This window comes from Protopterus annectens, chromosome 8.part0 (assembly GCF_019279795.1).
Source record: "Protopterus annectens isolate FY-2018-M chromosome 8.part0, PAN1.0, whole genome shotgun sequence".
In the NCBI taxonomy this organism is placed as follows: domain Eukaryota; kingdom Metazoa; phylum Chordata; order Ceratodontiformes; family Protopteridae; genus Protopterus; species Protopterus annectens.
The window spans coordinates 653,923,678-654,067,856 of NC_056741.1; positions in this window are offsets into that span (position 1 = coordinate 653,923,678).

Below are 144,179 nucleotides of genomic sequence, written 5' to 3' on the forward strand. Positions count from 1 at the left end.
AACTGTTGCATGACATCATGTGAAACCTTAGATCATGAGGGAAAACTGCCTTTACAATATGCACTGTAAGTTGCACATCTTGAGAAATATTCAGTGTTACTTACATTGCTAATTATACAATTAAGAATATATTTTTATATTTCTGTGACTATCTCAATAAACATGCACTCATAGAGGAATTTCTTGTTGTCATATGAAAACTTATGCCTGGCAAACAAGAAATGTTCTAACAATATAGGTCTACACAGTTTCCAAGATATGACAAACTGTGAAATTTTACAAAAATATCCTTTAGGGCTTGTGCGCATTATAATATATTGTGAATGCACTATTATCTATGCAAAAACTACTTCTTACTGATAACATTGCTGTTTGTACAATTGTAATGCCTTTTATTTCTCACAAAATATTTACTTTTGTTTTTCTTATCCTTTTAAAGTTTTTGTTTTCCAAAATAATGCTCTGGAATGCAAGATGTGTGTAAGCTGTTAGAGGTGTGACATGCCACACCAATTATATGTTAATGAGTGAATATTTTATGTGAATTTGTGTATTTAAAGTGTATTTAAACCCCCCTTTGATTCTATGTCCCACCCATTGATGATAAACCTGACAGATGTTCTGCTTCCATCTGAAACTACAGGGCTTTATTGACTTTCAAAGCAGGTAAAACCCTTTTTTTTCATTTTTTTTTCTGTAGCCAGGAGCACATAGAGCAGATAAAGATTTATGTACTACAGTGAATTATGATTGGTTCTCTGATCATAACTTTTAATTTTATGTTCTTGACATATATGCCAGGATTCACCTCTCAAGCTTCACCATCAAGTTGAATTTCTTGGCATGCATATCTCAAATACATAACGTGGTTACAGTCAGAGATCTGTTCATAATCCTCTAAAGAGGCTGCATCCTAGTACCCAGAGCCATAGCCAAGGGTTCATTCTTTGACCATCAGGCCTTAATAATTGGTCTAAATAGTGGATATTCAATGCACTTTTGGAATACAAAACAACTTAGGAAAATCAGGATGATTCATTGTACAAAACTCATGCATGAACAAATGCAATATTTATTTATATTGTTGTGACAAAAGGAGATACTGCCAGCATGGCTAGCTGGAATTTTGTAAATAATTATGTCATTGGTGAATATCGAAATGATTTATACAAGATGCTTGTGTTACAAATGTATTAGAATTGTATGTCATGTGTATATCAAACTGCTTGTACAGACATGTGTGTTGAAAAGGTATTTGCAAAGTCTGTGTTTGAAATGTAACCACAGTGTGCCTTACTGGAAGAGAAAATAAATGTACATTCACTATTATAACTGTTTAAATGTATATATTTTAACAGTGGAAACTGGAATACAGGAGGTATACAGCAAACTTTAGAAAACTGAAATTAAATTACTTTATAGGCTAAGCAATAAAGAGGCTATCTCTCAAGTTTTCAATGCAGCTAGAGATACATAGTCTGTACTAGGAAGCTTTCAGTATTGTCTTCGGAGTGAACTAATTGCTACTTTAGAAGCATGAAGGAATGCAATTGTTTTATGATGTCCAGCATCTGCCAAAGATCTGAGAAAAAAAGCCATTGTCTGTATATTTTTACAGGTGGATGCTAAATACTGGCAGCTTCAGCAATGGGGTTTTACCTGGGAACTAGAAGTCAAATGACAAGAAATGATGTCATTCTGGAAGCTATCCCAGCAGTAATATTTTAGATATTAATTTGAGAAGTCTCTTAGTGAGACAGAGCATTCTGCATTCTGTCTTGGACCTGACAACAACAAGAAAAAACATTCACCACATCTGTCTCGCTCTAATGAAGTAATTTTCTAGGGAACAGTATAACTCTCTTAGATACAGTCAGGAATATAATAAAGTTTAGTTTAGATGTTTTTCTTTATTTGTGTGAGCCTGTACTGCAATGTTATTTTAAATATTTCCTGTGGTTTTGAACTTTGACGTTACTGTGAATATATATTTAGTATTGCCTTGTTCTTTTATTATTTATTATTAAATATATTTAAACCTTTCATTCTGGCTGATATGTGCAGAGTTATTTAAGTTTTGAGAGTACTTGCATATTTATTTGGTTATGTTTTGTGGGCCACTCCTAAGAGTCTTGTCCTTAGTCATACTACCATTTGTATTAATATTAATATCACACAGTAAAATTGGTCACCCTTTGTTAAGTGCCTTAAGGTAGCTGGCAGGAATGACTGGTAGCAGTGAAAACTACCTTATAGTCTGGGCAAAAAGGGGCATACCTAATAAACCTGTGCCAGCCTTTCCCAGGTGTCTGTGTGTGTGTGTGTGTGTGTGTGTGTGTGTGTAAATCAAACCTCAAAGAGTGTGTGCATCAGCTATTGGGCAGGGACACAAAGCACTGGTTGGACAGACAAGGTGCTGAAGGTCTTGGCTTGGTCACTTAGCTGAGATCTCAACTCTACAGCTGTGCCAGTGGGGAGTGTTATTAGGGAGCTGGAGGTAGGTAGAGGAATCAGCCCCAGAGTGACTGTGATCTCTGTGTGCTTTTAAGGGAATTGCACTTGATGCAGCGAATTGCATCCAGAAATACTGTGTGTGTACCTGTTATCCTCCCAGTGAACGTCCTCCCACAGGTGCTAGTGGTGAGGACTGAGGCTCCTTGATTACTGGTCCAGTGGTGGGTCATTACAATTGTCTTAAGGCTTTTATGCACATATTCTGCTCATTTTTTTCATTTTTAATTCCTATCCCTCTCTTTTATTTGTTCTTTTAGAATCATTTTTTAACATTTTCATTAACATGTTTACAGAGATTTTAAGGCTTCAAACCCTGGTGAAACAGTTTTACAAATGATGAGTATATGCCTTCAAAATGCATTTCTTAAGTTGGGTCGAGTGTTTATATGTTGGATCATTTAATAAGTTTTTATATGCCTCTGGATTTACTAATCTGCCATGCAGAACTAGCTTAGTCCTGCACGGAAGTGGCTGTTTAGGAGCAGGACAGCAGTGCACCATGCATATTAATGAAGGTGCGCTGCCTGAGCTCCTAATCTTACATGGAGCATGTAAGAGTGCAGGGGACATGTCTGAGAGCAGAGCTCTCACAATATACATGCCCCCAGAATGAAGAACAGTAGAAAGGCCAAAAGAATGAGCGAGACCGCTCATAGATGTCCGTATACCCCCAGCAACATCCCCCACATGTACAACAGCAATAGTAAATACAAAGAAAATAAACATATCATTATTTTTTTAATGAATCTGATTAAAGCTAACCGTAGGTACAAGGGTTTGCCCATCACTTAGCTATGGTCAAGCAGCTTAAATGGCTGAAGTGGATAACAAGGAAGATATATGGAAATGCAGCAATATAGAAATAGTGCAGTGGGCAGAGCATTCACATTACGAGCAGGCATTCCCAGTTCGACTCCCACTGCAGCACATTCCAATTTCCATGTAAAATCACATTATGACCAATATTTTAATCGCATAACCTACTAAATAACATATAATTGTGAGCTGGAGTACTGCATTAAATGCAGATGTGAGGTGTCAGTGTCATAATGTTGCAAAGTCCACAGATAATGGCATGTGCCCCATACAGTATATGTACACAAGAATCATGGATACAAATGGAAGGTAAAATGTGTAATGAATGATAACCCCATACAGCTTCCAAATCCCCCTCCTTCCCAAGGACCATTAGATATTACTGTCTAAAGCAATGCAGTTGAAAATGGGAGTAAGCACCAGTAAGCAAGTGTAAGCACCAATAAGCAGTAGTAAGCATATTTAAGTACTAGTAAGTGAGTTTAAGCCCGTTTATGTGGGGGTAAGCAATGTGCACACAGGTTAGCAATATTGAAGCTAACTCTCTGTAAGCATATTTAACCGAAGGTTAGCATAGCTTACCCTTGTGCAAACCCGCATAAACCCACTTACAACTGCTCAAAAGTGCCTTAATCACTCTGTATCCAATGGCCCTTGTTCTGATAACAGCAAAATAAACAGCCTTGCAGGTCTTGAACCCAGGACACTATACACTATAGTCACAGTAGTTAACCACAAAGCCATCACAGCAGTACAAGACAATGAGGTATCACCAAACAAATCCTCACTATAGTAAAATCAAACTGAACCTGTGAAAGGAATCAGTATACAGTCATATGTTCTATAACCCAATACATAACATAAACATGTGAACTGGAGTACAGCAATAAGCCCAGATGTGAGGTATAATTGTAATTGTGTTGAAGTCCCCAATAAAACACAAGGACCCCATACAATGTACATACAGATGAATCATGGATATCAGACATATATATAAGATGTAATGAATAATAAATCAATGCCACAAAGAAAATATAATGCAAAGTCTATTGTAAGCAATGCTAAGCATTGCACAGGCTAGCTTAGGAGGTGTAAGCAATGTGTAGGCCAGCTAACTCAATGTGCCCAGTAGTATACCCCTTTAAACAATGCCAACCTTAGGTAAGCAGGTTTTCCCATAGCTTAGCCTTTTCAAAAGTGACCAATCATGGCAATGTGTGGGAAATCGTCCCTACTTAAACCCAACAGGCAGGAATACATCTCATAACTGGTTGTAGCTTCCCCTTCCAGGCACTATGGCAGAATGGAGAGAGGCTGTACGCTGCCAGGTGCAGTGCTGGGGCATCCAGGAGTCCAGAGTCATGGCAGGACTCCTTGTCAAAGACCATGAGCAGAGACTGCTGCAGGGCCAGTACCAGGGTTCCCAATATAAGGCGTAAAGCCTGGGACAGTCATGCCCATGACCTCACCAATGCCACTGGCATACCCCGAACTGGTGAGCAGGTCAGGCATCACTATGCTGACCTGAAGCGGCATAAGGGGGACCTCTTGGAGCAGTTGATCCAAGAGGCTAGACTGGCAGGGGCTGTCCCAGCTGTGTGTATCACTTCACTATGTGTGTAATAATTGCCAGCTCATGTATATCATGGATAGGTATGGCTAAATATTCCTCTTATGTCCTTCACAGCTGCAAGTGAGTGGGCCATGAACCAGCAAATCTATGGGAGTCACCTGGAGAGGTTGCAATGTGAGGTAAGTTAGTAATACTCTTGCATGTACTGTCATAGGAAATAAATTTAAATGTATTAGTAAATTAATTGCCAGTATAAAACCTGTATTGTTTAAGGCAAGTACTGCATACACTGGAGAATATGGCAGGAAGAGTCTCATATAGTTTGTATGTAAATAAAAGCATAATACCTGACATTAAAGGTCTAACTGCAGGACTGCATGCGTATACTCCAGTATCATATGGTAATGTAGATTTGCAATCACACAATAGTACTGTTGTATTAAGCACTGTTACCCACACTGTGCACCATAAATAGAATGTGTAGGAATGCCTGTATAGGACTGGTGTAATCCCCAGAGGTCATTTATTACAACTGAGACACATAGAAAACAGTGAAAAGGCAGACAACAAAATCCAAATAGCACATGCAACTGAGACGTGAATTGTTGTATTTTTAGCACACACAGCCATGGATCAAATCCTGGCAGTGGTAGTAGTCTGCATACAGAATCATACCCCACAACTGTACAGATATGTCCAGAATTCCAGTAAAATGGCTCATATCTGTTGCCTGTCAACCTGTCCCCTGGGAAATCAGTGGGATGATCCCAGACGAATAGGCAGCAAACAGGAAATACAACTGATTGACACACATCTATGAGAACAAAGCTGGCACACTAGCAACTCCACAAAACCTTATGAGAGTAAGAAGCCATGTGTGTCCCAATTACACCCCCATGTTGTCAAGCTGTGGCCAGAGTGTGTACAGTAACAGAGTGAGATGTATGTGCATAATAGTAATGTGGAATCTGGTACTGTGTGTGGCAACATTCAGGTAGTGCTAACAAACATTTCTCCCACAGGTCTGTCAAATATGAACACTGTGCCCAGAAATACAAGAATGATACCCCGTACTGGTACTGTTTACATTGCTATTGTATGGCATTGTGACTGATGCAGTTGCTCTGAATAATAATGTATTACTCATCACTGTCGCCCACACTGTCCTACAAAATATAACTGTCTAGCAAATTCTGTATAACAATGTTGTAATACAAGGTCAGAATGCAAAACCACAGGAGAATTATAAGACAGAAAGCAGATAGGAGTTATACAGCAATATCTAAATAGCACACCCAATTTTGATGGACAGTGTTTTAGTTGCAGCAGACACAGCCATGGTTTGAATCCTGGGAGTGGAAGTAGGCTATATACAGAATCATACCCCACAACTGTACAGATGTGTCCACAAATATACAGATACCCATGTGTAGACATATATATGAGCACATATATACATCACATATATCTACACATATATAGATATATGCCTGTATGCATGTCTACATATATACAAACACACACACAAACCACAGTGCTGCATGCTACATGCAAGGAAACAGCACACATAGCAATACGCACAGATATCTACAGCTGTCAGTGTGTGCAACATGGACAAGTATGTCACATGTGAACCCCTTGTTGGGACCACATTGCCCTTGTCTGTGAAGTATGGAATGGGAATATGGGGAAATATGGCAGGTATAATTGTGGAGGTGGTCAGGGTTGGTAGATGTAGAGGACAGCCTACAGAGGTGGTATGTGACACATGTGGTGGGTAAACACCCTGGATGGTGTGTGTGGTCTGTGATGTGGATGTCCCATGAGTCCCAATATGGACACGATGGGAACAAGCCTTCCACCCACTGCTACTCACAACAGCAGTCCATATCCTGAAGGTGCCTGGCCTGGAGGCTGAGCAGGAGGAGCATGTCAGCCCTGTGAATGTGCACTGGGTGCCTTAGAGTGATGTGGCACATGCCGCATGTGTCTGTGGAGCCCGTTATGGAACAGACCCTGGACCTGACCTCAGGGGACAGGAACATGTCTGTGTGTGCCCCCGGGGGGGGCAAAATCCCTTGGGTTGGTTCCACCAGATGGTATTGTTGGACCATTCATGAGGAGGCCCCAGGGGGGGACACACATGTGATGTGACCAGGTAACATGGGCAGATGTGTTTGGAGAGGTGGCCAATAGTACATATACATGCTATCGTGTGACTGTTATAGAACATATGTTGGTGGTAATAGTCTACACAATCCCAGAACATGTCCAACAGCATGCATAGATAGCCGCAATAACACAGTATGTCAGATGTGCAGCACACACATAGCAAACATACCACAGGCATATATGGAACCATTGTGGCCCTGGATTAACAGCGGGAAAAACTGCCTTTCAGTTTGTAGCCTGCTACAGAACATCCTCCCTATTACAGGAACCCCACTTGGCATTCCTGAGAACACTGGAGAATATGAAGGTCTCTCCAAACACTATGTTATTGGGTGACATTAACTACCCAAACATTGACTGGGAAAACTACTCAAGCCCAAACATCCTCACCAACGGTTCCTTGAATTTATAAACTATAATGCAATGGAACAACTGGTCACCACTCCCACAAGAGGGAACAACATATTGGACCTGGTCATCACCAACATGGGGACTCTATGTTCCACACCAGAGGTAACCCCCTCATTGGTAAGATCAGACCACAAACAAAATTCCATGGACATCCATATCCCATCCCCACCCCCAGCCAAGGAAATCACTGTAAAGAATTTCTCAAAAGCCAACTTTGCATTTCGCAAGACTGAGGTGGAATCCTTCAAAGCCCCTGGGCCAGAGGATAATACAGCCCAATCCTCAGAATCCTTTACAAATGCATTCTATGAGCACCTGCAGGAATGCATGGATCGTGCTATCCCAAATAAAACCAAAACTCACTCCTCCAAAAACAGGAGACTGGTCTGGTGGACCCCGGCCATAAATAAGCTATACAACAGAAGGAGGAAGCTACTACATGAGAGAGCAAAAATCACAAAATGGGAAGGCATCTCTGATCAGTATTAGCAAGAAACTTTGATCCCTCATAAAATCATCAAAGGCCAGTTTCGAAAGAAAAATTGCCCTAGACACTAAAGATAATCACAAGGCCTTCTTTAGTTATGTCAGGAACATAGGCGGAACCTCCCAGATATGCTCTGAATTGTTGCATAATGGTACAAAATATATACCGAACCTACAGACATAGCCAACATCCTGGCAGACAGATTCAGCACAACCCCCCCCTTCCCCCCCAAAGGAGCAAATGCCTATCCCAACTGAATGTAACCTCCCTCACATCACAGATGCACAGGTGAAAGCTGCCCTCTCCAAAGCAAAAAACACAGCATCTATGGGACCGGACGGTGTCCCAGGCTGTGTCTTACACGAGCTCCAAGAAGAACTGAACCCTCACATTAAGTCACTGTTCAAACTTAGCCTTACTACAGGATATGTACCCAAAGAATGGCATACAGCTACAGTGGTCCCACTCCACAAAGGTGGTGCCACAACGGACCCCGGAAACTATCGCCTCATAAGCCTGACTAGTCTGGTCTGTAAAGCTATGGAGCGTATTATTATGGAACTCATAAACAAAGACATTGGGAGCCTCCAGACACTGGACCTTACCCAATTTGGCTTTGTTAAGGGCAGATCTTACCTCTTAAACCTAGTTGATTTCTTTGAAACAGTTACCAAAGCCATAGATGAGGGCAAGGTAGTCCACACAGCCTACCTGGACCTCGCAAAAGCCTTCAACACAATACCCCACTCGGGTATCATAAATAAGCTTACCAGCTTAAATATCAACCCCTATATCACAAGATGGGTTGCAAACTGGCTCAGAGATAGAACCCACATGGTCAGAATCGCAGGTGCCATGTCCGAATCCAAACCAGTTACAAGTGGCGTCCCATAGGGCTCAGTTCTGGGACCTCTCTTGTTCAGTATATACTTCTCTGAGGTTCAGGCTAACACAGGGGGATTATGGCTGACAAAGTTCACAGATAACTGCAAACTGGGGGCCATACTTGAAGCTCCAGCTGACACAAGCATCCTCCAAAAGGGTTTCACAGAGATAGATGCTTGGTGCCAGAGCCACGGCCTCAAGCTAAATGCTAAAAAGTGCATAGTCATCCCCTTTGGGAAAAACAAGGTGCCCACAAATTACCACATAGGTGGTAATCCATTAAGTACGGAAGAAGTAATTAGAGATTTGGGGACCAATGTAGATAGTAATCTCTCCTTTGATAATCATGTTGCCAAAGTGGTTAGAAAGACCTTCTATATAGCCCACCTTATCACAAAAGGGTTCGCATCTAGATCAAGAGAGGTCATTGTGCCCCTCTACTTGTCACTCATCATGCCCATAACTGAATACAATGCCCCTTTTAGGATGTACCTTACCCAACACCTGCAGCAACTGGAGAGACCCCAAAAGTACCTCACCAAGAGGATCATGGGCTACAAACAGATGTCCTATGCAGCTCGACTAAAGAAACTCCAGCACTACTCAGTTGCTTACCACCTACTCAGAGGTGATCTATGCCTGACGTACAAAGCCATGTCAAACCCAGAATTAATGGACATGCTCCACCTCAAAAAATCCAAGTCCATTAGAGCTACATGCTCCAGGGACCTAAACCTCAGCACAAAAATAAATAGGACATGCTGGAGGGACAGATTCATTTCCCAGAGGCTCCCCTCACTCTGGAATATCATCCCAATTCATGATAGACATAGCCCCTCGCTGACCCTCTTCAAGCGAAATTTGGACGCATGGATGGGAAATCGCAAATTCACCCCTGGGATCTCCCCAGTGTCCCTGCTAGACAGAGGCACAGTAAACTAATCTTAAAAGGGTACCTTCTGTGACCTACTTTACAGAGGTACAGTAGGCTAATTTAATAGGGAGGTGAAAGCCAAATACACTCTGGCTAGGCTTATAAATGCCCTAGGGCAGATAGCCTAGTATCTACCTATGAACCTATGAACCTATGACAATGGCATGCTAGTGAATAGTCTGTAACAGGCCAGCAATGATAGTGTCCACACAGGGAACATGGCTACAAACACATTGCAAAAAGAGTGGTACAGTACAATATCTTCCCCACTGGTAGGTATGCTGTAGCCATACCTATTGAGTAGTGTGTATAGTTTGTTGTCGCTGATATGGTGGGGGCGTGACACTGATGTGTATTAAGAACTGTGGTAACCTTGCTGCATGACTTGCTCACATCTGTGTCCATCTTTATGTCTTTCAGGCACGATGTCTCATGGAAGGCTGCCAGCCTACACAGCAGCGGAAAATGACATCCTGCTGGATGGACTCATTCATCACTATGCAACCTTATTTGGCTGGGCTGCCCATGATCAGCAGGAGCAGACCACCCTGTGGAATGACCTAGTCCACAGGGTCAACGATGTCAGACTGCACAACTGCAGTTTTGAGCAGGTCCAGCATCATTGTTCTGACCTGCTTCACAATGCCCATTTGCATGCTGCTGCAATCCAGGGGGATCACCTCACCACAGGGGGTGCCATGCCATCCATTCCCCCCTGACACGTGTGGAGGAACTCCTGGCCAGCCTCATGGCACCTGCCTGTCTGGCCACCCACCAACCGCCAGATACCTTTGTGGAGGTGGGTGCCACCCACACACTGGCTGAGGAGCATGCAGGTAAGGCCACATGGCACATCCATAGACCAAAGTTGCATATGCATCCACATCAGTACAGGTAGATCATGCATATCTAACATGTCATAGATATATTGTGTTGCTGCATAGTAGTGATAAACAGATGTCCATATGTGGTAGCATTGTGGAGATGTGCTGTTGATGTATTGTAATACTGCACTCACCCTGTAACACTGCCACAGTTGTGGCAACTGACTTTGCATCTCTCACCCTCTGGTGTAGGTTCCTCTGGGATACGATCAAGGCAGCAGCCTGTAGCTGCTGAGTATGGTTTATGTAGATGCTTGCCAATACACCGGGCATGTAATGGTGATGGTATATTCCATGCACACATCTAACACACCTACCCAGAATACATGCTGTACATGTGCATGTATTGTTGCTGTGAAATGCACAGTATCACAGAGGTGACCATGATGGGGTATTGGAAGGGTATGTCAGACACCTGCATGATAACTAACATCCTGTCATAGTGGAATGTGTCCACAGGGAGTAAAATAATGCTGGGAGACATGTTTGGAACAACACTCATATACAGTGCAACACCAGTGTATATACCTGTAGGACAATGGCAACTGCTGCAGAGATACACTGTGGCATAAGGCATTACAGTGGTCCACATTATCAGCTGGGACTAGGCTGTAACATGCAGTGTCCAGTGTATGGGACACTGCTAAGTGACACACATGTGTAGGGCTTACTTGTCAGGCATCTGCAAAAAGGCTGAAGGAGGGGAGAGGGGTGTCAGCATGACATACCAGTGCACTGCAGCAGGGATCCTAAGGATGCTAAGAATGGCTGTATCTGCACATAGTCAGGATCAGGACCTGTGGCAGCTGTAACCCTACCCCCACAGCAATAGTGATGGCAGTGTGTGAACACCAAGAGATGTGCACATGAGTGGATCTTGCAATCATGCAGACTAGGGGGACATGTGTAGGTCAGACTGAACCTAAACTAGCAAATGTAGATGACCCACACTGGTATACCCCTGCCAGGAGCAGTGACTGCTCATAGGTTCATAGGTTCATACTAGGCTATCTGCCCTATGGCATTTATAAGCCTAGCCAGAGTGTGTTTGACTTTCACCACCCATTTTAAATTAATTTTGCTATGCCCTTTTTCAAGGTTAGTATATTGTGCCTCTGTCTAACAGTGACACAAAAGTGATACCTGGGGTAAACCTATGATCTCCCATCCACTCATCAAGATTCCTCTTGAAGAGAGTCAATGAGGGACTCTGCCTAACCTGGACTGGGATTTTATTCCAGAGTGAAGGGAGCCTCTGGGTTATGAATCTGTCCCTCCAGCATGTCCTATTTATTTCAGTGCTGAGGTTCAAGTCTCACGAGCGCGTAGCTCAATGGGATTTGGATTTTCTGAGGTGCAGCATGTCCATTAATTCCAGGTTGGGCATGGCTTTATATGTCAGGCACAGATCGCCTCTGAGCAGGCGGTATGCCACTGAGTAGAGCTGGAGTTTCTTTAACCAGGCAGCATATGGCATCTGTTTGAGCCCTTTGATCATCTTGGTGAGGTACTTTTGGGGTCTTTCCAGTTGCTGCAGGTGTCTGGAAGGTACATCCCAAAAGGGGCATTGTACTCAATTATGGGCCTGATGAGGGATGAGTAAAGAGGCACGATGACCTCCCCTGATCTAGATGTGAATCCCTTCATGATTAGGTGGGCTATATAAAATGTTTTTCTAACCACTTTGGCCACGTGGTTGTCAAATGAGAGATTGCTATACTTGGGTCCCCAGGTCCCTAATTACTTCTTCTGTACTTAATGGATTACCACCTATGTGGTAATTTGTGGGCACTTTGTTTTTGCCAAGGGGGAAGACTATACACTTTTTGGCATTTAGCTTGAGGCCATGGCTCTGGCACCAGTTGTCTGTTTCTATGAGGCCCTTATGGAGGATGCTTGTGTCAGCTGGAGAGTTGATTATGGTGCCCAGTTTGCAGTCATCTGCGAACTTGGTCAGCCACAGTCCTTCCGTGTTGGCCTGTACCTCCGAGAAATATATACTGCACAAGAGAGGTCCCAGGACTGAGCCTTGTGGGTTGCCACTTGTAACTGATTTGGAGTCTGACATGGCTCCAGCAATTCTAACCATGTGGGTTCTGTCCATGAGCCAGTTTGCAACCCATCTAGTGACATAGGGGTTTATATTTAAGCTGGTGAGCTTATCTATAATGCCCGAGTGGGGTATTGTATCGAAGGCTTTTGCAAGGTCCAGGTAGGTTGTGTGGACCACCTTCCCCTCGTCAATGGCCTTGGTGACTGTTTCAAAGAAATTGACCAGGTTTAAGAGGTAGGATCTGCCCTTAACAAAGCTGAACTGGGTAGGATCCAGTGTCTGTAGGTCCCCAATATCTTTATTTATGAGGTCCATGATGATCCTTTCCATAGCTTTGCAGACAAAGCTAGTCAGGCTTATGGGGTGATAGTTTCCAGGATCTGTTGAGGCACCACCTTTGTGGAGAGGGACCACTGTTGCTGTACGCCACTCTTTGGGTACATATCCTGTAGTAAGGCTGAGATTGAACAGTAGTTTTATGTTTGGGTTCAGCTCTTCTTGGAGTTCATGTAGGATGCAGCCCGGGACACCGTCTGGTCCCATTGATGCTGTGTTTATTTGCTTTGGAGAGGGCGGGTCTTACCTGAGCATCTGAGATGTCAGGGGGGCAGCACTCTGCTGGGATAGATATTTGCCCTTTTGGTGGGGAGGGGGGGAGTAGTTTGAACTGAACCTGTCAGCTAGGATGTTGGCAATGTCTGTGGGTTCAATGTATTTTTTGTCATTTTGGACTAATTCTGAGCATATCTGGGAATTCCCACCCAGGTTCCTAACATAACTAAAGAAAGCCTTGTGATTATCCTTAGTGTCCTGTGCAATTTTTCTCTCGAAGCTGGCCTTAGACGATTTTATGAGTACCCGTAGTTTTTTGCTAATACTAATCAGAGATGCCTTCCCTTTTTGGGATTTTGCTCTATCATGTAGTAGCTTCCTCCTTCTATTGTATAGTTTGTTTATGGCTGGGGTCCACCAGACAGGACATCTGCCTTTGGAGGATTGGGTCTTGGTTTTATTTGGGATTGCATGATCCATGCATTCCTGAAGGTGTTCATAGAATGCGTTTATAAAGGATTCTGCGGTCTGGGCCATATTTTCCACAGGCTCGGGGGCTTTGAAGGATTCCACCTTGGTTTTGAGGAGTTTAAAATTTGCTTTAGAGAAGTTTTTCACTGTTGTTTTCTGGGCAGGGGGTGGGGTCGGGATGTGAATATCCAGTGAGATTAGTTTATGGTCTGATCTTACCAGTGAGGGATACATTTCTGGTCTGGAGCATAGAGTTCCCATGTTGGTGATGATCAGGTCCAGTATGTCTTCCCTTCTTGTGGGAGTGGTAAAAATTTGTTCCAAAGCATTTGAGTTTATAAATTCTAGGAACCTTTGGGCTAGGGTGTTGGAGCTAGAGTAATGCTCTCAGTCTATGTTTGGGTAGTTGAAGTTGCCCAATATAATGGTGTTTGGAGAGACCTTCATATTTTCCAGTGTTCTCAGGACAGCCGAGTGGGGTTCCTGGGTTTGGGAGGGTGGTCTGTAGCAGGCTATAAACTGGAAGGCAGTTTTACCCACTGTTAGTTGCACATGGATAATCTCTGATGCTTCGTGCTGTGCCACCAACCTGGAGGTTTGGGTATCTTTGACGAATATTGATACTCTCCCTCTTTTTGTGGTTCAGTCCAAGTTTTGGGGCCGAAAAGCATGGTATGAGGTATAACCTGGTAGTGCTGGGGTGCTCTGGGGAGCCTTGAACCAGGTTTCTGTTACTGCACCGATATCGATGTTCTCCATGCTAAGGAGAGTTTCGAGTGCATGCATCTTGAGGTTTAGACTTCTGGCGTTGAGTAACATTACTCTTAGTTTCTTATCCCTTGTGATACCTATGGAGGTGGGTTTGTCTTTTGAGCCTTGCCTAAAAAAGGCACTATGGGGGAAGCAAGAGCCTTTGCCAATATCCAAAAGCCCAGGGGTGACAGGTGCAAGCCGTCCCTAGTGCTGTAGTACACACAACAAGAGGTGCGACAAACCGTCATGATAAGGGTGTGCACACATATGCCCACACAGTGTGTATGCATCGTGATCAGCATCCACACACCTAACACATTCCGTAAACACTGCATGTGAAAGTACAGGACATATGTCACATATTGGGCTCATGTACTGTTAAGATATGCAGTGATGTGTTTCCATGGCAGACCAATGATGGGTGTGTCATATCAATAAGGGTGTGTACACCCCCATAGCCATGATATGCTCTGATGGTTGTTAGTGTAAGAGTATTGGATTGGTCATACATGGTCCACTGATGCTGAGAGCTGTGAATCAGACATCAGGCATTCACAAAGACATCTGTCCACATATCATATCAGGTATGTGTTGCTGGAAAACATAGGGGCTGTGAGCATTAATGCTGACATAATGACACAGTAGTACACATTCAGCAATGGGCTGTACACCTGTGAGGTGTGGTGCACAGTACATGGCAGGGTGCAGAACAGGTGCACAGCAATACCGTGTTCATGGGTGCACTGGTATCCAGGGGAAGGGGCTTCACTTAGTGACACAGCACATGCATCACACACATGTATATTGTTGCTAGCATGGATTGACTATAGCTGCACTGCATGCTGTTGGGTACCATATGTTATGCATGTTGACAGAGGGGTAATAGGCGGACTGTGTGTACGATCATTGTACAACCTCACCTGTATGTGTGTGTGTGTGTGTATGTTCTGGTGAGTAGTTTGTCTGCAGGATCACTGTGGTGAAGTGGAGGGAGGTTGATGCATGTAGGATGCTTTTGTGCATGTGTGTGTTTGTGTGCCTGGCCATGCATGCACATGTGTGATTGTGGGGTGTTCATACAGCAGTACCTCCCTCTGGGATCATGCATTGCATGTACATGGACTGCCACATTACACACCAGGAATGCTTGTCATGTGTGTAATCACAGGACAGCTGATAGTATAATATGGTCTGTAGCATGAAATAAGCATTGCGAGGGAAGGTAGACACCAGGTACACACTTAATACTGCATTCAGCAGAGAGGTCACCTACAACCCATATATGCAGCACTACAGATGCATTTTGGGAAAGTACTAGTCAACACCAAAGAGTGTATCCAAATATTACAGTTGTCTTATGATAGGCTGATTGAGCAGCATATCTGGCATGTACTGAGCATTACATACATGTGACACACCAGTGCGTGATATTATGGATAGAACATAGTAGCCCACACATATAGGGGCCATGATCATGATGTCCAGATATACACAGAGTGAACACGAATGACAGCAGTGAGGCCATCTAAAGCCACTATATACAGGTCAGGCAGGTAATGTAGTAACAGGTCTTGTGTTGTGACCACTTGTGTAGGCATTTAGAGGACTGATATGTTAATGAGTGGTATCAATGTGTGTATTTTAACAAGAGTGATGCAGGATGGGGTACACATGGACATATACATGGGACTGTCTATAAAGTCACGGACAGGTAGGTATTATGTGTGTGTGTGTGTGTGTGTGTGTGTGTGTGTGTGTGCGTGTGTGTGTGTGTACTGTTAGGCAATGCTGTACACGTTGTAAAGTGTGTTTATTGTTTTCCTCCACAGGTGGCGATGTGGGACAGGGTCCCTCCTGCATGCAATCTGATGATGGTGTCCATACAGACACCAAAAATAATGATAGTATTGTTGATGCACAGATCGGGTTGTCAGTGGCCGACACTGCACCATCATTTGACATCCCGCTTTTAGCCACCCCAACCCTGCACACAGTTTCAGTGCCTATACATACCCCATCACCAGTGACCATAGTGGAGGGACAGCTGGCGTTTGGTGGCAGTGCACAGGAAAGTGTGGTAACCATGCTTACTGTGTCTGGTCACAGCAGGCATAGACGGATGTTAAGCAGGGCACCACATAGGCAGATGTCCCAGAGTACTCATGGTAGGGCTGCTGGTCATCATGCCCCTGGCAGAGGCAACAAAGCTGGTACCAGCAGGCGCATGTTTCAGGCTGTCATGGTGCCGCAGGCATGTATGGAATGTTAAACCAGACAGGGCCTGAGGCTGCAGAGGGCTGCTCTCACATCTGTAAGCAACAACATCCGTGAACTGTCTGGTGCCATCTGTGGTTATACCGAGCTCATGGATAGATGGCATGGTGAGATGATGGCCCTCATCGGCAGTGGTGTGTCCATGCTTTAACGTGTGGTGGGGGTGCGGTGATGGCCACGTGGATGTAGGCCAGCAACACCAACAGCTGGTGCTCAATGTGGACATGCTAGGACACTAAGGGGCTCCCGTAGTGGCAATACCAGCCCCAGCAGTGCAGGGGGATGCTGTCCACACCACAACACAGCAGGCCATGTGCACATGGTCCTGGCCAGTCCCAGGAGGGACCTGGTACCAGCGGACATTTGTCATCAGCTGGTGAGAGTAGCACATTGAGGCCTGCACCTGGACGTGCCCATGGAAGCCCTGGCAGGCACAGTCCATGTGTCCTTTGCCGGAGGCAGTGAACTGCACACCCTGCTAGGTATGGTTTGCAAATGTCCATAAAAACTGTGTAGGGCAGCCACATGGCAGAACTGTGTGCATGCATACCCAAACACTATACAAACACACCTAGGGCAACCCCATGCCTGCACACACCACAGCACCATGCCCAGCTCACCACAGTACACCCCTCATGCACACACATGGTGTCAAATATATGGCCCACCCTCTGCCTTTGGCAAAGCAACATCACACCCTGTGCATATGATGATATCTGTGCCACATCCCTGTCATCCATACCATCAATGCAGGGACAAGCTAATATGGTTCTGATGCACATGGTGACTGTACTACAGTGCACCACAGTACTGCAGTGTAACATGTTGTAAGGGGTAAAGTATAATGCATATATGGCATGTAGTGTAGCCATCCAGCAATGATGCACTATAGCTGTTAGTAACACTGGTTGATTGCGGTCTCTATAATGTTATCCATTTGTGTTGTCGATGTACATGTGTCAGCACAAGGATGCCCTGTGCATATGATGATACCTGTGCCACATCCCTGTCATCCATACCATCAATGCAGGAAAGGCTTATATGGTTCTGATGCACACAGTGACTGTACTACAGTGTACCACAGTACTGCAGTGTAACTTGTTGTAAGGAGTAAAGTGTAATGCATATATGGCAGGTAGTGTAGCCATCCAGCAATGATGCATTATAGCTGTTAGTAACACTGGTTGATTGTGGTCTCTATATTATTATCCATTTGTGTTGTAGGTGTACATGTGTTTTCACAAGGATGCCATGTGCATATGATGATACCTGTGCCACATCCCTGTCATCCATACCATCAATGCAGGGGCAGGCTAATATGGGTCTGATGCACATGGTGACTGTACTACAGTGTACCACAGTACTGCAGTGTAACATGTTGTAAGGAGTGAAGTGTAATGCATATATGTCAAGTAGTGTAGCCATCCAGCAATGATGCATTATAGCTGTTAGTAACATTGGTTGATTGCGGTCCTTATAATGTTATCCATTTGTGTTGTAGGTGTACATGTGTCAGCACGAGGATGGTCTGCAGTCATATTCCACAACAGGGTATGGCACTGTGGTGACACCATGGTTGTGACATATCTGGGGTACAGTTGAACACTTGTCACAGGTTACTAAAACAGTTATTGCCTGTGCCACATGGACAGGTGACCTGCTGGGGTGTGTATACCCTGCAACCTGATGTAGACCCATCCGCATACAGGCAGACTGTTACTTGGCAACACTGGGACTAGATCCCTACCTAGCTATGTAGTGATACTGAAGTGTGTGGCTTACATTGCACACACCACACAGCGTTTAGGGTGAGGTGTGTCCCAGGATACATGTTACATGCAGAACATCCCCAGACATGTACAGTATGCTAATGGGGGATGTAATGGGTGTATATGGACAATATGTAGTGTGACATACCTTCATATACACATTAACAGACACATAACAGGCAGACACACATCCGAGAGACCAGGGCCTATCACTGCTAACTAACTTGAACATGTGTCCAATGTGTTACAGGTAGGCTGCACACAGCACATGCATAACTGGCCTGGATTGTGGTTTCAGTTACCTGTATGGTTGATGGTGACAGTCTTCACAGACATGGTGTGTGTGAGAGGTCACATCTGCATTTAACATGTGCGCCATTGGCTACTGACAGACATCCTAAGGACATCATAGTACAGTAGCACTGTTAGTACAGTAATGCTCCTGTAGATTACAGCAGAGTTATGGCCAATATATGTGGACATTCTGACACACTCTGGTCTGTCCAGAGGTATACACTAGAGGTTGACACACCACATGTGGGTACACGCAGGGTTATATTTCACAGGTACGTGTATACAGCTTCTAGATGAATACTTCCTTGTACAGTCATGTTGCACAGCTAGCACTTGCACCACATAGTCTGTAACACTGATGGATATCCATGGCTAATGTCTACAGTGAGTGGCATTTACACCTCATGTGGTTGTAGCCATTTGGCTGTGTGCTTAGTGGGACAGGCCTCATAATGGATGGCTCCTTGTCACAGTCTTTCTCTTCCATACATTTATGTACATCTACTTTTGGCTTATTATAGTGTGTTGTTCTTGGATATACGTCTATATTCCTATCCACTGTGTGTGCAAAGCATGACTGGTGCATACCGAGGAGTGCATGGACTAACATCTGCAATTGCCAGATATGTATGGTCCACTGTTGTTTGCAGACATGGGCTTCATTTGTTTAAGTGTGTGAGCATGCCCAGTATGACCTTTCAGTATGTTGTTGTTTGACATTGCCTTCATTTCTCTAAGTGAGTGAGCATGCCAGTATGCCCTTCTGTATTGAATGTGTGGATCAATTCCAGGTAGTTTGTACTCCAGTGCAGACCTTTGTGTTGTACCCCTTCAGGTAGAAAACTGTTTCTGCAGGGTATCCGTCGATCATTTGGCAATATGGGGACAAACTGTGCACGGGATAGTGTGTACTGTAGGTGATTGTGTCTGTGCTGCTTCAGCTACATGGTACTGTTGTTACCAGAGATATTCAGATGTGTACTATTATACACTGTGATGTTTTCTGTCCTCATGTACTGTCAGATGGACATTCTTGCATACTGTGATGTCTTGGGGGACAAGGGTGACCACAGCTTGTCCGATATTATGGGCAGACACCTACATATTCATGGTAAGTTATGCCATTCTGGAGGGGGAGCTGCAGACACTTGCTGCTGGGTCTGTGTATCCAGTTCAGCACCTTGGTACAGTGCTGGCAGAGGATCCCATACATGTACATCTATCAACATGACAGTATGGTCATATCTTGCAGTGGCAATACCTCACAGCTGTACAGATTTGCACAGGTTACCCAGAGTCAGAGGCCATGAGTAAGGACATTACCCCTATTGAGGTGTATGGACAGGTATGTAACCACCCATTTAAGTGTTTGCAGGCATAGATAGTGTGTGCACACAGCTTTATGTCAGACCTTGCACATTCCACGTTGCCCATGCTACCACCCCCCCGTTATTCTATCCTCTTCCATACATTATGCATACATTCTCTAATGCTTTCCCTAAGGTTATCACCCCATCACAGCTGTGTGCTGTTCCACATTTCATGCAGTGGGACATGGTGGACATGTTACTATGATTTGTCCACATGTCCTTGCATATGGTTTATTTATGTGGAGTGTGTTATGTTGTCATTTGGGTGTCCATGACATAACATGCAATGGCAGTACGTGTGAGACACAGGCCTTTGGCAGAGGCCTGTGGGCAATTAGCTGCTGATGCGGGCCAGATGTGGCAGGCCATTGCATTCTGTCAGTCCTACAGTCTCAGACCAACATACAGTATATTCCTCTGGGGTGACAGGGTAGGTGTGCTAGGTGTTCATGCCAATACCTTCTATCAGTCTTGATCAGGTGGTGTGGATGCTGGCAAGGTGCTACCTACAGCTAGGGACATGACTGCATGGGACACCTGCACTGCATGCTGCATTCTTTTGCTATTGCCATATACAGGTGGGGTCATACTGTACCCATTCCCACAGCAGGGATACAACCAGAGAGGTACCTGTGGGTGGTGTTTGCATGAGATGGGTGCATGTGTGCTATGGACACTACTTACATCTGACACACAGATATGCATGGGGCATTCCAGTTATGCTGGCATGTGCAGGTACATCAGCTGTTTCCCAATACATCAGTCCTACCTCCTTTGTGATCTGCAAGTATTCGGGCAGACAACACCAGTATCCTCTACTACAGGACCAGATAATGTGATGCATACCTGTGTACAATTCCTTGGGTGTCTCCATTTCACAGTGACACAATGTATGCTGCATGTCTGGAGTACTTTCCCCTGTTTACTGCTTGTATATCTAGCCCAACAGCCATGCCATGTCATGCTTTCAGATGGTGACACATATTACTGCCATACATTTACAATGGCTTACTGCTAGCATGTGTTATACTGGTGGGAATTGTCATTGGCACTGCAGTTATGAGGACTTGTCCCTGCCATCAGCAGTAGTGGGCAATGGCCACCAGGTCTTACCTCAACATGCATACATACTGACCACTCTCACACAATATGAAACACACACCAACCTAACACACCCATACCTGCATATTGTGCAAATGCTACAACCTATCCTGCTACCTTGTCCACCTCTGGGCATCTGTGCTCCACTGATATTATACCTACACATACATGTTACTACATTTCTACATACGGTTGTGGGGGGCACATCTGACTATTATGACGTGTGTGCATCGGATTGGGGGGGTGCACACCAAACCATTACTACATTTCTAAATAGGTTTGGGGGACACACCTGACTGTTACTATATTTCTAAGTTGGGTTGGGGGGAGCACACCTGACCGTTTTCTACATTCCTAAACAGGATTGAGGGAGGGGACATACCTGACTGTTACTAAATTTCTATGCAGGATTGGGGGAGGGTGCACACCTGCCTGTTTCTACATTTCTATGCAGTGGTTGGGAGGGGGCACACCTGACTGTTACTACATTTCTATGCTGGATTGGGGGAAGGGGCACACCTGACTGTTTCTACATTACTACACAGGATTGGGGGGCACACCTGACTATTTCTACATTTATTCACAGGATTGGGGGACACACCTGACTTTCTACATTTCTACACAAGATTGGGGGGCACACCTGACTGTTACTACATTTCTACACAGTATTTGGGGGGAAACACCTGACTGTTTCTACATTTCTACACAGGATTGGGGGACACACACCTGACTGTTACTACATTTCTACACAGTGGTTGAGAGGGGGCACACCTGACTGTTACTACATTTCTACACTGGATTGGGGGAAGGGGCACACCTGACTGTTTCCACATGTTTACATAGGAGTTGGGCGCACACCTGACTGTTACTACATTTCTACATAGGATTGTGGGGGGGGCACAACTGACTGTTACTACATTTCTACATAGGATTGTGGGGGGACACCGGACTGTTTCTACATTTATACACAGGATGGGGGGACACACCTGACTGTTTCTACATTTCTATATAGGATGGGGGGACACATCTGACACTTGTACACATTTGGTATGACTGTACTGATATGACAGGCACTTCATTTCATTATGTATTCTAACCTATCATGCTGACTAGAGGCATATCAGTGTACTAGGTCTTAGCCTTGATTGACCTACATATTAGTTTCTGACTTCCTACCCTTCAGAACTAACATCTCACTGCCTGACCTGCTGTAGTCTGTCTGTGTAGGCCTGGGGGGGAGGTTACCCATAGGCATCATTCAGAGGCCATAGCACAGCCTTTGTTTGTATTTGTCTACATCTGTCCTGCTGGCTGAGACTGTTGTTGAGTATGTGAACCTCCCTGACTGGTATGTGTGAGTCATATGGACACACATGTGGCCCAGCACATTTCTTGCAGTGGGTTTTGTCACCCTGTGTAGTACTGGCTACTATGGTGACATCAGTATTTGTTACATATCTCATGATGCCACTATAGGTGTCTACTATCTGCTAGCATATCATTCAGCCACCCGATTCCTTTGCATGCTCACATCCATACCATAGATACAGGTAACGACACATTCTACTGCAATCAGCAATTGGTAGGTTGAGTTACTTACCTTGTGGGTGTGCCAGTACTGAGGATGGTGCTGGAGGGCTGCCTATGTCAGATGCACATAGTACACTCCCTATACATGGTTGAGCACAGGTAGTATCATGTTTGGCATCCCTTTCACTGTATGTGCGAGTCAGAGACAGGTGTCTTTCCCTGGGCCCTTACTGTGTCAGTGTATGTGCTATGTGTTGCCTCTTTGCCAAGCCCAGGGAATACTGGGCACACCTCCATCTGCCTACTGGGGCAGGCTCAGGTTGTTCCTCCTCCAAGTCACTCTGTGTCTGTGCAGGCCTTGGCATTGGTTGGGGGCTGTGTGGTCCTGCCCGTGCTGTTCCTGCTGCAGCTGTTTCTGCAGGATCATATTGTGTATCATGGTACATATGATGACAATTTGAGTACATGTAGCTGGTGAGTACTGCAAGACCCCATCGGATGTGTCTAGGCACCGGAACCGTAACTTCAGCATCCTAAACACATGCTCTGTTATAAGTCTGGTCTGTGCACGTACCTCATTATGGTGTTCTTGTTTGGGTGTGTGTGCATTTCTGATGGGTGTCATCAGCCACAGCTCCAGTGCGTAACCAGCATCCTCCACTAGGTGACCGTAAGGGATGTCCCCATTGGTAAAACACATAAGATACCCTGTAGCTCCGATTGTACATACACACCCTATGACATCATCAGTGTTCACAGCACAATAGTATAAAGTGTGAAGGCACCTTACACACACCTGTGTATTCCCAAACACTGCACCATCGGTGTAAACAGATGGGGAACTTTTACAATGTACATGTTGGGAGCTGCCATAGCTGTGATTCATCACCATGTCTTAGAGACTGAAGGTGTTGTGGAAGATGATGCTGACAACCACTGCAGGCCCCAGAAGAGGAGAAGAGTGTTCAGACCAAGGGTAATCTACCAGGGGCTACATGATCTGGAGATAGTAGAGCATTACAGGGTGGACAGGGACATCTTACAGCAAATAGTTGAGCTGTGCCGGCCACGCCTGAGATCCAGAAACAACAGAGGGGAACCCATCCCAGTGGACATGAAGGTATGTGTAAGCTTGCGAATACTAGCCACAGGTACCTTTCAAAGGCCAACTGGAGATATAATGGGGATCTCACAGGCATCAGCATCCAGGGTACTACACCAGTTCCTGGATGCCATGTTACCACATGCCAATGAGCATATATACTTCCCCCGAACTCAGGAGGAGTTGGCCAGCAATATGCGTCTCTTCCACCATGTGGCACACTACCCGGAGGTACTGGGTGCGATAGACTGCACGCACATACATATCAAGTCACCACCCGGTGAGCATGGTAGGTGCTACATAAACTGCAAGGAATACCACTCCATCAACTGCCAGGTCATTTGCAATTCCCAGGGCAATATCATGGATGTGTGTGCTGGCAGCCCTGGAAGCTACCATGACTCCCACATCTGGCATGCCTCACAGCTGTATCAGGTATTTGTCAGGGGGGACATCCCACATGGCCACCTTGTGGGGGATGCTGGCTATGCACTGGAGCCGTGGATGATGACTCCCATCAGAAATGCACACACACCCATGCAAGAACACCATAATGAGGCACATGCACAAACCAGAATCATCATAGAGCGTGTGTTTGGGATGCTGAAATCACAGTTCCATTGCTTGGACATATCTGGTGGAGCCTTGCAGTACTCTCCAGACATGTGTGCCCACATCTTCATAGTATGTGCCATGCTACATAATATGATCCTGCGGAAACAGCTGCAGCAGGGACATAATGGTGAAGGCCCTCACAGCCCACTGCAATTGCCAAGGCCATCACAGGCACAGAGGGATTCAGACCACGAACACCCTGTGCCAGCCCCAGTAGGCAGATGGAGGCATGCCCAATATGCCCACGCCTTGGCAAAGAGGGAACGTATAGCACATACACTGACAGTGTAGGCCCCTATGGACTGACACACCTCTCCACCTGCACACACAGTAAACTGGATGGCACACACACATGACCACCTGTAAATTGTAATGTATAGGTGGCCTACTATGTGAATCCTACATAGGCAGCCCTCAACCATTGCACACACAACAGCTATTGGAACAAGGAATGTCAACACCTGAACAGTACACACACCTAACAGCATATGTTGTACTGTATGTATAGGTTCCTAGGTACATCTGTAGGTACATGCCCGATTGTCAGAGGCGATTCATCAACTGAGGCAAACAGTGTCTGCTGTTGCCACCACATCAATTAACCAACTGTTCCTCAGTGGAGCAGAGCCAATTGCAGGATCCATGTGTGTAATCACTGTTCCCCACACACTCTGCATGGATTCCCTGGTGTGTTAATGAGGGGCTCCATATAATGTAATCAGGGATGTAGTGGCAAAGCATGGGGAGTACCCATGACAGGTATCTGTCACCCCAGCATGCTCCACCTATGATTGTGTGAAGGTGTAGCACATTATAGTGTGTGGCTCACTGTGACATATATTCCCAATGCTGGAGCACATCCATTAAACATCACTTGGACATACCATTAATAGGTCTCATCCATATGTAAACTAACTGAGTTACACATTTGACTGCAGTATGGAGTAACAGCCATAGTACAGTCCACATACAAAACACCATAACATGTGTACAAATCCCAGATGCCCAAGTGGTAAATGCACTGACTGTCGTGCATGTTCCCAGTTCCACATCCTGCAAGGGACGTTACGTAATCCCGAAGGCACGAATAATGGATGTTGGATGCAGGTCATCACATCAGGTTTAGCACATGTTAGCGGGATTATGCGTTGGCAAGTGCTGGTAAGCGTCATTTAAACATGACTATACGGATATGCGCGAAACAAGGCTAAGCTTTGTTGAATATCACGCAGATCATGGTCAACGATGTCCAGAACAGGTGAAACTAGCATTATTCACCCCTGTACTAATAGTGCTTGCTCTGAAGGGTAAAACAACCACTGCCAGAAATAGAACACTCAATCATGTACACAATCACCTAACACTAAGCTACCTGAGATGTACCAACGGCAGGTGTGTATTGTGACAGGTTAAAACACAAATGTGCGGAGTCCAGGAAACAGTATTCACCGCCATGTATACAATGAAAGGTGTGTTCTCCCTCTCACTCTCACTCTCTCTATATATATATATATCTCTCTCTATATATATATATATATATATATATATATATATATATCTTAGAGTTAGAATGGGTGATAGAGAGATATATGTTGATATATACGAATTCCCCTATATCTGCAAATATATAGATAGGTCAATGACATGTACACAACCATGGAGGTACAAATAAATAGGATACTACCAACTATCAAATATGTCACATATCGACATGCGTAATCACGAGGCTTAAAGACCAAAAGACCACAGTACCAGAACACTAGAATCAAGTGTAATATTATCATGATGTTAAGGGACATTTAGTTATCGCTGCCGGTGCTGCGGTCCAGGTAGGTACTGTGTTCAACTATGTTTGTGATTGCTGTAGTCTGTGTATGTGTGTGTTGAGGGTGCTGTATGCATTTCCGTGGGACTGTAATGTGTGTGTGTGTGTTTGCATCATGTGTCTGTTAGTTCTAACAAAGAGGTAGATCATTACGATAGGTGTGGTCATAGCTGGTCGTAGGCATATGGTTACCACCTGTCCCACTTTAAGAGGGACAGCCCCTCCTTGGGCAGTTGTGTCCTGACAAAAAATATTAAAAAGGGCAAATGTCCAAGATTGTAGGACATAATTATGTCCCATATATTATGTAATAGTTGCATTAAATAGTAATTCCTGTATCTAAAATATGTAAATGTTACATGAAACATGATAAGTAGCTAAAGTGCTACAAGAATAAGTATGTATTTAGGATAAAAGTATGTTCTATCCTGTGTACTGACCGTGGGTATGTGTCGGCCTGTAAACACCGATGTGTGTCCTGCAAATGTCCCACTATGGCCATTTGAAAAGGTGGCAACCCATGCCAAAGAGGTTCAGTCACCAACACAACTGCAATGAGTGCAAATATCTGTGACAGAAATACACGAGACAGCTGTCATTTAGTAACATTCCCTTACATATTGATGTATTTCCGGAGGTATTGAAGTATCAACCTCACCTGCATGCTATATAGGAACCAATTAACAATGGCTCAATGTATAAGCCTGTAACAACCATAGTTTCAAGTCTACTAAATGATAGGTCTTCAATTAGGGAAGGAGCCCACACACATATATGGAATATGTAGAAATGCAGTCCCCACAAGCCTGTATATGCTATGTACACCCACCTACATCTCCCCCACACCCAAAACAATTGCAATACAGACTGTAATAACATCACAAACATCCACTCACTCAATTACATCTGCAGAAGCATTAACATACCTTGTGAGAGACACATTTGTAATGGCACCATGTGAAATCGTAGCTGTTGTATAATGGAACAGACGGCGATGTTACAGGTTTTGTTTGCAATAGTTCCTTATCAGATGGTTGAGATGACAGGTACACTCACATGTAGAACCACATACTCTAGCCATCACACACAATCCACGGGGGACATGAATTCAAAATATCCGTGTCTCTCCAAATAGCAGTTGCAATTCCTCACAACAAAACACATACAGGCCGTCTCCCCGAAGGTAGGGCTAAAGGGCAACGGCCAAGTGTAGAATTCAATTATGTCCCACTGTTGCCACGTAATTGGCGAATGGAGTAGCTGCACAGCTGATGTGCATGTAATAATTTACTCAGGAACACCAATTGGCGGCAGGATACCACATGTTACAGGTATCAACGTATATAAGGATGCCTTGCCATACATTCAAACTGTTTGCTCATACCATAGAACCGTTTAAACAGTAAAGGTGTAAGAGAGATATTTACAAAGACTCGGAATGCTAACAAGGTATATAGAACACTCAGTATGTTAGTGTATGTAGAACCTGTTTTGTATTAATTAAAGTGTATGCAATGCATAAAGTGGGAAAAGGTATTATGTAGTGATGTCTTGTTGAGCATAGTAACGCTTGTAGAAATTGTGTGTCCTGCTGTGGGCCACAAGGTAAACATCTCATACACCACAAGGGATGCTACATGAGGGCTTTAAATACAACAATTCCACACCACCCGCCATCAGTGGTAGGGTTTGTCCAACAAGTACGTGCCATAGCAGGGGATAGTATATGTTGATATACTGTCACAGTAGGCATGTGTATGGGCATATAACTAGAATAACATGCCTAAGGTGGTCCTGCTGTGCAAGTATGCTTTGCATTATGGGATAATGTTTAAAATATGTGTAATGTACAGTATTGTAGGTAGATATGTCAGATATTTTACACAGCATAACTGTTATATCATGCAAACAAAAGGTATTGTCTATTGGCATGTACAATACACAATAACAGGATACATATGGCTTGTAGTCACGGGACACTGTAACAGCATGATAGCTAATTGAAATAGAAGAGCTACTCAATTATCCATGCACAAAGGACATGTAATAGCTTCACAGGTTCATAATGAAGTACTATGCTGTCTGGCCAAGTCCATGTGTAAGCCCAACTACAGTGTTTTCACCGGCAGCACCTCCCTAAGGTAGTGTCCTGTCTGTGAACAGCAGAGCCATGTGTTACCTGCACCTGTGTACAGTACAGCCACTGCAGTGATCCCTGCCGTACATGTGTGTCTCCCATCCACCCATCGAGGTATCTCATGAAGAGTGCTAGTGAGAGTCCCTGCTTGATGTACATAGGAATCATGTTCCAAAGCATGGTGAGTGTCTGGTTCAGGAATGTATCCCTCAAGCACGTCCCACTCATCGTTGTGTTTGTGCACATATCCATGAGCATGTTGCTCTCAGTGGCTTTTGCTTATGTTGCTTATGTGGAGTATATCCATAAATATTGTTGTGGACATGGGCCCTGTATGTTCAGCAGAGGTCACCCCTGAGTATGCAGTATGCAAATGTGTACAGTCGTGGTGTCCGTAGTTGTGCCGCATACGTCATCCTTCAGAGGTCAATAATCCTCATGGTGTGTTAATGTTGTGGTATGTAAAGCCTTTGCTGTTCTGTAAGGTACACCCCAAAAGGGGTGTTGTACCCTTGAAAGTGTGTCATACGTCAGAAGTATAGAGGTACAATGGGTGCCTTTGTTCCAGCTACAAACCCATTACCGATAAGGGTGGCGACATAGAAGGATATCCACGCCACATTGGCAATATGGTTATCAAAGGAGTGGGTGCTATATACGTGTGTACTAAGATCCCATATAATGTCAGATGTATGTAGGGACTACCACCTATGTGATAGTCAGTGGGTGATTGGTGTAATCCAAAGGGGATGTCTATGCACCTTGTGTCATGCAGCTTGAGGCCATGTTATCGACACCAGGTTCTGTCATAGTGACACCCTTATTGAGGGTGTCTGTATCAGCTGGTGGATCAGTCATGACTCCTTGTTTGCAGTCATCTGGAAACCTATTCAGGGAAAGTCCCTCTGTGCTAGCCTGTACCTCAGGTAAGCATATACCGAACATGAGGGGCCCTATGAATGAGGAGTGTAGTATGCCAAGTGTAACTGAATTACAGTAGGTACTACGGTATGCTGCCCTCATTGTGTGGGTCCTGTCCGTGAGCCACTTTGCATAACATCTCGAGATGTAGGGGTCGATGTGCAGGTGTATGTGTATGTTGTCAATACCAGAATGGAGAATGGTGCTGAAAGCCAATGAGAGGACAATGTAGGCTGTGTGGATCCCCTTACCGTCATCAACTACCCTGATAACTGTATCAAAGGAGTCCACCAGGTGTAGGAGCCATGGTCTGGCCCTAACAAATCCAACTTGGGTGGCATCAAAGGTCTGGAGCCCACCAATGTCTCTGTGAATGACTTCCATGATGATGCGCCCCATAGCCTTGCAGAACAGTCCAGTCAGGCGTATAGGGAAATAGTCCCTCTGGTTCATTGTGACGCCACCTGTGTGGAGTGTGATAACTGTTGCTGTGTGCCATTCAGGGGCCACAATGTCTGATACAAGGCTATTAGTGAATCTGGTGGCCAAGTGGGGAACCATGTCGTTCTGAGGTTTGTGTAAATCACAGCCTGGGATGTTGGAGGGTCACATGGAGTCTGTGTTCCAGGCCTTAGAGAGTGCAGGTTGGAACTGTGTAGTTGTGACCACAGGGACTCTGCATTGTTCCTGTATGGATTTTGGCCCTGTAGGGAGTGAGACTGTAAAGTTAGCATTGAACCTATCTGCCAGGATGTTGCCAATATCAGTCGGTTCTGTAATGTTCCTGCCTAACTGTCGTATGTCAGAGCAGATGTGGGTATTGCCATTGAGTACTGACATACCTCCGTAATGCTTTGTGGTAGTCCTTGGAATGTGTCACAGTAATGTTTACATAGCTAGCTTTGGAGGATGTGATAAGGGATCCCGGATTACTACTGAGGCTGACCAGTGAGCTACCCCACCCATGGGATTGTACTCCACTTTGCAACATTCTCCACCTTTTGTTGTACATTATGTCCATGGAACTGGACCCTCAGAGTGGCATCCGTTATCTGGTGGGTACCATCATGGCTCTGTTTGGGATAGCATGATCCATGCAGTCGTGTAAGTGCTAATGAAGTGCACTGGTGTATGTTTCAGCATTTGTAAGTACATTGTCCATCTGCATGGGTGTCATGACGTTTACTACCGCTGTCATAAGATGTCTGAAGTAGGCCTTGTAGAAATCTTGTACTGTGTATTCCGTGAAGGGTGTGGTGCCGGGATGTGGATAACAGGGGTGATTAGCATATGTTCGGAAATTCCAACGAGGGGATAACCCCAGGTGTGGAACACCAGTCACATGTTGGCAATGTCCATGTCTAGGATATTGTTGGCCTTGGTGGTGGTGTGTATGGGTTGATCCAGCCGAGTGGAGGTTATGAATCCCAGAAAGCGTTGGCCTAATGTGTCGGTACATGAGTAGGTATCCCAGATAAGCGTGGGGTAGTGTCAGTCTCACATCAGTAGTACCTGTCTGAACCCTACTGTCCAGTACACCAAGAAATGAGGGCTGGTAACTGTGGGGTACGTTGTTGAATCCATAGCAAGTTACAATGTGTATAGCAGTTCTGGCCACAGTTAGTTGCAAGTGGATCACCTCTGATGCATTGTGCTAAGTAACCAGCCTGGAGGTGTGTACATCCTTGTGAAATATGGACACATGTCCGCCATGGGTGTTCCGGTCCTGGTTACATGACTAAAAGGTGTGGTCTGCGTATAACCTGTCAGTGCAGGTGTACTCTCCGGAGCCTAGAGGCAGGTCCCAGTCACTGCAGAAATGTCGAAGTGGTCCATTATAAGGAGTGCCTCACCTGAGTGCATTAGAGATGAAGATGTCAAGCATTGAGTAACATTACCCCAGGTTTTGCTTGCCTGTTCCTGTTCTGGTGGTGAATGTTATTGGAAACTATCCAAGACAGGCCGTATAGGAGCAGCAAGAGGCTTACATGTTATCTGTAATCCCAGGGCCGACAGGTGCAGGTCATCTGTGCCAAATCATTGTGTTTTGTTGACCATGTCATTCAAAGCAGACAGATACTGGATGCCTGTGGAATGACAGCAGAAGCATAGGCAACTGTTGAAGTGAAACATTCAGTCGTACAGTGGTATCAGTCTGGATGAATGCAGAATGCTTCTCAGGGCTTGGGCGATACCTTCTGGGCTACAAGACCGGAGAGCTATTGCATGTCCCTGTACATGTAGTCCAGGAAGTTACATCTCAGGGCAGTCACACTAACTTGGAGAATGACAGTCAAATTGTACCTGGTGAGGTGTGGCATGGGTGCATAGGTTATGTTGTGGATCTTGTTACCCGACAGCCAAATGTAAGTGACTATCACCTTGTGTAGCCTGCTGAGTGGGACATCAGTGTGACCGCCTACAGAGTCACCTATGGTTGGTGTGTTGGGTATGTTATAACACCCTATTGGCTGTAGTTGATGGGCACACATGAGTCTGTGGGCTATAAGTAATTGGTGTTGTGTTTGGCGATGGGGGCTGCCTCTGTTGTCTACACAGAGAGTATGGAGAGGTTCTGCAAATGTCGTAGTCATACTATGTGTGGCCTGTGGTGGTGGAGATCTAGTGAGACTATGTGATGAGTGGGGTGTGTTGCAAATATTTAATATCCTCACATGAATGTCAGGTTCAGTCTGGGTTGGTGAGAGCATTACTCCCAGCATGGTTACATATGTGCATCTCCCACAGGCTGTAGTGTCGTATGTTGGGAGGTGAGCATTGACTGTGTACATGAGACAATTGCTCTATTGCATCCTAGACTGGATACTCATTAAAAAACCTCAACATGCATACAAAGTAGGGATTTTCCCTGACAATCTCAGTGACCATTCTTTAACCTACCTGATCAGGGAAAAAAATAATGTCCCCCACTCAATCACTTACAGAACAATTAGATACAATAGAGACTTTGACCCAGAATTATTCCAAAATGAACTCAAAGCCTGTAATTGGACCCCCTTAAAAAGTCTACCTCTCACTGAGGCAGTTAACTACTTTAACTCTAAATTTCTAGCAATCCTTGACCACCACGCTCCAAAACGGAACATAAGAATTAGAGCCAAGCCTGCCCCTTGGCTGACCAAGGACACCAGACAAAGCATGCTACTCAGAAACAAAGCCTGGGCCAAGTGGAGAACTACTAAAAGTACTTCAGATCACCTCACTTATAAACAGCTGAGAAATAAAACAAAACTAGCTATTCTCTTAGACAAGAAACATTTCTACATGAACACTCAAACCAAACACCAAAATAACCCACAAACATTTTGGGCAAGTATCAACAGACTACTTCACCCAGGCCAAACTAAAACTCCCAACCCTACAGGCAGTCAAAGAGAAAATCCTAGACAAGCAGCAAATGCCTTTAATACCTACTTCACAGAAGCTATAGAAGCACTAGCTAACCAACTTTCTCCTGATATTACATTCCCTCCAAACACTAACAAGACCTTAGCCCCTACATTTCAGTTACAACCTGTCCCCACACAAGATATCTGTAGACTTATCCAAAAACTTAAACCTTGCACTCCATCAGCAGACCAGTTACCAGCAGAATATTTGCAGAAAGCTGCCAAAGCTATAGCCTACCCAATTGCCATCCTCATTAACAGAACTATCGCCGCGGGAGAAATCCCTATTATCTGGAAAATCTCACACATCATCCCACTTCATAAAGGAGGGAACTCAAGTGACCACTCTATCGCCCAATAGCTCTATTATCCCCATTGGCAAAAATAATGGAAAAATGCATCCAAAAGCAACTACTTAACCATCTAACTCAAAACAATTTGCTAGCTGATTGCCAACATGGTTTCAGGCCTCACCACAGTACTACGACTGCCCTCCTGTCCTTCTGCAACTCTATTAACCAAAACAGAAACAACAACATCCTCACATCAGCTCTCCTTATAGACCTGTCTAAAGCTTTCAATATGGTTAATCACCAGCTATTAATAAACATTCTTACACACCTCGCATTCGATACTCAGGCTATAAACTGGTTCAGAGCCTATCTTACTAACAGACAGCAAGCAGTCCTATGGGATAATCAACTATCCTCCCTACTGCCTGTCACCCTAGGTGTCCCTCAGGGCTCTATTTTAGGTCTACTCCTCTTCTCAATTTTCATTAACGACTTACACTTAGCTATTCCACAAACTACATGTTTACAATATGCTGATGACTCGACAATTTTATGCTCAGCTAAGACCACATCTGAACTTTTACTAAAAACACAAGAAACATTTAATAAAGTCGAGTCTTGATTTCTTCAACGCTGTCTTCTACTTAACCCCAAAAAAACGAAGCTCCTACTATTTTCACCAACCCAAAAGCACACCCTTAGTGATTTCACTGTCCTATCAAAGAATGGTACTCACATACAACCTGACTTAACAACAAAACTATTAGAGGTTACTATTGACAACAACCTTACTTTCAATGAGCATATTAACAATACTGTAAATATAGTCAACAAAAAAATGGGTGCCCTCTACAGAATTAAGCCATTCCTCACTCCTTTAGCTAAAACAAGTATTGCCCACTCCCACCTTATCTCCTCACTTCTATATGCTTCTACTATCTATACTCACCTTTCAAAAAGTAATCTCTCTAAACTGGTTAAATCTTACAATAACATTGCTAGATTTGCCACTGGACGACCATTTAGAACACACCATTGCCAGAATCTATCTCAACTAGGCTGGCTTGAATTTCAAAATCTACTTGGGTTTAACCAAATTACATTGGCCCACAAAATACTTTACCAGCCAAGGAAGACCCCAATTCTATCTACCCTTATTACTCCCTACCTGAATCTAAACTCCCTGCGCTCCTCAAATAAACTACTCATCTGCACCAGCAAATCCAACAACAGGGCCGGTGATGCTCTTTTCTCTAATGTAGTTGGGAAAAATGGAACCTTCTTCCTCCTGATCTCACCTCTATTTCCTCTCTAACTAACTTCAAACCAAAACTTAAAATATAGCTAAAAAAACACTGGCTTTGCCCTAGTTGTAATCCTGACTAACTTCTGCCTTAGGCGATTATGTTAAACCCTCTTTCTTCTTTTATTTTTCACCATCAGACGTCTATGTCGGTGAAATCCTTAATAAATATAGTCCTTCGAATTTATTAGAAAATTAGATTTCTTAAAAGTCTATTTTTGCTGCTATTTTTTCCTCTCAATATATGAACAAGGTTCTTTTTTGTTTATAATATTATAACTCCTAGTTCATCTTTATTTCTCTTTATCTTTTTTCCTTCTTTCTTCTTATCAAGGTTGGAATAATGTTAAAAATGTGCATAGATTCCTCATATTTTTGTCATTGTTATACTTATATGTTTAAGTTAGTATTAACAAATTGTACAATTGGAGCTTATCTCCCCGGGCCTCTACTGAAAATGGATATTCATCCAGTTGGACTAGCCCAGTTAACAAATGTAAAATAAAATAAATAAATATTGCCTCATGTTTGCCATATTCAGCATATAAACAGGCAATAACACTGGTAAGTGACACTTGGACATGCCTGTATATTCAACAATGTCTCACAAGATATGTGAGGTACGTGTGTACAACAGCTGCTGTACTGTAAGCAAGCTGGAAATGTAAAGACAGACAGTGTACTTGTAAGAAATGAGTTGGAATGGGTGCTATAGTAATTAGTAGCTCATGAAGTGCTTACATGTTCTGAACAAGTGCTGAGCATGAATATGCAATACAAATAGGGTGTTGGATAATATAAACCCACTGCAACCCGCAAGTGGAGACGCTAGTCATAATTGGAGGCACTGCACTATTACCCTGCTGAGTATGGTCTGCAAGTCTATGAATCTTTATAAATGTAGATGTTAGCAGTACAGATGTAGATGACAGTACAGATGATTTCACACTGCATAGCATACCTGTGACAGGTCATAGGACATCATCATCCATACTGTGTTCCAGCTACACTGAGTATACTAGATGTACCTTTGTATGTCACAGTAGTGTTCTACCAGTGACCTGTTGACAGAAGCAACACTACAAAAGGTGTCTGAGTGACATGTACATATCACACCAGTGGCAGCTACAGTAAAACAGGGTTAATGTTTTGTACTCCCCCCTCATTGTAGCCCATACCACACAGACAAATGGGAGGCATCTGCATATGTAAGGATGTGAATGGCCATGAACTAGGAGCAATAACTGTCTCAGTGTTGCAGAGAACATACAGAATGGGCTTTGTGGATGGGGTGCGTGACATATGTGCACAATCTGACAGCTGCTAATAGCATTGTCACCGCTAGGTGAATAACCCTGTACCCATTAACTACCACCTAGGCAGCAGTCGACATTATGGACACTGTGTGTAAGGGATGGTGCTGTGCAGTTCACCTCCATGAGCTGGTGATGTCTCCAGGCCTATTAGGTAGTCATATGAGGCACCCATGTCATGACAGTGTGCCATCCATGAGCATGGAGATCATTGGACAGGCATACTAAGCACTCGGGTGACCAATATTGGATCACATATCACCTTTAAGGGGTATTGGTCATGTGTGGATGGGCGATACCAGCCTTCACAATCCTCACCTACACTATGCAGCATGCTGGCTACCTTGCATAAAGACACATGCTACACTGTGATGCTGGACATGCTACACGTACAAATCCTGATCTGAAAGACATACGTCATGGACAGCCACCATCCTACTACAAGGATCGCCACATGCTGGACAGATCCCTGTGCCATACATATTACATACTCCTGCCATACCATGCAACCCTGTCCATCAAAGCTGCACATGTCATCTCTGTCATACATGGTGCGATGACCACATGGTAGATGTATCATTAACTGTCTGGAGCAGTAATGTGGCACTGATGCACCTGGTGGTGGCAAAATGGCTATCGGATACAGCTAGAAAACCTTGCCCGTACATGCTATAGTTGATAACCATCCCTGCGAATAACATACAGCTAGCCATTGTCGCATGTGTATCACATGTGCAACACAGGTGATATGTGGCAGGATGTTGAACTGCTGTACAGTGCTGTGTACATGTATATGGCAAAACACATGCATGTAAAGGTTTCCGTGTGCATGTCTGCATTGTCACTGCTCATGTCCGTTAAGGCAGTGTATGTGTTGATATGTGACATATACACAGCATCAAGGTCAACAGCATTACTGTGGACACATCCAGGCATGTGCTGATAGGTAAGAACACCAGTACAGGCAAACAGACATGCCCACATCAAGACAGCATTCACATGGAGTATGAGCAATGTAATGAGGTGACACACATATATGGTGATGATATCCAATGCACATGTGTGTGACACAAACATGTCAGTCATGTCAATGTCATAATGATTTGCAAAGATAACTGTTCATATGTACTAGATTTAATACAAATGTATGTGCAGCTTTATCTCTCTACATCTCTGTGATACTGTGACCTGTCTCCATCATTATGTCTTCCAGATAATGCCTCGTTCACACCTGCCAGTATATAGCCACCTGGAGGATGATGCCCTCATACAGTACTGCCATGATAACTATGAGGTGTTGTTCAGCCATGTGCCACAGCATGCCCAGCAGTGTGACAACCTGTGGCAGGAACTTCGCAGGAGGGTTAATGATGTGGGTGGCCATAACTGCACCTATCAGCAGGTGCGCAGACACTGCACGGACCTGATAAAACATGCAAAACAGCGTGCCAATGCAATCGCCAGGGAACAAGGTGGAACAGGTGGTGGGCCACCAACCCAGCCCCCACTTACACCTACCGAGGAGCTACTGGCTAGCCTGGTGACACCCTCAGAACAGCATCCACAAACACTAGCTGCCATCATGGAGGTGGGTGTCTCCCAACCACTGAGCCTGGAGTTGCCTGGTAAGTCACTACTGCACATATGACTATTATATCCCATTTAGTTGCATGTGTCACTGTACAATATGTAATGTAACATCATATGCAAGGTATATTTACACACATGCCGCATACTATAGTATGCTACCCTGTGTATGCACACATGTGCATACTATATGCTATTGTACAGGTGAATGTGTTAACATGCACAGTGCACCCTGTAGCTGTCATACAGTCATGGATAATGTTCAAACTGCTGTGTCACCCCTATACGGGTACCTCTGGCATGCCGCACAGACATCAGTCCATTGCAGGTGAGATAGTTATCAGTATCAGGCATGTTAATGCATAGATCTATTCACCATGTGGCCAGTTAACACATGTACACATAATGTATGGTCCAGTCATGATATACAGGTCGCATCTGTCATCAGTCACACTGGCTACCCATGTGCAACATATACAAACTAAATGAAACACCGACATGAAACCACAATATCTGTCATTGCTAGATGTGTGGACAGATGAGCATACAATGGTGGAGGTGCTGTTCAATGTAGGCATATGTACTATACATTGGAACAACACATGTGTGGTACGCAAACAGTACCACACAGTGAGCTGGGATATGGGCAGCCCACAGGATTCACCATTGTGTAATATGGCCCTGGAATGGGTGCACACATTGTGACGTGCCATCTGACATGTCCCAGACATGTAGTGTTCCGGCTGCAATATTGTCTCACTATCCCATAATACATACCCCACATACCAAACATACAACCCTTTGTCTGCATAACCCTGTGGACAGTGACGTATCTGACATCTATGGGTGTATGTTATATGGGACAACACAGACATGTGAGATAGACAGCCATCGCAAACATTTGGCCAACACATTTTCACACATGGCCATGGAGGATGGCCAGAGACATGTAGCAACACACAGTAGATGTGATGTGTATGCACCCTGTTGCACATTGTCCACACATGGTCCAACTATAGCCTTTCTTGAATGGTTATATAGTTGATGTGAAACACTGGACATCCTAAAAGCCTGTGCACAGCTTGTGGAGGTGTCACTTAATTCGACCATATAAGATGTGTTGAACATCATGACTGTGTCATAGCATGACAGTAGTCACCTGTACAGCTTCCACAGACATAGACACTACATCAGGCCACAGATATCATACATTTCCCTTGCTGCTGTTGGACATCACTGTCAGCCGTGCACCTTGTGTGTGTGGTACATAAATGTCATGTGGGACATGGTGTATTGACAAGTCTGCCATGTGTGGACACGGTTGCCAGGCAGCTAAGACATTTTAGTAGTTGTGCAGGGGTGTCATCCATAGGTCTTCCAGTGACCTGTCACATGACACAGCATGGTTTAGTGTGTATACACCTCAGCGACATGGCTCACAATCCACAGTAGTTATGTAATGTGTATGCACACAGTCATGGCTATGCACTGTGTGTGTATTCCACACTGTATAGCAATATAGACACCTCATGATGCCATGCAATGGCACAGTGTCTGTACCCCACACTGTATAGCAATGTAGACGCCTCATACTACCCTTCAATGCTCATGCACATCTGCTAAAAGAGCATTCTATCTGTAGGGCATGCAGAAAACACTGCAATGTGATACCCATTACACTGCTGTATGTGTCAGGACACCATTGTGTCAGACATGTATGTATGTCAATGCACACGTCAGCAGATTACATGTCATACTACATGTTAATGCCAAGGTCACATCAGCCATGTGTACTGTTAACCTGTGCTGGTCCACATGGTGTATCACAGGGATGCATGCTTACTACCATGATTGTGTGAACTGCATGGCTTCTGATATGACACCTGCTTGCTGTTGTGTGCAACCCAGGGATGTATGCTAACTACCACTATTAATGTCTGAGTTGCATGCCGTCTGCTGTATCACATGCATGCTGCATGCCATCTGTCAAATCACATGCATGGTCTGTCTGTGTGTCTGTCTGGCTGCGTGTTTGTGTGTCTGTCTCTGTCTGTGTGTGTCTCTGTCTGTGTGTCTGTGTGTGTCTCTGTCTGTGTCTGTGTGTGTCTCTGTCTGTCTGTGTGTGTCTCTGTCTGTGTGTGTCTCTGTGTGTCTGTGTGTGTCTCTGTCTGTCTCTGTGTGTCTGTGTGTGTCTCTGTCTCTGTGTGTCTGTGTGTCTGTGTGTGTCTCTGTCTCTGTGTCTGTGTGTGTCTCTGTCTGTCTGTGTGTCTCTGTGTGTCTCTGTCTGTCTGTGTGTGTCTCTGTCTGTGTGTCTGTGTGTGTCTCTGTCTGTCTGTGTGTCTGTGTGTGTGTCTCTGTCTGTGTGTCTATTGTAATGTAGAGTCCTTCTTTGCATTCACAGGTGATGTAGGTGCGTTACCCTCCTGCGGTCCATCTGATGTTAGTGTCCCCACAGACTCTAGCAGTGATGAACATATGCATGAGGTACAGGCAGGGTTGTCAAGGGCTGAATCTGTGCCAATGGTTGCCATCCCAGCTATGTCCTCCTCTTCCCCACACACAGTTCTCATGCCAACACATACCCCATCACCAGTGGCCATAGAGGAAGGACAGTAAGCATGTGTTAGCTTGGAACAGGAATGTGTGGTGGCTACAGAAGGTGTATCTTCACACCATGGTGTCAGTGTAATGACTGCAGATGTGCCACACAGGCATGTGGCCAGTGCTGCCCGTAGGCGGACCTCTGGCAGACATGCACCTGCAGGACAGAGGGCAGCAGCTGGTGTCACCAGACGCATGTTTCAGACTGTAATGGCGGCACAGGCATGTGATGCATGGCAGAACAGAGAAGGGCAGAGGCTTCAGAGGGCTGCTATCCATTCTTTAAACGACAACTTCCCGGCATTGCCAAATGCTCAAGAGCAGATTGCTTATGTTCTGGACAGGCGATTGGGTGACATGGTTGGAATCCTTGACCGTGGCATGGCAATCTGCGAGCATGAGTTGTCTGTGCTGGAACATCTGTTAGGAGTGAGGCATAGGCCACGTGGACGTAGGCCAGCTACACCACCTGGTGCAGGTCACCGTGAATGAGCTACCTCACATGCCCACTCCCACAGTGCCGGTAGCAGTAGCAGTGCAGCTGGTGCTGCGCTACCCATGCCAGGACACAGCAGGCCACGTGGACGTGGCCCTGGATGTTCCCAGCGGGGACACGGTTCCAGTGGACATGTGTCATTGGACAGTAGCCAATCTGTACCTCTGCCTGGTAGTGCCAATACAACCCCTGGCAGGCACAGGTCATGTGGCCATGGCCAGACACAGTGAGCTGTACAACTTGGTCTGTACAATCTGGAGCTGTCAATAATACCCCTGTGTAGGCCGGACACATGGCAGAACTGTGTGCACACATACACACACACAGCAGAAACATCTGTAGGGCACTGCAACACCCACATGCATAACAACCACACATGTCCAATCAGATCACCGGCCCTAACCCACACACATGATGTCATCCACTGGTGCAGCCTATGCCCCTGGCAAACATTATCACCCTGTGCATATGATGATGCCTGTGCCGCATCCCTGTCATCCACACCATCGCTGCAGGGACATGCTCATATGGTCTGAAGCACAGGGTGAACAGAATAGTGAGATAAGTGTATATTACATTTGTTGTGTACTGCTGACATGCACCAGACATACCATGTAGTACAGGTTTAGAATGCATTGTTATATGTTCACAGTATGTGTCTTGGTAACAACAGTAACAGCATGTTGGTATTGATGCCCTGCTTCCCTCCTTAAGGTCTAATTGCATGTGCCAATAGGTAGCAGTGTTTGCAGTTTCCCATGTGTAAATGTGGAGTACTCACAGGCATGTATGGCAATACCAGCATGCTATACGTAGCCTCAACCTCACTGTTAGAAAGGCTACCATTCCACAGATATCCACACATCTACTGATCCAGAGGCATGTGAGCTGTTTAATAGGCTACAGTGGCTAGAGATGTGACATCCATACTGGGTCACATCACAGGTATAGTGACATGGTGCGGGGGGTTTACACAGCGGTCTGGCTGATGTCAACGTTAGAGGTCAGTTGATAGCATGAGGCCTCACTGTGTAGCAGTAATACACTGTCACATTACAGGATGAGAACACACACAGACATACACAGACACACACAGTAACATGCCCACACTCACGGGGTCAACAACACTATAACGCACACTCGATAGTGTTGAGGTGAGGACCCCTGCCTATGTGGTAATCACCTTCACAGTACTGTGCACCCACATGATGCGACACAGAGAATGAACATGTACAGGTAGCCAGTAAGGCTGAGACCGATGGCATCCACAGGGTAGTAGACTGCATCACCATGAGGGGTTAGGGATCCTGTCTGTTCTGTATGGTAGCATACACCCTCACTCCATGCACTAAAGAGCCATACATACATACACACACACACACACACACACACACACACACACACACACACACACACACACTGTGGAGTCCACAAATGTCATTCACATACAGATAGCTGACATGTGTGTGATGCACACACCACCCCTGCCTACGTCTTGCTTTCTACACTGCAGTATGTACAGATCTCTACAACAGTGTACAGAGGTGTGTAACAATTGGGATGTATTCCCCAGCATACATGATATATATGGTCACACAAGCAAACACACATGGTAGTACTATGAATCATACACCTGCTATATGATGATATGTCTGACAGACATGCAGCAGTATTGGCCGCATTATGTGTACCAACGCTACCTTCGGCAATTGTGCTGCTATATGCACACGGGAGGATGTAAGTGTTACAGGTGTCAAGTGATTTACAGTCAGTAACACCATGACCGCTGTGTAGGTTGTATGTCTTCACCTTCAAGTAACAGTAACATAGTGTACTGTTTGCACATGTGATGGTAGGACGGCTTGTGACACACCTGTGAGCTGTCTTCAGCAAACATCCATCTGCAAAGGTGGACCACCACTTTATGTACACACATCCATCCATGCCTGATGTACATCCAACCATGCTGTCAGTATTTCACCATATACAGGTGTCAATGATGGGGCTGCATTGCAACTGCATGTTGTAGTTAGACACAGATGAACGGCATACATCAGCTAGTGCACATGCATGGTAGCTGAATGCACACCACTACATGTACATGTGTGTTGGTCCTACATTCCTGCCATGTAGCCATGTTTGTATGCATTGCAATTGGTGGACATGTGTGATGACATACATGACACATGGACTGTTGTATGATTTGATGGTTGTCATTGGGTAACTAGTACAGAGGGAATGTTACCTCAGTCAACATTGCTACCTTATGTACTGTATGCATTCAACAGCCATGGACCTACCTTCCATGTGCATGCGTATGATTGCTGTAGCCACTTTTCTGCACAGAGGACAGCAAAAGCTATGCTATGTACATATGTGTTTTGTGTGTGTGTGTGTGTGTGTGTGTGTGTGTGTGTGTGTGTGTGTGTGTGTGTGTGTGTGTGTGTGTGTGTATGTGTGTGTGTGTGTGTGTGTGTGTGTGTGTGTGTGTGTGTGTGTGTGTGTGTGGGGGCCATGTACATAGCCATGGCAATTACATGTATGTCATATCCAAACATGAGTGTTTTTTGGTGTACAGCAACAGTCATCTGTTACAGCTGTGTAAAACCCAGGGCCCCTGTTATGTGTAGAGCCGATCTGGTTATGAACAGTGGTATCATTGCATTGCATAACACATGATGGAACCCTGTCAGTACATGTGTAGTCTGCACAGTTGCTGTAGACCTATGTACAGTCCACTGGTCATGAGTAACATGGTGTTGTAGTAATGTATGGATGTGTGTTGCTGGTCCAAGGACATGGTGATGTCTGAGGGCTACATAGTAGAATGCGGCATTTACCACTGTGATCTGCACCTGAGACATCTGTGATGGCTCTTGAGTGAGTACTGGTCAGTACATATGTGTGGCCTTCATGTATGTGGGGACACTAACAGCTGAAGCAGTCCGTCACGGTCTTATGGCCCACATGTCTGTATCTGAGGTATATGGTGGTAGTGCTATTGTGCACAACTGTGCCATATGCCAGGTGTACCTCACTGCAGAGATGTCCGTATTCCCCATTGTTGGATCTGGATTGTCAGCTGTGATTACGAACGCTACACATCTTCCGCATTCCCCATTTTTGGATCTGGATTGTCAGCTGTGATTACGAATGCTACACATCTAACACTGACAACCGGTGTCAGATATATGTAGTGCAGCATTCGTGATAACAATGTTCACTATCGACACACTGTGCCCTTCCATGTTTAGAATCCGTGTGCATACAAGACAGCCCTTCGCTACTACTAAGTGTGTGAGCATCCCCAGTACGCCATTGTGTAGATGGACACACAGTACATTCCAAACGGAGGTGTGCTACTAAGTGTGTGAGCATGCCCAGTGACACCTTGTGTCAGTTATGTACCTCTGTGTATGGGCATGACCATTGAAATCCTGTATAGCGATAGTGGTCATCCAGGCAACAGATGTCCATACACCACGTCAGGATGGATTCCTACAATGAACGCACTGGTTGACTGTCTTGAAGGGGATACTGTCTGTGGTGCGTCTTGTATCTATGTAGTGTTGTAATAGTGCTCCGTAGATAGGCAATTGTCCCGCTCACACCACTGCCATGTGTTTGTCTCCATCTACCTTGGGACAGTAATATGCTTTTAGACTGCTCACTCTACATACATTCCCTTTTGGCATCTTTGCCTTTGCTGATGATGTCATGCACCTAGAAGTATGCCTCTGGGAGTGCTGTGTTCCAGTAATCTCGGTGGCACATTTTGTAACTGCAAAATGCTGTAGTGTGATAAGGTAGTTAGGTGTATGTTCAACTCCCAGCCCTGCCAAGTGTGTGTGTGTGTGTCTGTATGTTTCTATCTGCTTGGGGACAGAGTAATGCTTTTAGACTGCTCACTCTCCATACATTCCCTATTGGAGTCTTTGCCTTTGCTGACGATGTCATCCACCTAGAAGTATGCCTCTGGGAGTGCTGTGTTCCAGTAATCTCGGTGGCGCATTTTGTAACTGTGAAATGCTGTAGTGTGATAAGGTAGTTAGGTGTATGTTCAACTCCCAGCCCTGCCAAGTGTGTGTGTGTGTGTGTGTCTGTATGTTTCCAGATGCCTGGGGACAGAGTAATGCTTTTAGACTGCTCACTCTCCATACATTCCCTATCGGCTTCTTTGCCTTTCCTGATGATGTCATCCACCTAGAAGTATGCCTCTGGGAGTGCTGTGTTCCAGTAATCTCAGTAGCACGTTCTGTAACTGCAAAATGCTGTAGTGTGATAAGGTAGTTAGGTGTATGTTTGACTCCCAGCCCTGCCAAGTGTGCATGTGTGTGTGTGTGTGTGTGTGTGTTTGTGTGTTTCCAGCTCCCTGGGAACAGAATGATGTTTTTAGACAACTCACTCTCCGTACACTCCCTATCAACGTCTTTGCCTTTGCTGATGATGTCACCCACCCAGAAGTATGCCTCTGGGAGTATTGCGATGCTGAAACTCGGTAGCACGTTCTGTTACTGCATAATGCTGTAGTGTGGTAGACTAGACAGGTAGGTGCTCGATTCCAAGGCATGGTAGGTGTGTGTGTTTGGCAGTTATACCCTATGTGTTGGTATCTGTGGGTGGCTATCTGTGGGATGTGTTCAGTGTGTTTTGTTGCTGACCTATATAGTGTCCACAGCCCACATATTCTGCCAAGACACTGGGTTGTCAACACATACATTTGCCAATAGGTCTGGTGAGTAAATGTCAGCAGCCCTACTCTTACCCTTAATACAGTCTGACCCGTGTGATGCAACAAAACGCACATGCCTTGATAGTAACAACACTACATGATGCAGGTGGCACATGTAGTTTCCTTTTCACTCCTGTCGAATGCTTTGCTGTCATGTGGTCCGCTGTTGTGATATAAATGCAATATCTACATATGTGTGTACATGTATATGTGTGTATGTATGTATATATATATATATATATATATATATATATATATATATATATATATATATATATATATATATATATATATATATATATATATATATATATATATTTACATATATCTATGTATATATGTATACATATAATATATATGATATATGTAGATATAGAGAGATAGACATACATATAAACATATATGTCTGGGGACATCAGCACTATTGAATGTTTGTGCCGGATGATCTGTACGTGATAACCTCGGATGTATGTATATCTGCAATGACGTAGTGGTAATGCACATCGTCTGTTGTGTGCAGGGTCTTGGGTTGTAGTCGTGTCGACACCGGTTATTCTGTTGCTGGGAAGACCATGGCACATCGAATATGGTGATAGTAAGGCACCTGTTACCAGTTGTGTACGGATCTGAGCGACACTAAGCAGTGGTTATTAATATGGAGGTTCGGTATGGGTCATATAACTATTCATTAGAAAACTATACTATGCAGTTGAGGTTGACAATAGTGTATCCCATTTATCCCCAGGGTGTGATGCAGATCCCTGGAGTGTATGTGTGTAGTTAGCTGGGTGCAGGGCTCAAATATAGTTGACAGCATGGGAGGGGGGGTCAGGCATACCGTACGTACATTGCAGAACTGTGCCTTGGGAGTGCTCCTGCCTTAGCATGCCTAAGCTAGGGGTGTGTCTATACCTGCCTGGTGACATTGGGAGGGACAAAAGCAGTAGTGGGGTAGTCAGGGTGTACAGGCTGCACAAACAGGTGATGATCAGCACAATCAGCAGATGACATGGCCAGCCCGCACCTGAACAGTACGGTAATGTGAGCAAGCAGCATACACACAGGTTTCTTACGCACTCTACACCACCGGTGTATACCTGCGGGGACATTTCACAACAAAGTCCAACCAAATGAGAAAGGCTGCAGCAGGCAACATAGACCAACATGTGCAGGAGGATGAGGGCAGTGAGGATGTGTATGCTGCCGAACAACCCTTACTGGGGTGACATAAGACTTTGTAGACCCAGTGTGACCTACCAGGGGCTACATGAGCTGGGGATAGTGGAGCACTATGGGGTGGACAGAGACCTCCTACAGCGGCTTGTTGACCTGTGCCTGCCACACCTGACACATCAAACAGGCCAAGGGAAACCCATCACAGTGGATACCACGGTATGTGTTGGCCTAGGTATACTAGCCACAGGTACCTCACACAGCACAACTGGGGATATCATGGGGATCTCACAGGCATCTGCATCCAGAGTATTGCACCAGTTCACAGACACCATGTCAATACATGCTAGTGAGCACGTACATGTCCTCAACACACATGATTAGTAGACCAGCAATATGCATCTCTCCAACCACATGGATGACTACCCTGGGGTACTGGGTGCTATAGCCTGCACACACGTACACATCAAAGCACCACCCAGTGAACGGGGTAGGGCCTACATTCACTGCAGGGGCAGACCCTCCAACAGCTAGGCCATATGCGATGGCCATGGCATTAGATTGAATGTGTGTGCTGTCTGCCCTGGAAGCTATGATGATTCCAATATATGGCTTCTGACACAGCTGTACCACACCTTTGCCAATATGGACATCCCCTACAGTTTCCTAGTGGGGGATGCTGGGTAACCACTGGTGTCGTGGCTGATGACACCCATCAGCAATGCACACACACCTGAACACTCACACCATAATGAGGCGGATGCACAGGCAAGACATATAATTGAGCATGTGTTTGGGATGCTCAGGTCACGGTTTTGGTATCCGGACACATCCGGTGGAGCCCTGCAGTATTCACTAGCTACATGCACACAATTAGTTATGGTATTTGCTATGCTACACAATCTGATCCTGCAGTAACAGTTGCAGCAGGAACAGCATGGGGCAGGGCCACATGGCCCAACACCACTACCAAGGCCTGTACAGGCACAGTGTGACTTGGCAAAGGAACTACCTGAGCAGGGCCCAGTCGGCGAAAGGCCGTGCACAGTATGACCTGCCCTTGGCAAAGAGGCAACACAAGGCATATGCACTGACACAGTAGGTACCCACGGATTTCCCCTCTCTGACCCGCACACAGAACAATGGATGCCAAATATGACACTACCTGTGCTCGGCCATGTATAGGAGGTGCACTGTGTGCATCCAACATAGGCAGCCCTTCAGCACCATCTTCAGGTCCAGAACACCCCCAGGGTACGTCTATCAACCTAACAATTGGCAGTTGTATTAGAATGTGTATTTACCCATTGCTATGGTATGTATGTGAGCATACAAGAGACTTTGGTGTCCGAATGTTAGGGCAGCAGACAGTACACGTCCATAGTGGCACCATGACATCTGTAGCACATACAGGGGTCACAATGGTAGCCAGTAGTACACAGGGCGTCCTAACCCACTGCAGATTATAGGCTGAACATTATGTGTGTCCGTACAGCCCACACACGTTCCATGCAGCTGGACAGGTGTGGACCAATACAGACAAATGATATACAATGGCTTATGGATATGCCCAATGAATGACCCCAACCCCCAAAGACACACACAGACTACAGTAAGCCAGGCAGTTTGATGTAGGTTGTGAAAGCTGGTATTTAAAGCTGGGATCTGACGTACACTGGTATCCCTCCAACCAGCAATTTAGGTAGATCCACACACTGATATGGAGTATCTGGCATACCAGTACAGTAGCGGCAGATGTGTACAACTGTCAGCTGTGCCCCCCGTCCAACCTACACATGTGAGAGTCATGAGCACCACCCATGGTGCTGTGTAGGACTGTGGATGCAGTTGGATGTCCCCCACGCTATGCAGATATGTAGCAACTGTCAATGCCACATGAACATTAGCTACCCTGCAGACACAGCATGACACCTGTCTGTGTAGAACGGAGGGGTCGGCAGCACAGTACTGACTATCTGTATGTATATGTATATATATATATATATATATATATATATATATATATATATATATATATATATATATATATATATACATATATATATATATATATATATATATACATATATATATATATATATATATATATATATATATATATATATATATATATATATATATCTATATATATATATATATATACATGTTTTTAGCTATATATACATCTGTGTGTCCGCTAACCTATACATTTCCCGGACATAGACACTTACACATGCGTAGTGGGTTTTACCTCTGCTTCAACAGCATACTATTGCCTTAGTCTTTATGACACCGACACTTCACTCCGGTGAACTTGTGATCAGTATACTGCACATTATACAGCAGACAGATGTTGCACGTTTTTCATGTCTGGGGTGCCACTGATAAGTGTAATCTGATACAGTGTCATTCAACCTATTACTCGTATGCGCAGCCTATTATTCCGGCTACTGTGTTTGTATCTCTGTACATTCATATTATTAATGTTAATAGAATGAGTGTTTGTGTTACTGAGATTGTACGTCAACATATTGATGCCTGCATGTAGTTGTGTCTTTCTGCTTTTCCCGGTTAGGGGTTGTCACAGCAGAACTCCGTTCCACTCATGGTTGTCAGATAGGTTTTACGTGCCGGGCTGCCAGCCCTGATGCACAATGTCTGACAATGGTATGCCCATTCACGCATGTCTCCATGCAGACGACGCTCTATCTGGGAATCGCACCTATGTACTAGCTGACCTCCACGGGCCACTCCATTGCAACCGGCGCAACATACCCTAGCACTCCTGTGTCCATAATCACATATACATAGTTTCTCCAGCTCCCCTGTGTTGAGTTTCCACGCATGACAGCCATTATCCACCTGATATCTCAGCCATGACACACCTTTACAAATTGCACTCTCCAGAGTGTTGGGGCCCTACACACATTTTGTACTGCCTCGTGTATTCACAGGGTCCCCATCCATTCATATTTGCACATACGTGCCTCTCCTGGTGTTATGGATTACGAATGATTTGCAGGTTACAAGTGTAGGTGGTCACAACATGTACTACATTCCATCTGTGTATAATGTTGACGTAGCACTTCAACAAGGTTATGACCACCGGTATAACCCTGCCTCTGGTGTGAATAGCAGTGCTCTACTCACTCTTGTGCAGCTTTATCTGACATATGCTGCGAGCACTTTATGATACCTTACTTGCTCTAGATTCCCTTCACAACCCTTATGTTTGCTTTCGTCTTTCGGCGTTCATTTTATATATATATATATATATATATATATATATATATATATATATATATATATATATATATATATGGATATATAATTGCATATTTCTGTTATGTCTGTGGATATTTATCTATACACACATCTATCTATCTATCTATCTATCTATCTATCTATCTATCTATCTATCTATCTATATATATAAAAGTTACAGCTGTACAAGACAACATACATTTGCTATACTACAAGCTGCATAAACCCATGCAGGCGCACTTGTATCTACTTATTCTGAGTTACATATGTTTACTGCCACTTCTTTGTGATTACATGTGCCTTATTCCTTATGAAAGTACCACTTTGATTGATGGAATCCAGTTAACGGCCCCATGTGAGACACGCAGTCACCTTTACATGTATAAATGTTGGCTTTACAGCACAGAGGCATTCATTACACAATAAATTAATATGTTCTATAGTCGTACTTGAACCGGGAATGCCTTTACATTAGGCGTATGCTCTAACGACTACACTATTGTTGTTCTGCCTCATTCATATGTATACCCATGGTTCATAGCTACTCTGACATACGCCTCACCGCTTCACTTACACAGCAGGCATCCATTCTCCTGCTGGGAAAACCACAGTACTACACTTCTGACATTCCCTGTTTCCTACTGCTCTGGATCCGTGCTGCATGTCTACTCACTCCAAGGATATTCAGAACTCCTACGCTTATAGTCCTCGCACATACATGTGTTTTATTTGCAGGGTGTTCATGTGCTGGTCTGGGTTTAGGTTTGTTCGACTGGTGATTAGAACTGCCCTGTAGCTGTTCAAATAGCACATGGACAGAGTTAGTCCAGATTTTAATATTCTACCTGTGTTTACAGACGCAGGTGTTTGGGCACCTCTGACCACATTACTAGATCGGCACTAAATAATATAGGGCGGGGAGTGGTTCCACTACATAATACAGGGTGGGGGGGTGGGGTTCCAAATGTTTCCCTTCACATTTGACTATTTCATTCATTTATATATACAATGAATATTATTCTGAACATCGGTTATAAATTCACTACAAGTATGTAATAGTTCTGTCAACAAATGTGACAGTTGGTTGGTGTACATATGTGTACGGACCTCTGTGATACTTGGGGACTAGTTTCTACAGTTTAGGGACAAGGCTATGACAAATCAGGGACAATCACGGACACTTCTACCATATTAGTACTATTAACTTGGAACGTGTTGACAGATTCGTATTGCTACTAATTTTCTGCAGTTAAATGCGTCTATTACTCTTAATTGTTGTAATTAGTCATTCTCATTCAACACCTTTCCTCCAAAGGTCACTGGCTTTGTGAGTGAGTGATTAAGAGGCTGGCCAGTTTTTGTGCAAATGCTCTGACCATTGGTAGGGTTGACACATTGTCATATGTACAGGTTGGGATATATTCTATGGACACCAGATTGTTTAGGCCAACACATACCCACGGTCAGTGCAGGTTTAGAACATTCATTATTTTCCTAGCTGAGAGCCTATACCTTTTGCACTTCAGTTGTTAGTCTGTTTCTTGTATGAATTACGTATTTTCTATCCTGACATGACCGCTTTAGGCAACTGTTACATGCAGTATGGTACATAGTTATTTCCTACAATCACAGGACATTTGGCATTGTATCATTGTTGGTCAGGACACACCTACCCACACAGTGACTGTCCCTCATACAGTGGATCAGGGGGTATCCTGTTTACGTCAGTGCTTTCATCACCCTATTTCCAAGTGCCACTATGCGAATGTGTACAATATATTCTCTCTATTATTCATGTTGTGTCATGTGCGTCAAGGGCAGGTGTTTGATCCTGGGTAGTAGGTTCTGCATGACCATCTAGGGCTGGACAGTCTTGTGCACCACTACTGCACATTCCAACTTGTGTCCAGATGTCTACAGGACTGGACATCGTGTCTTGATACCCAATCTGATGTTTACGTATGTTACTTATCCCATGAGGGATATCCACAATTTTAACAAGACCAATTCCGACCATTCTTTTGGCTTTACGAAAATGTGCTGGGGGTTTTACATGCAAGGGATACATAGTTTGCAATCCTGAAAGTGCCTAGGGTGACACTGCCTACTACATATGAGTAGTGGTCGCTATGTGTAGATATGGCTGCGACAAGCTAGTAGGCCAAGAATGGCTGGATTTGGTGGACGTTCAGGTATGGGGACGGGTTATGTGCTGTGGAGGGGATGATGGGTATTCCATTATGCATCCAGGTGTGTTGCATTTGAATTGGCCAGTTCCATCAGGACCAATCTGTGGGTATGTGCCAGTGACATTTCTGTACATTTGTATCACACATTTAAATATTCATATGTTTGTGGGATTGTGTTCTACAGTATGGCCTGTCAGGTTGTATTGCAGATGTGTATACATGTTCTTTGTGTTTCTTTCTGATTCCCCTGCTGCTCCCTCATACACCTCCAGTTCACCTATTCTGCATACGACACAGTCTCGCCTTTGAGGATTATACCATTACTCATCCCCCACACGCATATATTCCTGACACTCCATGCATCACTGCTTTGGTTGATGGCTCATGACACGGTCAAGGTAACACACTGCATACACTACATATGTCAGGTACCTGTATGGTTGTGTGGACTACCCTGGCATGTTTCACCTTCCACATGCTATACATCATGAACATAGGTACAAGCCCATACTTAACTTTCATGACATGGTTGGTACACCCGGGTAATACCCGTTCAACTGTGACACATCCTGACAAGTACGGCTTGGACCACATATGTGCGGATTTTGGCTGACTGCTCTGATCATTGGTAGGATGCCACCTTTTCCTATGTCCAGGATGGGATATATTCCGGACACATATCCGACTGTACTAGACAACACATGCCCACAGTCAATGCTATGGATAATACTGTTCCTTTAAGCCTACATGTTGCCTTATTGTTGTAGCAGTTTATATGATCCTTCTGTTTCATTTTCATGCTTATTCTATTTCTTGTCACATATGGTATGTTAAATATGGACATACCTATTGTATGTGACTATTACATGCATTGTGGGATATAATTCTGTCATACGGTCGCTAGATATTTACATTTATTGTGGTTTTGTTATGGACACATCTGCCCAGCTGTGTACGCTCCCTCACAATGTGGGACAGCTGGTGACCCTGACCACTGGGCTGGACGTAGCTATTGGCAGCATGGTAACATGATGCGTTTCCTTCCACTTGGTATAACTATCTGCACTGCATTGGACTACGGGCACACGGTTTTCAATGTCATTTGTTCGAGGGATGGGGACCCGTTATTCCCTACCATGCATTTGTGTTTGCTTCTTCATTTTGTGTTCGCAGGAACTGTCTTGCATTCTTTGCATACGTTTCAGTATCCACGGACACTGACAGATGTGATTACTATTGCATGCAAATTGTTATATGCTAGCATTTTAGGTTGCACGTCGGCAGCTGTCATTTCTATGCCTCCATGCGGCACTTCGACATGCCCTATGCACTCGTGCTCGTTTCCTATGCATGTGGTTGTGGCGGGAGCACACCTTCATTAATATGCATTTGGCGCTACTGCGCCATCTTCACACCACACGGTCGGTGCAAGCCTAACGCTGGCCTTGCGCCAAGCTTCGTGAATCCCGGGGTTTGATTATTTAAGTAGGGTAAGTGTTTTAACAAATCTATCTGATGAAGTCCTGCAGGTCATGGGAAGAAAGTGCTTATCATAAATTTCTGTCACTATTTTATACTTACATTTTTATTTTATATAATTATTAAAATAATATTGGAAAAGAAAGATCTGAGCACCATGGTGTTTTTTATCGTTTTTAAAGGAAGAAGTATGTCTATCTCATCAGACCATCACATTTCTTTAGCTTATTTTTTCACTGTTTAGACCATGTACTCTACTTACCCATCAGATTGCAGATATCTTGGACTTGGATTACTGAGTTGAAACTCATATGCTTCTGATAAACATTTGAAATCTTGATTAACAATCTCTGGTGTGTTGTCTAACATCACTTCTCTGAGAATCACATCTTGAAAATGCAGACATAAATAACTTATCATGGAAGATGCTGTATGTCTTAACTCATTCACTCCAATGGTGCTCTGGGGGGTTTGTACTCTAATATCCAATGATTGCATCCTGAACTTTTTGAAAAAGCAAGTTATTTCCTCACACATTAAACAAATATTCATGTCTCTGCAGCCATAAGGATTACTAAGGAAATGTGAATATCAAACTGTTCAGCACAAACCAGTCTCTGCGGTGGTAGTCTTCATTAGATGTTATAAGCTATAATAGAAACAGAAAAATATTAATTTTGAGATATCTCGTAAACAACATATAATATTTTAGTAACCACTCAAGCTACACACATAGGCCAGGATTCATGAAAGCCTATGTGTTGTGGTAAACTCATATGTGTGATGAGTAGCAATGAGAATGCTGTTGGTATTCATCAAACAGATCTGCATGATGTGTCCAGCTGCAAAACAAGGGTAAGCAGCAGAATATGCTAATGAAAGAATGTAAATTACATGCTAATGAAGCAATTCTACATGGCAGAGTGACTCAGCAATGTATAAAACCCACATGCTGCACTCCCATTTGTCTCATTTCCAATATTCTTTGGAATACAGCCACAAACACACTTAGAAATGCAGGTTTACTTGGCCAGGATTTTTATTTGCCATATCCCTGTATGGGAATAAATTTAAAAAATGCATCAGACAAATCATCAGGGGCTGTGTGCCTACAGGATTATCTACACTGGGCAAAAAACTAATATTAATTTACGCAGACATAGTTAAAATAATGTACATAAGTGATCTATATGAATGCACACGTCTGACACATGACTGTAAATTCATGCCACAATCTGGCAATAACAGAACAAAATAAGGAGAAAGAAATATGTTAGTCCACAATGTATAACAATATTACCAAAAAACCCAAAAAAAACAAGTGTATGAAATGACACTTTTAAATTAAAATTGCATTCTATATTCAGACATCTGTTAATCTTAAGGATGTGCAGGAAAAACAAAACTTTTGTATGTAATACATGACAGTGATAATTTTTAATAGAAACTGTAAACCTTTCTTACAAAAATGATTTTACATATTGTAGGCATCACACTGCTATGTAATGAAAACTAAAGACCCCCTACAAAAGGACAATTTCACCCCCACTCCAGCAAACTCAAATGTTAAGAACACAATCCTTCTAATGGGATAACAGTTTTTTTATGTCAGACATATACAACAGCCTTAGCATGAAATATATTCTAAAATGTCACTTTAATAATGTTACTTCTAGTAATAAGCTTGTAATGTGTTCACTTCTTCAGAGAAATGTTGCTATAAACCCAGGTGACATTAAATGAGGATCACTCCAATAGCAACAGCTATACCTTCTATACCAACACAAATGGGCAAAGTGAAGACACCACTCAATTTTCTAGGAAAAAAATAATAACATCATAACTATGTAATTATTACTTGTAAAGAATATAATATACCTTGACAGAAATTATAATAAAATTAATCAAAAATAATGCATTTGCAGCAGTTTAACTCAGTCATACAGCAGTATCTTAAGTTGGTGAATTCAATCAGTCTTCCCTTCTTTGCACACATAAGTTCCTTATCTCCAGGTTGTGTTTATGTAGCGCAGATCAGTTCCTCTGGACACATTCAATATGTAAATCATATGTCAGCTCATTATCATTCTTGAATCAGTCAATCTGCTCAAAGTACTGGGCAGGTAAACATACTGTGAGGATCTACATGATGCTGTCACAACTTAGCAGAACAAGATCAAGTATTCAGAACTGGGCTAACTAATGGCTTGCAAATATGTCTCATTAGCAAAAGTGTATGACTAATTATGTGTTTAGTGCCCCTGATACTTTGATGTACACTTACAGAGGGAGTCTCAAGGAGAATAGGCTTACAGCAAAGTTTGTAATAACATTGACAGACTTAGGAGATAACCTTTATACTACCTTAAGTACACTTATGAGTTACCTGTGCTGGAGTAAAAAGTGTCTGCAATACTTATCAATTACATAAAACTTAACCATACAGAGAAGTTGCAAATAACTGCAAATCCTAATGCAATCATGTTACAAATGCTTCAAAAGTGAGTACTGCTCAAAAAAGAAAGGGAAACACACTCTTGTATTGCATACATTTGTTTGTCTTGCAAAATGATTTAGTAGCTGAACTGGGGCAAATATTGTATGCATCCAGACATCTACTGCGAAAGGACAAAGGGCAAGTGTGAGAAAAATTGGTACATTGCTCCCTAAATGTAAAATATCAGTATGTCAAAGTTGAGTATATGTACTTTACTTTTTCTGCCTGTTAATATCTATGTGGATGTAGCAAATACTGTTAATCTTTTTAATGTCTCTTGCTAATGCCATGATTTAAAGGTTCAGACCTTGATAGGACAAAGTCTGTGTGAAAGTAGACATTTATAATGTCTTATTCCAATTGTAAAAGGCCGCAGAATTGATAAATCATCACACAAAGACATTTTCCTTTTTTTTTTTTTTTTTTGCTACAGTACTTTGCATTGGACATTAGTGACTGTCAGTGGTCACTATTAGTGAACAACAGTTCACTTCCCAAGTCAAAAGCTCAGAAAGTTAATTTGGAACACCATCAGTAATCCAAATCAGGTAGGCTCCACTGCACATAAATCAGCACTCTGGACAGTACAGAATGCCAGAAACACAACTATGTAACTCTCTCTCTGTGATTCAATGTGTTAATGCTGTAAGATAACAATAACAGCACCAATAATGATGCATTTTATTCCAGATTTTGATATTTTGAAATTAGCATTCACAGTTAAAGAACTGCTTGAGTCTTGGAACCTGAAATTCTGATAATAGTGCATTTTCATAAAGCATAATGCAACAAATATGGCATGGACTAAAGTGTGAGGAACTAAAGTCAGCAACATAATGAATTTTGAAATATGGATACATAATCAAAACAGTGTTAAGTATGTCAGAATAAGTAATTATAAAAGTAAGACATTTCCTTAAAACAGGTATAAATCTTACTTGTATATGCTCTGTACAAAATGACCTTATATAAGCTCTTCCCCCGGATTCACTAATCCTCTGTGCAGGACTACTCTAGTTCTGCAGAAGCGGCAGTCTAAGAGGAGGACGGCAGTGCGCCATGCATATTAAGGAAGACGCGCTGCCTGAACACCTAATTCTACATGGAGCATGGATGAGTGCAGGGGGCATGGCTGAGAGCAAAGCTCTCAGAATAAACATGCCCCTACAAAATAGAACAGAAGAATGTGTACATAAAAGCGCAAGATCGCTCATAAGTGTCCACATATCCCCACCAACAATCCCCATGTGTTCAACAGCAGCAGTACAGTGAAAAAAATTATGAAGAAACCCTTGTAGTAATGTATTTAAAACTCCGAGTACAGCTAACCGTAGGTGCGCCAGTCTGGCCATCGCCTAGCTATGGGGAAAGCAGCATGAAAGGCTGAAGAGGATAACAAGGAAGATATAGCAAATGAAGCAGCACAGCAACAGCGTAGTGGTCAGAGCATCCACTTAATGTGGAGGCATTCCCAGCTCGAGTCCCACTGCAGCACATACCATTTACCAAGTGTAATCTGTATATGAACAATTATGTACATTTTATTGTTGTAGAACCTACCAAATGACAATTAAATGTGAACTGGAGTATGGCATGAAATGCACATGTGAAGAGTCAGTACCAGAATTAATAAGTGAGCAATAAGCAGGCGTAAGCACAGGTAAGTAGTAGTAAGCATATGTAAGCAATAGTAAGCGTGTGCAAGTGTGTATGGGTGGGGTGAAGCACTACCAACACAGATCAAGCAAAGGAGACGCTAACTGCGTGTAACACACTGTGACCGGAAGTCAGCAGTGCCAAACTCTGTGCAAACTTGCTCACAACCGCTTGAAAGTGCCTTAAGCACACCGTATCAAATGGCCGGTGTCACATGTGGGTCTGTGTACACTAAGGGAGTCAGTCGTAGGTATCGCAAAGCATATGTCACACACAAGGTTGGCCGATATGCGCACGAAACACAGTACCCAGCAATACCACTCAACATTACCGAATATGTAGCTAAAGAATTAGAGGTATATGTGTTTGTATGAATACCCATAACTATATAGATATATACCTCCATTCTCCATAGTACAAATGTATACATACATAGATAGACATATAAATAGCCACAAATATAGATATACACTTGCAGACACCCATACATCCACATGCCGTAAGATAAGGCTCTTGCCACCCCCATAGTGCCTTTTTTAGGCAAGGCTCAAAAGACAAACCCACCTCCTTAGAAAACAAAAATGGAAAAAAACTAAGGGTAATGCTGCTCAACGCCAGAAGTCTAAATCTCAAGATGCAGGCACTTGATGCACTCCTCAGCATGGAGAATATCGACGTCTGTGCAGTAACTGAAACCTGGTTCAAGGATCCTGAGAGCACCCCAGCACTACCAGGCTATACCTTGTATCATGCTTTTCGGCCCCAAAACCTGGGCCGAACCACAAAGGGAGGGGGAGTGTCCATATTCATAAAGGACACCCACACCTCCAGGTTAGTAGCAACACATGAAGCATCAGAGACCATACAGGTGCAACTAACCATAGGCAAAACTGCTATACAACTGGTAGCATGTTACAGACCACCCTCCCAATCTCAAGAACCCCACTCAGCCTTCCTGAAGACATTGGAGGATATGAATGTATCACAAAATACCATCATACTGGGAGACTTCAACTACCCAAACATAGATTGGGTACATTATTCTAGCCCTAATATCCTAGCCCAAAGGTTCCTGGAATTCATAAATTCAAATGCACTGGAACAACTAGTCACCTCTCCCACTAGGGGAGATAATATACTAGACCTGATCATCACAAACATGGAGACAAAATGCTCCACACCAGAAGTATACCCCTCACTAGTGAGATCTGACCACAAACTAATCACCCTGGATATACATATCCCACCTCCACCCCCAGCACAAAAGACCACCGTGAAAAACTTCTCAAAAGCAGACTTCACTCTTCTGAAGACTGAGATGGTATCCTTTAAGCCCACTGTGCCAGTGGATACCACATCCCACAATGCCGAATCCTTCACAAATGCTTTCTATGGACATCTCCAAGAATGCATGGATCATGCAATCCCAAACAAATCCAAGTCCCTCTCCACCAAATGTAAGCATCCTGTCTGGTGGACCTCAGCCATAAACAAATTGTATAACAAAAGAAGGAAGCTACTGCGTCAGAGCGAAATCCCATGAAGGAAGACATCTCTGATCAACATTAGCAGAAAACTACGTTCTCTCATAAAAACATCCAAGGCAAACTTTGAGAGAAAAATTGCTAAGGACACTAAAGATAACCACAAAGCCTTCTTCAGCTATGTTAGAAACCTGGGCAGAAACCCTCAGATATGCTCAGAGTTGGTTCACAACAACAAAAAATACACTGAACCCACAGATATTGCCAACATTCTGGCTGACAGGTTCAGTGCAAATTTCTCCCCTCCTTCACCCCCAAAAGAAGAAATACTTATCCCAGCTGAATGTAATCTCCCTGTCATCTCAGATGTCCAAGTAAGAACTGCCCTAAACAAAGCAAAAAACACAGCATCAATGGGACCTGACAGTATCCTGAGGTGTGTGTTACGTGAACTCCAAGAGGAGCTAAACCCACACATAAAAATGCTATTTAACCTTAACCTTACTTTGGGATATGTACCTGAACAGTGGCGTACAGCAACAGTGGTCCCACTCCACAAGGGGGATACCTCTACAGACCCTGGAAACTACCGCCCCATAAGCTTAACTAGCCTGGTCTGCAAAGCTATGGAAAGAATCATTATGGAACTCATAAACAGAGACATAGGGGACCTACAGACACTTGACCCCACCCAGTTCGGCTTTGTAAAGGGCAGATCCTGCCTTTTAAACCTGGTTGACTTTTTCAAAACAGTCACTAGAGCCATTGATGAGGGCAAAGCAGACCATACAGCATACCTGGACTTGGCTAAGGCCTTCGACACAATACCCCACTCAGGCATCATAGATAAGCTAAACAGCTTAAAAGTAAACCCTTACATCACTAGATGGGTTGCAAACTGGCTAAAGGACAGAACCCATAAAGTTAAAATTGCTGGAGCAATGTCAGACTCAAAGCCAGTCACAAGTGGTGTCCCACAGGGATCTGTCCTGGGACCCCTCTTGTTCGGCATTTATTTCTCAGATGTTAAAGCAAACATGGGAGGGCTGTGGCTGACAAAGTTCGCAGATGACTGCAAACTGGGCGCCATAGTTGATACACCAGCAGACACACACATCCTACAAAAAGGCCTCACTGAAACGGACAACTGGTGCCGTAGTCACGGCCTTAAACTGAATGCCAAAAAATGTATAGTCATCCCTTTTGGAAAAAACAAAGTACCCACAAATTATCACATAGACAGCAACCCACTGAGTATGGAAAAAGTAATCAGAGACCTAGGGACCCAAGTAGACAGCGACCTCTCATTTGACACCCACGTTGCCAAAGTGGTTAGAAAAACATTCTACCTTGCACACCTCATCATGAAGGGATTCACACCCAGATCCAAGGATGTCATCGTACCCCTATATTCCTCCCTCATCAGACCCATGATTGAGTACAATGCCCCATTTGGTATGTACCTCACCTGGCATTTGCGACAGCTGGAGAGACCACAAAAGTGCCTCACTAAAAGGATCAAGGGTCTCCAACAAATGTCTTATTCTGCCAGACTAAAGAAACTTCAGCTCTATTCAGTAGCATACCGCCTGCTCAGAGGTGATCTCTGCCTGACGTACAAGGCCATGTCCAATCAGGATCTGATGGACATGCTCCACCTCAAAAACTCCAAATTCATCAGGACCACGAGAGCTAAAGACTTAAACCTCGGCACAACTATGAATAGGACATGCTGGAGGGATAGATTCATAACCCAGAGGCTTCCCATGCTTTGGAACAGGATCCCAGTTCGTATTAGGCAGAGCCCCTCACTGACTCTCTTCAAGAGAAATCTTGATGAGTAGATGGGAGATCGTAAGTTTACCCCAAGGGTCACATATGTGTCACTGCTAGACAGGGGCACAGTAAACTAATTCTATTATATAAGGGGACCTTCATTGTGTCACTACTAGACAGAGGCACAGTATTCTAGATTTATTCTGTACATTTTTGTACCATTTCATGGGGTGGCAAAAGCCACATCACTATAGCTAGGCTTACAAATACCCCAGGGCAGATAGCCTAGTAGTATACTATGAAACTATGAAACTATATATACAGCAGTATATATATATATATATATATATATATATATATATATATATATATATATATATATATATATATATATATATATATATATATATATATATATATATATATATATATATATACATTATATATATATATATATATATATATATATATATATATATATATATACAGAAATATACATATATATGTATATATATAGATAAATATATATATATTTATATATATATTTATCTATATATATATATATATGTATATATATATATATATATATATATATATATATATATATATATATATATATATATATATATGTGTGTGTGTGTGTGTGTGTATGTATGTATGTGTGCATGTAGATATACAGAAATATATACCTATGATAAGATACAGCACCCAAGAATGACATATGTTCACAGGCCATGCCAATGGAGGTGAGGGGCCCAAACAAGAAACGTGTAACATGTAGCATGAACTTCCCCTCCCCACCCGGATAGAGGAAACATACAAACAAACCCACAAACAATGTAAACAATTCACTGCTCCCCAGACCACAGGCAGGATACAACCAGTGGGGGGACACAGTGGACCCGTGAAGTCTAATCTTGGAACAGAGACAGGAGCGTCCCTTGCGGGACACCCCAAAAATTGACATGTTATAGGAGGAATCCCGTGTGATGACCTATCAAGGTGGGGTGTGTACATACCTGGAATACAAGGGTGGGAAAGCCTGATGACACATGAGTCAAGACAACATATGAGATGGGTCCCGTGAAGTGGAGAGTGGGCTATGTGTAGTGGTGTGTTTAGAACCGACCTGCACCCAGAGTAAGGATGAGTGCTGTAGAGGAGGTGCGGGTGCATGAAATATGGGTAGGTAATTATGGGTGTAGGCATGCAGGTGTTTGCTGGAGTGGGTCTATACGGACAGCCCCAGGGATGTAAGCAATAGTGTTCATTGGGCAGAGGTGCCACCCAGCGAGCAGCCACACCTGCTATGAGTCCCACAGCAGCACAGTCTATTTTACATGTCAAAGAACAGAATAACCAGATGTAGATGTAAATATGTAGAGGTATGTGTGTGTATATCAACCCATAGCTACATGGAGATATACCTCTCCCTCTCCGCAGTACAAATGTAGACATACAGAGACAGAATACATATAAATACCCACATATAGATATACACATATGCAGACATCCATACATCCATATGTCATCAGATATACATATATATATATATATATATATATATATATATATATATATTATATAATATATATATATATATATATATATATATATATATATATATATATATATATATATATATATATATATATATATATATATATATATATATATATATATATATGTGTGTGTATAAATATACACATATATATAGCTAGGATATGATACAGCAGTTAAGAATTACATATATTCACAGGCCGTGCAAATGGGGATGAGGGGTCCAATCAACAAACATGTAACATGTAGCATCAATCCCCCCCCTCCCTCAGCTAGACCGGTGAAACATACAAACGCACAATAAAAGTAAACACACCACTGCTTCCCGGACAACAGGCAGGATACTATGAGTGGGAGAGACCCGCCAAGTCTAATCTTGAAGCAAAGACATGAATGTCCCTTGTGGGACACCCAAAAATTCAATGATTTTCAGGTTTCCAGCCATTACACCCATGTCCAACAGTAGACCATGCATGTACCTGGCCTACAAGGTAGGGGAAGCCTGATGATCCATGGGGCGAGACAACATATGTGATGGGTCCCGAGAAGTGGGGAGTGAGTAGTGTGTACTGGTGTGGCCAGACCCGACCTGCACCCGCAGTAAGGAAGAGTGCCAAAGAGGATGTGCAGTATGGGAACTATGGGTATGTAATTATGGGCATAGCTGTGCAGGTGTTGGCTGGAGGGGTTCTATGTGGACTGCACCAGGGATGTAAGCAATAGTGCGCATTGGGCAGAGCCAACGTCCAACGAGCAGCCATGCCTGGTACGAATCCCACTGCAGCAAAGTCAAGTTTACATGTCAAAGGATGGTATAACCAGATGTGCTGTTGCAAACCCATTAAATTACACCAAAGAACACTTGGTCACAACACCCCACTGTAGGCTTCTAAGCCGCACTAATTGGCATCACATGGTAAAATTGCTGTCCAGACCTCACAGCTGTCCCTGTTTTGACTCCGATATTAGGTCTGTCCCTCTTAATCCCCCTGAAAACTGGTGAGTGCTGAAGAAAAGGTGGTGAATTTCCCTTAATAAATAATGATAGTAATACAGAGTTATAGACGTTTCACGTCAGAAATCGTATATAAATCCACATTCTCTTATTCTGCAAATGTTTCAGGTTAATACTACAAATATTTAGAAAATGTCCCTCATTGTCCCTGATTATTTGAGTTGTCCCTGATTCTGTTGAGGTTTCCTCCGATTGGTTGAGAGCTATGTTGCTGTCCTCACCCCCACCCAGGTGTGTGATTGTCCAGACCTACCCCTAAATGCAGGGTATATACACAGCTGTTGCTGTAGAAGAAATGCTCAGCTGTGGACCTTTCCGTCAGCCATCCAGAACATCCCTGGATATGTCCCCTACTATGAGCCCCTCTGTGTGGCCCAGTAACACCACTTACCTATCGACCCCTGTTGCATTTGTAGTAATGTCCACAGTCACAAGTAGGTGACACCCTCCACACAACTATATTGGCAGAATCTGGAACTCCCAACCCAGGTGTATTACCACAGCTGTCTCAGACTACACATGTAAAAACACATGAAGGGAAAACCCAAGCACACTTGGATCACCACCTGGTGAAGTCCGCCACCCCCAACACTCCAGACCCCTACACCAACTACTGACACTGACACCTCCTGTCCTGCCTTGCATACATATCCCAACACCCTGCAAACCTGCACTACTGCACCCCTACCAATCAGTCGAATGGCCTACTATACAGTTAAAATGACCACCCCTCCACCTACCCACCTACACCTCCACTATTCACATCTACTCTACAACACAGGTATGGCATATGTAAACCTAACCCGAATACCTGAATGTAGCTTAACCAGAAATGCTAAACCGGAATTCCATTTAACCTTACACTGACCTTTGTGAACAGTCATACCTGAAGTACACTTGACTTAAGCATGTATAAAACCTACATGTACATGAAGTAGCACGGGGGTATGCGGCAGCAAGCGGGAGTATGCCTGTGAGGGGGGCGGTACTCACATTAAGCAAAGTAGAAGCTAACAGGTTTAAGAAACTGTAACCAGAGGTTAGCAGTGCTTACCGTCACACAAACCCGCGCAAACTCGCGTGTCCTGCCCAGCAATAAAATGAACTGTCTCTGCAAGGCTCAAACACAGGACCCTGTACACTATAGACACAGTAGTCACCCACTAAACCATCACAGCAATATAGATGAGTGAGGTATCAGCAAACTAATCCTCACCACAGGTAAATCACAACAAAGATGTGAACTGAATCTATGTACAGTGTGAAGTGGTCTACCTTGCTACATAACATAAATATGTGAACTGGAATACTGCAGTAAGTATAGATGTGAGGTGTTATTATAATAGAGTGTATAAGTCCCCAGGTTCCTATACAGTGTATGTACACATGAATCACGGATACCAGACACATAAAACCTGTAATGAAGAATAAATTACTGCCAGAAGGCAAATATAGTGCAAATTAACTATTAAGCAATGCTAACTGCAGCACAGCTCAACTTAGTAAGAGTAAGCAATGTGTAGGGGAGCCAATCCAATCTGACAACCAGTATACCCCTATAAGCACTGCCAACCTTAGGTAAGCAGGTGTGCCCATAGCTTAGCATCTTCAAACCCAGCCAATCATGGAAAAATGCAGGTAAATGGCCGTATATAAACCACACAGGCAGGAATACATTCCATAAGTGGTGGTAGCTTCCTACTGCAGGCAGAATGGCTGGTGTGGGTGAAGGCACTCATTTTAGAGTGCAGCGCTGGTGCATCCAGGAGTCAAAACTCATGGTATAGCTCCTGGTACAACACCATGAGGAGAGACCACTGCAGGGCTAGTACCAAGGCTTGCAGTATAAAATGGAGGCCTGGGACAGTCTCGCCCGTGACCTCACCAGTGCCACAGGTATCCCCTGGGCTGGTGAGCAGGTCAGGCACCATCATGCTGACCTGAAGCAGTGGAGGGGGAATGTACTGGAACAGTGGATCCAGCAGTCTCGGCAGATGGCTAATGTCCCAGTACTGAGTAACTACTCATTCCACTAAGTAGTTATGAATTGCCTAGCTTGTGTATACTATGGATAGGTATGGCTACATATCACTGTATATCTCCAACATCTGCAGATGAGCGGGCTGTGAACCAGCAAGCCCATGATGCTAGGTTGCAAATGCTGCATCGTGAGGCAGGTTAGTATTCCTCTGCATGTACTGTCATAACAAATAAATATAAGAGCCTTAGAAAGTGTCATACCAGTAGGAATAAATGTGTAATATTCTGTGAATAATGGTATAACCCCTGGAGTACTTCTGTGTACTCTTCTGTCATATGTAGTTGAACTTTGTATACTATAATTAGTACTGTTGTATTAAGCAGTGTTACCCATGCTGTGGTATGCAGATAAAATGTGTATGAAGGTCTGTATAACAATGCTGGAAGTGCCAAGAGGTCAGTCATATTGTACAAGTGAGGGAGACTTAGATAGAAGACAGTAGAAAGCTTCACATCAATTCCCTAATGGCACAGTGTACTGTGATGTTAACTTTAATTTTGTTGTCACACACAGCAGGGGTTTGAATCCCGGGAGTGCTAGTAAGATGTATGCATAATCGTACCCCACAACTGTACGGATTTTGTTACAATGTCCAGATAGAAAGCTGTTTGTATAATCGCACCCAACAACTGTACAGAATTTGCTAGAGTGTTCAGATAGACAGTTGCATGCATATTCATACCCCACAACTGTTCCAGTCTGTCCAGCATGTACAGATAAATGGCCTATATCACCAGCCTGGTACCCTGTCCTCCTGAAAAAGCAGTGTGAGGAACCCAGAAATGTAGGCAGCTGTTAACGGCATATAACAGCAAGTCAAACTTGTACATAGTCATAGAATGTGTAGTAAAAACAAACCTGTCATTGTAGCACCTCACCCAAAGTGTATGGCAGCAATACACAGCATATGTTGCATTAACACCTGCATCTTGTCATAGCTGTATGTAAGACACAGGTCACATATATAATAATCTATAAAATACCAGTGTACAATATAAGGCCATTGGGTAGTGTAATACTTGTGAGGGACCACTGCAGTGACTAGGAAGGTCAAGAAAACTACACAGATATGTCAGTTATTAAATGAAAAATCTCTCACCCCTACCATATGTGCGAAATAACCCAATGACACTCCTTAACTGGTATGTGTACACTCCAAACATATGTCCTAATGGGTTATACATATTCACATTTGTTTCTATGCATGTGCCATGTTAAAATACACCCATATTGGTGGCCTGTTGCCATCAATGACACCTGCATGCTCTTGTGATGGCCACTGTTGTTCCATATATGCATGTGTTCTGCTTGCTCTGCAACTGTGTGAAATCCGGTGTGTCGGGTTAATGGGAATACCTATGCATGCCGTTATAATTAATCCTGAATGCTGTTGACTGTTACTAACCCATACCTGCCATAAATCAGTGACAACATAGCTCGTATGGGAAGGCCGGTCCCAGCGGACCCACATGTCCCACCCCATTTGGCCATGGCACCGGGCACCAGCACATCTGGGGCCCAGCCTGGGACCACCTCCTCCTTGGGCCCTGCATCACCTTTGGGAGGAACCACTGCAGGGGATGGGGCTCACCCCCCCTCAGAGTGGACGTGGAGGGGAACCTGTCACCTGTCAACAGGTCCAGCCCATGTTGCATAGGGAGCTCAATCTGGAGTATCGAGAGCGGCTATGTCAGCTTGAGGGCCGAGTGGCGCTATTAGAGGGTGAGCCTGCCCCTCCTACACAGCCCCCAGCACAGCCACCTTTGTGGCTGTGAAGGTGCAGTGGTGACTGGCCATGGGTGGGGACTTTAGTCCCACTGTTTCCAGTTGGGGGTTCATGGGCATGCGACTTCCACACACCTCTCCTCGTACAAGGTGTTTACCCCCCACATGTGTCATATACTGGCCTTGAATGCACCTTGTGTGTCTTGTCTGTTAACCCACCCAACCTCCCTCCCCAAATATACCTACTACCCCTCCCCAACATCTCACTCTCACCTGAAATATAATAAAAGTTCAATCTGTTCCCACAATAAAATCATGGCCCAAACATAGCTGTCCATTTTGCACACGTGTCCACTGGACACATGTAATCTGGTTTATTTGGCATCACAATGAATATATGTTGTCCTCACCCTTCCCCCAGGGGTTTGAGGGTCCAAACATATCTGCAAATATAGTGTATATGCACAGCTGTTGCTGTAGAAGAAATGGGCAGCTATGGACCTTTCCTATACCCTTCCTGCACATGCCTAGCTATTTTCCCTACTGTCTTTCCCTCTTTGTGCTCTGTTTTTCACCACTTTCCTATCAACTCATTTTTCTTTTATTTCAAATAAAGTAGCATGGGGGTAAGCAGCAGTCAGCACTTTTAAGTAGCCGTAAGCGTGTTTGCGCAGGCTTGCATGGGGGTAAGCTATGCCTACACAGGTTGAGAAATCAGAAGCTAAATAACTGTACGAAAACATAAGTGGAGGTTAGCAGTGCTTACCGTTGTGCAAACCCGCACAAACCTGCTGACAGCTGCATAAAAGTGCCTTAATCCCTCTGTAGCCAACGTCCTTTGTTCTACCCAGCAACAAAATGTAATGCCTCTCCAAGGCTCGGGCCCAGGACCCTACACTCCATACACAAAGTGATCTACCACTAAACCATGACAGATATACATAACCTGATGTTTTCACAAACATATCATCCAGTACAAGCAGTCAACAGTACAGGAAATGCAGTAATATCATACCTCACACCACTTAATGCAAGAATTCTGGACAAAGTGTGCCAAAATGCTGGTACAAGTAGGGATATATGTTAAATACTGCTCTGAGACACCTAAAATGTTGCTAGTCATACAGTGATATGTATTAGAACACATATCTTGAAGGAAATGAAGTCTGAAACACAAAAGTGTTGGCACTAGTTACTGACTACAGTCCTGTGATCATCCTTGCCAAATTCCAACAAAATGAGGTACAGGCCAAAAATATGATCCGAACATGCATGGACATATGGACAGATATATATCTCGAAATGTAGACAGATAGACAGCGATATGTGTATGTATATATATATATATATATATATATATATATATATATATATATATATATATATATATATATATATATATATATATATATGTATATATATATATATATATATATATATATATATATATATATATATATATATATATATATATATATATGTACATATAAATATTTCTTTAGATGTATATAAATATAGATACAGATAGAACTGTGTATAGCATTACTACTTGGGAACAAACACCTGAACCACTCACTACAACATAACAGACCATATGCACTGTTAATGGGGGTGGGGGCTCAAATGAGGGATACCTGGTAATTAGTGCTATGTTATCCCCCCACAGCCCTAACGGATATACTGTGCAATCCAATACCCAGCACATGCATATTTTGGCTACAGGACCCTCCATGAGACAGCCACAATGCTTTCACAGTAAGCCAATTTACCTGTAAATGTCAGGGCGATATCTGTACCATAACATGCAGAAACGTCATTCTAACGTAGGGAATGTACAATGTGGAAGGGTTACACATCACAATGGTTCAGATATTCACACATATCTACACATTGACAAATATGTTCAGGTATATACAAATATATATCTAGATATATATATATATATATATATATATATATATATATATATATATATATATATATATATATATATATATATATATATATATATATATATATATATATATATATATATATATATATATATATATATATATATATATATATATATATATATATATATATATATATATATATATATATATATATATATATATATATATATATATATATATATATATATGCACATACATCTACACATTGACAAATATGTTCAGGTATATACAAATATATATCTAGATATATACACAGACAAAAGGTATTAGTAGCCATACATATGTAGGAGTAGTGTGGAAGTATTGTGTGCAATGTATATCCCTCATTCACAACCCTGTAACTGGTATTTGTGAAATGTGTAGTGTGGCAACCATTCCCACAAATGAGAATACTTACATTAAACATGTACCCACCCGCAATTCAAAGGACCTGACACGACACACAGATATGCATACACAGAAAACCTTTATTTGTGTACTATACAATAATGTATGCCATTACTTACAGCACATGAAGTCGGACATATGTAATCAGTGATGAATGGAAGGCCCACACAAAACAGTAGATGCAAGCAATGTGGATATATAACATACTATGCTGTCCAGGCCAAGGCCTTCAATTAATACAATAGTAGACAAAGAATTTGCCTTCCAGATAGGCAGCAATCAACAATTACTGATGTATTTCAGCAGCCTCCAATTACACCCTGTAGTCAAGCCCTGGGGGGGGAATGTCATAGTTGTGGTAATGTCAATGTATCCGTCACATGCATAGATCCTGACCAACATATTTTGTGGGAGACCATGATATGACTGGGATGGTAGCAGGAATACTAGCAGTAAATAATGATAGTCCATTACCCAACAACCCCTAACTGTATCACAGCAGGACAAAGCCTGCCATATATGTGGAGGCCAGAGGTAGGCACACAGGGCCATACTTGCAATACTGCTGTTACACATCCTGGATATTGCTGGTGTTACAGGATTTGTTGCAACATACCCTAATGCAGGAATACGACATCAGAAACACAAATGGATGTAGCTATGTACTGATAGCACACAACAGACAGACTGCCAGTGATATATGTAGGGCAAGACCTGTGTAGTTCACAGACCAAACCAACCACACAATCCACTGGCCATCATGTAGATAGGCCCACAGTTGAGAGCTATGCAGACAGACTGCATTACATCCTAAACACACACAAACACTGCAAGACCAGCAATATACAATGCACATATGAACACTACTCACTCTGCCTGTAGGTCTGGAACCTCATACAAATGTGTAATCAGCCTCTGTCTGCAATTCCTGCTGTAAGAGGTATTGCAAACTGCTGTCTGTAACACTGGTGCCCACATGCAGGAAGGTTGTCCTCCATACTGGAAAGGCTAAGGGACAAAGCCCAAATGAGTCAGTATTTTATAGTACTGGGTTGCCATGACAGTGGTTATTTAAAGTACTACACAGCAGGCTGCATGCAATTAGCAACTGTTACACACTGATTGGTGCAGAGCCCATCACCTGATCATGTGCATCACTTACCAGACCCATGCTGCAATCAATTCAAACCAGCTCAATCACTCTAGTGGAGAGAGAGAGAGAGAGAGAGACAGAGACAGACACACACACACACACACACACACACACACACACACACACACACACACACACACACACACACACACACACACACACACACACAGTGAAAAGAAGGAAATAAAGTAAACTGTAAACAACAACAGGCAGTCACAGCTGTCAGGAAAAAAAATGACAGGTATGTAAAACATATATGTATGTAACTGAAAGTACTATGTGGTATAGAATTATAGGAAATATGATGTGGAATATGTATATGTGCCATCTGTAGTTGCCCCTGTAATGAAGTTCTGCTGAACAACTGCTCTGGATAATACTGTCTGTCCCTGTAGGCAGTGGGACATACCCACCAACTGTTTCAGATCAGCAAGGAATGACAAAGATTTAAGCCATAATATGTGTTTGGTATGTTAGTGTGGGCAATAGATGGTGGTTGAAGCACTGCCGTCATGATAGACACATGGGTGTCAGAGCACACCACACCCAGGATAGTCATGTTAATGTGTAATGCACCATGCATAAATGCCATAGGTGTATAATAGGCTTACCAGCAATCTCTCACCATATATACCACCCTAATTTTAGTCTGTGTTCACATGTGACACCTGGCTGTGTTGCAGTAAGGCAGAATAGTGCAGCTGTGAATGAAAGACAGTTACAGAATGTGTACCACATGTCTGTATGCACCCCACATATAGATAATTATCTGTGTGATATATAATTAGACAGGTATGTTTACAGATATACAGACAGTCATATAGATGTAGGTATGTAAACACCCACAAGATATATCTACACATATATGTGTATGTGTATATATATATATATATATATATATATATATATATATATATATATATATATACATATATATATATATATATATGAATAGGTTCATAGTTTCATACTAGGCTATCTGCCCTAGGGCATTTATAAACCTAGCCAGAGTGTTTGGCTTTCCACCCATTTTAAATTAATTTTGCTATGCCCTTTTTTCGAGGTTAGTATACTGTGCCTCTGTCTAACAGTGACACAGAAGTGATACCCGGGGTAAACCTACGATCTCCCATCCACTCATCAAGATTCCTCTTGAAGAGAGTCAATGAGGGACTCTGCCTAACCTGGACTGGGATTTTATTCCAGAGTGAAGGGAGCCTCTGGGTTATGAGTCTGTCCCTCCAGCATGTCCTATTTATTGCAGTGCTGAGGTTCAAGTCTCTGGAGCACGTAGCTCAATGGGATTTGGATTTTCTGAGGTGCAGCATTCCATTAATTCCGGGTTGGACATGGCTTTATACGTCAGGCACAGATCGCCTCTGAGCAGGCGGTATGCCACTGAGTAGAGCTGGAGTTTCTTTAACCGGGCAGCATATGGCATCTGTTTGAGCCCTTTGATCCTCTTGGTGAGGTACTTTTGGGGTCTTTCCAGTTGCTGCAGGTGTCTGGTAAGGTACATCCCAAAAGGGGCATTGTACTCAATTATGGGCCTGATGAGGGATGAGTAAAGAGGCACGATGACCTCCCCTGATCTAGATGTGAATCCCTTCATGATTAGGTGGGCTATATAAAATGTTTTTCTAACCACTTTGGCCACGTGGTTGTCAAATGAGAGATTTCTATCAACTTGGGTCCCCAGGTCCCTAATTACTTCTTCTGTACTTAATGGATTACCACCTATGTGGTAATTTGTGGGCACTTTGTTTTGCCAAAAGGGGATGACTATACACTTTTTGGCGTTTAGCTTGAGGCCATGGCTCTGGCACCAGTTGTCTGTTTCTATGAGGGCCTTTTGGAGGATGCTTGTGTCGGCTGGAGAGTCGATTATGGCGCCCAGTTTGCAGTCATCTGCGAACTTGGTCAGCCACAGTCCTTCCGTGTTGGCCTGTACCTCCGAGAAATATATACCGAACAAGAGAGGTCCCAGGACTGAGCCTTGTGGGACGCCACTTGTAACTGGTTTGGAGTCTGACATGGCCCCAGCAATTCTACAGAACAAAAAGAATGGAGCCAGCAAGTAGTGACTAAGAAAATCTTATTAAGATAATATCATTCCAGCAAGTACAAACAGACCGGTTTCGGCTGGTATATAACACAGCCTTCTTCAGTGTCATCCATCAACATCCAGCAATTCTAACCATGTGTGTTCTGTCTTTGAGCCAGTTTGCAACCCATCTAGTGACATAGGGGTTTATATTTAAGCTGGTGAGCTTATCTATAATGCCCGAGTGGGGTATTGTATCAAAGGCTTTTGCGAGGTCCAGGTAGGCTGTGTGGACCACCTTCCCCTCATCAATGGCCTTGGTGACTGTGAAATCATATATGTATAGTTTTATATATATATATATATATATATATATATATATATATATATATGTATATATATATAGTTATTTGTATAAATATATATATATATATATATATATATATATATATATATATATATATATATAAAATAGATTTATATATATATATATATATGTATATAGTTATATATAGTGGCACTGACAATGGCATGCAGGAGAAATAGTCTGTAACAGGCCAACAGGCCAGCAGAGATAGTGTCCCTACAGGGAGCATGGCTACAAACACATAGCCCAAAGCATGGCACAAATACACAGCACAAAGCTTGGTACAATACAACATATGACCCAATGGTAGGTAAGCAGCCGATATACCAATTGCATTCTGTGAAATGTTTGTTGTAGCTGATATGGTGGGGGAAGACAAAAATGTGTATTAAGAACTATGGTAACCCTGCTGTATGAGTTGCACTGACCTGTTTCCATCTTTATGTCTTCCAGGGAGGATGCCCCACATCCATCCATCGGCCTACAGTGCTGCCGAGACAGAGGCATAGTATCACATTTGGTGCAGCACTAGACAGACAGCCCAAGATCAGCAGGAGAGAACTGCCCTGTGGAACGAACTAGTCCACAGGATCAATGATGTCGGATTGCATAACCGACTCTATGAGCAGGTCCGGCATCACTGCAGTGACCTGCTTCGCCATGTACGTCAGTGTGCTTCTGCTGTACGGGGAGACCACCTCACAATTGTGAGGAACAAGCCATCCATCCACCCCTCACCCGTGTGGAGGAGCTACTCAGGAGCCTTGTGGCACCTGTCCACCTGCAGCATCAGCAACTGGCAGGGCACATTGTGGAGGTGGGTGCCACTGACACACTGCCTGAGGAGCATACAGGTAAGGCCCCAGGGCACATCAGTACACCACCCGTGTGTATGCATCTGCACCTGTACAGGTACATCATGCAAATCTGAGATGTCATATACATAGTCTGTTGCTGTGTAATAGTAATATACAGACGTGCATAAGCTGTAGTATTGTGAACCCCTACTGTAGTTGTAACATAATGCTGCACTCACCCTTTATGAATGCCACAGCTGTGGCCACTGACAACAACATTCTCACACTCTTATGTAGGTTCCTCCAGGATGCTACCACAGCAGCAGCCTGTAGCCGGTGTGTATGGTTCATGTTCATGCATGACAAGACACTGTGCATGTAATGGCTATAGGATATTCCATGCACACATCTAACACACCTACAAATACTGCATACTGTACATGTTCATGGTTTGTTATTGTGAAATGCACTGCGTCACAGTAGTGACCATGCTGGGGTATTGGAAGGGTACAAGCGACACATGCAAAATACCTAACATCCAGTCATTGTGCAATGTGTTCACAGAGATGGGGAGTATGGCAGGACACAGTGCCTACAGTAGGAACATGTGTGAAACATCACCCTCATGGCTGTAACTGCACACAATCAGGTTATGTAACTGTGGCAGATGTAACCCTGACCCCAAAGCAATAATGACAGCAGTGTGTGCACTCCAAGGGATGTGCACATGAGTAGACCTTGCAACCATGCAGAGTCCTGGGACATGTGTAGGGTCCCCCCCCCCACAGCCATGGTAAGGTCTGGTGGGTGTCAGTGTAATAGTCCTGTACTGGTCATACATGCACTGCTGATGTTGTGATGTGTAAGGCAGACATCAGGAATACACAAATTATATCCATTCACATATCATCTCAGGTATGAGGTGCTGTAACACATAGGGGCTGTGAGCATTGGAGATAACATAACAGACACAGTACTACATAAGCAGCAATGGCTTTTACACCTATGTGGTATGGTGCGTAGTACAAGGCAGGGTGCAGAACAGGTCGACAGTAACACTTCATACATGGGTGCAGTGTTAACAAAGGGAAGGGCCATTACCTACCAACACAGCCCACGTATCACACACATGTATACTGCCGCTGTAATGAGGTCACTATGGTTGCACTGCATGCTGTTGAGCACCAGATGTAATGCATGCTGACAGAAGTGTAATGGGATGACTGTGTGTACAAAAGGTGTGCAACCGCACACATAGGTGTGTGTGTGTGGGGGGTGTTAAATGTGTGTGTAAGTGCAATCTGGTGGAAAGTGGTCGATGCATGTCTGATGTGTGTGTATATGTGTGTCTGTTTGTGTGGGTGTCCATGTATGCACAGGCGATAGTGGGATTGATCACATGGCAGTACCTCTCCTTGGGATTGTGCTGTAGATATAGTGACACATGAGACACCAGGACAGCCTGTCTGATATGTGAACACAGGTCAGCTGATAGCATAACAAGGTCTGTAGCACAGAACATGCATTGGGAGGGAAAGTACATACCAGGTATACACATCATAATGCCAGCAGCAGATAGATAACCGGCTACCCACATATGCAGCACTACTAATGCAATGGGGAATTACAAGACCACATCAGTGAGTGTATCCAGGTATTACTGTTGTCTGCATGATGGGTTGATTGTGCAGCAGATGTGGCATGGACTGATTAAGACTGTTGTATGAGGCTCCGGTGTGTGACATATGTAGTGAATGTAGTGGCCCTAACCATATAGGGGCCATGTACACCATGACTGGACATACACAGGGTATTACTGGATGACAGCAGTGAGGCCATGTACTACCTACTCCACCAAAGTCAAGGAGGTGATGGAGTAACAGGTCATGTGCTGTGATCACACGTGTAGGCATGGAGAGGTATGATGTGTTAATGGGTAGTATTAATGAGTGTATGTTAGCAAGTGACATGCAGGATGGGGAACATCTTTAACTAAATGTGGGACTGTCTGTAAACCCAGGGTAAGGGAGGTAGTAAAGTGGACTGTCAGTGTTTGTGGGTGTACATGTGTGTGTGTCTCTGTCTGTGTGTGTGACTGTGTGTGTGTGCGCGACTGTGTGTGTGTGAGTGTGCGTACTGTTATGCAATGCTGCACAGGTCTTAACATGTGTGTTTGTTTCCACCACAGCTGATGAGGTGGGTCATGTTCCCTCCTGCATGCAAACTGAGGTAGGTGTCCGTACAGACACAGATGATGATGATGATGCTGATGATGGTACTGGTGAGGCACAGGTGGGGTTGTCAGAGGCCAACACTGAGCCTACATGTGTCATCATCCTCCTAGCCACCCCAAACCTGGACACAGTTACAGTGCCCCTATAAAGCCCATCACACATGGCCATAGCAGAGGGACAGTTGGTTGGTGCCAATGACCAGGAAGGTGTGGTGTCCATGCCAACTGTGTTGGGTCACAGTCAGCATAGCCGGATGTCCGGCAGGCCACCACATCAGCAGATGTACCATGGTGCTCATGGGAGGGCCGCTGGTCATCATACCCCTGGCAGAGGTGCCACAACTGGTACCAGCAGGAGCATGTTTCAGGCTGTAATGGAGGCACAGGCACGTATGGACATGCACACCAGACAGGGCCTGAGGCTGCAGAGGGCTGCTTTCTCATCAGTAAGTGGCACCCTCCATGACATTACTGCTGCTCTCTGTGAACATACCAAGGTCATGGATAGATGGTGGGATGAGATGGTGAGCCACCTCGACCATGGAATGTCAGTGCTTTGAACATATGGTAGGAGTGGTACGATGTCCGCGTGGACATAGGCCAGAAACACCAGCAGCTGATGGTCAATGTGGACATGCCACAACACCAAGCTGCTCCCGTAGTGGCAGTACCGGCCTGAGCACACCACTGGCGGTGCTGTCCACACCACACCACAGCAAGCCTTGTGCATGTGGTCCTGGCCAGTCCCAGGTGGGACATGGTTCCAGCAGACACCTGTCATTATCAGGGGAGAGTAGCACCTCAAGGTTTGTACCTGCACATGCCCATGGAACCCCTGGCAGGCACAGTCAGCCTGTCCGTGGCTGGAGGCACTAAACTGCACACCCTGCCAGGTATGGTCTGCAGCTGTCCAACAACACCTGTATCGGGCGGCCAGATGGCAGGACTGTGTGCATGCATACTCACACACTATGCAACCACACCTAGGGTGATCCCATACCGACACACACCACATCACCATACCCCAATCATTGAAGCAAACCCCTCACCCACACTTATGGTGACACATGTATGGACCACCCTCGGCCTCTGGCAAACCAGCAACATACCCCGTGCATATGATGATACCTCTGCCACATCCTTGTCATCCATAACATCAATGCAGGGACAGGCTAATATAGTTCTGATGCACACTGTGACTGTTATAGAGTGCTGTAATGTACTGCAGTGTGAGATGTTGTCAGGGGTAATGTGTAATGCATACATGTCAGGCAGTGTAGCCATGCAGCTATGATGCATTTCAGCTGTCAGTAACAGTGAATGTTGTCTCCATAATGTTATCCATTTGTGTTGCAGGTGTACATATGTCAGCAGGAGGATGGTCTGCAGTCATATTTCACAAGAGTATGGCACTGTGGTGACACCATGGTGACTGCCCATGGGTGGTAACCTCAGTCCCACTGTTACCACTAGGGGGCATGTGGGCTTCCTATATCCCAACACCCCTCCCCATCAAGGTGTTCACCCCCACATGTGTGATATACCAACCCTGTATGCATCTTGTGTATCATGTCTGGCAACCTATCCATCCTCCCACCCCAAATATACCTACAGCCCCTCCCCAACATCCCACTCCCACCTGAAAAGATAATGGAACAGCAATATCTTCCCATGAAAAAATCTTGTCCCATACATGGCTGCCTATTCTGCACATGTGTCCACTGGACACATGTAATCTGATGTAATTGGCATCACAATGCATTTATGTTGTCTTCACCCCTCTCCCAGGGATTTGAGGGTCCACATCTACCTCCAACTTCAGTGTTTATGCACAGCTGTTGCTGTAGCAGAAATGGGCAGCTATGGACCTTTCCTACACCCTTCCTGCACATGCCTAGCTATTTCCCCTACTGTCTTACCCTCTTTGGGCCCTTTTTTCATCACTTTCCTATCCACCCTTTTTTCCATTCCTTTTCAAGAGGTTAGCTTGGGGGTAAGCAGGAGTGTTCTGGCCAGCAACAAAATAAACTGCCTCTGCAATGCTCATACCCAGGACCCTGCATATCATACACAGAGTGAGTTCCCACTAATCCATGGCAGATGTAAATAACCCTGAGGTTTCCACAAACATATCATCCAGCCCAGTCATTCAACAGTACTGAGAATGTATTGCAACATATAGATTTATGTGTGAGTAAATATATTAATGTCTAAACAGATACAACACATTAATATATGTAGATATGTGTGTGTGTATATATATATATATATATATATATATATATATATATATATATATATATATATATATATATATATATAGGGATATATACATATATAAATGTATATGAACATATATACATGCAAATGCCTACATCTATGGATATATATGTCTACATCTGCATGTGTAAATATATACAGCAGGTCATGTATATGTCAGCAGATATATACATGTACATATGTAGGTGTGTACCAACAGACATCTGGTAATAACAATGGGGATATAACAAAAACATATGTGTCCTCATGAAACATTAATGGCATTGAGAGGCCCCACACAATATGCATCTGGTAAGAATATGTATGCTCCCCCCAGCCAAGCACGTCCACCCTGTAATACAGTAACAAGTGTTGCAGATCCCATAACCAGGACCACACACAACATGGCCATCCCTAGGATACATATACACAGACAGATATATGCAAATACAGGCATATATATATATATATATATATATATATATATATATATATATATATATATATATATATATATATATATATGTAGATATACACATATACATGTAAGTACACATACACACACAGAGCTATATACAGTACGATACATATGTAGTACGTGCACACAAATTAAGCAGCCAGTATTCCTACAGTCACCACCTTACCAACTGGAGACTGTATGAGCCACCCATACGAATGACATTCATAGCCTGCAACACATACCCATAGAGATATCAAAAGGTATAACACCACACACAGGTGCCCATAAATGATTGTGAAAGCTATATTTGTGTACTATGACAGTTGTATATGCCATGTTATATAGCCATGTAGACACTGACATCCATATGAACAGTGTAATGCAACTGTGAAACAGTTATACTGAGACAGTAGTCTGGTAAGGTTGACACATGTTGCTGTCCAGGTCAAGGCCTTCTACTAGTACAATAGTAATGGCAGACTGGCCCACAGCATACCAGACAATCAACAGTATATAATGCAGATGTATAGATCAGCAGCCTCTATCTACACTCTCTACACAATCCCTAGGGGTTACAGACCTCAGTTGACAAAATAGGATGTATCTGTTACATAACAAGGCATAACTGACACCATCACAATCCCACTGACAAACAGAACAGTCCATATCACGGGAGGCAGTAGGCCCACGGTGGACTGTATGGTAATGTACATCCAGATGCCTTAAGACAGCTTATCCCAGATACCCACACATGTTGTTACAGCCTAGGTTAGCCATGGTGCACCCCCTACACTCACTACTACTGGGCCATATACCATGGTTACATATACTGCCCTCTGCAGTGCATTAGGGCACACATGTATTGTGTAGGTGGAGCCCACAAATATATGGCCCCAACCCCCCAGTATGTGTGGGGTACACAACAGCAGTGGAGGGGTGGCAGAAATGACAGCATGACATACACACAGCCCACTACATAACAAACCCTGAAAGCATGTCACATGTGCTGAGCCAGGTATGTAGATGGAGGACAGAGTCTGGAACTCAGGCACATATGTGTACAACTGTTGTCATACAATAAGCAAGATATGTAAATGTGTACATATCTATATGGATATATGAATAACGATATGTACATATATGTTTGCCATATGTCCTGCACATGGAGTGGAGCCCTACCTCAGCCGCAATAGTCCCAACCTCTCAGTGCAAGGGGATGTCATGTATGTATTGCAGGTCTATTTGTAGACTATTGCTACTGAAATAGGGATCATCTTCACAGACATGGTGTGTGTGGGAGGCCATATCTGCTGTGGACATGTGTGCCACTGGCTACTGAAAGACATCCTAATGTCATCATAGTACAGTATCACTGATAGCACAGTAACGCTCTAGTGGACTACAGCTGCGATACGCCCAATATATGTGCACAGTCTGACACACGCTGGTCAGTCCAGGGGTATACACAGAACCCCTTCATGCAAGACATGTGGACCAGGCCTGTCAATGTGGATGTTAACAGGCAGGTAGATGGGTATAACATGTAAATACTGGTATACATTTGCACCCATAGGTTATGCATTCATACACCCCTGTCTGTCCTGACACATAATAACCGCTGGTACAGAGGTGCCATGGCCACATACTGCCCACTAGTTAGTGACATACATATGAACAGCATCCCACTTCTTTGTCTGACATACGTGATTGTCATGGTGGCCCGGCAGAAGTACATCTGGCAAGTATCTGGACATGTCATCGCACTGGATAAGTACAGTAATGTGCTAGGCATGTAACAAAGCACAGTGCAAGCTACAGGCAGATTGACTCAACACTGGGCTACATCTTCCATGTGGGGATACACATGTACCTGCATAGATAGCAAGCTCTACAGGCATGTCACATCACAGAGTAACAGCCACCTGTGTGAAAGTGCGTAACCACAACCAATGTGAACACAGCCACAGCCACATATGATAAGCTAGTGTACTATTACAGTATATGGACTATCTGACCTACACTATCCTCATATGAGCCACTCACACAACCCCCCTACATATACTGGGCCACTAGACAGTGTGGTCCGATGCCTGTGTGTGGTATGGGACATGTGTGTGTTTGCCCCTACAAACATATAAGCTGTTAGGGTGACATACAGTGGAGCAGCATGTAGCATCAGCTAGAACAAGACCAGGAACAATGACATCTACAACAGTCTCTACACAGGTCAAGGTACATATTCACTATGCACACACTGTTGACAGTTATCAGACTTACACATACCTCAGTACCGTACACACAACCACGTAATGCCCAGGCTATGTCCTCAGTTATAACCCCTACTACACATAACATGTGTAGCAGTCTGATATCTCACTGGCTTGTTATCAGATATGCTGTCAGTGACTATGGAGTACAGAACATATGCACCCCCTACCGCATGACATATGTACAAAGGTTGACAGAGTTGTGGCTGGAGGCACAAACACAGAGCCAATATTGACATGTTGCTGTAATACCCTCATACACATACTGTCATGACAGGGTTTGTTGCACCATATGTCCTATGAGGGATGTGACGTCGGTAACTCTCCTGGCTGTCACCATCTACTGCCTTCTATCCTCACACTACCTTCTGCATTCCACAGATAGGTGCACCGTAGCTGACACATGACACCAAAGGCACAACACTGCCCAGTCTGTGGATGACCCTACGGATGGGGAACCCTCATATACATGGGACTGGCATGGCAGGTATTGCGACATGTACGACAGGCAAATACAGACAAACACTGTTAAACCAACAGTACTCCACATGCAGTATAGCAACACTTACAGTCTGTAGTGAGGTCAGGCACATCCCCCTCTCTTTTGTTGCCCTCTTTCCACAGTGTATGTTGTTAGAGGTAAATCCACAATCCATCTGAGATTCTGTTTGCCAAACAACAGATCGAGTTCCTGTTCAGAGTGACTGTAAAGAGCCAACACCACCATGTTGTTCCTAGGTATTGGAGTGTGTTTCCATGCAATTGGCTATGGGACTGTTACCACAGGTGTTCCACATGCAGTCAGCTAGGGGAGGACTGCAATTCATCCAGAGACCATCAGCTGATCATGAGCATCACTTAAATTACACATGCTGCTGCCTAAGCATAGCAGGTGTGGGTCTCCAAATCCACCGGAGAGGGAGTGGGGGACTGAGACTGAGGCAAATACATGTCAGGAGGGGTGGTAGAGTAAAACAGAAGCATGTTTGTGTCACACACCTACTAGTACAGAGTATCAACCCCCTGACAACTATGTAGTGCTATCACAGTTCGATGCAGTTATTGGATGCACCACATGGATTACCTGCTGTGGAGCACTCAGAGCATATTTGTGATGATGAGTGACATCTGCAACAAGGATACGGTAGATATATGTTAGGTGATGTACACATGCCTGTCTGCATGAACAGCTGCCGGTGTCACCACAGGCACACTCACACAGGGACACACACACATTGACACACTTGGCAGGGCCAGGAGTGTAACTCATCACTAATGGGATTGCCACAACACATCAATGTGCAGGTATCACATGCACCACACGGGTCATACGAAGGTGGTATGGGCATAGAGTATGACGAGGTGTCAGACATCAAACAGCATGCTTCAGTATGCCCTGAGGGGTTGTAGTGAGTGTGGATGTGATCAGATGCACCATACAACACACACACAGACACACAGGGTGCCAGTCCTGACATGCATGGGTGTATGTCTGCATGGATGTGTGGTGGTCAACTGTGCCAGCAGGCTGTACAAGGGTAGGGGATGGGTAAATCTTGGCATCAGGCCACATGACAATGGTCTGCATTGTGCCTCAGGCCTGTGGATTCTGCATCTGCCCACACAGGTGGGTATGGCATCCCCCATCCAGTCACCTGTGTGACTATTGTGTGTGGCCAATGCTGTGCATCACTTGCCATGTATATGTTCCTTACTCCATGACATGGATGGTGTCTGGGATGTGCACACCTTCAACATGGATGTACAGTGACATTTGGAACTGTACCTGGGGTGTCTGGCCCATGTTGTGAACACAGATTATCACTGGACGTGCCAGTCTTGCCCATCTGTGGCAGGAACTGATAATGGGCAGCAGGTTTACCCTGCACCTACATTGATAGCATGCTAACAGCATTCCCTGATGTCAGTGTCATCTGTCCATACAGGCATGTTATCAGGCATGGTATGTCCATTGGGAGTCGCATGTGAAGGCACCACAGGTGGTGCAGATGTCTATTTGGGAACATTGTGGAGGTGCACTGTCTGCATGTAAGTGCATATTGGACAGATGGCCAGGGTGACATGCCCTCTGTAGCCCAATGCTATCACTGCAGAGTTACTATCAGTGGCCAATATGCAGTATACTACCCACATATTGGCTGTTGCCTAGGCATGTGTGTGTGCTCTGGGTAATAGTGGGGTTGCTAACTGTGATTGGCTGGCATTGATGTCGCATGTCTTGGTATGGCTTTGCACACCAGCCTCTCAGCTAATTTACATCTGGTATCCCTGTATGGTTGACATGGTGATATAGTAGGGCCATCATAAAAGAACTCAGCAAAACTCCCTTCACATTGGCCACACACTCACATCCACCTCTGCATAGGATACGTGTTACACTCACACACCTGTTATGTCTGGGAGTAGAACCCCTACCTAACTAGTTTATCACACTACAACACTGCGCAGTTATAGTACATGCCATGGACAATATTGGAGTACCTCTTCCCCAAAGGTGCATTTCACAATGTATGACATTAGCAGGGTTACCAAAGTAGGTCATTTCAACTGCACAGCAAGTGACTAGCCTAAAATGCATTGCTCTCTACACAGACAGTGAGACACACACAAAACATCCACAATTGACATGTGGGGGTATAGAACCCTTGACTGAGGTCTATATCAGACTGTAGCATGGGGCTGTTATAGGACACACCACAGGGATTACGGATGAGCTCTCTCCCCAAAGTTGTATTTCACAATGGATGACATAAGCAGGATTGCCACCGTAGGGCATTTAAAATATACTGCGAGTGAGTAGCCTATAATGCATTGCTCAATATACACACACATTGAAACACACACAAAACATCCAGAACTGCCATGGGTGAGAATGGAACCCTACCACAGTTCTAAATCACACTACAGCAGTACATAGTTACAGGAAGAGCTACGGAGATTACTGGATTACTTTCTTCCCAGAGGTGTATGTCTAGGTGAGTGACATCAGCAGCCTTACCAAGGTTGAGTATATGAATTGTACGGAGTGTGAGTAGCCTAAAAAGCATTGCTCTCTACACAGTCAGACACACACACTAAAACACAAGCCCACAGTTGTCAGGTCTGGGGTTAGAACACCTACCTAACTACTTTATCACACTACAGCAGTGCACATTTACAGGATGCAGTACAGAGATTACTAAGTTTGTTATTCCCAGAGGGGTATTTCTAAGTGAGTGACATCAGCAGGCTTACCAAAGGTGAGTATATGAATTCTACAGAGTGTGAGTAGACTAAAAAGCATTGTTTTCTACTCAGTCAGACACACTCAGATCCACACACAAGCACAGTAATCAGGTCTGTGGTTAGAACTAACTACATTATCTCACTACAGCAGTATGCAGGTACAGGACACGCTGCAGAGATTACTGGGCTATAACTTTCCCAGAGGTGTATTTCTAGGTGCATGACATCAGCGGCCCTGACAAAGTTGAGTATATGTATTGTACATTGTGAGTAGCCTAAAAAACATTGCTCTCTACTCAGTCACACACACACACACACACACACACACACACACACACACACACACACACACACACACACACACACACACACAGATTCAGACAGGTCTGGGTTTAGAACACCTACCAAACTACTTTATCACACAACAGCAGTACACGGTTACAGGACGTACTACAGAGATTACTGGGCTCTGCCTTTCCCAGAGGTGTATTTCTAGGTGAGTGACATCAGCAGCCTGCCAAAGTTAAGTATATGAACTGTACAGAGCTTGAGTATCCTAAAAAGCACTGCTCTCTACACAGTCAGAGACAGACAGACACACACACAAACACACACTCACACATTTGCCAAGTCTGGGGTTTGGGCTACTACCTAACTGGTTTATCACTACAGCAGTTCGCAGTTATGGGACATACCATGGTGATTCCTGAACTACAGCTCTCACAAAGGTGTATTTCATATTGGATGACCTCAGCAGGCTTGTCATAATACTACTATGGGGTGGGCGGTGTGTGCATGGGCCATAACCCATTCACGTAGGGGTTGACATGCCACATGCAGGCACACACGGGGTCATATGTCACAGGTACGTGTATACAGCTATTAGATGACTATTTCCTTGTACAGTCATGTTGCACAGCTGGCACGAGCATCAATAGTCTGTCATGCTAACAGATGCTTATGGCTAGTACCTGCACTGAGTGCATCTGCACCTCATGTGGTTGTGTGCTGGGTGGGACAGTCCCGGATGGGTCCTTGTCACGATGACCCTCTTCCACACATCTATGTCCATCTACTTTTGGCTTATTACAGTGTGTTGTCCTTACATATATGTCTGTATTCCTATTCACTGTGTGTGCAAGGCAAGAGTGGTGCATACTGACATGTGTCTGCCCTAAGAGCTGTGACAGCCAGATATGTCTGGTCCACTGGTGTTTGCAGACATGGCCCTCATGTGTTTAAGTGTGTGGGCATGCCCAGTATTACCTTTCAGTATGCTGTTGACTGACATTGCCTTCATTCCTCTGTGTGTGAGAATGCCCAGTACTGCATGTGTGGAGCATGTCCAGGTTGTTTGTACTTTGGTGCTGACCTTTGTGTTGTACACCGACAGGTAGCATGCTGTGTCTGCAGGGTATCCATCAATCATTTGGCATGTACTGTTGCTACATTTCTGCATAGCGAGGGGCACCTAACTGTTTCTACATTTCTACACAAGAGTGGGGGGGGGTCACACCTGACTGTTACTATTAGTGTACATAGGATGGGGGGCACACTTGACACTTCTGCACATTTGCTAGGACTGTACTGGTATGTCGGGTACTCCATTTCAGTCTGTAGTCTTGCCTATCATGCTGGCTAGAGGCATACCAGTGTAATACAGATCCTAGCTTTCACTGCCTACATATTAGTTTCAGACTTCCTAGCCTTCACATCTTACATCCAACTGCCTGGCCTGCTGTAGTCTGTCTGTGTAGGCCGCTCATTCAGAGGCCATAATGCAGCATTTGTTTGTGTTTGTCTACACCTATCCTGCTGACTGTAACAGTTGTTGGGTATGTGACCCCCCCCCAACTGGCGTGTGTGAGTCACTTACCTTGTGGGTGTCCCAGTATTGAGGGTGGTGCTGCAGGGCTGCCTATGTTGGATGCACAGAGTACACACCCTATACATGGTTGAGCACAGGTAGTGTCATGTTTGGCATCCCTTTTACTGTATGTGTGAGTCGAAGAGAGATGACATTCCCTGGGACCTTACTGTGTCAGTGCATGTGCTATGCATTGCCTCTTTGTCAGAGCCAGGGAGTACTGGGCACACCTCCTTCTGCCTACTGGGGCAGGCTCAGGTTGTTCCTCCTCCGAGTCACTCTATGCCTGTGCAGGCCTTGGCAATGGTGGGGGCTGTGTGGCCCTGCCCCATGCTGTTCCTGCTGCAGCTGTTTCTGAAGGATTATATTGTGTAGCATGGCACATACAAGGACAATTTGGGTACATGTAGTTGGTGAGTACTGCATGGCTCCACCAGATGTGTCCAGTCACTGGAACTGTGACTTGAGCATCCCAAAACACACCCTCTATTATGATTCGTGTTTGTGCGTGTGCCTCATTATGGAGTTCTTGTTCAGGCATGTGTGCATTTCTGATTCAGACATGGCTCCAGTATCCAGCATCCCCACTAGGTGAACGATGTCCCCAATGGCAAATCTGTGGTACAGCTGCGCAGATGCCAGATGTTAGCTTCCAGGGCAGCCAGCACACACATTCATTATTATGCCCTGGGCATCACACATGACCTAGCAGTTGATGGAGGGGAAGCCCTTGTTGTTGATGTAGACCCTACACCAGGTGGTGCTTTGATGCATATGTGCGTGCAGTCTATTGCACCCACTACCTCGGGGTATTCTGCTATTTGATGGAAAAGACACATATTGCTGGCCAACATCTCATGAGTGATGGGGAGATATACATGTTCACCTACATGAGCTGACATGGCATCCAGGAACTGGTGGAGAACCCTGGATGCTGGTGCCTGTGATATCCCCATCATAACCCAGTTGGCCTTTGGAAGGTGCCTGTAGCTAGTATTCGTAGGCTTACACATACCTTGGTATCCACTGGGATGGGTTCACCTCTGTTAGTTCTGTGTGTGAGGCATGGCCGGCACAGCTCAACAATCTGCTGTAGGAGGTCCCTGTCCACCCTATAGCACTCCACTATCTCCAGCTCATGTAGCCCTTGGTAGGTTATCCTGGGTCTGTACGCTCTTCTCCATCTCCTCACTCTAAAATTTCGTGGTGCAGACTTATTGGAAAGGTGTTTGCATAGTTTATAGTAGTGTGCTGGGCTGCTGCCCATGTGATTGGCTGTTTCTTATACATTTCATCTGTCAGCTAAGCTAGTTCTCCTTGATTTCTGTGCTTTCCCTTCCCATTGATCTCTGTTTAAGCCTGTGTTTGCTCAAATGCGCCCAGTTTGCAGTCATCTGCAAACTTTGTCAGCCATAACCCTCCTGTGTTTGCTTGTACTTCAGAAAAGTAGATGCCAAACAAGAGTGGGCCCAGGACTGAGCCCTGTGGGACACCACAGGCTTTGAGTCTGACATGGCGCCAGCAACTCTGACCCTGTGGGTTCTGTCACTCAGCCAGTTTGCAATCCATCTTGTAATGTATGGGTTTACATTTAAGTTGATGAGTTTTTCAATGATACCCGAGTGAGGTATTGTATCAAAAGCCTTCGCCAGGTCTAGGTAGGCTGTATGGACTGCCTTTCCTCATCAATGGCCTTGGTGACTGTTTCAAAAGTCAACCAAGTTTAGAAGGCATGATCTGCCTTTGACAAAGCCAAACTGGGTTGGATCCAAAGTCTGCAAGTTCCCTATGTCTTTATTTATGAGATCCATTATGATCCTCTCCATGGCTTTGCAGATAAGGCTTGTCAAGCTAATGGGACGGTAATTTCCAGGGTCGGTGGAGGCACCGCCTTTGTGGAGTGGGACCACAGTCACTGTGCGCCACTCCTGGCACGATCCGGAGGTGAGACTAAGATTAAACAGCTGTCCTAACTGTGGGTTTAATTCCTCGTTGAGTTCATGGAGCACACAGCCGGGGACACCATCAGGTCCCATGGATGCTGTGTTCTTTGCCTTGGAGAGAGCAATTCTCACCTGGGCGTTAGAGATGTTGGGGGCTACAATCATTTGGTATAGATATCTCTCCTTTAGGGGAGGGGAGAAGTTTGCACTGAACCTTTCAGCCAGTATGTTGGCAATGTCTGTAGGATCAGTAATCTTCACATCATTTTGAACTAATTCTGAGCATATCTGGGAGTTTCCTCCTAGGTTTCTGACATAGCTAAAGAATGCCTTATAGTTGTCTTTAGAGTCCTTAGCTATTTTTTCTCAAAATTAGCTTTGGATGATTTTATGAGAGCTCTTAGCTTTTACTTATAGTGATCAGGTGTCTTACCTTTTAAGGATTTTGCTCTATCTTGTAGTAGCTTTCTCCTTTTGTTGTAGAGTTTGTTTATGGCTGGGGTCCACCAGACTGACGCTTGCCTTTGGTACAAAGAGTCTTTGTTTTGCTTGGGATTGCCTGATCCATGCAGCCTGCAGGTGCTGGTAGAAGGCATTTGTAAGTGATTCAGCGGTTTGAGTAATGTTAACCGGCTCAGGGCCTTAAAGGAGACCACACTAGTCTTTAGAAGTGTGAAGTCGGCTTTCGAGAAGTTCTTTACTGTGGTCTTTTCATTTCGGTGGGGGGGATGAGGACCTCCAGCGAGATTAGTTTGTGATCAGATCTCACCAGTGAGGGGTATACTTCGGCTGAACATTGTGCTCCCATGTTCGTGATGATGAGATCAAGTATGTTTTCTCCTCTTGTGGGGATGGTGACTAGTTGTTCCATGGCATTTGAGTTTATGAATTCCAGGAACTTTGGGCTAGAGTGTTTGGGCTTGAGTAGTGTTCCCAGTCTATATTAGGGTAGTTGAAGTCACCTAGTATGATGGTGTTCGGAGATGCATTTATCCCCTCCAGTGTTTTCAGGAAGGCCATATGAGGTTCCTGAGTTTGCGAGGGTGGCCTGTAACATACTACAAATTGCAGAGCAGTCTTGCCTATGGTTAATTGCACCTGGATGGTTTCCGATGCATCGTGCGATGCCACCAATCTTGAGGTGTGGGTGTCCTTGATGAATATGGATACCCCTCCTCCTTTCTTGGTATTGTCCAGGTTTTGGGGCCGGAACGCATGATATGAGGTAAAACCTGATAGTGTTGGGGTGCTCTCAGGAGCCTTGAACCAGGTTTCTGTCACAGCACAGACATCAATGTTCTCCATACTGAGAAGGGCCTCGAGTGCGTGCATCTTGAGGTTGAGACTTCTGGCATTGCCCTTAGTTTTTTTTTTCTTTGTTTTGTTCTAGGGTGGTAGGTTTAGAATTTGAGCCTTGCCTAAAAAAGGCACTATGGGGGTGGCAAGAGCCTTTGCCAAAATCCGAATCCCAGGGTGACAAGTGCAAGCCGTCCCTTGCGAAGCAGCGTGGCTTGTCCAGCATGTCATCCCAGGCAGACAGACATTGGATCCCCTTTGAATGACACCAGAGTTTTAGCCAATTGTTAAAGCTGATCATCTTATCTCTGTATTGTGGCATCATTCTTGGTGAAGGTAGGATACTGCTCAAGGTCAGGGTCATACCTGCTTGGCTACATAATCAGAAAGCTCCTCTATGTCTCTTTTCATGTAGTCCAAGGAGGTACGTCTCAGGTCGTTAACACCAGCGTGGACAATGATTGAGTCGTACTTGTACCTGCTGTTGAGAGACCTGAGTGCATGCGTTATGTGGCGGATTCTAGCACCCGACAGACAGCTTACTGTGACCTTCTCCTTACTCAGTCTGGTGAGCGGGACATCAGTGTGTCTGACTATGGAGTCACCAATGACTAGTGTGTCTGGCATTGTGTTTGGCCTTAAGGGCTGTGACTGCTTGACACTCTGACTGTGTGGTCTATGTGTTGCAGGTGTTGTTTCTACATTTCTACACAAGAGTGGGGAGGGGCAGACCTGACTGTTACTATTAGTGTACATAGGATGGGGGGCACACTTGACACTTCTGCACATTTGCTAGGACTGTACTGGTATGTCGGGTACTCCATTTCAGTCTGTAGTCTTGCCTATCATGCTGGCTAGAGGCATACCAGTGTACTACAGATCCTAGCTTTCACTGCTTACATATTAGTTTCAGACTTCCTAGCCTTCACATCTTACATCCAACTGCCTGGCCTGCTGTAGTCTGTCTGTGTAGGCCGGGGGGGGGTTACACATAGGGCTCATTCAGAAGCCATAATGCAGCATTTGTTTGTGTTTGTCTACACCTATCCTGCTGACTGTAACAGTTGTTGGGTATATGACCCCCCCCCCCCAACTGGCATGTGTGAGTCACTTACCTTGTGGGTGTCCCAGTATTGAGGGTGGTGCTGCAGGGCTGCCTATGTCGGATGCACAGAGTACACACCCTATACATGGTTGAGCACAGGTAGTGAGGTAGTGTCATGTTTGTCATCCCTTTTACTGTATGTGCGAGTCGAAGAGAGATGACATTCCCTGGATCCTTACTGTGTCAGTGCATGTGCTATGCATTGCCTCTTTGCCAGGGCCAGGGAGTACTGGGCACGCCTCCTTCTGCCTACTGGGGCAGGCTCAGGTTGTTCCTCCACAAGGACAATTTGGGTACATGTAGTTGGTGAGTACTGCAAGGCTCCACCAGATGTGTCCAGTCACCGGAACTGTGACTTGAGCAACCCAAACACACCCTCTATTATGATTCGTGTTTGTGCGTGTGCCTCATTATGGAGTTCTTGTTCAGGCGTGTGGGCATTTCTGATGGGCGTCATCAGACATGGCTCCAGTGTGTATCCAGCATCCACCACTAGGTGAACGTGTGGGATGTCCCCAATGGCAAATCTGTGGTACAGCTGCGGCAGATGCCAGATGTGGGAATTGTGGTAGCTTCCAGGGCAGCCAGCACACACATTCATTATTATGCCCTGGGCATCACACATGACCTGGCAGTTGATGGAGGGGAAGCCCTTGTTGTTGATGTAGACCCTACCCCGCTCACCAGGTGGTGCTTTGATGCATATGTGCGTGCAGTCTATTGCACCCACTACCTCGGGGTATTCTGCTATTTGATGGAAAAGACACATATTGCTGGCCAACATCTCATGAGTGATGGGGAGATATACATGCTCACCTACATGAGCTGACATGGCATCCAGGAACTGGTGGAGAACCCTGGATGCTGGTGCCTGTGATATCCCCATCATAACCCAGTTGGCATTTGGAAGGTACCTGTAGCTAGTATTCGTAGGCCTACACATACCTTGGTATCCACTGGGATGGGTTCCCCTCTGTTAGTTCTGTGTGTGAGGCATGGCCGGCACAGCTCAACAATTTGCTGTAGGAGGTCCCTGTCCACCCTATAGTGCTCCACTATCTCCAGCTCATGTAGCCCTTGGTAGGTTATCCTGGGTCTGTACGCTCTTCTCCATCTCCTCACTGTAGGTTACTCAGCAGCATTCACATCCTCACCGCCCTCAGACTCATGCACATGCTGGTTTATGATAGCAAAATCAGCCCCCAGCATTATTTCTCTTACTTTCGTTTTCTAAAATTTCCCTGTTTGTATACACCGGTGGTGCAGACTTATTGGGAATAACAAGGGGGAAAGGTGTTTGCATAGTTTATAGTAGTGTGCTGGGCTGGGCTGGGCTGCTGCCCATGTGATTGGCTGTTTCTTATACATTTCATCTGTCAGCTAAGCTAGTTCTCCTTGATTTACTTCCTACTGCTGCTTTCCCTTCCCATTGTCTCCCTGTTTAAGCCTGTGTGCATGCCGCACAGAGTGCTCAAATGTGCACAGAGCTACTATTTCCTAGTTTAACTTCCTTTTTCTTCCTGTGAAACCCGGTGCATGATGTGCACACCTGCTTACACTTTGTAAGGAGTGCTAGGCAGCTTGGACACACCTCTACCTTAGCTGTGCTAAGCTAGGAGCAGTGCTGAGCCACAGGGCTCCAATCCACTTACAGTATTCTTGACACACACCCCCATGATGTCACCTATCTCCTAGTCTTGCACCCAGCTATTTATACTCTTACACTCTTGGGACCTGCCTCACATCCTGGGGAAATCTGGAATTCACTATCCTACCCCTCATTTGCATAGGATTGCTTGCTAATGCATAGTTACATGCCCCACACTAAGCCTCCCCCCTTAGCAACCATTACTCACTGGCCAGGTTGTCTTATGCCTGCCATTAACTTACATGGCTGAATACTGCTTTTAGTTAGAATGCTTATTTTAGGTTTGTTTTATTATTTCTGCCCCAATCTTGTTTGTGCGCCACTGCCCTATGCTTAAAGAGGCAAGATCCGCAACAAAAAATTAAAAGTTGTTTTTACACATTTTGCAATGCCATTGGCCTTCTACTTGGCCATTGGCATGCTTCATCAATGATATGCAGCCTTTATTTGGAGCTGTCATAACTCCGTTTTATAGTTTGCAGAAATGTACTCGGATACTAACCGAGTACATTTCTGCAGACTGCACTCGTCCTGCACTGACAGCTGCCTGCTTCCTGGATCGCATATTACCCTCATTTGCATGGTTTTCACCTGCAAATGAGGGTACGTTGCATACAGGAGCTCGGTCCGTGCAGGATTAGCCTAAGGGCTCATGTGCATGTCCCGGGAGCTCATTCTTGGATTGCACGTCGGCAATATTGCCGAAAATAGCTCTTAAACTAATCCTGCATGCTATAAGAGGCTTCGTAAATCCGGGGGGTTTGTGCATCACTTTTCTCAATAATTGTCATTATGTAAAGGCATGAGGATACTTAACAGAAAGTTATCGTGCAGCAATCATTGTTAAAAGTGTGTTTCAGGGTAATGCCATACATGCTGAGTTCAATGGTAAGTATTTTAGAAAGCCACCATTTTACTAAATTAGCACACTGATCAATATAATATATATATATATATATATATATATATATATATATATATATATATATATATATTTATTAAAATGTTACTCTCCTTACTTTGTGTGATGCTTGTCGATGCATGCTAGTGACTGCCAGCAATCATTAGCTATAAATGACATTTAACTTCTGAAGGCGAAAACTGAAAAAAAATTGCTACTGCATGCCATCACTCGTGCAAATTAGTCTGGCTCCAGCGTGCATTAAACAGTTCTCTGGTCAGTACTGAGTGAATAAAATACATCTGTTATGTAACTTTCTCTGTGACCCAATGTGTTATTGCATTAAGTTGTGAGTAGCAGCAGAGGTGACGCAGGGCTTGAATTTAGACTGCAGATATTTTTTACTGAGAGGGTTAGAATAAATATTGTTACATGATGTTTTTTATTAGTAACTGAACATGAAGTGCAACAGTTAAGTTGCAAAATTACAATACAATTCTGTATCTTCTTTCGGCTTTTCCTGGTTGGGGGGTCACCACAGCGGATCACCTGTCCGCTCATGACTGGCAGTGGAGTTTTACAGTGTTGAGTTGCCAGCCTGGTGCCCAACCTTCCTCAGAAGGTACACAAATGCACACACTCACACCTAGGGCCAATTTAGAGTGTCCAATCCACCTACAGCATGTATTTGGGATGTGGGAGGAAACTGGAGCACCTGGAGGAAACCCATGTGACTACAGGGAGGACATGCAGACTCTGCACAGAAGGCACCCCAGCTGAGAATTGAACTGGAGAGCCTCTTGCTGTGAGGTGGCAACACCAACCGCTGCACCACCGTAACCGCCCAATACAATCCTCTATAATAAATGCTAAATAACTTAACTACACTATGTTTGAAGTACGTTATGCATAACAATGATATTTTTTTTAAATTTAAAGTACACTTGCATATTTATGCATAAATGTATATATATATATATATATATATATATATATATATATATATATATATATATATATAATTTTACCCATAGTTACGTGAATAAAGTATGACTCAGCACAAGTATCATTATTATATGTTCAGGACAGTATGACATGTAAAGTATGTATGACCCCTTCTCCAACATATGTTCTATTGAACTCACTCAAATCAGTGCAAAGGAAAGTGTTTTACAGCAATAAACATCGGCTTCTAAACACAACTCCAATAACACAAGAAGTAAAAGTCAAACATAATCAGGCTTGTTGCATTAAGCTCTCCACTCATATGGAAATGTTTGGTGTCTTTTGGCACTAACAGTTAAGTAGAGCTTACCAGTTTAGCCTTCTTTCCAGTCACTGGTTCAATTCCCAGGTGCTATCAGTCACAGTTTGTAAAATGTATGTCTCATCAGCACATTATATAATTGTATCTACTACCACCACTGATTATTACTGACATTATAGAAAATGTAATGGCACATCAATGAGTCACAAGAGTATATCTATGATTATCATCCACTATACAAAAGAGCATGACTGGAGGTGGAAATATAGTCTTTAAGATGTAATTCATAAATGATCAGAAAAAAGCATTTGAGACAGTGAAGTACATTGAGCATCACACATGGTCAAGCCCCAATGACATATTTCACACCTGCAGTGTACAATGAATCAATCATACCAATTCATCTGCCAGGCCATTTGTATGCTTTGTACTATGCATATACAATTGGCAAGGTTGTCCACCATTGTGCATAGGTTGATACACACAAGATCTCTGTTGGGAGCTGTATTTCCATAGATACTTCAGAAAACATGGCAGGTGAAAGTGACAGTGGAGTTCCATTTAGACCTCAAAGGTGATATCAGGAGGAGTTCGGGAACTTTGTGGCACACCTTGTAAAGTGCTACAGCCATAGGTTTCCACAGGAGGATGATACCAGGTCTTAGTACAATGCTGAAGCTTTGAATAGCTTGGCCAAGGCTGTCACCAGTGTAGCTGGCATTCCACATACTTTTGAACAATATCATCACTATCATAGTGACATGAAGAGGCACAAACAGGACCTCCTGTGCTGATGGGAGGCAGAATTTGCAGTGTAACAAACCCGAGTTGTGTAAGTACAGTGACTCATCACCCGCTAATACAATACCATGGATTGGCAAAACATACACTTTTTCAATATGCTTCTTTTTTCTGTTTTTTGTTCTGTACAACTGTTGAAGAGATAACTTGAAACAGGGAAGTGCATCAGAAACAATTGGCATATGTCAGAGAGGCACAGGATAAGTATGCATCAGGTATGTATGCATGCAAAATCATAATACAGCAAAAATGTAGTTAATTTTGTCATATTTCAGGGCATCAGTCCATATAATCTGGTGACAGGTACAACTGAGTAGGCATACCTCACCTATATAGGAAACATACATGCCTACTCCAATAGCCCTTGATCTTTGCATTAGGCAATGTGTAAATCAACTGAGCTATGTGGGCTCAATTCCAAGAAGGAGCAGTTGGGTTTTATTGCAGAATCATGAGTAAAATCTGTTATCTGCGATCCTTAAATAACATTAAATGTTACATCTTTGTAAATTGATGTCTTTGACTGGAATGCATATATCATATATGCCACAGTCACGTAACTCATTGCCTAATGCCTATAATAGCACTGAGACTGATATATTTCTTGACACATTCATGACTTCACATTCATAGCTGGATGTACCAAAGCTTATCATATACATATTTGGCTACATTTTGAAGTATTAAAATGGAATGAAATTGATGGCATTGCATATGTTTTTTCTCACCCACCCTATCTCTCTCTTTTTTTTTTTTTTGGGGGGGGGGGGCATTCCTGCTGCAACACAAATGACCAGCAGCATGGAGAGTGACACACCATACCTCCACAGGTGTCTGTGGTTGTACCACCAAAGGCAGGATTAAAAACCCTGCACATCTGGGTCCCAACCTGTCAGTGTTGCCTCTATAATTTCTGCACTACATGTTCTAACTTCTTCAGGCAGTTCTGCCCCAGCAGCTGGTGCAGTGATACCCATAAGGAATATTACTAGTGGAGGTGCTGATTTCAACATCATCAGGATCTGACAGAACTGATGGAGGACTTTATGGAGAGAGGCCTTGATCCTGAATTGGCATAATAGAGAAAGTCCCATATCGAATAGCCAAGTTGATGGCCTGTTTAGCACTGACCCGGGTATCCATGACAGGATACATCGATGACAATTCTGGGTGTGAGGACTAGATTCTCACTGTACTCATGCTGGATGTGGATGTGCCTCCAATATCCCCTAACTATCCCAAGCTGTGGTTTCCCTCAACCTTTTGTGTCCATCATTGTCCCTGTCGGTCTTGTATATCCTGTATGTCTGTGGCTGCTACCTAACCTATCCAACCTACCTAACCCTAAAATTCATAGCCACCTTCCCAAACATTCTTCTCTCTACAATAAAAATAAATAAATAAATGAGCACCTGTCCCACAAAGAAAAATTACCTCATACATAGCTCTCTAATTTTCCTGAGTGTCTACTTGACACAGATGATTTGGTCCAATTGGCAACAGAACATCATTCAACTGTTGTCATCTTCCTTGATATGGTGAGTATCCAAAGTCATCAAACTGGGTTCAGGCACCTAGGCAGTGATACATTTCCCCTGTGGTACATTTGACTGGGGACAAATGGCTGAAATTACATTCAGCTGCAGAGAAATATGGCTGTTTGCAAATTCCCTGTGGGGAAAGAGAAGAATGTGTTGCCATACCTACAACTTCAATAACCAAATGCACAGGGGGATAACAATGTCCATGGTCGCCAAGGGAACATGAGACAGCAGGTAATATGGCAGGCATAAGCAGCAGGTAGGCCAGAGGGTATGTCAGTGGCAGTAAAAATGCAGTGCACAATGGGCAGTGCCTTTATAATCAGTGTGTGTGGACCACTACCTTCTTCACAGTGTCTAGGGAACATTACCTAAAATGCATACTGGAGCATAAATGTGACTGCAGAACCAGGCAGGATTTTCTGCATGCTGTAGCACACTTCTACATGACATAGTCACACAAGTATGTACTGTACACTAAGCACAACAATCATTACTTCTTCTGCCTCCATGCATTTGGTTATTAAAGCTGTGGGGATGGCAGTATGTGCTTCTCTTTGCCCACAGGGAATTTACAAACAGCCATATTTCTCTGCAGCTGAATGTCACTTCAGCCATGTGTCCCCAGCCAGAATGTACCACAGGGAAATGTCTCACTGCCTAGGTGCCTGAACCCCATCAAATTATTGTTTTAACTATACATTTATCTTGTGAAGAAGTTATATACTGATATAGTATGCTTGAATGGGCTGGATTTTGAAAGAGTCTGGTTTGCTTTCAGAGTTTGTGGCTAGGGATAAATGAGAGTTTTTGTTGTCTTTAACAAGTGATGATATGGAATTTATAAACTGATTGTTGAATTGAGTGGCCATATTGTCTGGTGAGTTAGTTGGATTAGGAATACAGGTAGAGGCTTGACCTGGTTTAAGGAGCTGGTTGATGGAACTCCAGATTTTTTTATATACTTGTTTTGAATTGATGCATAGTACTGTTTTTGTCACTTTTGATTTGTTTTTTACTACATTACAAAGTTGCAGGAGCTTTTGCACGGAATGTGGGTTTTTAGAGAGTTGGTGATTATGCCATGCCCTGTCTCTCTCTTTGAGTAGCTTTCTGGTCTCTGAAAAGAGCCAGTGAGTATGATGTACTTTTGTACATATTTTCTTGATAGGAACTAGTGTATATAAAATAGAGAGGATTTTGCTGTTGAGGTATTGAACTTCTAGATCAAGTTGGAGATGTTTAAGGGGAGACCAGTTAATTTGTTGGAGTACAGCGGTAAAGGTATCTGGGGTGAAATTAGATTTATTACAGACAAGTTTAAACTTAGATTCACTGGGGGGGGTGGAATGTTTTTTAGAAGGTAGGTAAGATGGTGATCAATTAGGGTGTCGGGAAGATAGCCTGCATAATATGAGTATGGATTAGAGTTAATGAGAGCCCAGTCAAGGATGGATTTTTTTTATTGGAGCATTTGTCAACCCTAGTCATGTTGAGAATTAACTGGCAAAAGCCAAAGAGGTGAATATGATTTGAGGGGCTGTTAGAATTGATTGTATTCCAGTCTAGATTGAATTCTCCCATTATGATTGTTTCTTGTCTAAGAGAAGAGGAACACCAGCCTAATAAATCTATGGTACATGGGTTGTTACCTTGGGGAAGATAGATAACTATAATGTTAATATACTTGTGAGGTTTAATTTGTTGGTGAGTGATTAGTGTTTCCATATTTGAAGTTATTGGAGGGTGTAGGTTGAGACGTTCAAGTTGGAGATTGTTTCTGTAAACTATTGCAACACCACCACCACATTTAATGGTTCTATCATGCCTTATTATATTGAAGCCTGGTGGTAGCATTTCTTCATCTTGAATGTGCGGCTTGAGCCAGGTTTCAATTAAAATTGATACATGTGGTGAATAGTGGGAAATAGTAACATGCAATACAGGGTGGGTGGCCAGGATTGGAGTGAATGTCACCACCTAGGGAATGTATTTGTATGAGGGAGGATGTAGGTACCTAAGTTTATTCAGAAGTCTTAGAAATCTGAAGTTGTGGTTAGGGGAGGACTTCGTGTTAAGCAGTTTGAAGGAGATAAGTTGAGAAGTGGAGTTATGAAATAAATGAAATGATAGAATAATGTAAAGTGGAGAGTAAAAGGGTTTGGTATTTTCTGGATTAGGTGGAGAGAAATTAACAGTTATATGCAGGTTGTGGAAGTGTGTAATTGTATAGGTGTATGCTGGGAAGGTTACAAGTGTGGAGAGCAAAGACACCAGAGCATTTTGAAAATAATTTGTTAAGTTGGAGGTATATGAAGTATTTTAGAGTGTGAGCAATCAAGTAGCTTGACTGAAGATGGAGTATGATAGGCTGGATCTTGATTGACTGGATATTATTGGCTGGGGTTGGGGTGGGTTTGACAAGGGACGTAAATAAATGTAATAAAAAAGGGGGTGGTTGGGAATAATGGTGGTAGGGTAGGGGAGCAGAGTGAGCCAGAACTGAGCAAGGGCAAACGGAGCAGGTTAAGCTGGTTGAGCCTGGAATCATCTTGCAGTGAGAGGGAAAACACTATCAGTTTAACAAGCTAAGCAAAGCACCAGCTGGCTAATAGATTGTAAAAGGTAAGTTGGTGGTCTTTTACAATTAAAAATTATGCATACTGATTAACAAACTAAGCAAAACAAAAGAAAAGAAAAAATGCTAGGGGGGGTTGGAAAGTAATTCCAATTGTTGTATGTTAGCAAGGGGGTCAAAATCTTTTCTAAAACACCTTACTAGAGCTTAGAGTAGAGGGACTCTTAAATAGTGAGAAAGACCAAAAGCCAAAAGGGAAGGGGTAGGAAATGGATGCCAGAGTCGTTCTGGTCATGTGGAACAAGTAGATAGGGAATATGTTAGTTTCAGTAAAGTTTATATGCAAAAATAGCCTGGTTAAACATACATTAACTTTTAGAACTGTTTTGGACTTCTGCAGTTTAGTGAATGAGGTGTCACAGGTTATGTCTGTTAATGAGAATGATTTCTTTCCTCGGTCAGGGATTGCAGCAGTGAAAGAGATATTGGAGCTCTAATACCTCTGAAAAGGAAGAGAGTAGGAACATTAACAGTGTTTTAGGTAAAATGAGGAGAAGAGATAAAGGCGAGGGCATAGGAGAAAGCCACAGACAGCAAAGAGACTACAGGGTATCTAACAGTAGGAGAAAGACAATTAGTGCAAATGTCCAGATAGGAAAAAACTTTAGAATGACGACAGAAAAGGGGGAAGAGGCAGACTAGATTGTAGATACCAGGAGTTTTCAATCTCTATAAAACACAGAATATAGATCATGTAAAATGCAATTGAGGGGAAAACAGAGTAATTAGCTTGCTAAATGTTAGGTAAATACTTATAAACACAACTTTCATTTGACAGTGATTTGATTAGCAGAAACAAAATATTTCCTAGTTAAACATAAACTGTTAATGATAACCAGCATAAGACTAACAGTGAACATACACAGGGTACGTACACAAGGTATGAGCCTGAATGTAGAAGCTAAGCTGTGTAGCTTGGCACTGATCTGGTATGTTGCCAAGTCATGTATGGAAGTAATCCTAAACAGTTAACAACATAGACTTTCAAGTGTCAGCAACAGTTCACCAAATTAAATAGGCAGTATCAACATATGCAGTTAGAGCAGATTATGAGCTTATACAACAACTGGCAAATCACCTGCAGGTCACAGTTTTGTACAACATAGCAGTAAAATCTAAGATGATATTCCCACCATGGAAAGATTGTGCTAGGTAAGCTTAGAGTCTAAGATACTACCAATACAAAAAAGTATGTACGCCTTTTGCTGAGTATACACTGGGCCAGCATGCAATGATTACTTGATAATGGCACAAAGGTCAAGATACAAGTGTCTGAAAAAACATGTTAACAGTGGTACTGAATACAAAGGGCAAGTAAGTTTAACTTGAGTACACAACACAAAACAGCTATTTTACTACCAAATATATTGAAGAGTAATACCTGTGGATAATTCTGGGTATATTTAACTTAAAAAGTAGCCTGAGCCCTATATCTACTGGCACATCACAGAGTGCATGCTGGTATCCACAGATCTATGGAGAGATCAAAGATGTCTCGTAACACTAGAATTAGTTAATACACCCACAAGACATCATGGGAGTTTGGTGGCTGCAAGAGAGGGGTTAGCTGATGAGCTATGGAGACTGATAGCACTATGAGTAGACAGTTCTTTTCAAATGTTGAGCAGGCAGCATAGTTGAATGTACACCATATGGCATGTTTCAGAAGTCAGTACTGTTATGATGCATGCTGCACACACACTCCCTTGCTTCACATTATTTTCATAGTCCTTTCAGATGTGTGTGTGTGTGTGTGTGTGTGTGTGTGTGTGTGTGTGTGTGTGTGTGTGTGTGTGTGTGTGTGTGTGTGTGTGTGTGTGTTTAGTACCTGATGTTACCCTTCCTTTGTGGTGTGATCAGATAATGATCACATCTGTGATTCCCCAGCACTGGCCCAGTAATCAAGGAGTCTCAGTCCTCATCACTGGCAACAGTGGGGAATGTACACACCTGGAGGATGACAAGTACACAAAGAGTAAAGTACAATTTCCCTTAAGAGCTCACAGAGACCTGTGTCAGTCTGGGGATGGCTTCTCTCTCTTTCTCCCAATCCCCAGTAAGAATTCCCACTGGCACAGCTATAGAGTTGAGTCCTTACCCAGGGTTCCAAGCCAAGTCTTCCAACACTCTCTCTGTCCAACCAGTGCTTTGTGCCCCTGCCCAAATAGCTGACACACACACACACACACACACACTCTTGGAGATTTGTTTTGCACACACACACACACACACACACACACACACACACACACACACACACACACACACACACACACACACACACACACACACACACACACACACACCTGGGAAAGGTTGGCACAGGTTTACTAGCTATGCCCCCTTCTGCCCAGACTATAAGGTATTCACTGCCACCAGAACCCCTTATCAGCTACTTTAAGGCCCTTAACAAAGGGAGCCCAGTTCTACTGTGTAATGTTACTATTAATCCAAATGGTAGTTTGACCAAGAACAAGGCTATTAGGAGTGGCCTGCAGAATATCACCAAATAGATATGCAAGTACTCTAAGAGATTAAATATATCTCATAAATATCACCCACAAAGATATGTTTAAATATATTTAATAATAAATAATAAAAGAACAAGACAATACTAAATATGTATTCACAGTGAGTTCAGAGTTCAAAATCACAGGAAATATTTAAAACAATATTGCAGGACAGTCTCAAATAAATAAAGAAAAACATCTGAATTAAGCTCAGCTAAACTCCTGACTATATCTAAAAGAAACTGTTGTACTCTAGAAACTTACTATTAAAGCAAGGCAAGTGTAGTGAAAGGATCTTCTAGCTGATGTTGTTGTCAGGTCAAAAGACAAAATACAAAATGCCCAGTTACTCTCTCAGAGACTTGTTAAATTAATATTGAATATTACTGGTGGGATACTTGCAGCATGACATTACTTTTTGTCACCTGACTTCAGTTCTCAGGCTCAACAACCATTGCTAGAAACTGATAGCATTTAGCATTTCCCTGGGAATATACACAGCCTTTAGATGTTTGCGACTGCTGGAAGACAAAAAACAATAAAACACTTACAAATCAATGCAGAAGGCTCCCTAGTTTTAGACATCCTGTCTCCTTGCTGCATTGAAACCTATTTTATTACATGGTTATAAAATTTAATTTCAACTATTTTACTGAAATTTTGCAAGTTAACCTTTTATGTTCCAGTTTCCACTGTTAAAATATATACATTTACACAGCTAAAATAGTTTATATATATTGCTATTCTAATCCAGCAGGGTACACTCTGGTAATATCTCTAAACTCAGTACTGTACAAACCCTTTTTATACACTTCTGTACCAGCAGTTTGAGATACACGTAATATACAGTTCTAAAACATTTGTAATGCAAGCATATGAATTGTATTGACATTCACAGCTGACATATAATTATTTACAAATTTCCAGATAGCTGGGCTGGTAGTGTTGCCTTCTGTCACACTTCTATATAAATTATATTAATATTCACAAATGATATATAATTATTTACAAAATTCCAGTGAACTGGGCTAGCGATATTTCCTTTTGGGACAACATCTATAGACTGCTGATGCAGATTGGAAGTTGTTTAACTCTAGCATCAAATCTAAAATTATGAACATTATTTTTCATTAATTTTTGCACTACAAAATAAAGGATACATGTATTATTCTACCAGTGGTACCCTGCTTGGTCCCTTATGTGGCTCATAATCATCCCAAACCTGCTCATACTTTCCTAGAAATACATGCAAGATATTTGGTCAAATCAAGGATTTATGTGGTGACAATTATACAGTACTAAGTGCAATTTAAAATTATTACTCTTACACACACAGAAGGTGGTAGGATTAATTATTTTGCATTGCCATGCATTTCTTAAGTAACTGATGTATGATAAATAGATATACATTATTATGTAGTGACTGTAGTCCCCAGTGATGTCATATAAGCAAATACAAGTGTATTAAGAAACAGTACAACATGCCATAAACATGTGTAGAGTCACTCGATATAAGGCCAGGATACGCATGCACCTGTATTATCCATATAATAAATACTTCCTGCAATAATCATGCCATGTAAATGATGACACAGACAATGTTAACATGACATACATCTGTTCTGAAATGGATCAGAATCAGAATAGTCTATATGTCTCTACTCTTTATTTGCATGAAGCTTTGCATGGAGCAGCATAGATCACTGTTAATTCCTGTTCTATGTTCAAAACATCAAAATATAATTACGCATGTGCTAATACTTTGCCATCAGCCACACACATGAGCTCATCGGTAGTGCACTTTAGGATGCAATTTTGACAGAAAAAAATAACATCAGTGGCTTACATTGTGCATGTTTTAATGGCTTGTTTTACTCAAAATATGATGAGTTAACTGTGATGCAGTCTAAACACTACATAATGTAAATTATGTTTGCACTCCAATATAGTAGCAAATGACATACAGTGGTGTGGGCCATTTGCAAACATAGTAGTTGAGTGGTACTAAGTAGTGTCCTTTCATATCTTTAATGTGTATGCTTTGTATTTATATTGCACATTGTACAAACTATAAAATATTCACAATGACAAACTAGCTAATGAAGATTTGCAGACAATGATCCTGAGATGAACAGTTATGAATGCCTCATTGTCACTCCACAGTTTCACAACTGTGATTATCATCCATCATTGACATGGTCAATACACCATAATGTGAAACAGCTACATCTTACTCACACTGCCACAATGTCCATGAGTTAAAAGATATATAACTTATCTGAGCAGTATGCAATTACTTGTGCTCAACAGATTGCTATTTTGTCTGCTTGTCAAGACAGATTCCTCTTTAACAAGAGATGCACACTATGTTCTCCACAACACAGTGATAAGGACATCATTTCAAATTTGGAGTATCTCATGTTTAAAATCAAACTTCCCCTGTAGTGCTTGCAGTTGCTACAATGTACTCTAGATTGTGTGAACAAGATGGGTAGCTGGTTTGAATGCAGCAGTGAGAAATTAGTATGACTGTGTGTGTCTCTAGTGCTAAGTAGGAATTGTGATGATGTTATCCTTTCAAATGTGCTTCATCTGACACTTAAAACCAGATTTCTCTGATGGTGCTTGTAGTTGACACAATGTATTCCAGATTTTGGACTTAGACAGGTGTTTGAATCCAGCAATAACTGACTATTATGTACATGTGTCTCTAGTGCTAGGTAGGATTTGCTTTTCCTGCATATGGTTACCTTTAGACTGGGGTATGGCTGTCCTATCACTTTCAATCCCTTATAGAAAACACCTCCTTTGCCATTAAATGGTGATGTCATCCTTTCTCAAGTGTCTATCTCATACTTGCAATCAAACTTCTCATGTTGCTCTTGTAATTCATGCCAGGACCTCTAGTTTAGATAAGTAGAAGTTTTGAATTTAAACATTAATCCAAGGACTCAGGTATGTTTGTGTGTGTGTGTGTGTGTGTGTGTGTGTGTGTGTGTGTGTGTGTGTGTGTGTGTGTGTGTGTGTGTGTGTGTGTGTGTGTGTGTGTGTATGAATGCCATCATCCACAGATCCGATGTGTAGATATACACTTTGATAGGGCTCTTCCACTACTTTATGTCCCTTTTAGCCCAGCCATCTGTTTTGGTAAACATCGATGAGGCCATTTGTTAAAATGTGTTTTATCTGCCCTTATAGTAAGACTTCTGCTGTGGTACCAAGGAATGATACAATGTCCCCTAGCTTGTGGACTTAGTTATTCAGCAGTTTGAATATAGCTAGCATTCTCTAAATATTGTGGGTGTGTATGCTTCTACAGTTACAGGGATGACTGGATTATCAAACATGATTGACTGTGTACTTCTACACTCATACAAGATGCTGACAACCCACACCACTCTTTCAATCAGTTTTAAGCAACACACATGCCTTGTAATAGAATTATGATGTCATGCCTTCAAATGTGCTCTGTCATACAGTTATAGCCAGACCTCCTGTGATGCATATGGTTGATGCAATATCCTCTAGCCTTTGTGCTTATGTAAGTATTTGAAACCAGCAGTGTCTGTGTAGTATGAGTGCATGTGACTCTAGTACTAGGACTGTATGACATCAACCACAGTGCTAATGTGTAAAATTATAGTGGGAAAGGGCTCCTCTATTATTTTCAGTGTCTTTTAGCCCAAACAATGTCTTTGTACTGCAGTAATGATGCAATGCCTTCAAATATGTTCTGTCTCACACTTGTGGTAAGGCTACACCTGTTGTGTATGCAATTAATGCACAGTTCTCCAGATGGTGGACTTTAGTCAGCTGTTCAAATCCAGCCAAACACAACATAATTTGAGTATAGTGACCAGAAGCAGTGACATATCCAGCATTGCAGCAAAATTCTTCTATCCCCTTTAGGTTTACCATGGGCCTTTCAATACACTGATAATTTCATGCCATTCAAATAGGTGTTCACTGAACCTTGTAGTGAGAGTTCACCTGTAGTACATGCAGTTGATGCTAACTTCTACACTATGTGTAGTTAAGCAGGCATTGGTTTAAATTTGGTAATGTGTACATGGAAAACAATGTTGACAGACAGCAATGGCTTACCCAACAAACAGTGATACTGCTAACTCATACCTGTGTAAACAGTAACTTGGCTACATCCTGCTGATCCCTCAGAAGAATTTTTAGTGAATTCATGACCATCAAAGCCTTTCTTAGTTCATGTTTTAAACTGTGTCCTTTCTGACAGCTGTACATCACAATCTCCTATGGCAAAAACAGTTAATACAGTTAATACACCACTTTGTGGAGTGTGAAGCATGATAGGGATTTGGATATTGTTAGGTATGCCTGCCAGACAACTATGACAGCCAGGACCCCAGAGAATGGTAATATGGCACACTAACAGGACCACATTTTTAGGACTCAGACTCCATGATATATTTTTTCCATTTTTAGGGACTCATAACCATTCCAAATTGATATTGAAGTAATCCCTTCAATTGTGTTCTTCATGACACATCAGATAAGCTTCTTTCTGTGGTGTCAATGGTTAATACACATCTCATCTGACCTCAGGCATGTGTTTGTGTCTGGCAAGGTGTAACTGCTGAAAATGTCAGGCAATGTTTTACAGGCATTATTTAGTTCCCAGCAAATAATGCTCCATATTCCAGGACTTAATGGAAACATGTATGTATACCTTTTATTATTTTGTTCACAGTATAGCGGTTTATAGGCAATAATGGCTTATTCATCGGTTCCTGATGTGTGCTATGCTACAAAGTTTTCACTAAGTGTGAGTGGACCTTTGTTATGATATTTTCCTGTGGTTTCTGGTAGGTAGTTGATACTATTGCAGTTGCTACTGTACTTCCTTATGAGCATGCCCAGTATAGTGACGAAGTAGATGTGCATCATTTAGCATAAACACATTAAGCTATCAATGTTATCAGATAGTGCTTGTCATTTGTTCTTCTTTGTCAAAATTCAATAGAACTAGCCTTGGAAGGTTGACTTTACCAACATCCATGCAATGGAGTTTTTGACCTACGTACAGAGGATAACATCAATTGTTACACGCTAGTGTACAACTGTTCAATGTAAAGGGAAAATATTTAATGGTTCACTTAATAATAGATGTTTATGTTTCACCTGTGTGTGATTTGTGTTAGTATACTGTCATACAGGTATTACTAATTTGTTTGACAAGGTTCACTTCAGCTGAAATGTGATGTACAACATGATGCTATACTGCATTGAGTGACGTAGTTTTGTATTTCAACATGTGTTGTGTGGCAGTTGCAACAGGAAAGATACAGATAATGTGAATAATTACACTCACACAAATACATTGCATTCAAATACTGTTAAAATGACAAGTGATGCATTTCCCCTGTAGCTGATATCATTATACAGTACTGCTGGCATGTAAGTTGTTTTCAGCTAAGTCTTCTATGGGCTACCTAACTATTTGTTGTCTTTTTATCACATATGCATTCATCATATACAAAAGGATATACTTGGCATTACTACATACACAACCCAGTTGTCAAGGGAGTGACTATACATGAGTTTTGCCTCAATTTTTGTGCCTAATATATGTCACATGACAATGCTCCTCATCTTGCAACTATGTACATCTCACATCTGTTATAGTTTGACAACTCTAAGTATGGACAGCAGCATACTCTTTTGTCAATATGCTGGTCAAAGTGACAGTTCTGTAAATGTAGCAGGTCCTTCAGGATTGCAGTAGATAAATGCATAGCATGTAGAAACAGACACATGTTCTAACATTCACAAATGATTGTTTCCAGAAAGAATACTATTATTGGAATTATTTTGCATGTGTGCAGTATTTCCCCATTTTGACATGTGTACATTGCCATTACATGTTCATTATTGCTTCCTTCATACATATAAGTGAAGTAAAGGGTTAAAATTCTTTAAGCTTTATGAATCTTCAAACATTGATTTTTGTCTACATAAATTATTTTCTTTGTTAACAATGCCAGTGAAATTCTATAACTGCGTACTACCTGCAGTATTTGTAGTGTCCCCTACTATAACTGCTTTCCTTGGGATCTGTCATCTCACCACTCAACACCAAATATTATTTATAAATTCAATCACTTTGTTACACTGTAGCTGTGTCCTTCTCATCTCCCTGGTCAACATTTGCTTTTTTATTCACAAATATGTGTCACTGAGTGTCCAAGATTACTTCTAAAGTGATCAATTATTATAATTATTGTTGTTTGTATAGTAAACTATTGTTATATAACTACATTTTCCCCTTTAAGCTCTCCCTGACTCTTAATTTATGTGCTTCGAGCCTTTACCTTGTTTTGTGCCAGCTGCATGAGCTTGCTTACTTAGTTTAAACTTAGTTACAACTTGTTGTGCTGAAGCCTATTTGCAAATCAACATGTCTGTTAGCACGTGTTCTGGCCGTGATTAGCTCCTGCTTGATGTGTATGGTTGCTTAGCAGCTTGTATATTCAATGAGCACTACTGCTCATTGTGCTAAGATGAATGAACATGTAAGCTTAGTGCAATGTGTTCATGCTTATTAATGAATCCCCAGGATAGCTTCTGTGTGCTCTAATATGAGGCTATGCGGTTATGTTTGTGTTACTTGGATGTTAACATATTTAACAAAACATAAACACTATGATAATATAAATAAATAGCATATGAACAACAATCAATATCTATCAAAAAACAAATCACAAGGTTCCGAACCAGCAGGTGTAAAACTCCAAAGGTTTATTAGAAAATGTAAAAGTAAAGCGCTTTTCGTCCCCCTTAGTAGGAAGACTTCTTCAGACAAAGGAAAAAATCATCAAACACAATTTAAAACCCAAAAAAAGGGGTGTGTGTTACAAAATTACAAACAGCTGCCTTAATTGAACCCACTGACATACCTTCACATTTAAAGTTGTATTACATTAAAAGCATAAATAAATGTCCACATAGTGTAGACAGGGTGTCAAACATAAAAAAGTTTTCAAAAAAGAAACATGAACTTGATAAAAGTAACCAAGAATGTCTTAGTGAAGATTCATAAACCTAATCAAGTGTAAATACTGTTTGTTTCCCTTAAAATACATTTTAGCAAACAACTTTTCATAGGGTAAAACAAAACTCATACAGAATCTTGTGATTAAAAGGAAAATAAAATGAAGTAATGCTTGCAACCAAATATAATATCCATTCCTTAACAGAAAAGGTAGTAAGGAGTACACATCTCTAATGCATAATGAAGAATCAATAATAAATGAATAAATAAATAGTGAAACTCAAATAGGAGTCTGCAATAAGCGGAATTTCAAAGGCATTTCCAATAAAAGAAATGTTATTTCTAACATTAAATAACCAAATATGTTTATTTCTGTGTTAAAATTTGAACACAGAAATTGCTTGTCATTTCAACGCCAACAGAATGCAACAACAGTATATGAAAAATTATTTATTTATTTTTTTTAAATGTTCCTTGAGCAATGGGTAAAGCACCAAGCTGCGATGAGAACACTTTCTAAGCTTTAGTATGCACAGTTGTAGCAGCCAAAACAAATCAAAATGCAGCTGTTTCAGAAAAAATATGGCAAGGCATTGCGTGAAAGACACGTCTAAATCAAAACAAACAAACCGCCGGATTCACAAGACGGTTCTTCATTCAAGAACCATGCAGGTACTAAGCATGTGAAAAAGGTGGATAGCCAAACAAATGAAAAATCAGTTCACAATCGTGCCCATGAATACGGCACATTGTTCTGCAAATGAGTTTGTACTATGTGTGAAAAAGGTAATAAATAAAGTAGCAGAAGACAAAAAAAAAAAAAAAAAGAAAGAATGAAACGCAACACCTAAGTAAATCCACAGCTGTTGGTGTTCAATGACATTGACAATAGGTAAACATAGCACTTCAAAATTCCGTGGGTCTAAACATTAAGGTCTCATTGTTGCTTACACAAAAAGGTGTATGTGTCTAGAAGTAAGCAAAAATCAAGTCAGACCACAATGCAGAACCTGACAAAAATAAAACATACAAATTCTGAATGAAACTATGCAAAACGAAAATAAAAATAAAAATAAAATAAAATAAGGTATGGGTCAAAGTACAGCGAAGCACTGCAGAGGTCAGAAAACCAATGTTTCTCAAGTTAAACATTTGTGAATTAAGGTTTAAAAACCAGACTTGAGGTTTAAGTAATGATGAAAGAAGTCTTATCTTAGCAGGTTTCTTAACTTTAAAACACAAGTCAAAGAAGTAACTTCGTTCAACCCTGGTGACGTGTAAGAGTTCATTTTAAGTTGCCAAATGAGTTCCTTTTTTTTCTAATAACAATTGTTGGGGTCCTCCTCTTTCATCTGTAAGTACCTGGTCTATAACTTTAAAAAGGAAAGCGTGAGAAGGGTTGTTATTACAATGTCTTGCAAGGGCGTTAGTGTTGCTCTTCTTCCTAATGTGGTACGTATGTTCATAAATTCTCTCTTTAAGTTTTCTGTCAATCTTCCCTATATAAAAGGCAGGGCATGACTGGCACACAGCTAAATACACCACTGATTTTGAGTTACAATTGTAATGACCCTTTGCTTTAAACAGACATTGCTTCACTATACATGTGGACCCTGTAGATATAAATGTACAATAGTTGCATGTCTCACATTTGTATGTGCCTTCATTTCTAGTATGCTTTATTGAAGGTCTTTCCATAATGTTTTTGAGGTTTCTGCCCTTTCTAAAAATGATAACAGGTTTGTCCCCTATTTTCCTCCGTGAGTTCTTTTTCAAAAGATAACAACTGCCAATTCTTTCTAAGTACATTGCTAATATATTTAGCTTCTAATGAAAAAGAAGTAATGAAACTTTTTTTATTGTACTTCTCTTGGGAAAAAATGGTTTGACCCATGCTAGAAGAGTGGACACCAAGAATCTGTAATGTGACTACATCTGACTCTGCCAGGTTCATGTTGGTTTGTTTCAAAGTCAGAATGGGATTGAAAGAACCCAAACCCCTTTTCCTACAAACTTCTCCTTATTGTGTCATCCACCAGTGATTCGGAGTACCCACGACTCATAAACATGCATTTCAACAAGGTACATTCCTCGTTGAAGGCGAAGTCTTCAGTAGTCATTCTTGCCGCTCTAACAAGTTGGCCCTTTAAAACAGATTTTTTCTGGTGTAGCGGGTAGTACCGAAAGGTTTACGGTCTTGGCAGTACCCATCAGGTTTGGATGCTGGAACAGAATTTTACAATGAACTTCTTTCTTTATTTGACAGACATGGTATCGAACTTATGGACACGATGTGTAAGCATTATGCCATATCCATAGAAAAATTGACAAATGAGGTCACTGGGTTGAATAATGACATAAGGACACACCCAGACTTTATGAGGTACCATTACCATTACGATTACAAGAGAGTGTTTTCATCAATTGACCAACAATTAGTTAAGAACTCTGAGGCAAAATTAAAGAAACTAAGAAGGGACATTAATGACTACAAAAATGGATCTGCTTACCCTAAACCACCTCCCTCTCAGGGTAAAGGCATTTTTGGTCATCAAACCCAATGCAATAACTTTGTGTGTCCTTATGGTAGTAAAGACCCTGAGCCTGCAATGCGAGTAGGAACAGGTGTTGGAGAATTAGATGCATTTGAGGGAGATTGGAGAAATGATGACCCTGACTCTGCCCAGCCAACAATTTGGCTAATAACCATTTTAACACTAATGACAGTAATGATTCTTTTTCCAACAGGGGCCAGAACCATCAACGGAGATACAATATGAGGGGCAGGAAAGAGAACATCAATTACAACAGATAACGTCAGCACCTGTCATTTTATCAAACAATACTGGAGACTTCAAAGTGTACAATTACTCTAATTTTAACATTAGACATGAACTTTGTAACCTTTTTAGCAAAGGACTGACCTTTGTACCTGATGAGCACTTTGACCTACCAGCGACTTTGATTGACTTGAAGTTATGCATCCGAAAACTTAACCTGTCCTTGATTTTCAGAGACAAGCCTTTTGTAGAAGACTCTTTGAGGGTATCTAGTATTTACAATCCACCAAATTTGCCACCCTTTATCTTTGTTTGAACACATGTGTGAGGCCGATTTCAGGGCTCTCTACATGACTAGAAAGAGGAATACCATTTGGAATGTTTCAGACAATGAAGTAGAAGCCTTGAACCTAGTCAGAACTTTACCGGTCAGAGTTTTGAAACCAGACAAAGGAGGTGGTTTGGTGATCATGGACAAAGAGGAATATGATAAGAAAATGTTGGACATTTTGAACAGTAACACCTATGTTAGATCAAGTATCAACGAAATGAATATTGCATATAAAAAAATGTTTTCCTTCTTTAGGGACTTATTGATTGAAGGCTTGATCAGCATTGATATTTACAACTATATAATGGTTCCTAACCCAAAAACACCTAACTTATTCGGTTTACCCAAGATTCATAAAAACCTTCAAAACCCCCCTATGAGAGCTTTAGTCAATGCTAGGTCTTCTATTACTTATGCTTGTGCCAGGTTCGTTGATGAGTTATTAAAGAAGTATGTGTCCCAAGAGTTACAAATAGTTAAGGACTCCTGTGCTTTTTTAGAAAATGTAGACAAATTTGAATACTGTGACAACATTCATTTTCTTACAATAGATGCAGTCGACCTTTACTTCTCCATACCCCACGACATAGGGATTGAATATGTCACCAGAAACCTAATAGCACATGGAGCGGAGAGTGATGAGATCCGTCTAATTCAAGAACTATTAGACGTGATCCTGAACAATAATTATGTTGGATTTAATGGGGGCATACATAAACAAATAATTGGAGTAGCTATGGGTTCCCCTTGTGGAGCCAGCTACGCCAATTTAGTACTGGCCCAGTGGGAACATGACTATGTATTTAAGGACAACAATTTTCAGAAAGTCAAACTATATAACAGGTTTTTGGACGACATTTTCATTATGTTTCAAGGTAACGTAGGGGATGGAAGCAACTTTGTTGAGGTTTTAAATAACAGCACTCCATTTTTGAAATTCACATTTACCTTTGGTGAAGACACCATTAACTATTTGGATGTTGAATTGAAGAGAGACGACATCCACAGGGGTTATGTTGCTAAAACTTACAGGAAACCCACTCATTCTAACACTATGTTACATTTTTCAAGTTGCCACCCGCTACACCAGAAAAAATCTGTTTTAGAGGGCCAACTAGTTAGAGCGGCAAGAATGACTACTGAAGACTCCGCCTTCAACGAGGAATGTACCTTGTTGAAATGCATGTTTATGAGTCGTGGGTACCCCGAATCACTGGTGGATGACACAATAGGAGAAGTTTGTAGGAAAAGGGATTTGGGTTCTTTCAATCCCATTCTGACTTTGAAACAAACCAACGTGAACCTGGCAGAGTTAGATGAAGTCACATTACAGATTCTTGGTGTCCACTCTTCTAGCATGGGTCAAACCATTTTTTCCCAAGAGAAGTACAATAAAAAAAGTTTCATTACTTCTTTTTCATTAGAAGCTAAATATATTAGCAATGTACTTAGAAAGAATTGGCAATTGTTATCTTTTGAAAAAGAACTCATGGAGAAAATAGGGGACAAACCTGTTATCATTTTTAGAAAAGGCAGAAACCTCAAAAACATTATGGAAAGACCTTCAATAAAGCATACTAGAACTGAAGGCACATACAAATGTGAGACATGCAACTATTGTAAATTTATATCTACAGGGTCCACATGTATAGTGAAGCAACGTCTGTTTAAAGCAAAGGGTTGTTATAATTGTAACTCAGAATCAGTGGTGTATTTAGCTGTGTGCCAGTCATGCCCTGCCTTTTATATATGGAAGACTGACAGAAAACTTAAAGAGAGAATTTATGAACATACGTACCACATTAGGAAGAAGAGCAACACTAACACCCTTGCAAGACATTGTAATAACAACCCTTCTCACGCTTTCCTTTTTAAAGTTATAGACCAGGTACTTACAGATGAAAGAGGAGGACCCCAACAATTGTTATTAGAAAAAAAGGAACTCATTTGGCAACTTAAAATGAACTCTTACACGTCACCAGGGTTGAATGAAGTTACTTCTTTGACTTGTGTTTTAAAGTTAAGAAACCTGCTAAGATAAGACTTCTTTCATCATTACTTAAACCTCAAGTCTGGTTTTTAAACCTTAATTCACAAATGTTTAACTTGAGAAACATTGGTTTTCTGACCTCTGCAGTGCTTCGCTGTACTTTGACCCATACCTTATTTTATTTTATTTTTATTTTTATTTTCATTTTGCATAGTTTTGTTCAGGATTTGTATGTTTTATTTTTGTCAGGTTCTGCATTGTGGTCTGACTTGATTTTTGCTTACTTCTAGACACATACACCTTTTTGCATAAGCAACAATGAGACCTTAATGTTTAGACCCATGGTATTTTGAAGTGCTATGTTTACCTATTGTCAATGTCATTGAACACCAACAGCTGTGGATTTACTTAGGTGTTGCGTTTCTTTCTTTTTTTTTTTTTTTTTTGTCTTCTGCTACTTTATTTATTACCTTTTTCACACATAGTACAAACTCATTTGCAGAACAATGTGCCGTATTCATGGGCACGATTGTGAACTGATTTTTCATTTGTTTGGCTATCCGCCTTTTTCACATGCTTAGTACCTGCATGGTTCTTGAATGAAGTACCGTCTTGTGAATCCGGCGGTTTGTTTGTTTTGATTTAGACGTGTCTTTCACGCAATGCCTTGCCATATTTTTTCTGAAACAGCTGCATTTTGATTTATTTTGGCTGCTACAACTGTGCATACTAAAGCTTAGATAGTGTTCTCATCGCAGCTTGGTGCTTTACCCATTGCTCAAGGAACATTTAAAAAAAAAATATATATTTTTCATATACTGTTGTTGCATTCTGTTGGCGTTGAAATGACAAGCAATTTCTGTGTTCGATTTTTAACACAGAAATAAACATATTCGGTTATTTAATATTAGAAATAACATTTCTTTTATTGGAAATGCCTTTGAAATTCCGCTTATTGCAGACTCCTAGTTGAGTTTCACTGTTTATTTATTAATTTATTATTGATTCTTCATTATGCATTAGAGATGTGTACTCCTTACTACCTTTTCTGTTAAGGAATGGATATTATATTTGGTTGCAAGCATTACTTCATTTTATTTTCCTTTTAATCACAAGATTCTGTATGAGTTTTGTTTTACCCTATGAAAAGTTGTTTGCTAAAATGTATTTTAAGGAAACAAACAGTATTTACACTTGATTAGGTTCATGAATCTTCACTAAGACATTCTTGGTTACTTTTATCAAGTTCATGTTTCTTTTTTGAAAACTTTTTTATGTTTGACACCCTGTCTACACTAAGTGGACATTTATTTATGCTTTTAATGTAATACAACTTTAAATGTGAAGGTATGTCAGTGGGTTCAATTAAGGCAGCTGTTTGTAATTTTGTAACACCCCCCCCCTTTTTTTGGGTTTTAAATTGTGTTTGATGATTTTTTCCTTTGTCTGAAGAAGTCTTCCTACTAAGGGAGATGAAAAGCACTTTACTTTTACATTTTCTAATAAACCTTTGAAGTTTTACACCTGCTGGTTCGAACCTTTTGGTTTGTTTTTTGTCAGTTTGTTTTTCTTCAGTTTTGGAATTGTTAACAATCAATATCTATTTAGCACCACTAGACAGAGTTCAGATATCAGTACAGTTGTGTTGCCCATCGTGCTTTAATTTATTGCTTCCTACAAGAGAATAGTCATCAAGAAAGCAGAGTTCCTGTGTACCTATAGGAGTATACTCATATTCGTAGGACACATCCTTGTACTCCTGAATAGAGCATACTTGGCAATGTTTTCAAAGTCTAATTTTGGAAGACCTAATAAAGGCTTATACATAAAACTCAGGCAGCAATGTGACACTTACAAGCCAACATGATTTGTTAAACCTAACAATGAAATGATCAGTGTGGGATGTGCAGAACTGGAGTTATTAAGGAGTGTTTATAAACAGTTATGAAAAAATGTGAAATGCTTTCATGCTTACATTAATAATGCAGAAATGGAGTTTGATACAGTTATATTGCGGGTGGTGCATTCAAGCAGTGGGTGTTAGTAAAAAAATTATATTAAAACAGTGGGTGATATGAATACATTCTGAGATATAAATGTTCTTTTGTTACAGTAATTATGACTATTGGTATATTTTCATAACTGCATTAATTTCATAATGTTTACATTAATAATGCAAAAATGGAGTTTGATACAGTTATATTGCGGGTGGTGCATTCAAGTAGTGGGTGTTAGTAAAAAAATACATTAAAACAGTGGGTGATATGAATACATTCTGAGATATAAATGTTATTTTGTTACAGTAATTATGACTATTGGTATATTTTCATAACTGCATTAATTTCATAATGTTTACATTAATAATGCAAAAATGGAGTTTGATACGGTTATATTGCGAGTGGTGCATTCAAGTAGTGGGTGTTAGTAAAAATTACATTAAAACAGTGGGTGATATGAATACATTCTGAGATATAAATGTTCTTTTGTTACAGTAATTATGACTATTTGTATATTTTCATAACTGCATTAATTTCATAAAAGTTGTGTAACCTAAAGGTGAGCAAATGATGCCATCTTATACAAAACATTAACACACCCAATATTACCACTACTTGCCATCAAACACAAATGGTTTTATAGAGTGATATTGTTTTAGAATATTGTAAATGTATTATATGCATAATTTGCATAAATTCAGTGATATAAAAAAACAACAGTATGCTACCCCTTTTTGTTATACATCATTGGAAAGCTCTTGAACAGGTGAACAATTCCCATGCTGATATCTTGGATTTATTTTGCACAGTTATAGAGCTATAACTTTTTGTTCAACTATAACACTACTATTTTTAGCAAACAAAATACAGCTTTTCTTTCAGAAATCTGCAATATAAAATCAACATCTGCAAACAAACCTTTGATAATAAAACCAGTGTATAGCCAGCCCATTGTCTACCAAAGTGAGATCATATACTACATTTTTTGTAACTCACGCCATTTATCTGATATTATAAATCTAATAAGGTGTGTTTTCAGTAGATGGTTTTGGAAAAGATCTCAAGAAGCAAAGGATTTAATTAACTTACTGCTGTTCCAGATTAAACGAGTTAAGATGACATTTTTCGATAGCTTGTGTGCAGCATAGTTTTAAAATTAATAATGCAAACATGAGAGGGCTGTATTAGACACTTTACAGAAATACCTGGAGGCATTACTAGGCTATAATGAGTTAATTATACCACTCTTTTATCCATGAGTGTGGGATGCTGTCAAATGCTTTTTTGTAGTCCATCCATGCCATACTTAGCTTGTTCCCCTTTTTACAATTCTCCATTATGACTAATTAACAAAAATGATGCTTTGTTCCATATGACTTTCTTTTGTTACCTATTGCCATGACTGAGTTTTCTTTTAAATTACTATAAACTCTGTCAACATCAATTCCAGTGTATAGTTTATATATCATTGGAGGGAAATTTATTGGTCTATATATTTAGGATATTTTGCAGGTTCACTCATAAAGAGGAATAACATTTTTCCTGTTGTTTTGGTGTCTGTTCGGGGTGTGCATATAAATATTTCCTACTCATGACAAAATCTTCATGTAAAGATGTTAATACTTTTAGTCAGAAGTTAAGTATTGCATCTGCACCTGGGGTTTTGCAATTAGGTGCTTATCTTCATTTTCTTTTAATTTCTCTGGCTGTTACTTCATCCCATTTCATATCCTGTACATCTGAACTTCTTATTCTTTCTTTTACTTCTTCTATCCATTCAGCATCTTTGTTATGTTCCACAGGATCTTCATAGATATTTCTCCAAAATGTGTCCATTTCTTCTTTTTTAGTTGGTGTTTCTATTTCTTTTGCCTTGTTTCCAAATTCTCTATAACACTTTTTTGGTCATCAGTAAATTACTAATTTTGTACTTTTCTTTGATATTGATCTGCTTATCTTCCAAGTTTTTTTTGTCTGTGTTGATATCTTTAGTTCATTATTTGCAACAGTGTATGATAGTATGATAGATCCTGGTCTGTTCTGATGGTGTGCATTGCTTTTATCACATCTCTCTTTCTGAGTATTTTTGTTGATCTGTTCCCTCTCCTGTACTCTTCTAACAGCGATACTTCTTGCCTTCTTGTCTTAATTGCTTTATAGTTTTTGTATTCAATACTTCCATGATGGCATTTGAGTTCTCCTCTTCCTTTCTCTTATTGCCCTGTGTTTTTGTGGTAAGTCCTTATATGTTATTAACTTAGCTGCACTATAATATATCTTATTTACTTCTGTTATATCACATGAATGTCTATGAACAGTATTGATTACACTGTTCATTTGTTTTATCAAACTTCTAAGATATTGGCTCTTGTTGATTTTCTATAGCGTATTTCTTTCATTGATCTTAATATGCTTATCCATCTCCATTAAATGAAGCAATTTTCCTTTAGATCATTTTCTTCTAAATTAAGGGCACATCTCTTGTCCTCTGTTTCCTCTGGGCATTCTACATCAAGGTCCAGAAATTCTTCCTGTGTCGTACTCTCTTCAGCTTTACCCTGTGTCATCTGTTATTCTTTCATATGGGAACTCACTGGCCTATCACTCCATAACATTGACTCCAGCAGATTTGCCACAGTTTTCTGTTCCTTCCCTTGCTGTGCACCTCCAGCTGAACATTTGTACTAGTTTCCTTCTGAAGGCTCCAAAGTATCTTCATATGGCAACTGATCAGATGATTCCCCCGCCACTGTTTTTTCCTTAATTTGGGGATTCTATCATGCTGTGATGTTATCCAAGTTAGATTTTCTACAATATATCCTTCACTTCACAGGTAATCCATAACTTCAGTTTCTATTTATTTAACTTCTCCATTACTAATCCTCTTTTCTACTTTCCACATTTGTTTTCTTGTTTTTTATTGTAAAATTTCCCGTATGTAGTTGTTGCCTGTATTTCTCTTCAAATATCTTTGTTGCTGCATTTTTGTATTGATTATTTTTGTTTTCTCCTTTGCATAAACATTGCACCATATTAAATATCTTTTTCTTTCCAATGTCCATATTTCTTGTTGATTTTCAGACGTCTCCCACTCCTCCTGCTTCTCCTTACCTGGGGGCTCATAGTTCCATCATGCTCTGACAAAACCCACGTTAGATTTTCTACAGTAAATCATTCACTTTGCAAGTATTCCATAACCTCAGCCTCTATTTTTTAACATTTGTTTTACTAAATCTGTGTTCTATGTTCCTCCTTTGTGCATCTTATTTTTGTATTGTGACATTTTCTACATCTGGGTGCCTTTACCTGTATTTGAAGTTGCTGCGTTTTTGTATTAATTTGACTTTCTCCTTTGCATAAATATTGCATCATATCAGATCTCTCTTTGCTTCTCATATCCATATTTCTTTTTTATACCTTTCAAAAATCTCTAGATTCTGTTCTTTAAATTTTCACACTTCCTCAGTCACTTCTTTTTCCAAATGGCCCCAGGTTTCTTGGTCTATATAATGTTTGTCATGAATCTGTTGTATTAATGAACACTAGTTTACATGTGAAGCTTTTGACAGTTTTTCTTGTTGAATTACTTTTCTTTCCTCTAATTTCTCTCTTAATCTTTTTGTATATTTTCTGTCCAGAAAGTACTGGTTTCTTGCATAATAGTAAAAATACATAATTTCTTTCTTAACCTCAGTAGTCTACTCTATCATCTTTATGGCTTTTTTTTTTTTTTGGCCTGTCAGTTTTTGTGATTTTTGTGGACTACTACTTCCTTCTAAACCTGGGAGCCATCCTCCCCGAGTGTGGCCTAGCCCCTTTGCAGGAATATTTCTATGTCTTGAGGATTCCACACTGTCAGTTTTTCCAGTCCTGTCACCAGTGCAACTACCAGGATCGGGCACTTTTTTCATCCCGGAACTTATGCACCCAGCTGTCTTTTTTACTTTTTAACCTATTTCTGTCCATGATATTTGCTATATAAAATGCAGTCTATATATCAGTGTTGTCTTGTTGAGATTTTGTAAAACAGGGTCCACCTTGTGAAGGTACTCACCAAGACTTGAGCATGAATTCATTTAAGGAAATACTACTTTCCTTTGCTTGCTGATTTTATCATCTGCCTGTTCAGACCACTGATGTTTCTGTATACTGCATATGCCTAAAAAAAAGGAAAGAAAATTAAGAATACTTCACCACAGGCTTAGAAATGCATTTCAATGGGACAAGTGTTGCTGTGTGTTGTGGCTCTAGGAGGATTCTTCTTCAAGAGATTCATTCACTGACCTTGTTATGGTCCTTAATGGTTATAGCATCCTTAATGCCTGTCTGCACTGGATATGCTATCTTCTAGGAAACTCCAGTTAAATAAATAATAATAAACATCTAAGCTAATGCCTGTTCATACACTTCTGTTTACTAAACATTTGAAAACTGGATTAGCCCAGTTTTGCACATGTTGTTTGTCACATTCAATGTCAGTTTTTCCTCACTTCTAAGAAGGTTCTAAATTGAGCTATGGTCTTAAAGAAATAAGTAAATAGTTGTTTTTGACAAAAAAGACAGGTTAATCCAGCGCATAGATGGAGTGGGTAAAGATAGGCTGTGTCTGATACTATTTGCAAGGCTTTCTGATGTATTAAAAAAAAAACAGCATGAATTTGTATATTTTTTATCCAGTTTCTGCTTGTGGCAGTGTGCAGTCCCTGTCACAAGCTTCATTATGCTGCTATGAAACATACTCCCTAAGTACAGAGATAACAGTACTTTAGGAGGGGTCAGGGATCACAAAGAGGAGGATGTCAAAACCCGACCACTTACAAAGTTGTCTCTTACAAGCTACCATCTTATTCTTGTTATGGCTTGATCTTCCCTTCAGTGGGAAGGTTTATGGGATCAGTACCTGCAAACAGAATTTACTGTTTGCCATGCTGTAGACTGCCACTGAATTTAAATAACAGATAAAAGACTAACCAAGGTAAGAAGGGGATATCCTTACTGCCCCACATTTCTATAACAAAGTATATAACAGTGATGGGATCTGGACAAATGCTCGACTAGCATATGTCCGAATCACAAAACATTGAACACACATACATGAAAGTGCTTAACATCGACAAGCACTTCTGTGTATGTGTGCCTGTTTCGTAGATCGGACTACAGTGCGGGTAAGGGAAAATTCTCGGCGATCTCGGAGTGAGAATAATAAAGTAGGGGGGTGTGGGGGGTGAAAACGTAGATTTTTTTTTGAACTACACATACACAGAAGCGCTTTTCGATGTTAAGCGCTTTTGTGTATGTGTGTTCGATGTTTTATGATTCAGACATATGCTAGTCGAGCATGTGTCCTAGACCCAGCAGTGATATACCCCTTTCAGACTTGATCAAGAGGGTGGTTCTTTAGTTCTGAGGCAGCATGCTTTATTGCACATTCAAGGTTTTATCTATGCTAATATCCAAGACACAAAGGTGTAGAGTTCCCCCTAATTATTATATGCTATGGCAGAAATTCATCTATACAGTATTTACATTTCAACTGTGTAAGATTTCTGTTGCATTTTTATTTCAATAATGCTGATGTGTTAAGGGAAGTGGGGAGACACAACACAATCCACTGCTATTATAGGTTTAGTTTTAGAAAATAGGACTGGGAGCCTTGTGATTTTGGATTTTAATACACATAATATGTCAAATCATATATCATTCTGAAATTCTCTGCAGCATACATTCCTCACCTAGTTATTAATTTGTAGAATGAGTAAATCCTTTATATGCCTTTCTATCCACTTCCCAACTATTACAGGTCTGTTGGTTACCAACAAATACATATACACTTGAATGAAAAGTAGCTAGAGCTAACCTTCATGTATTTACATGGCCATCATTTGCCACATACTTGGCATGGCACACATTATGCCATAAAGGATGATATCATGTTTTTTATTTACCCCTGCGGCATCTCTCATGGCTCCATATGTTACTTTGAAGTACCAGCTGGTGGCAAAGGGTAATGTTCTACAAAGCTGGTAACCAACTAACTGCAAGAAATCTTTTTAATTTTGAAGTAAAGATAATTGAAAACATAATTAGTTGCAAAGGATATATATTTTTTTAATATCTAACAAAAAACACACAGTCCAAAATGCTGTTAGGAGAGTTCCAAGTGAGGAGGATAAAATCAGCTTTAGGCTACCAGGTGCATGTCATTCTCTCTGTGGCCTTGTGGGATAAGAAGGTGCTTGAGCTTAAATGATTAGAATCAATATTTTGTTTAGTCTACTGTTCTGCTAACAAAGCCCTGAAGCAAAACCTTTGCATCAACTAATTATTTTGTAAACCACTATTAATACAACTGCTGCTTGAAGAGAAATCATTTGAAATATGAAAGAGAAAACCTTGTTAAATTTTCACATGTTTCTCGTACATTGCTTGCGGTCATGCTGCATATACTGATATGATTAGCATGGTGAGGCCGTTATAAGCAAGTGCTGCTGTATTAGTGAAATGATAATAAACATCACTGAGTAGTTTGTTTTTTATCAATAAAGTCTTCATATATTCCCTCACAGAGTGGCTCTTTCTAACACACAGCATAGTTCCACACATTGTGTATTGTCTCTCCATTATTCATCGTCTTCATCTCATTGTCTTGATGGCTTGATGCCGTCAGAGAAACCAGGAAGCTATCTTGTTCTGTAATCATAGACCTCGTATGGAGGCAGCATGACAACAGCTCTTGCGTTATAGGTCAACATACATTTATGGATTTAGTATACTGCCACCATGGCATGTAGCACGATGCAGAAACATTATACACATTTATACACTGATGTCCTCTTGCTGAAATAAGCTCATAGACATACATTCTCTGAGTCCTGCATTAAGAGTTACTTTTACACTATACTATGTCATTAACATAACAGGAATGTGACATACCTCAGGTGCTACAGGTCACTCATGCTGTATAGGACCGAGCCATGTAGAAGCATAGTCATAAACACTTTATATCATATGCTCAAATTTCAGGGTCTGTATTAGAGGCTGCTGTGGATGCTGTAATTCTTGCAATCAATACACTGAACATGTCAGAGTTATAATGTTTTAAACTCCCATGGCTACCACTAGCATTTTACTAAATCGTGATTTTATCAGTTGTTCTACATTTTATTTCGGCTATGGGGAATATCATTTAGCTTGTGTATTTCTTAGTGTTTATGATGTCTCAGTGTAGTAAAACTGCAAGCAAATCTGATAATAAACACACAGATACTTATTAATGCAGACTGATGTCACTTCAGCAGGACCACCCTTTTCAAGACTGGGGTACGACTGATGACTCAGTTCAAAGCACAAACATGCCTTGCATGGGTGCTGTGGGAGAAGGGGGCTCAAAGGGATAAAGGCAGATCATGCTGCCTGCTGTGTAATGAATAACCAGGGAAAATGGTCAATCACAGCCTTAGACAGCTTAGTGGGTTGGAAATAATCTGACAGATGCTGATCAGAGCAGAATGATAGTAAGCTGCATTAACAAATATTTATTTATTTATTTATTTCAGTTTGATGACCAGGGAAGTTCACTTGGCCAAGAAGAGCCCATTTTCAGTGGAGGCCCAGGAAGAAAAGCTCCATTAACAATAACAAATCCATTAACAATAACAAACATGCATATCAAGCAAAGATATAACACATGCTGAGAGTATGATTAACAAATATGAAGAGATAAACATTTGTATATAGAGTAGCTGTAGTGATAGTAAATATACATTCTGTAAGCAGACTGGACCTTAATAAAACATTTACAGAGGCAAGATTTCTGCATTTACAAAAAAAAAAAGGATTCAGAAAAAATATTAGTGATGCCTATCAGGTAGAGGATATTTTCCATGCTGAGGGTATAGTTTAAGGGGTCTAGAACATTTCACTGAATGCACATTTCACTGAAACTCAGATGAGTGAACACAAATCACTGAAAGCACAATTCACTAAAAACTCAATTTACTGAAACACATTCCACTGAAAGTTATATATGGCCTTTTCCCCACTGTAGTGCGACCCTAGAGCTAGTATATATAGTAAGGGGAGGTGTGGGGGGCTTAGCCCCCCACATATTTTAAGTATATATCATGTTGGGAAAAGAGTAATATATTGGAATTGTAAGTATCCATATATATAGTTCAAAATATTTAAAATATGTGGGGTCTACGCCCCCCACACCCCCCTGATGTGGGGGGGCAGTGCCCCCACCCTCTTACTATATATACTAACTCCAGGGTCGCACTACAGTGGAGAAAAGGCCATATATAATTTTCGGTGAAATGTGTTTCAGTGAATTGAGCTTTCAGTGAAAAGTGCACACTAACTTGACTTTCAGTGAAATGTGCATTCAGTGAAATTTCCTAGACCCAATTTAAGTACTTATGAGGAGATGCATTTGGTTACAGAGTGGTTGTAGTGACAGTAAGCAAATATCCACATACGGAAATAATTCTAGCATACAGGGTATTCCTTACTGAATACATTTCCAGACTTAAGAATATCAACATTTACATAGATTTGAATTGCAGATAATAAAAATGAGTATAGAATCAACTAGAAAGACCCCAGAAGTACCTCACCAAGAGGATCAAAGGGCTCAAACAGATGCCATATGCTGCTTGGTTAAAGAAACTCCAGCTCTACTCAGTTGCATACCGCCTACTTAGAGGCGATCTCTGCCTGACGTATAAGCCATGTCCAACCCGGAATTGATGGACATGCTTCACCTCAGAAAATCCAAATCCCTTCAAGCTACACGCTCGAGTGACTTGAACCTCAGCACAGAAATAAATAGGACATGCTGGAGGGACAGATTCATAACCCAGAGGCTCCCTTTTCTCTGGAATAGAATCCCAGTCCAAGTTAGGCAGAGTCCCTCACTGACTCTCTTCAAGAGGAAGCTTGACGAGTGGATGGGAGATCTTAGGTTTACCCTGGGGATCACTTCTGTGTCACTGTTAGACAGAGGCACAGTAAACTAACCTTGAAAAAGGGCATAGTAAAACTCATTTAAAATGGGTGGCAAAAGCCAAACACACTCTGGCTAGGCTTACAAATGCCCTAGGGCAGATAGCCTAGTATGAACCTATGAACCTAAGAGCAGTCCAGCAGTAATTGTAGAGTTTTGAATGTTAGGAGAATGGTAGGATGGAAGTAATAAGCAGAATTGAGGAGTTGTATGCAGCTGTCAATAGGGAGAGGCTGTAACTCCAGGGAAAAAAGATGACTGAGGTGGGGCTCATGTGGGGGAAGAGAAGGGGCAAATCCATTTAGAGGATAGTTAGGAGGGATTTGAAGTTGGTGAGGTTTGGAGTATTTCGAAGGGAGGGGGAGTGAGTTCCATAGTTTGGCTAGTGGGTATGATAGCAGAAAGTGGCCTGGGAAGGTTTGTGGATTCGTAAGAGGTTTTGGTTTTCTGATCGGAGTGAGTGGTTTGGAATATAGGGGGTTAAGGTGGTGGAGAGAATGGGACAGCTGGATGGCCTGAAGATAAGTGTATGGGCTGTGGTGAGTTTTAGAAGGTTTAAGTAGCTAGGTAGCTCTAGATATTGTAGGGATTGGGGGGAGAGGCAGTGATGGGAGGAATTGTTGGAGTTGGTGACGAATTTGATGATTTTATGGTAGCAGGATTCCAGTTTGGATTGTAATCCAAGTTGGAGGTTGGTGAGCAGGGGAGCACCATATATGAGAGAGGGGAGAAGGTAGGAGAAGGCTAAGGTATTTCTGGTGGAGGGAGAGAGGTAGTGATTATGTTGGTACAGGAGTCCTAATTTTTGATGAGTTTTTTTGATGGCAGTTTGAATATGGATATCAAATTTTAGATGTTGCCAGTCAGTAAAAACGATATAACTGGTGAACAACAGTGTCCGGTTCCAAGGAATGAGACAGAGAGAATACTAAAAACTGTATTTATTAAGACATCTGGTTTAGCACTTTCATCTACCCTCCGTAGACTTCATCAGAACACCATATAACAGACTAGCAGACTATAAATAATACCAGTTATCCAATCATGTGATACACTAAATTAATCTCATGAATATTAATTAGTTAATCCTACCTAACTGAATATTATAAAAAACAGTTATATAAAATTCCTAAAAGACATGAAATCACAATTGTAAATACAGTTTGTCCATACTATAATACTCTCAAAATACATAATATTAATGTTAAAATAAGAAATTAAGAAAGTTAAACACAAGGTTAAAAATACAAAATGTTAGATGTATCTAACTTAAACACCTTTGACAATGGGAAACTTGTGACATGATGAATGTACTAAACTTATAACAACACCTATACAAAATTGATGTTACATCTGTGGTACCCTATTCATGCCCTTAAAAGGGGTTTGGTGGGAATACAATCATTTAATCCGGGGGGGGGGTGGCTGCATTTAATAATATCTGCCATTTCACTTCTCTTTCCCCCAGTATACCTTTCATATCTCCTTCTCTAGGATTAATCTTTACACACTCTAATATTGCAGACTTGAAGGTGTTACAAGTCTCACTATCCCTTATATGTCTGTATAGGGCATTATTGGTATCCTGTTTTCTAAAACAATATAGGTGGTCATATATGCGATTTCTTAACCTTCTCTCAGTTTTTCCTACATAGAAACTTGAACAGTTGGTACAAATAGCTAAGTAAACCACATACTGCGTCTGACAATTACCCTTTTTAAACCTAGCTACTGTTTTATTGATGTTATCTATAATACGGGTATGTTCCTCACAAATAGCATAACACTGTTTACAGTGTCCACATTTACTTGTACCTGCGGTGATTGTGTCATTGTATTTATCACTATTTTGGATTTTCATTTTTAGATTTATTCCAGTTTTGTATACAAAAAGGGGTTCTGTTCCTAATATATTGTGCACCCCCTCATCACACCACAGAATGTTCCAGTTCTTGTACATAATACTTTTAACCTCCTTAACATAAGGGTTGAATCCCAGGATGCAAGCTCTATTGTATTTCTTAATACTATCCGTATCATTTGTACAGTTTGATTTGGTGGGCGCATTACTCATCTCCATATCTACACCCAACAGGGGTTTATACTTTTTCCCCCACTCCCTTTTAACATACCCGGTAACATCACTGATAAGTTCATTAGGGTACCCCCTTTCTCTAAACATATTTCCTATATGGTCAATTTCTTTAACCATCTCAGATTGGTCCGAGGTCATCCGGGATGCTCTGATACATTGTCCCTTAATTATACTTTTCTTTTGTTTCCATGGATGATTGCTGGAAAATTCTAAGTATGTGTTGCTAAAATTCTCTTTTCTATATATTTTAGACCTAAAGCCCTTACTTGTAGTGTAAATATATGTATCTAAGTATGAGATACCTACACTATTACATTTATAAGTAAATTTCAGGTATGGGCTAGAATTATTGAGATATTCTAAAAACAATACTATTTCATCCATGGTACCAGTCCATAAAATAAATATATCGTCCAAAAATCTGATGTAACAACTGATGAACTGGTACCATTGGTTTGTGAACATATATTCATCCTCCCAGTCTAACAGTACAAGGTTCGCAAACATTGGGGCACACGCAGCCCCCATAGCAACACCTCGTATCTGTCTGTAATGTTCACCTTCATAGTATATATAGTTATTGTCAAGCACAATACCCATGAATTCTTCCAATAGACTAACTCTTCCCAATCAAATTGTGTATACCTCTGTATACTGTTGATAAATCTAGTTATTCCATCTTCTCTAGGTATACAGGAAAACAGGTCTACCACATCAATTGTTAATAATATGACTCTATCATTCCATAAATGGGATTTGATTCTGCTAAGAAATTCCCACGAATGCTTAACAATTTGTGGGACATTACTGTAAATGGATTTTAACCATCTATCAATTACTTTTCCAAAAGGAAAGGTCTTACTCTTACTCCCAGAAATAATGGGGTGGAATGGGGGGGGGGGTCCTCCATATTCTTGTGAACCTTGGGGATCCCCACTATAGTGGGCAACACTGGATGTTCTACTCTCAAAAATTGATTCATATCATTGTCTATTCTATTGTCCAATAGATATTCTTCAAGATATAAATCAATTCTCCTATGGGCAATATTAATTTGACTTATGGATGAAGTTTCATAATTCCCAGTATTGATTAAAATTTGATACATTTTCTGTGTATACTCACTAGCATCATATAGCACAATTCCCCCTCCTTTGTCAGGGGTCATCACCCGTATATTGTGGTTACTACATAATCCATTAAGGATGTTTTGTTCTTTTCTACTCAAGTTGAACTTGTGTTTTTTCTTTTTAGTTGTTTCAAAAATATCTGTACAATTCATCTGTAACCACCTTCTCATATGCTACAAGGGTATTATGCATGGGGTGTGCAAACTGACTTTTCTTTCTTAATTCACTTTTTCTTTCATACTCATTATCACTATGAAAAAATAAGTCAAGATTTAATTTTCTCAGGAATTTTTTAAATTCAACAATATTATCAACTATATCAAGTCCCTGATTGGGTACAAACTTCATACCCTTGGCAAATAATAATAAAAAAAAATGTTCCTTTTCTAAATTGTATGATATATAATTAAATATACTAAAATCCCTGAGGGTATTTTTAACCCTCTGAGACTGCACTGTCTCTTGTTCCATGTTTGTCCTTTCTGTTGATTTCTCATCCACCCCCTTGATGTGGTACTTCTCTCCTTCTCGGATTGTCGTGTTTCCAATAATAATCGTGTTTCCAATACTCCCCCTTGTAATCCTTCCTCCTTTCCTGTTGTTTCACTAAAAATGTTGGTTATGAATATTACCACCATTATTCTGCCTACAGAAACTTTCACCCTTAATTTCCAAGCCTTGATCCTTCCCGTTGAACCTTTCTCCTATATTTCATTTATAAGCTACCCCCAATCTGTATTGTTCCATATCCCTCTTCAGTTTCTTACATTTTCTATCAAAAATCTTTTTTACTACTTTTCTCCACATCATCAAATTGTTTTAAATACAAAGTTTCCCATTATGAAAACAATAAATCTTTAATAATTTTCTCATTCAATTCATCTACTTCCTTCACTAATCTACATAATTTACTATCATTGCAGGTAATAATGAACTCCATAAAGCGTATCCCAAAACCATCAAACATTGTGTTACATTAATTTATCTCATTTTCGGTCATATCTACACCTATGGGTTGCTTAAAAAAATGCAAACCCATTGGTACTATTTTAGACTCTATACATTTACGTAAATACATGTTATCAAGTTGCAGAGCTTTAATAGTCCACAGCTTACTGCCAAAGTCGTGGATAAAGTCTCTCAAAGTTTTAAAGTTAGTGCTGTTCCCTTCATTATCACTGCCAAGCCGTGCTTCATGAAGGGAAAGCAAATCATATTTCACCTTTACAAATACATCCAAATCTCTATGGTCTACACCTGGTTTACCAGGCTCAGGGTTAATAATCAACTGATTAATTGCAGCACCTGAATTGGACTGACCTGCAACCGCAGAATATGTCTTTTTGGGTACTGTTCGTTTAGGTTTCGCACCCGATAAAAGATAGCAGTCCTCTGAGTTGTTGCCCTTGGTTAACTGAGTTTCCATTCGGTCTTCCGATTCTATATCTGACTCGGCAAGAATCCTATAAGAGGGTCTGCTTCCATCGGTAACCATTACACCTCCTGTGCCCTGGCTGTTAGGAATGCCTCCAATGCTTCCTACACTCCGTGATGATGTCAGAAGCAATTTTGAACCTTCGTTCCACCTTTCCGCCTGGCTCATCACCTCAATGAGTCGCTTTAATTCTCCTTTGATTATAGCAACCTCTGATTGTAATTTATGCACCTCGTCCCTTCTGACTGGGGAGAACATAGAAGGCAGCTCATCCAAAGAATCCATGACACTCCAACAAAACCAAAAAGTCAAAACACCAGTCAAACCCAACAATTGCCAGTCAGTAAAAATGATATAACTGGCAAACAACAGTGTCCGATTCCAAGGAATGAGACAGAGAGAATACTAAAAACTCTATTTATTAAGACATCTGGTTTAGCGCTTTCATCTACCCTCCGTAGACTTCATCAGAACACAATATAACAGACTAACAGACTATAAATGATACCAGTTTCAAAACCATCAACAGAAAACTTGGTTCACTCTACAGAGTCAAAACCTTCCTTACCCCTATAGCTAAAAAAGCCATTGCACGCTCGCACCTACTCTCAACACTCCTATATGCCTTCCCCCTTCTAGCAAACATAAGTAAATCTGAACTAAATAGACTTACTACCTGCTATAATCACATTGCCAGGGTTGCTATGGGCTCTCCTTTCAGAACCCATCACTGCATTAACCTCAAACAGCTCGGATGGTTGGAATTTCCCAATCTTGTCAAGTACAACTTTCTAATATTGGCTAATAAAATCCTAAAGAACCCAAATAACACTCCAGCCCTTTGTAACTACATCCTCTTTCATAAAAACACAAGACTGCTACATTCATCCAATAAGTTACAAATACAAACAACTAGAATTAACAATGCTGCTGGCATGGCCCTATTTGCAAATTCTGTAAACAGAACCTGGAACAAACTACCAGGTGCCATTACCATGCTCTCCTCCCCAGACCTATTTAAGGCCTCAATTAAACAACATCTGGAACTAAAATGGATATGCCACTGTGACAAGCCTGACTAAAATGAATATGCCACTGTGACAAGCCTGACTAAATCAACATAATGTATGTAATTACTTAGCTAATTTGATATTGTTTATCTACTACTAACTTTAAAATGGAACATTGACTGTCTGTATGTACTTCTACCTGTATTCCCTTCTTAACTACACCTATAACTAAAATTATAATACTATATATAATCAATGTTTTTTCTTCTTTCTCAACTATTTTTTGTTCTTGTATTGTGTCTGGAGCTTATCTCCCCGGGCCACCGCTGAAAATGGACTTTGACTCCAGTCGGACTAACCCGGTCAACAAATGTAAAATAAATAAAAATAAATAAATAAGTTATCCAATCATGTGATACACTAAATTAATCTCATGAATATTAATCAGTTAGGATTAACTAATTCCTTGGAACCGGACACTGTTGTTCACCAGTTATATCATTTTTACTGACTGGCAATTGTTGAGTTTGACTGGTGTTTTGACTTTTTGGTTAAATTTTAGATGTTCATCAATGATGACACCAAGCAGCTTTGCATGAGATACAATTTTAATGGGGGTGTTATTCTAGCTTAGTATAGTGAAGGAGGTATTGTCAATGGAGGAGATTCTGGAGGGAGTAAAGATAATTAGTTTAGTTTTGGTTGCATTTAAGGAGAGGTGGTTATTGGGGTCTATGTCATAAAACCGAAAACGTAAACTTTTGAATGCTCACATGAGCGAATAATCAAAAACTCGAAATTGGCAGCCCCCCACACCTCCCGCTAGATATATATTCCTACTCCGAGATCGCACTACAGTGAGGAAAGGGTAAATATTCCAATCTTCACTGTACTGCGATCACAGAATACCACTTTCGAGTTTCTGATTATTCGTTCATGTGAGCATTCGAGAATTTGCGTTTTCATCTTTCTAAAGTAGACCCGGTTATTGTGCATCCAAGTTTCATATAATTTATTATATATTTAAATATTGTATATTTAAATACATGAAAAAAATGTCCTTGCGTCAGATGAAGCAGGAGAAGATACTTATTTCCCTAGGCTGAACAATTTATACCACAGTTTGTGTTTGAAAGCAGAATGGTAAGTCTGTTGCAATTATTTCATTGTTATCAGGTTGAGGAAGGAAGGCTGTGGCATAGAGGGATAAAGTCCTGACTACCACCCAGTCAACTCAGGTCTCAGGTGACTGATGGATCAGCAGGTGAGGAATGGGTGGTTGCATGTGTGTTTCCTGAAGTGATCCCTAGTCTAGGCTGGGTATACTGCACTAAAGGGGTGTGGCTCAAAGAGGAGTAAAGGGTAATGGGCTTGGCTGAATTGCTGCAGAGGCAGAGTGCTAAACTGCATGCCTCTGTTGCATGCATGACTGTCACCATGCAGCTGCATTGGGAAGGGGGGGGGAATAGTAGGTAGGACATAACAGAAATCCCTCAGTGGATGGGTGCCAACCAAGACCACCAGGATGCCCTGAATCTCCATAACTGGCCACAGATATTATTGTAGGAAGGCCAAGAGATGAGAAGTAGCCAGCAGACCCAGCTCGGATGTGAAGAACTGGGTAGGAGTGCCATACCATGATGCAGGGATACCCTCACACACAAAAAAAGTTAGGAAAAGAGAGGGCCACATCATTTGGAAAATTCTGCCAAGTATACAAGTAAGGACCACATTTAAGATGCAAATCACTATGAAGAAGCAATCAGAAAAATGTTTAAACTGGTAAGTTAAAATACAAACAAAGATGAATTTAAAAAGAGTTGTTTATTGGCACAGTTAACTTGACTACATATTTGTCTTGAAAATCCAAGACATAAAAACATGCCTTTCAGCCTCCAAAGTTTAAAATCTAATCACTGGTCTTTAAAAAATCATTGGATAGGGTAAAAATGCTGATCACTTTCTTATTTTTCCCAATAGAAGGCATTTATCAATGTATTTAATAAGGTCACAAGATGGATCGCAAACTGGCTCTCAGACAGATCCCATAAAGTAAGAGTAGTGGGATCTATGTCCGAATACAGACCAGTAATGAGTGGTGTGCCTCAGGGCTCTGTCCTGGGGCCCCTCCTGTTTGGCATGTACTTTTCAGAAGTAGAGGCAAGCACGGAAGGGCTGTGGCTGACTAAGTTTGAGGACGACTGCAAACTGGGTGCTATAATAGAGTCTCCGGCTGACATGGAGATCCTCCAGAAGGGCCTAAATGAGATTGATGGATGGTGTCAAAGCCATGGTCTCAAGCTAAATGCAAAAAAATATGTAGTAATCCCCTTTGGAAAAAACAGAGTACCTGCAAACTACAACATAGGAGGTAATCCCCTGAAATCTGAAGAAGAAATAAGGGATCTAGGGACCCAAGTAGATAGTCAGCTTTCCTTTGATAACCATGTTGCCAAAGTGGTTAGAAAATCCTTCTATGTGACCCATCTGATCATGAAAGGGTTTGCATCAAGATCTAAGGATGTAATGGTGCCCCTCTACTCTTCCCTCATTAGACCCATTATTGAGTACAATGCACCAATTGGAATCTACCTGGCTAGACATCTCCAGCAGCTGGAGAGACCACAGAGGTACTTAACCAAGAGGATTACTGGCCTCAAACAGTTGCCCTATGCAGCACGATTGAAAAAGCTAATACTGTTCTCTGTTGCATACCACTTTCTCAGAGGCGATCTCTGTCTAAAGTACAGAGCCATGTCCAACCCAGAATTGTTGAACATGCTCCATCTTAGCAAAACCAAATCTGCTCGAGCTACACACTCTAGGGATATAAACCTCAACACAACAATGAATAGAACATGCTGGAGGGATAGATTCCTTTTGCAGAGACTTCCCTTACTGCGGAACAGGGTCCCGATCTACATAAGACAGAGCCCCTTACTATCACTCTTCAAGAGGAACCTTGATGAGTGGATGGGTAACAGAAAGTTCACACCGGGGATCACACCAACTGCACTACTAGATAGGGGCCAAGGATACTAGCTGCTAGTACAAGGGTCTAGGGAACTACTGAAGGGGCGGTGAATACCGCACAACCTGGCTGGGCTAATATATGCCTTTGGGCAGATAGCCCAGTACCAACCTATGAACCTATGAACCTAAATATGCATAAACAGGTATGATATTATGAGAAACATCAAATCTAGGAGAAGCAATGTTAAATCTGGGGGCCAAAATCATAGAATTATGTCTAAGTCATACCAGGTAAGAGGTATGCTTGCAAATTTGCTAACTTTTGGTTTGCTCACTGTATCCCCAGTTTAGCATAACCCCCAGGGGGTTTCAATATTTTTGTTTCAATGTTCAGTATTTTAGTGTATCTTTATTCAACTTTCCAAATTATTCTCATTCTCATGCCCCATTTATTTTAAGAGTCTCATAAATAACGTTGCACATGTGCTCAAAAGCCCACACTTTCTTAAACAATTTTTCAGTAATATCTCTTTTGCAATGATACTATTATCATCTAATATCATACTCCCACTCCTTAAAATACCCGTAAGGCACTATCTATGTTGTCACAGTAGGAAATCCCTTTATTCTTATTTCTTATTCCACCTGGTCCCTAAATACTCTAATCCTATTGTGCGCTATAAAAATATGCTCTCTTGATTCCTCAATTACATGCCCTTCACCAAACATGCCTTTTTCATTTATTCTAACATTTTGGGTCCTGCCAGTAAGCCAGCTGGCTATCCTGTGGATGATGGAGTTTTTACCTAGTTAAATGAGCTTTCTACAATGCTGAGTGAAGTGTTGTATCAAATGCCTTGCTCAGGTGCAGTATGCACCATTGTACCCTCATCCGTAGCTTTGGTGGCCTTCTCAAAGAAGCCAACCAGGTTGAGTAGGCAATACCTGTCCTTGACATATCTAAATTAATTTGGGTCCAATATTTGTAGGTTACCTGTGTTGTCCTCTAATATCCATGATTATTCTCTCCATAGCTTTGTGAATCAGGCTAGTCAAGCCTGGGGGTTGATAATTCCCTGGGTCCATGAATGACTTACCCTTGTACAGCAGAATAATTGTTGTAGTTCTCCATTAGTTTGGCACAGGGTCTTTTTGAAGGTTGTGGTTAAATAGTAATTCTAGTGGTCCTGATATTTTATGTTTCATGTTAGTATGGAGACATCTTGGGATGCTATCATGACCCATCAATGCAGTGTTCTTGGCAGTGGAGAGTGCCTTGAGTACTTACTGTCTAGGTTCATAGGTAAGTACTAAGCCAGCTGCCCTTGTGGGTCATTTTAAGCCTAGCAAGTTTCCTATTTTTATGTAGTGATAGCTGGGATGGTTATGGGTGTGGTTAACTCCTGAGGGGCATCTGGTGGGGGAGGGGGTAAAATTAGAGCTAAATATTTCATCCTGGAGGTTTGTTATATCTTCTGGATCCATTTAGGTGGCTCCATTTATAATCAATCCACCACACTGCTATTCATTGCATTTATGGTTATGGACATAACTAAAGAAAGCTTTATAATTGTCCTTGGCCCTGGAAGCTAATTCCACCTAAGATTTGGCATTGATGGACATGATTAGCCCCCCTAAATTGCTTGTTTAGGTTGATGAGGGATGATTTTTACATTGCTGGGCATTGCACCTGGTAATTTTTGCCATGAATTGCTTATTTTTGTTATGCAGCCTATTTATGTTGGAATTCTTCTAAGGTGACTTGTTTTTATTTAGCTGATCCTGTGCTTAAACCAGGTAGATGCAGCTGTCTTTATACAGCTGATAATATGATTATACAGAGTTACTGTGAATGATTCCCCATAGATGTCAGAGTTCTTAGATTTTGAAGGGGGCTTGAAATTTGCCAGGGTTACTTACTAGTAGAAAGATTGCTCTAGAATAATTCCTAAAAGTTTCACCGTTATCTGGTGTCCTTGGTGTTACCTTTAATTCAAAGGAGACAGCTTTATGGTCTGACTTGTCCAGCGAGGACATTACATTAGGGAAGATAGAATGTCACACCATGTTTGTGAGGACCAGTCAGGGATGTTTGCACTTCTGCTGAGTGTAAAGACTAACTTGTCCAAGGTATTTGTGCCTACAAAGTCCAGGAATCTCTGGGCCTGCATGTTAGAGGTTGTGTGTGATTCCCAGTTTATATTGGGGTAATTAAAGTAATCCATGACTATGGTGTTAGATTGAATGGGGACTGTCTCCAGTATATTTAAGTATGTTTCATGGTTTCCATAGGGCCTATAGATGCATAGATATAGTATGAGAATTTGTCTAAGATAATTTGGACATGGCGCTGCTCAGGCACATCATAATGATGGACAAGCCTTGAGAAATGTGTGTGTTTAAGTTAATAGAGACACCTTCACCTTTTATATCTTCCTGGGTGGTAGTTGTTCTAAATGTGTGGAACTTATTGTAATCCTGCACAGCTGGGGTGCTCTCCATGTTTCAGTACTACACATATAGCTACATTCTCCAGGGTGAGGAGAGCTTGCAGGAAGTGGAGTTTCTTGTTTAGGCTCCTGGCATTGAGCAGTAATGCCTTCAGATTTTTCTCAGCTGGTTTAGCTATGTCAGTAGTTTTATCAGGCTGGCAATGCCTATAAAAGGCAGTATGGGGGTGGACAAAGTTTTAGCCAATATTTGAAATCCCAGAAGTACAAGTGCAAACCATCCTTGGAAAAGCAGCATGGTCTTTCATCCGTATCCTCCCAGGCTGATAAATATCATACTCCCGTTGAATGACACCATATTCTAAGCAAGTCATTAAAGTCAATTATTTTTTGTTTGCAGTGCAGCATCATCCTTGGAGATGGTTGAATGCTGCTCAATGCTAGGCTCATTCTGTTCTGGGACACATAACCCAAGAGGTCCATCATGTCTCTCTTCATGTAGTCTGGGGAAGTAAATCTCAGGTCATTTATATCCACATGGACAATGAATGAGTTATACTGGTACTTGTGGTTCGACAACCTAAGTTGAGCATGATCTAATGGAACCTGGCCCTGACAAAGAGCTCACTGTGACTCTCTCTTTATTTAGGCTAGTGAGCAGGACATCCATGTCTCACAATGGAGTCTCCTATGACCAAAATACTGGGTTGTGTGGTAGTGTGCTTAGAAGCTGAGGCATAGTGGGGCGTGGCCATATGTTCATGTTGAGTTTTGATTTTGTGGAATGGTCTTGTGGTTGTTGAGGATGATTTTTGTTTGTGCAAGGTCTGGGAGGTCTTTGCAGCATAGGGAGATTACATTTTAGTATATGTCATTCTATGCCTCTGGTCTGTAATATGTGAGTTTACTATAGTGTATGTTACTCCCAACCTGTTTGTTATTATAAGTGCTTGTATGTGACAGCCTTGCCTCCAGTGACATTACGTGACTACATATCTCACACACCTTATCAGTTTGTTTATGAACTAAGTGGTTGTCAGTAAACATGAGACAATTTCTACATTGCCTCTCAAGGCACCCATATCCACTAAGCTGGCTGCAGAGATAGCAGAAAGGTGCATGTCCATCCTCATTTCACGTTTTACAAGGAGATAACACAAGATGGGATTAGAGCTGGCTGGCTAGCTTGGTTCCCGTAAGAGTATAGACTACAGTCAGGACTATCTAAGATCAGGCTCATAGGGGTGCTGCTCAGTGCTCAAACTAGTAGTAGTTCTCTCTGCCAACTAAGTACTGTGGAAATTACACAGGTAGTTTTATATGGAAAATTTCAATTTTATGTGCCTACATATATACAGGACACTGCTAAATGCTACTGAGCAATGAGCAGTGTAGTGCAAATGTGCCAAGTTTATACAGGCAGAGAAAACTGACTAAACAAAGCAAATAGCGCTCTGACCAATCAAGCAGTCCCACTTAAAGCCTTCCTGTGGGATTCCCCACTCAGACAGAGCAGGCCAAACTTCCAGTAGAAAAGCAGTCCCAGGCCTTCTTAATATAAAGCCATTCACCAGTTAACTCAAAAAGAATTTAAACAGGACAAAAAAAACTAGAAATAGGCACTTATAGATGACTACAGTGCACAGAAACTAGCAGTAAGGTTAGTGAAAAGCAAGATACCTACAGTAAAAAATACAATAAATAATTTGAAAATACAGCAGCAGTATTCAAAAAGTGTTAAAAATCGGTTTAAGATTGCTGTGGATTCAAGCCAAATGTGTATGAGTTCTCTCAAAATGAACTAAGAGCAGTGCAAGGACCCCAAATTTATAGAGGCAGAGAAAACTGATTAAGCAAAGCAAATAGCCCTCTGGTCAATCAAGCAGTGTCCCACATAAAACCTTCCTGTGTGATTCTCAGCTCAGACAAACCAGGCCACCTTCAACTGCTGCTGGAAAAAACAGTCCCAGCCCATCTTAATGTAAAACAGCACTACAGTTATCCTAAAGTAAATTCAAACAGGACAATAAAACAAACAGCTTGAAACATGTGCATTTAAAATTACTACAATGCAGAGAAACCAGAACAAGGTCAATGAAAAGCAAGGTAATTTACAGTGAAAAGGGTAGAAAAATAAAATAAATAATTTGAAAATACAGCAGCAGTACTCTCAAATATCTTATAAAATGCAAAAAAATAAAATAAAAAAATCAGTTTAAAGTACTTAGCTGTGCTAGGATTGCACTGGATACAAGGCAAATGTTTGTGAGCTCTGTAGAAATGAGCTAGCAAACATCCTAACACCCATTCCATTTGCTTTCTAAATAGCATTCCCTCTTCACTGAATTGAATGTGATACGTTTCATAGCCATAAAATTCTCATTAACTGACATCCTAATTTGCCAAGATAACGTATATAACTCTAATATATTTCCACTCCCAAAAGAAGTGAAAGACATTTCTTTTAAACTAGATAACAGAAATCATTGCATGAAGCCACCTTTTCTAAGACATTTCTAAATGATAAATAGCACTGCACAAGACCACATTTCCTAAGACTTTGCTTTGAAATAGTAAGCAAATAATATTGCACAAGTCCACATTTCCTGTGATACCTGGATATCACTGCAGAAGTCAACAAATCTTTCATCTCCTTCTATAAATATCTCCTTCAAGCTTTATTCAAGTGCCTTGAATCCCCCTGTTCTTTTACCTAATATTATTATTTGTTTTTTTCTGTTAAATGTAGTCTGACCTGAACTGATCCTCTAAAATCCTTGATTTAATTTCCATTCAGTGTTATCTCCAACTCCTGCTTGAGAAATCCCCTTAACCTTCATTAGTACTAAGACATTTAATCAAATAAGTCACTTAAGAAAAGCTAGTTGGAACATATACATCCTCCTTTATTTCTCACTCCCAAAACAGGAACTTAATGGGCATATCTCAATCTTAATTGCTTTTACATAGGCACTAGTATTCACTTGTCATAAACACTGAGTGTATTAAACTGATAGGGTCCCTTCCAAACTCATCTGACTTTAAGATTCTCAGCATATAAAATACTTTGTATTATATAATGACCCCCCCCCCCATTAATATTCAACAACGTGCACGCTGTTTGGTCAGTGCGCACGTTGTAAATCAGTTACAGTAATGGAAAAAAGGTCCACTCACCCAGACTTTTTTCATTACTATAACTCTTTTTTTAAGCAATGGAGAACGCAAGATCTCCTTTGCTTCATACTGTTTCACTATGTTAAATGAGTTTAACATAGTGAGACAGCTTTAAAAAAAGCAACGGAGATTCTCCGTTGCTTTTTTAAAGCTGTCTCGCTATGTTAAAACCATTTAACATAGCAAGACAGTTTGTAAAAAGCAACGGAGATCTTGCTTTCTCTGTTGCTTTTTTTCAAAACTGTCTTGCTATGTTAAATGGGTTTAACATAGCGAGACAGCTTTAAAATAAGCAACGGAGATTCTCTGTTGCTTTTTTAAAGCTGACTCACTATGTTAAACCCATTTAACATAGCGAGACAGTTTGTAAAAAGCAACGGAGATCTTGCTTTCTTCGTTGCTTTTGCCCACAGCTCTGATGTACTGCATAGACATACGCAAGCACAGTACATCAGAACTGCCGTAGAATTCCAGATGGCTGCGGAAGGGCAGCAAAGAGGCATTATACAATGCCATTATTTAAGAAAAGTATTTTTTTTTCTTAAATAATGTCATTGTATAATAGCAATAACTCACTTCTGGGTGTGGGTAATGCTGGATTTACCCACGGTTGGCTTTGTTTGGCCACTCTGGCTTCGCCCTCATGACCAAACCACACCAACCATGGGTAAATCTAGCATTACCCACACCCAGGCATGGGTTATTGCTATATTATCAAATGCCTCTTTTGTATACTTTTTATTGGATATTCTTTAGGGCATTACTCTGGGAGGGTGGGAGGGTGGCCTAATGGTTAAGGTGTTTGCCTTACAAACACAAGGCGCAGGGTTTGAGTCTCACAAGGGATAACTGGCTAGGCTTAAAATGGCTCACAAGAGCAGTTAGCTTAGTACTAATCTATGAACCTATGAACCTATGAACCTATGAACTCTCACACACATGTATTCCCAAAAGGTGCAGCCTTCATTTTGTGTTAAAACAGTGGTCCTGTCATGGTTGGTTGTCCATTACAACATTGTAAGTTACTCACTGAGTGCCCATGTTCCTCTGTTCCACATTTTTAATGGTAGCAGTGTGCTTCTCCTTTTACTTTCCCTCCAATTTGTGGTTATCTGTGCTATTTCCTTTCCTCTCTTGCATTTTGTTTACTTTCATAAAGTCCAGGATTGAGGAGTGTCCTGTCTCTCCCTCTCACATTTTTGTTTGGATTCATTAATTTTCCTTTTTGTCAGTCTTGTAGGCTTGTTGCCTTTGATTTGTCTCTGCCTTTCTTCATTGTAGTCCTCAAGCATTGCATTATGACCTATTCCCATTCACTTGTCTTCTTCACCACTCTTGTACTGATTTTATATTATTTGATCATGTTCCTTGGTGTATCACTGCTTAGCACTTTTTACATCTGAGGTGTGTGTGTGTGTGCGTGTGTGTGTGTGTGTGTGTGCGTGGGGGGGGGGTTGCTGATCTTCCAGTGTTTGGTTATATGTTTTTGTCTAACCTGCTAGTATCAGCATATGTCTTATTTTCTCCTTTTTAATACCCTTTCCAACTGTCAGTACAAAGATTTACAGTTTCCATATATTTCCAAGTCTAGTCCTCCCATATCCTTTCCTACTTTCTTACAATTGTTTCCCATAAAATATTTATCCAGTTACCCACAACATGTGTACTAGTCCTGTAGTTCCCCTGCAACTCCAACACTTACCATCTTCCTTCCTCTTTTATTTGTATAGGCTGGTAGCAATATCGTACCGTAAGTAGGCAATCCTTACCAGCAGGTTCAGATGTGTCCCACACTACTTAAAAATCTGCAGTCCTGCCATGGCTGTTCCAGTTATTCCTCCTGTTCTTTCCTGTTAGACCTCTTTCAGTCTCTTTATGCTTCATGCATCTGTGACTTCTTTGCTCTGCATGATCCTGCTGTATTAGTCTCACTGTTTCTTTATACTTCCATCCTTTCCACATCTTTATTGTTTTCTTCTTCCATTTCCTCCTTTCCCTCCCACATTTTGCTTCTTTCAGCTCTCTCTCTAGATCACTTGATGTAACTTTCTTTCCTTGAGCTGCTACCCTTTCCTTCCTTTACCATTTCCCTTCCTGCTCCAGAACTCCTTTCTCTAGGCACTCTGGCATCTGTCTTATCTCCTGTATACCCTCTATATAGTACATTATCATTCCTTTTACAACAGCTTCTGGCCCATTCACCATTCATTCTTCCGCCATCTTCTCCCATACATTCTTCCATCTTCTCCACTACTCTGGGTTTATGCCTCTCTCTATTACAGTTCTCCTGACCTTATTCTTTTACTGGTTGCATATTTTCCCTTCATATGAGTCATTGTTGCATATTGTATGGTAACTATATGCCTCTGCTTACCCTTCTATGTTTAGGGAGCTCCATTATCCCATATGCACCTGGGCCTCATTCTCTTCTTGAATACCCTTACTTTTAACACCTCCAATGTATGCATGACATATTCTCTGCAGTCTTTGCACCATTTTTGTCTATACCCAATGTAAATACCTGAGACTAGAACATAGTCTTGTACTGAGGTGGACTTTTAACTATCTTTACTCTTTCTCCTTCCATTAAATTAATAATTGCAACTCCTCTTCACCCATTGCTTCATAAGTCCCCCTCCCCCAAATCTGAGCTATTGTTCCCCAGATCTGCTGTTCTACAAATCTGTCTCCTTTTTGATTTGAAACCATTCCACGTATTTTCTTTCCTTTTCTCTGCTTTCTCTCAGATGTATCAACTATTGTGTTCCGGAGATTGCACTGTAGGCCTGCTTCTTCTTAAAACCTCATATAAATTATTTGAAACCCATGTACCACCTTTCTTAGTTGATCAAGCATGAGAATGTGATCATATACAGGTAGCAGAAATGTTGGCCACCTATTTTCCTTGGTCTTCTTGCTCCTCAAGGACTCGCTTATCCTTCTTGCCAGAACCTCAATCTCTACTTGGTGTATCATTCTATGCTCATGTCTTTCCTGATATTCTTCTATTCACCATGACCTCAGCACTATTATTTTGATAGTGTTTCCACACATACCCTGTAGCCTGGTCCTATACCTGACTTCTCCTTGATGCGCAAGAGAAAGCCTCATTCAATTACATTGAAGGCTTTTCTGATGTCAAACAAAACTATTCCTGCCCCTGTAATCTTGGATTGACCACTCAGTCCATGAAGCTCTACAGAAGCCAGTGGTTCTCACCTGACTGCCTCCATATTAAACACCTTGCTTGTTCTTCCAGTACTGCTCTGGTAGGACATGATCTATCTCGTCAGCCAGTACTCTGACTACTAATTTAATACTTATTGTCAACCATTTGTGCCTATAGGCTGCTATGTCTATTATTTTATTATCTTCCTTATCAATCATCAGAACCATCACCTTCCTCATGGATGCTGGTAACTTAGTCTCCATCCCACTCCTACTGAATACCCTCACTAGGTCTTTCACTATCTATTAGCTAGTTCCTCAGAACTAGAATTCCCTGCCGCTTTCCCCAGCATCATCCTTCTGATTGCCCTTTCCATTTTTTCTCTATTTTTTCCTGATCTATGCCACCCATTCTCATATAGCTGCACTCTCTGCAGTTTTCTAAAATCCTCCTACTTATTGTCCCTATTTCCTGAACAATTTTCCATCCTGATCATAGAGTTTATATATGCTCAGATCCTTTTTCTACTCCTTTAATTTCCATGCAGAGTAACTTCCTGCCTTTTCTCCATGAGTCCACTTCTATTTACCTCTGCATGGTTGCATTTTACAGAAGTAAATCTCCAGCTAGCTTCCTTTTTTCATTATTAGTACCTTTCTTTCTTTCTATTTCAAAATTTCTCTATCCCTTGATTATTTGTTACCCTATTTCTCTTGGAGTAGCATGCTTCCTTTATACACCAACCACATACTACTGCTTATATTCCATCAAACCAACCTCAGCATATCTCATGACCTCTTAGCACAAGACAACATACCTCTCAAGTGTACCTCATTATGAGAAACGTACCTCATTTGGGGTCTTAAAAAGTTCATGTTCCTCGAAGTTCCACGTTGAAACAGTCTGTCACACATTCAGTGTTAGGAATTTTTTAAAGTGAAATCCATGGTAAATAGAAATTAATCATATTCATTCATTAAAGGATCTTCTTTATAAGTAAAACCAGCACATTTTAACCATCCTATGACCTTCCTAGTTGAAGTTGTTAGTAAGCCATTAGTATGCGTTCCACATTTTGTCCATTTGTTCCACATTATGAAGGCGAATGTTCCTCAATTTAGAAATGGAAGGTTGAGAGCTATGCTGGACAAAGCTAAAAATAATAGGTAAACAAAACTTCAAAATCAGGGACACATTTTAAGTATTGCTATTATACACTTAAAAGTTGCTAGAATATTGGGCATGAAGTCTAAAACTCAAATGTCTGTCATTATTTTAGTGACTCAATTCTCAATGATTTATCAGAAAAACATACATTTTATGAGGAACAGACCAAAAAATATGAGGCAAAAATCTTGGCATTCTGTGAAATTCTGGACATTTGAGAGTTATGATCTCAGCCTAGTTCTTCCTTTTCTGCACAGCTGATGTTCTTCAAATTGCTCACTGCTGCACTTAGACTTAGCTATATGGATTGCATCGTCCCAAAGATATAATGACTGACCAACTTCTAAAGCTTCAGGGCATCTTCCACATGGTAAAACAGTCAATCATCTAAAGCTGAGGTGAATAAAAGACAAGTTTGGACATGAAGTCCTTCAGAGCTTTACTGCTGCTGAAGAGTACGTTTCTCTGAGTCTTTTGAGGATCGATGGTTGGCTTGGGCCTTTCTTTGTTGGGCTTGCAAGGTCCCATTAGGGAAAAAGAAAATTACACTTTCCTAAATTTTGTTAATATTTTATTACTTTCTTCTCCAAGAAGGTTATTTTAAAGCTAGGAGTGTTGTTAATTAATGGACCATTTTAATACTGCAATGTTCTTTCAAACAGAGTACTCGTTTCTTTCTGTCAGTTTAAAAGCAGTGTAAACTAACTGAAAGCATATTTTCTATG